The sequence below is a fragment of the Setaria viridis genome, chromosome 8 (assembly GCF_005286985.2).
Source record: "Setaria viridis chromosome 8, Setaria_viridis_v4.0, whole genome shotgun sequence".
Classification (NCBI taxonomy): Eukaryota; Viridiplantae; Streptophyta; class Magnoliopsida; order Poales; family Poaceae; genus Setaria; species Setaria viridis.
The window spans coordinates 921,808-1,056,789 of record NC_048270.2 but is presented as its reverse complement, the minus strand read 5'-3'; the positions used below and the strand labels follow the sequence as shown (position 1 = coordinate 1,056,789).

At 44.1% G+C, this 134,982-nt stretch overlaps 22 protein-coding genes and 1 non-coding gene across 34 annotated transcripts in view; 13 read left to right on the top strand and 10 right to left on the bottom strand.

The window, feature by feature from the left end:
- Positions 1 to 1,318: 1,318 nt before the first annotated feature.
- TRNAS-UGA (transfer RNA serine (anticodon UGA)) lies at positions 1,319 to 1,400 on the top strand. Its single transcript has one exon. It is a non-coding gene; the product is annotated as a tRNA-Ser (tRNA).
- A 31-nt stretch (positions 1,401 to 1,431) lies between these two features.
- On the top strand, positions 1,432 to 4,671 carry LOC117867064 (uncharacterized). 2 transcript variants are annotated; one of them, XM_034751392.2, is made up of 6 exons: positions 1,432 to 1,646; positions 1,807 to 1,909; positions 3,387 to 3,568; positions 3,784 to 3,981; positions 4,051 to 4,110; positions 4,348 to 4,671. In XM_034751392.2, exons 2-6 carry the CDS (start codon positions 1,828 to 1,830, stop codon positions 4,504 to 4,506), a joined length of 681 nt encoding a protein of 226 aa, XP_034607283.1. In that variant the 5' UTR covers positions 1,432 to 1,646; positions 1,807 to 1,827; the 3' UTR covers positions 4,507 to 4,671. The 2 variants fall into 2 exon arrangements, with proteins under 2 accessions (XP_034607283.1, XP_034607282.1); XM_034751391.2 differs by having other exon boundaries at positions 1,803 to 1,909.
- A 405-nt stretch (positions 4,672 to 5,076) lies between these two features.
- LOC117867062 (uncharacterized) lies at positions 5,077 to 11,405 on the top strand. Of its 2 annotated transcripts, XR_004643099.2 has the most exons (14): positions 5,077 to 5,263; positions 5,347 to 5,511; positions 5,995 to 6,093; positions 6,320 to 6,406; positions 6,492 to 6,560; positions 6,647 to 6,743; positions 6,835 to 6,937; positions 7,329 to 7,536; positions 7,615 to 7,728; positions 8,708 to 8,839; positions 9,502 to 9,582; positions 10,045 to 10,161; positions 10,229 to 10,337; positions 10,826 to 11,405. XR_004643099.2 is itself a non-coding variant. In XM_034751388.2 (13 exons), exons 1-13 carry the CDS (start codon positions 5,144 to 5,146, stop codon positions 10,913 to 10,915), a joined length of 1,482 nt encoding a protein of 493 aa, XP_034607279.1. In that variant the 5' UTR covers positions 5,086 to 5,143; the 3' UTR covers positions 10,916 to 11,405. The 2 variants fall into 2 exon arrangements, 1 of the variants encoding a protein (XP_034607279.1); XM_034751388.2 differs by lacking the exon at positions 10,229 to 10,337 and having other exon boundaries at positions 5,086 to 5,263.
- Positions 11,406 to 11,559: 154 nt separating this feature from the next.
- On the top strand, positions 11,560 to 13,400 carry LOC117867063 (uncharacterized). Its single transcript, XM_034751389.2, has 3 exons — positions 11,560 to 12,868; positions 12,974 to 13,036; positions 13,207 to 13,400. The coding sequence occupies exons 1-3, from the start codon at positions 12,148 to 12,150 to the stop codon at positions 13,218 to 13,220; spliced, it is 798 nt and encodes a 265-aa protein (XP_034607280.1). The 5' UTR covers positions 11,560 to 12,147; the 3' UTR covers positions 13,221 to 13,400.
- A 3,335-nt stretch (positions 13,401 to 16,735) lies between these two features.
- LOC117833190 (phosphoglucan phosphatase LSF2, chloroplastic) lies at positions 16,736 to 19,217 on the bottom strand. Its single transcript, XM_034712616.2, has 5 exons — positions 18,859 to 19,217; positions 17,801 to 18,006; positions 17,446 to 17,616; positions 17,123 to 17,368; positions 16,736 to 17,043 (listed from the first exon to the last, which is right to left on the bottom strand). The coding sequence occupies exons 1-4, from the start codon at positions 19,109 to 19,111 to the stop codon at positions 17,165 to 17,167; spliced, it is 834 nt and encodes a 277-aa protein (XP_034568507.2). The 5' UTR covers positions 19,112 to 19,217; the 3' UTR covers positions 16,736 to 17,043; positions 17,123 to 17,164.
- A 1,248-nt stretch (positions 19,218 to 20,465) lies between these two features.
- On the top strand, positions 20,466 to 26,870 carry LOC117833045 (uncharacterized). 2 transcript variants are annotated; one of them, XR_004635324.2, is made up of 4 exons: positions 20,466 to 22,163; positions 22,284 to 23,215; positions 24,921 to 24,988; positions 26,510 to 26,593. XR_004635324.2 is itself a non-coding variant. In XM_034712405.2 (3 exons), the coding sequence occupies exons 1-3, from the start codon at positions 20,835 to 20,837 to the stop codon at positions 26,652 to 26,654; spliced, it is 2,406 nt and encodes an 801-aa protein (XP_034568296.1). In that variant the 5' UTR covers positions 20,467 to 20,834; the 3' UTR covers positions 26,655 to 26,870. The 2 variants fall into 2 exon arrangements, 1 of the variants encoding a protein (XP_034568296.1); XM_034712405.2 differs by lacking the exon at positions 24,921 to 24,988 and having other exon boundaries at positions 20,467 to 22,163; positions 26,510 to 26,870.
- Positions 26,871 to 28,259: 1,389 nt separating this feature from the next.
- LOC117866205 (uncharacterized) lies at positions 28,260 to 30,199 on the top strand. Its single transcript, XM_034750361.2, has 2 exons — positions 28,260 to 28,941; positions 29,811 to 30,199. Exons 1-2 carry the CDS (start codon positions 28,783 to 28,785, stop codon positions 29,925 to 29,927), a joined length of 276 nt encoding a protein of 91 aa, XP_034606252.1. The 5' UTR covers positions 28,260 to 28,782; the 3' UTR covers positions 29,928 to 30,199.
- A 2,808-nt stretch (positions 30,200 to 33,007) lies between these two features.
- Positions 33,008 to 35,934, bottom strand: LOC117833407 (CBL-interacting protein kinase 15). The gene is made up of 2 exons (XM_034712878.2): positions 35,773 to 35,934; positions 33,008 to 34,825 (listed from the first exon to the last, which is right to left on the bottom strand). The coding sequence occupies exon 2, from the start codon at positions 34,535 to 34,537 to the stop codon at positions 33,200 to 33,202; it is 1,338 nt and encodes a 445-aa protein (XP_034568769.1). The 5' UTR covers positions 34,538 to 34,825; positions 35,773 to 35,934; the 3' UTR covers positions 33,008 to 33,199.
- A 10,297-nt stretch (positions 35,935 to 46,231) lies between these two features.
- LOC117866461 (very-long-chain aldehyde decarbonylase GL1-11) lies at positions 46,232 to 50,983 on the bottom strand. Of its 2 annotated transcripts, XM_034750665.2 has the most exons (7): positions 50,776 to 50,981; positions 50,524 to 50,661; positions 47,376 to 47,521; positions 47,154 to 47,273; positions 46,830 to 47,042; positions 46,632 to 46,712; positions 46,232 to 46,535 (listed from the first exon to the last, which is right to left on the bottom strand). In XM_034750665.2, exons 1-7 carry the CDS (start codon positions 50,812 to 50,814, stop codon positions 46,466 to 46,468), a joined length of 807 nt encoding a protein of 268 aa, XP_034606556.1. In that variant the 5' UTR covers positions 50,815 to 50,981; the 3' UTR covers positions 46,232 to 46,465. The 2 variants fall into 2 exon arrangements, with proteins under 2 accessions (XP_034606556.1, XP_034606557.1); XM_034750666.2 differs by lacking the exon at positions 50,524 to 50,661 and having other exon boundaries at positions 50,776 to 50,983.
- A 3,549-nt stretch (positions 50,984 to 54,532) lies between these two features.
- Positions 54,533 to 59,377, bottom strand: LOC117833128 (probable serine/threonine-protein kinase WNK7). 3 transcript variants are annotated; one of them, XM_034712524.2, is made up of 5 exons: positions 59,060 to 59,377; positions 58,376 to 58,983; positions 56,164 to 57,145; positions 55,754 to 56,092; positions 54,533 to 55,331 (listed from the first exon to the last, which is right to left on the bottom strand). In XM_034712524.2, the coding sequence occupies exons 2-5, from the start codon at positions 58,472 to 58,474 to the stop codon at positions 54,763 to 54,765; spliced, it is 1,989 nt and encodes a 662-aa protein (XP_034568415.1). In that variant the 5' UTR covers positions 58,475 to 58,983; positions 59,060 to 59,377; the 3' UTR covers positions 54,533 to 54,762. The 3 variants fall into 3 exon arrangements, with proteins under 3 accessions (XP_034568415.1, XP_034568416.1, XP_072151583.1); XM_034712525.2 differs by having other exon boundaries at positions 58,376 to 59,377; XM_072295482.1 differs by having other exon boundaries at positions 55,754 to 56,074; positions 58,376 to 59,374.
- A 3,899-nt stretch (positions 59,378 to 63,276) lies between these two features.
- On the top strand, positions 63,277 to 65,381 carry LOC117833129 (pentatricopeptide repeat-containing protein At1g74630). Its single transcript, XM_034712527.2, has 2 exons — positions 63,277 to 65,017; positions 65,107 to 65,381. Exon 1 carries the CDS (start codon positions 63,315 to 63,317, stop codon positions 64,905 to 64,907), a length of 1,593 nt encoding a protein of 530 aa, XP_034568418.1. The 5' UTR covers positions 63,277 to 63,314; the 3' UTR covers positions 64,908 to 65,017; positions 65,107 to 65,381.
- A 660-nt stretch (positions 65,382 to 66,041) lies between these two features.
- LOC140220049 (non-specific lipid-transfer protein 1-like) lies at positions 66,042 to 66,729 on the top strand. The gene is made up of 2 exons (XM_034712528.2): positions 66,042 to 66,397; positions 66,506 to 66,729. The coding sequence occupies exons 1-2, from the start codon at positions 66,042 to 66,044 to the stop codon at positions 66,513 to 66,515; spliced, it is 366 nt and encodes a 121-aa protein (XP_034568419.1). The 3' UTR covers positions 66,516 to 66,729.
- A 5,116-nt stretch (positions 66,730 to 71,845) lies between these two features.
- On the top strand, positions 71,846 to 72,659 carry LOC117833716 (non-specific lipid-transfer protein 3). Its single transcript, XM_034713310.2, has 2 exons — positions 71,846 to 72,304; positions 72,391 to 72,659. The coding sequence occupies exons 1-2, from the start codon at positions 71,952 to 71,954 to the stop codon at positions 72,398 to 72,400; spliced, it is 363 nt and encodes a 120-aa protein (XP_034569201.1). The 5' UTR covers positions 71,846 to 71,951; the 3' UTR covers positions 72,401 to 72,659.
- A 2,231-nt stretch (positions 72,660 to 74,890) lies between these two features.
- Positions 74,891 to 75,793, top strand: LOC117833717 (non-specific lipid-transfer protein). The gene is made up of 2 exons (XM_034713311.2): positions 74,891 to 75,350; positions 75,472 to 75,793. Exons 1-2 carry the CDS (start codon positions 75,007 to 75,009, stop codon positions 75,479 to 75,481), a joined length of 354 nt encoding a protein of 117 aa, XP_034569202.1. The 5' UTR covers positions 74,891 to 75,006; the 3' UTR covers positions 75,482 to 75,793.
- A 7,987-nt stretch (positions 75,794 to 83,780) lies between these two features.
- On the top strand, positions 83,781 to 84,615 carry LOC117866414 (non-specific lipid-transfer protein 1). The gene is made up of 2 exons (XM_034750616.2): positions 83,781 to 84,231; positions 84,334 to 84,615. Exons 1-2 carry the CDS (start codon positions 83,876 to 83,878, stop codon positions 84,341 to 84,343), a joined length of 366 nt encoding a protein of 121 aa, XP_034606507.1. The 5' UTR covers positions 83,781 to 83,875; the 3' UTR covers positions 84,344 to 84,615.
- A 2,007-nt stretch (positions 84,616 to 86,622) lies between these two features.
- Positions 86,623 to 89,955, top strand: LOC117866264 (uncharacterized). Of its 4 annotated transcripts, XM_072290176.1 has the most exons (4): positions 86,623 to 86,814; positions 88,530 to 88,611; positions 88,721 to 88,807; positions 88,960 to 89,955. In XM_072290176.1, the coding sequence occupies exons 1-4, from the start codon at positions 86,720 to 86,722 to the stop codon at positions 89,749 to 89,751; spliced, it is 1,056 nt and encodes a 351-aa protein (XP_072146277.1). In that variant the 5' UTR covers positions 86,623 to 86,719; the 3' UTR covers positions 89,752 to 89,955. The 4 variants fall into 4 exon arrangements, with proteins under 4 accessions (XP_072146277.1, XP_034606317.1, XP_072146276.1 ...); XM_072290175.1 differs by having other exon boundaries at positions 86,647 to 86,814; positions 88,530 to 88,807; XM_034750426.2 differs by having other exon boundaries at positions 86,627 to 86,814; positions 88,530 to 89,955.
- A 392-nt stretch (positions 89,956 to 90,347) lies between these two features.
- Positions 90,348 to 100,206, bottom strand: LOC117833189 (vacuolar-sorting receptor 1). The gene is made up of 16 exons (XM_034712614.2): positions 99,582 to 100,206; positions 98,293 to 98,982; positions 98,126 to 98,214; positions 97,977 to 98,046; positions 97,812 to 97,895; positions 97,612 to 97,688; positions 97,433 to 97,514; positions 97,207 to 97,289; positions 97,018 to 97,075; positions 95,739 to 95,867; positions 95,379 to 95,485; positions 95,180 to 95,274; positions 94,898 to 94,955; positions 91,435 to 91,501; positions 91,186 to 91,278; positions 90,348 to 91,037 (listed from the first exon to the last, which is right to left on the bottom strand). The coding sequence occupies exons 1-16, from the start codon at positions 99,886 to 99,888 to the stop codon at positions 90,481 to 90,483; spliced, it is 2,646 nt and encodes an 881-aa protein (XP_034568505.1). The 5' UTR covers positions 99,889 to 100,206; the 3' UTR covers positions 90,348 to 90,480.
- Positions 91,102 to 94,459, top strand: LOC117866265 (uncharacterized). 3 transcript variants are annotated; one of them, XR_011896275.1, is made up of 7 exons: positions 91,112 to 92,011; positions 92,145 to 92,222; positions 92,586 to 92,692; positions 92,970 to 93,047; positions 93,248 to 93,303; positions 93,413 to 93,532; positions 93,743 to 93,844. XR_011896275.1 is itself a non-coding variant. In XM_034750428.2 (7 exons), the coding sequence occupies exons 1-7, from the start codon at positions 91,894 to 91,896 to the stop codon at positions 94,385 to 94,387; spliced, it is 681 nt and encodes a 226-aa protein (XP_034606319.2). In that variant the 5' UTR covers positions 91,811 to 91,893; the 3' UTR covers positions 94,388 to 94,459. The 3 variants fall into 3 exon arrangements, 2 of the variants coding, with proteins under 2 accessions (XP_072146278.1, XP_034606319.2); XM_034750428.2 differs by lacking the exons at positions 93,248 to 93,303; positions 93,413 to 93,532 and adding exons at positions 94,003 to 94,081; positions 94,269 to 94,459 and having other exon boundaries at positions 91,811 to 92,011; XM_072290177.1 differs by lacking the exon at positions 93,743 to 93,844 and having other exon boundaries at positions 91,102 to 92,011; positions 93,248 to 93,532.
- A 5,394-nt stretch (positions 100,207 to 105,600) lies between the features above and the next one.
- LOC117833886 (uncharacterized) lies at positions 105,601 to 107,238 on the bottom strand. The gene is made up of 2 exons (XM_034713483.2): positions 106,485 to 107,238; positions 105,601 to 106,368 (listed from the first exon to the last, which is right to left on the bottom strand). The coding sequence occupies exons 1-2, from the start codon at positions 106,796 to 106,798 to the stop codon at positions 105,750 to 105,752; spliced, it is 933 nt and encodes a 310-aa protein (XP_034569374.1). The 5' UTR covers positions 106,799 to 107,238; the 3' UTR covers positions 105,601 to 105,749.
- Positions 107,239 to 110,249: 3,011 nt separating this feature from the next.
- LOC117833188 (uncharacterized) lies at positions 110,250 to 114,228 on the bottom strand. Its single transcript, XM_034712613.2, has one exon. It carries the CDS (start codon positions 113,987 to 113,989, stop codon positions 111,452 to 111,454), a length of 2,538 nt encoding a protein of 845 aa, XP_034568504.2. The 5' UTR covers positions 113,990 to 114,228; the 3' UTR covers positions 110,250 to 111,451.
- A 735-nt stretch (positions 114,229 to 114,963) lies between these two features.
- On the bottom strand, positions 114,964 to 117,991 carry LOC117866669 (uncharacterized). Its single transcript, XM_034750945.2, has 3 exons — positions 117,800 to 117,991; positions 117,587 to 117,691; positions 114,964 to 115,821 (listed from the first exon to the last, which is right to left on the bottom strand). The coding sequence occupies exons 1-3, from the start codon at positions 117,877 to 117,879 to the stop codon at positions 115,335 to 115,337; spliced, it is 672 nt and encodes a 223-aa protein (XP_034606836.1). The 5' UTR covers positions 117,880 to 117,991; the 3' UTR covers positions 114,964 to 115,334.
- An 8,516-nt stretch (positions 117,992 to 126,507) lies between these two features.
- Positions 126,508 to 128,921, bottom strand: LOC117833671 (probable WRKY transcription factor 46). The gene is made up of 5 exons (XM_034713259.2): positions 128,847 to 128,921; positions 128,674 to 128,733; positions 127,689 to 127,809; positions 127,494 to 127,601; positions 126,508 to 127,274 (listed from the first exon to the last, which is right to left on the bottom strand). The coding sequence occupies exons 3-5, from the start codon at positions 127,739 to 127,741 to the stop codon at positions 126,887 to 126,889; spliced, it is 549 nt and encodes a 182-aa protein (XP_034569150.1). The 5' UTR covers positions 127,742 to 127,809; positions 128,674 to 128,733; positions 128,847 to 128,921; the 3' UTR covers positions 126,508 to 126,886.
- Positions 128,922 to 134,979: 6,058 nt separating this feature from the next.
- Positions 134,980 to 134,982, bottom strand: part of LOC117833670 (probable WRKY transcription factor 70) — a 1,912-nt gene continuing 1,909 nt past the window's right edge. The window contains exon 3 of the mRNA XM_034713256.2: positions 134,980 to 134,982. This exon is cut by the window's right edge and continues 599 nt beyond it. The gene's annotated coding sequence lies outside the window, so the exon portion shown is untranslated.

Below are 134,982 nucleotides of genomic sequence, written 5' to 3'. Positions count from 1 at the left end.
GTCACATTGAATGTTTAGATACTAATTAGGTGTATTAAACATAGATTATTTATAAAACTCACTGCACAGATGGAGACTAAACTGCGAGACGAATCTATTAAGCCTAATTAGTCCATGATTTGACAGTGTGTTGCTACAATAACCATTTGCTAATGATGAATTAATTAGGCTTAATAGATTCGTCTCGCCATTTAGTCTCCATCTGTGTAATTAATTTTATAATTAACTCATATTTAGTCCTCCTAATTAGCCTCCGAATATTCAATACGACACGGACTAAATTTTAACTTCAAGATCTAACCATCCCCTGAATCATTGTCACGAGCTTTTCATCAGTGGATAGTGTGGAGGAGCGTAGAGAGTCTAGAGCACGCATTCTAGTTGACAGGGCTTGATTATTCTAAGGAGATTACTAGTGTAGTGGTCTGTATGAAGGACGGAGATGGGTAGGTTATACTGACGCTGATGCAGCAGCCAGCAGTGCGCCTGTACTGATTCAATGTTTATGTACAAGAATGATGTTCTTCCTTCCTTACGAAAAGGTAGGTAAAAAAGAGTCTCCTTGGGTTCTTCAACTATCTGCATCTCTGTAACCTAATTGGAAATGCCGAGCTTGATCTTGTAATTTACGTGGTTACGTAGTAACTGTATACAGTCACTTTTCTATAGTTGCTACAGCGGTACTCTCTCTGTTCCAAATTGCAGGTTATTTTAGTTTTTTTTTTTGCATAATTTTTTCTATGCACTTTATGTCTAGATGCATATCAAGAGCAATGAATTTAGAAAAGTTAAAACGATCTATAATTTGGGATGAAGGGAGTACTTTCTGGTAACCTAATTATGAGTGTTTTCCATGTATCTGTACGTGGTCATCTTTCTATAGTTGGAGAAAAAACACATGCGACAGGTGTTGTTTTGGTTAAGGATGACTCTACGAAATACTTACTGCCGAAGCCGGTAATGGTGTTGGGAGCTGGGGCACCTTACTAAACAGTAGATTACTAGGCCGGGTTACCATCCATGTTGGGCCTAACCAAACACGCAATCCTTCGTGGTTCAGTATTTTTTTTTCAGGAAAAAAAGTCTTACTTATCCCCTTGAATGAACTATATATGTGCTTAGCGTGAGTTTGTGTTAATTGATTCTTTATTAAAGTCCAAGATCGCCCGCTCTAAATAAATCCTCAAACTTGCAAAAGCGATCCTGGACGTGATTAGCCCACGTGTCATGGACGATAGCCCGATGGATGCGGCAGGCGGTGAGGTTGACATGATGTTAAGGCTAGTTATAGATTAACATGCTAATCATTTTCAAAAGCGTCGATATGTCCGAGTGGTTAAGGAGACAGACTTGAAATCTGTTGGGCTACGCCCGCGCAGGTTCGAACCCTGCTGTCGACGGTTTTTTTATTTTTTTTTGGGGGGGGGGGGGGGGGGGGGGGGGGGGATTGGATTCAGTTCCTAACCCTAGCACGGCAGGACTCGAAATCCGGCACGCTACGTCAACCCAAGCCGACAAGGATCCCCCTCCGCCCTCCGCCCCTATCAATTAAGTTCTATCGAGCTAGTCCGCGCGCGGCTCCGATTTGATTGCTTCCGTTCCTTGCTGCTCCTCGATTTGATTGATTGATTGATTGATTCCGTGAGGTGAGGTCTGCAATTTCGATTGCTTTCGTTCCCCTGCCCCTTTCTCGTCGATTTGTTGCTCAGACGATCCCCGCCCCCTTTTTTGGGTTGCTGGTTAACTGAAACTATCTCGCCAGTTACTGTATTAAAGCCGTGTAATCTTCCTTCCCGTGGCAGGCAGCTTGACAAGGAAATCGTCACCATGGGGTCGAAAGCACCTTTCTTTCTCTTACTCCTCTTGCTGCTCGTCGCCTGGGCACCATCTGCACAAGGCAGGGATGCTGGTAAGTACTAATTACTGCTCCATAGCCTTGCCTTCCTACCTTCTCAAGGATGTTTGTTCTGTTCAGTGTTCACCTTCACCATGCCATGTCACGATTGTTGCTTGTGTTAGCCTTGAAGAAGATGTAGATCTTCTTAGGTATATGTCTGTTGCACATCTTCTTAGGTATATGTCTGTTGTACATAAAGAAGGCTGTGTCAAATGTGTGGATGTTTAGGGTAAGGTTCCAGATGATGAGATTTAGCATGTTTTCATGGCCCTCTTATGCTCGTACCTTCAGTAGCATAGGCACATAACATAGCTTAATCAAGTTATCCATCCATTGCTGCTGCCGGCACCACTCTCTGCTTGATAACAAACCTGTTTCCTTGATACTCCCTCCGTCCCAAATTACTATTCGTTTTAGCTTTTCTAGATACATAGCAAGAGCTATGTATCTAGAAAAGCTAAAACGAATAGTAATTTGGGACGGAGGGAGTACTCTACAAATCCAAGCTTTGCCTTGGGCTCCAGTCCTCCAGATAGCCCTCCGCACAGCGTAATGCAAGGATGACGGCCACTCTGGTCACAATGGACCGTGTGGGAAACCCAAAATTTATGTATAGCTCACATATATTATTTCTCTCAAATGTTAGTGCTTGTTGTGGCCAAGTTTGCTATGCCTCTTTTTCAAGGCATAGCTGGGATATGTACTTCCTAATTACCGCTCAACAGCCTTCCATTCCTACATTATCTGGGATGTCTGTTCTGTTCACCGGATACTAGCACCACTGACTATATATGTTGCCAACTATACCATTGCCATGGCACTCTTGTTGCTTGTGTTCGCATTGAAAAAAAAAAACTATCATCTCTTGATGCAGATTTGCTTATGTAATCTCTTCATCTGTTGTCCATATACAAGGTTGTAACGTGTTTAGGGTGCTTTACTCAGTTCAAGATGAGATTTAACATGTCTTATTTTGTGGCCACCTTATGCCAGTACCTTTGGTAGCGTAGATACATAAGATATCTTATAATCATGCCATCCATCCATTGCAGCCAGCATCACTGTAGTAGTGTTAACAGACCAGTTTCCTTGCCAGTCTACTTTATTCAAGCTTTGGCTTGGGCTCCAAATAGTTTGGTGTTCCTCCGCACAGCGTAATGTGAAGACGATGGCCACTCTGGTCACTGTGTGGAAAACCCAAAATTTATAACTCACAGCCTCACATATCTTATTTCTCTCAAATGTTAATGCTTGTTGTGCCCAAGTTTGCTATGCCTCTTTTTCAAGGCATAACTGGGATATGAAAATTAACACCAAAACAAACACAACACGGCTCAATCTAGCCAGAACTAATTACTTTGGCTCCAAACGCATGAAATGCCCCCTCATTTATTACTTTATTAGCACTGGTTCTTCTGCCTGCAAAATTATCATACCCGATTTATTGCTTTTTCAATTTTTCTTGATCCTCACACAATGGAACTCCCAGATCACAGCCCAATCTACAAGGAACATATTCCTGTCCATCTCAGGAGTAGCAGCCCACTATGCTCAGCTTGTGAAAACTTCGCGAGTGAAGCTATCAGTTATCTCAGTGAGAAACAAACACAAGATAAGATCATGGAATTCCTTCATGATGCTTGTTCTCAGTCATTCTCCTTGGAGCAGAAGGTAATAACATTTTCTGGTTATTCTTACAATTAGGTGTGATAGTAAGTATGTATATCGTGGAAAAGAAAAATACCATCTATCAGTGAAAGATATTACTTGCATTAACATCTGATTGCCTTACCCCTCATTGCATGCCATGCTTGAATGATTCTCCTGAAAGAGCAATGGTAGATGAGTTCATTGTAGTTATCATTGACACTTTTCTATATCTGCAGTGTCTTGAATTGATGGACTCCTATGCAACTCTCCTGTTTGCCAAGATTACGGAGATCAAGCCAGAAGAGTTCTGCAAACAGTATGGCCTATGCAGGGACACCGCCCTTTTCTCTGGTGTGCGAAGTGACAGTACTTGTGTGTTTTGCCACCACCTGCTTGATGAAATTATGTCCAAACTGAAAGATCCAGATGCGGAGGTAATTGCTTCACGTCTTTTATAAATTTATCCTTTCTGCATCTAACAATTTTCTATTTGATGTCTGTAGTTTGAGATAATTCAAATTCTCATCAAGGAGTGCAATAAGATCGAAGGTCATGTTCAGCAGGTAAGGAATTTGGTACTTCTTTCCTATGACCCATTGATGTGTAAACTTTCCTTAAATTGCAGAAATGTCAGATTTAGTTCGGTGCAAGAACAAACACTTGCATAAATGCTTATCCTTAAAAATGTGTGTAGAAATCTAAAATTTAGTACTAGGAGTTGTTTTCTGCTTCTTCAGTTAATGTATGCCAGTGCAAGAGATTTATAATGTATGCGTTTAATCATATTATCTTGTTGCCAGTGCAAGAGATTGGTCCTGCAATACGTTCCTCTCATCCTGATCAATGGTGAGAAGTTCCTTGAGAAGAATGATGTGTGCGCACTCGTGCAAGCGTGTCCAGCCAGTCAAAAGACGTCAGCCAGCTCATTCTTGGACGAGGGATTGGTGAGTGATGCATGAAGATTGGAAGATTACACAAAGAGCAAGAGGATCGTGAAAATAGTACAGTATTTGTTTGTACATAAGGCGATAAACCATGGCTTCTGTATTCTTCTCCTCCTGCATTCTTGGAAATCCTTATATTGTGTATACAATTGTTTTTCATGCCAATCTGTCAATTTCGTATCCTGGTGCAACCTGTTGCTGCACACCATGCTAATGCATTCGGGGAGCTCATGTGCTAAGCTGCGGATGCAGTCCATAACTTGTCACGAGATATCATAACGCAGTGAAATGAAACAGCAAGATTGTGCGGCATTTCGCATCAAAGGTGTTGTGGCTTCAGAGAAGTATGCGTCCGGAGTCTAAACGTTTGATAAACAACAGCAAATTCATCACAACAAGACACATGCGCTTCAACTGTCCTGTTTGCTCCTAAGCTGGATAGCAATATTTACAGCAGCATTCTCCGACTTTTTTTTGGAGATGCCTAGGCAAAAGAGTACCTACGTCTATGTTCATGCACTTGGATGGGGGCATTTTAAATTGGATTTTTGAATTTAGCTCACAATTTGGCAGGAGAATCGGCAGGATTTGAACACCGACTCTTCCGAAGCTTTTTAGTCAACCCAAGCCGGGTGGTTACTGGCAGGTCGAAATGACGACGACGCCTCGCCGGCTCCTCCGCGCGCGCGCCGAGGCGGCGGTGGCGTCCGTGGTAACCGTCCTCCCCCACGAGATCCCTCCTTTGCTCAGCGCCGCCGCCACCTTCTTCTTCGTAAGCCTTTTGCCTTCGATCCATCCCGTGCTTTCTCCGATTCAGCAACCACTAACAATTTTTGTGTTGTGGTGGGTGCCCAGATCCTGAGCGCCTACTTCGTGGTGCTGCCGCTGCGTGACGAGGGCGCCATCTCCTTGGGCCTCGACACCCTCCCGGGCCTTTTCGCCGGCTCCCTACTCCTCACCGTCCTCGCCGCCCCAGTCGCCTCCCTCGCCTTCTCCCTCCCGTCCATCCCCAAGCCCAGGGTCCGTGCCACTTCCCTTTCCCCACCTTGGCGGTTTTATTTGCCTAGGGAGCACTAAATCATTTCAGTTGTGGACTTTTCCTTAATTTAGTTGTTGCCAGAAGCTGATCGCTTAGATTGTTCGGGAACAGAAAATTATAAGCTTTGCATTTGCACTTGTGGTAGTTGAATGTCTTGCATCCAAGTTCAATTGCAAGTGCATTACATGTCCAATTCAATACTTTTCACTCGTCGTATTGATTCTTGGTTTCTTGTCCTCTGAAGTCGGATTGTTAGAATTAGGGATATAAATTTTAAGAACCAGCAAAACATTCACACCACTAAACAAGACTTGGATAATTTTGTTAAGGCCAAAAGACAGTTTTCAAACCAAAGTTGCCGTGTTTGTTTTTTCTTCATCTTGATGAGATATCCATTTTAAGAATCCAGTCAAATTCTTTCGCGGAAACAAGTTAATTTTATCACGTTGTATCTGTGGTTTCAGGCTCTGATTTTGATACATAGGTTCTTCAGCATCTCTCTTCTTGCATTCTTTGGGCTTTGGTTTGCTTCTAGCCCCAGGCAATCTCAATCTGTCTCCCAGGTAATATGTGTCAACAACACCTTGGATTGTTTTGAGTCTACATGCATCAAACTTATTATGCTTCTTTGAAGTCTTGTGGAAATAAGGGATCCTCCAAGACCTCTTCTGTTTTGCTCTCCAGCCACTTTCTGTGTCTACCTAAATTTCCTAATCAACTAGCAACAGTTTTTTTCCCTTTTACACCAAAGAGCTTATTTTTCCTTGTACTTTTGATGTCATGATCAAGTCTAGTGAAGATGGTTCAAGTAAGTATTCCGGGTGGGAAAACCACAGCTGGTTCTACATAGTAGTGAGAATAAGCTTGTTTCTTTGGGTACGTTCTCTCATATTAATTAGATTTTTTTCCTTTTTATGTTTTGGATACTGAAGCTGATTTGAACAACTCTCTCCATCTGAAGGTTTCTTTACTTAATCTCATTACAATATCGTCAACTTGGGCAAGGGTAATTGATGTCATGGACAGTGAGGTATCATTAAAATGTACCAAGTATGTATAATCCTTAATACTTTCCTTTCTTTCTTTTCAACTCCTTTTTTTTTCCTTTCAATTCAGTCAGGCTCAAGATTGTTTGGTTTTATTGGGGCCGGTGCTACGCTAGGGCAACTTTTTGGTTCATTGTTTGCTGCAAGCATGGCATGGCTGGGACCCTGTACGCACGTTTCTCTATGAAGATTCTCTTAATAACATAATAAATTCATGTATAATATTTCATGAAATGCAATTTCGTATCTTCTGAACAGTTATGCTCCTTTTTTCGTCCCTCTTGATGGAACTCGCTGCTGTATCATCTAAAGGAATTTGCATTGATGATATTCAGGGTTCAACTGAACTGTCTCCAACAGGGTACGTGATTCTTCAGGACATTTCCATAGACATTCTTGATTTCTTCTTATTGCTTTGAGATGACCAATCTGCAACCATGCATCTTTTATAGACAAATTTTCATTTGTTAATCCAACTCTTCGCAATCAATTGTAAACTTTAATTTTTTGTTTTGCATAGATTCATGCTGAGAACACCTTGCAATTAGCTGCGCCCCCCCCCCCCCCCTCCCTCTTTTGTTTGTATCATCTTTTTTGCTTCTTATATAAGGGCAAGCAGCTCTCCTGCCGGTTAAGGGAAAATAAAAGGTTCCATTTACACTGAATTTGTAGGCAGTACTAGGATTTAATATGGCTTTTCAGTACTTTCTATGTTCCTTTTGTTAGAATTGAAGATATTTTGCTTCCTGTAGGGCAGAAAAAATTCAAAATACAGAGGCTGATGATGAAATGTCTTCACTGGTCACTTCACCAAGATCACCTTTGCAATCTCAAAAGACCAGTCCTGAGATTTTTGTAATGTTCGAAGGTTTCTGGCTAATCTTGCGCTCGCCCTACCTGATATACATATCTCTATTTCTATGGCTAAGTGCAGTTGTCTCATCCTTCTTTTACTTTCAGGTATAGTTATTCTAAATATGTATCTCTACATGCACCATAAAGTTGCTCTCCAAATCACCTTTTCTCCATGATTTTCAGAAAGTAACAATAATAGCTACTACAATATCAAGTCCAGCTGCCAGAAGGAGAACATTTGCACTGATAAACAGCTTTATAGCAGTTTTTATTCTTGTGGGACAGCTCACTTTGACGGTATTTTGTCCATCTCCAAACTATCCTCAGCCATCTATTTCTATGTACTCCCATATTTATTTACGACAACATAGATCTTGTATGCCAACCATCATAAGAAAGAAATTTATAGTGTTCGTAGTCTGTTTCCTTACTTCACATGGATTGCCATTCTTTCAGCCTTGGGTACACCATCCAAATTATCCTCAGTACATTGTTTGAGGAAAAAAAATATCCTCAGTAATCTATTACCAAGTACTCTCATTACATTGCGAATGAGTCTGCAACTCTGCATATCCCAAAGAACAAAATACCACCACGTAGGTCTATATGTTAACCACCATGACAAAGAAATTTAACTTTGTATGTTTCCTTGATTTCATTTATTGTCATGTTTACAACAGGACACCTCATCAGACTGCACACTACAAGATCAGTTTTTGTATTGAATGTTCAACATTGCAAAATTATCTAATTTACATTTGTCAATGTGTTTCATGTGCTTCCACTGTATTGGATGTGCTGGCTCATCTACTCTATGACAAAGTTCACCTGTATGGTTTTAGTAAACTATTTGATCATATTTGTTCCTTGTCTGGTATTTGTTTTATATAGAGTGTGATCTTGATTCTTTTGAATTGATTTATGCTATATGAAACCCTGTTTATTCTTTTGAACCGAGAAGATACTCCATAGAATGGATCTCAACAATTTTTCCCTTCCTGAGTAATTCCCATTTGAGCTTAAATATTTTCCGATCTATATTTATAATACAATGCAATAAAGTCCAAATGATTCTTGTTGTGTCTACGCTTGTCCAATTTTTTTTTAAAATGTTATTTGATCTTGAAGAAAATAATATAATAATAATATATTGGTCAAATAGTAAAATACCTGCAATGATTGATGAGGTCTGTTATTTTAAACTTTCCTCATGTTTATGATTACAAAATTCTTGGATTTTTAATTATTCCTTTTATGATGTAAACAACCATATCAGGGCCATATCCTTACTGTTGCTGGTGTAATCGTCGCTATCTGTGCATCTCCACTTGTTGCAGCCTCAAATATGGTTGCCCTTGCTGTATGGCCAACTTGGACTGCTGTGGCTATAACCGAAACAATTCGAAAGGTATCAAACATCAATGGACAACGGACCTCCAGTTGAAACTTTTAGTTTAATTACCATTGAATTTACTGTCCAAATGACACATCGATTATCATTTGTATATGCATATTTGAGACCCGTTAAATCTGAAGTGCAGTAATCAGTAGTCACAAAGATAGGTTTGTATAAAAGAGTTTGTGGATTTTAATATATCTACTTTGCACTAAGGTTCAAAAGCTTAGAAGTTATCATTTTACAAGATCAATTCTTTTTTATACATTTTGCTAATACTCTGTGCTGCTTCATTCTGTTTAATCTAAAGCAATGCAGCATACACAGGGTCTTCAGTTCTGCTATGTTCAAAAGTCAATGTATATTGCTACTTTGCCATAGATGCGGTACACATTACAACGTTAGGTTTAAAATTGTAGTAGGTAAAACACTCGAACCTGACTGAAAATAATGGAATAATTGCCCAGTCAAAGATTTGTTGGTGCAACAGAATTTTTTCTTCATTTACCAACACTGATTTAGGGCATAATAAATTGCAACTACATACCTGGTGGATCCTGTTAAGCACCTACTCAGTGTTGTATATACTTTATGTTATCATTTCTACATTCAGATAACCAGGAATCTAAAAAGTTGGTTTATTGTGCTCTTTTCTAATCTTTGATCATTTACAGGTAGTCATTTATGTTTTTACAAGGCCTGGAAGGGAGTTATTGTTTACAGTTGTCTCACTGGATGAAAAGTACAAAGCCAAGGTAAAAGATAAGTTCCTTACCTAATACGATCTTGGTGACCAAGACCAGATGGGAGCAGCATGGTTTGGTACGCCATAGGATCTGGCATAGAAAATGTTGCGTAACTCATGTTTATGTTATTTCGAATAAAATGGCAATGTGCCAAAAACATCCTCATGCTACTTTCTACCTTTCCAGCTGATTGTATTTGGATGGTGCTATAGGATGAAAACTTTTCAATTTTAGTTCATTGTGCACATAAGAGCCTTGTCTCTCAAAACATAAAGTTGCTACACAGCAGCGAATTTAAGGATCTAAGTTTGAAGAAAGTCACTTTTCAGCTGCCTACTTACTTTATTATGAGTATCGGATTCTTCGAAAGTATGTTTGCTATTATTACCGAATGATGTGAAATATTCTTAGGTTGCTTCCTGTTTGTTTTGCAAACTTTGTTACATTAAAAATAAATGTGTTTTCTTGTAGGTTTGTATAGATGTTATTGTCCAAAGGCTAGGTGATGCTACAGCTGCTGGAATTTATAGTTTGCTGTTCAGCAGACTTGAGAAGAAAGCAACCATGGTTACCCTGTATGCATTGCCGGTACGAATCATACATATTGTAGTGATTTGCTAACTCTTTCCAGCTGTTTGATATGTGGTTCTTTTAGTGGTATGTTGCCCATAGGAAGCTACAATGTCATTGCTGATATGCATCACTCCATCAACATGTTATACTCCATTAGTCTAATCTAGTTTAGTCAGATTCCACATGTGAAGGTATGGTTTCATTTTTTCTAAGAATAATAGAAATCTGCACATGGTGTCTTGGGGTCTTGGGTGCTCAAAATGTGAACAGTTTTTCCATTTCTATGAGGATTCCCCATTAGAGGGCATGAGTTTCAGGAGTTTCTAGGTGACCTTTTTGTTTGCAGAGCACAAAGTGTACTAGGGATCCAAACTCCATTTGGAAGACGTAAGGTCAAAAAAATTATTATACACATGCAGAAAATGTTTAACTCTTGCAACTAATGCAAATCCCTTGATTAGAAAAAAAAAACTTGTCCAACCTTACTAGTTGTAAATAAAGAAATAGACATCCAAGGAGGCATGAACCTGGGTGGTGGGGTGTACACCCAACAGCTTCCACCTAAACTAGTGTCACTTCCTTGAACTCTTGTAAGGATTGCTAGATAAATTTATTTTTCTTTCATTTACGAGGTCCTGGGATTGATCACTGGAGATTCACTGTTTTCTTTTTTCATCAGCTCTGCTTCCTGTGGCTTCTCATTGCATTTCATTTGGGGCGGCTCCAGACAAATCTTGCCAGACCTAAGGCGGCTCCTGTGGCATCCTAATTCCTGCAGGGTTAAAAATTGATACCCCTATATATTTCCGCATTATCACCTAAGGCGGCTCCTCCAGTTGCTCCTGCTGTTTTCTTCTCTAGGTTTTGAGTCTACAGATAGCTGCTGGAGGTACTGACACGAGATGGTCAGTGCTTTTAGCATGTAGAAACTAGAAAGTATGGTTGCCAAAGGACATGCCCCTGTGGATATTGAACTGCTCGTTTCAAAGAATGGCAGGTTCATGGAGGAGCTTGTGAGTCTGGAGTTTTCCTTTTGGGATGAATTGGACTATTACAGAGAATGTTTAACATATACAAGTGTGGAAGAGAAGTACAAGATACAGAAAGAGGAACGTTAGGAGTTAGGACTACACACAGTAGTAGAATAATTTGTGGTCTTTGTACCGTCTTATGTACCCACGTGGCAAGTGATGCAAACTGCAAGGTATGTACGCTAATGTTAATGAATGCAAAAAGAATAGTCTCGGTAAGACATGCAATTGACGATTCTGAACCTCCTTGCTTGTTTCAAAGGATGAAAACATGTAGTGTTTTTCTTCTAGAGAAGGATGAATTTGCCGTTAGCTAGAGAGAGAGTTCAATATGTAGTGTACAACACAAAGAAAATAGGGATGCTAATACTGCATGTAATGCAGATGCATTTTGATGCAAGGTATATATTACTCCGTGCTATTTATTATCTTGGCTCGACTCCAATATAATCAACAGCATACAGTAGCTGAAGACACTGAATCGGCTAACCAAACGTTCAACTGTCAATGCCCATAGAAATTAACATTCCTAGTAGCATAGGGTAAGTACGTATATCTACACGTAATTTTGAGACAATTTAACAAGCAAATCGTATAATGATTGTCTTATAAGTTGTTTGGCAGAGCTATATAATTACTTAATTTGTGCATATGAAAAAAATGATATCTCTCCTCGCTCTCTCTCCTCCAATCATAAAAAATCTGACATGGTGTTGCATGAGACAACTTATAAGACCACTAACGTGTAGCAATGTACTTGCTCTAAAAACGATACAAGAGGGACAGTTGGGTTGCAGGTATGACGCTGTTGGTAGGAACTGATGCACCTTTTTTTACAGGTGACTTGCATTTCTTTTGAAAAAGAGTCAGCTCAAGATGGAACGGAACCATAGAGTGTAACAATGCCACACCCACCGATCTTTGCACCAATCCTCCGAGTCGCCCAGTGGAGTTATAATTAAAGCGAGGCATGAGATCATCAAGCAGCTGTGAGCACGTCAGCTACCAGCGTAGTCGATCCATAAACTTGCAGCAACAGATCATGTCGAGCCACATTGCCGTGGTGCTTGCCGCCGTGATGGTGGCGGCGGCGGCGGCGGCGGCGCGACCATCTGAAGCAGCGAGGTACACGGCTGCGTCTGCCACATCGGACGCCGACACGCTCCGATATCCTGGCCGTCCGGGAGGAGCCAGGCCACGTAGCCCCATCTTCCCTGGCTTCCCCGGAGCCAGGCCGTCGCCACCAACGTCGTCCGGCTTCCCGGGCACCCCGAGCTCGAGGTCATCGCCGGCGCCAGTAGTGCCCGGCGTGCCGTCGGAGCCGCCTTGTCCCAGGGCAGCGCCGTCCTTGGTGCCGGGCTTCCCCGGTCTGCCTGGCGGTGGCTCCACGCCATCGTCGCCGACGGAGTGCGTGACTCCGTTGGCGGCGCTGATGACCTGCGGGTCGTTCCTGACGGGGAGCGAGCAGGACACGCCGACGCCGCAGAGCGAGTGTTGCAGCGGCCTCGGGGCCTTCTTGAACACCACCAGCGCGGCGGGGGACGGCGACCGGACCCTCCGGTGCCTGTGCCCGGTGATCCTGGGGGACGTGAACAAGATGCTCCCCAAGCCGGTTGATCCCGTGCGCATGATGTATCTGCCCATAGCGTGCGGCGTCGTGCTCCCACCGCAGGTCCTCTACATCTGCTTCAGTGAGTTCTCTTCCATCTCTTCCATGGCTCCCATTAATTAATTAATTAATTAATTCCATACATGATTCATTCTTCAACTGACCGGTGAACAATTTCATAATGCAGCTGGGCAGCAAACGCCGCCGCTCGTCGGCCGCATTCCTGACGTCTGGGAGAAGCCCTCCGCAGGCAATGCAATTTACTTTTACTTACTGTAGCAAGCATAAGCAAATGATAACAAGGCAACTTAGTTTAATTACTACTCTGCTTACTGTAGCAAGCAAATAACAAGGCAACTTGATCTTGTGGTAGCTACTACTAATTCCCTGCAACTTAATTAACATGTATATTCTCTGCAGCTCTATCACCGTGAATGGCCATCGGAGCGGAGTGGATGCCATCAGTGATTGATGATACAGTCATACATACATAGTATATAGTAACGAGTCAAGATTATACATACACTATATATCATCAGAAATTAACCACTACTACCATATGTACGTCATATCTCGCGTATTCTTATATAAATTTGAAGGCCCGAGTTCGAGCATACTGTACTCCTACTACGTATTACTTGATGAGATCTTTCTCCACAACTACGTATTACTCCCTCCATTCTTTTGGAAATATGCCTCATGACTATGAAAGATGGAGGGATAGTTGGACTATCAAAAGATAATTTTTCAGATTTGGAAATATGCCTATCAAAAGCGAACGGAGGGAAAAATGCCTATCAGGATTATGCCTATCAAAAATGCAAATACATATCAAAGTAAAAAAAAGGGAAGAGAAAAATGAACTGGACATAAATTTCATAAATTAAAGGTGTATGTATGCATGCATGTGTGTAAAATTGGTGATGATACTAATTAAACTGGAAAACGAAAAATAAATTAGTTGAGCATTTGTGTCAGTCAAATAATGATACACATATGCCTAATGATGCATTTTGAGCATCAGAGTAAATTCTATGGCAATCAAGTTTTGTTTCTGAACTTCTGAAACTTAACTGAACTGTAAATAAATTGGATGAGTGTTCAAGTAGAATTGTACGTAGAAACAACAAATGCACTCAAAAGAGAAGTAAATTTTAGAATTTTGAAGTAGCAAATTACCACTCCTTTTGTCCCATCGGCTGTGAAGTACTGGTGCCCAAAAGCTGATCAGAGGGAGGCACCTGCGATTGAAGGACATGCCGCCGGCGCCTTGCTCTGGAAAAGATCCGTCGGCTGGGGCTGGGCGCCTGGGCCTTCTTCTATGGGCTGAAAGTACCTACTACGGGGGTGTTTGGATACGAGGTGCTAAACTTTAACAATGTCACATCGGATGTTCGGATGCTGATTAAGAGAACTAAACATGAGCTAATTATAAAATTAATTGCAGAACCCTGTGCTAATTCGCGAGACGAATCTATTAAGCCTAATTAATCCACCATTAGCAAATGGTTACTGTAGCACCACATTGTCAAATCATGAACTAATTAGACTTAATAGATTCGTCTCGCGAATTACACTCCAACTGTACAATTAGTTTTGTAATTAGTCTATATTTAATACTTCTAATTAGCATCCAAACATTCGATGTGATGGGTGTTAAACTTTAACAGGTTGGAGCCAAACAGGCCCTACATAGGAGGAGGGCTATTTAATTTTCTCAGCATTACAATTTCCCTTTTACTGAATATTTCAAAACTGGTTGCAGTGCATCTTCAGTATCTTCATTTTCGTCAGTTAAGTCGAGTTGCAGAGAAGCAGAGCAAGTTGGCGCCTTGGGCTCAAGTGTGGTGAATTCAACCAACTCCCTTCATCGTTCATCAAACAACGGATCATAACAACAGTTGCCTGGAGCTAGCCAGTATTATTCTTCTGTTAAACTTTGCATTACTGTAATGACCAAGGTAGGTGGTCTGTAAGCATTATCGAAGAAGAGGTTCAGAACTAGAACCCTAGGTAGTTGAGTAGCTGTAGCTTGCCGTCGGCGTCAGTATCGGGATTTCCTCAATTTATCGTCCGATTCAGTTAGTGTAGTTGCTCATCTCTCGTCCCTCGTTCCAGTTGTTGCTCTTCGTTTTCGCCTTGAATTTCAGTTTCCAATTCGGTTCCTTTTGCAAGTTGCTCACATCGGTGCATGTGCCTCTGTAGCCGGCCAGGAACTTGACTAGCGGGTCTTGTGTTGTGATGTCCCCGCCGTTACCTACATTCTTTCGGACCATAGCACCCAAAGCGTCGCATCTCCTCAGAGTGCTCCCTCCGTCCCAAATTATAGGTTGTTTTGATTTTTCTACGCATATAATTTTTACTATGTACCTAATATAGTGTATGTTTAAATGTATACAAACATTGATAACCGTACAACTTCCTTTGGTGATGGTAAAGCCTTCGCTAGTGATGGATTTGGTGTTGTTTCTGTATAGCAGTGACTTGTGGGGGATTTTAGTTGTAGTAACTAATTCTGTGACATTTGCATGTTGCACCTGCAAGTATTGGCAACAAATTAAATGCTTGTTGCATGATTATTAGGAACAACATGTTCCTTCTATCCTCCCTCTCCATTCAACATATGTGAGAGCCTGCTATCTCTTCTTAAAAATGAAATGGCATGCTCTTCCTCCTCTTCACCATGAGATCTCTGTCTCATGCCAAAGGAAAAAAAAAAAGTAGCCGGTAGAGTGACAATGAGATCTTGGAGTGAACCAAGTGTTGGTGAAAGAGTTGCCTAACGCCTACCCGCCCTCGCACGCCGCCTGCTCTCCTGCTCCCCACTCCATGGCTCCATCTCGGTTACTGTGCAAATTTGCCGCCGGCGTTGGCCCAAGACTGCCTGGGTCGCCGATGGACTGCGCGTCACTAACAATGCTCCTTGCAGTGATCATCTTTATTGAGCCCTCTGCAATCATGTCTAGCATCCTCATCCTTGCGCTGATGATCATGGTGGCGTCGGCCCCTGATCCGGGACTCCTCGGCAAGGAACCCCCTTCTCCAGTTCAGAATTCAGAGGCCTAATTAATATACAGCTGCTTTAGCTCAAGCGCTTGGACTTGTAAAAGTGTGCTTCCATCAATATATATACTACATATATCTACAGAATATATACACTTCATATACACATGTGCTTTGCTTCAAGTTATCTGAAATATGCTGTGGTTGTGTGCAGCGCACTTTAGAAACCAACTAGCATATAGACATCGTGTCTGAATGTCTGATGTAATAGCATGCATGCCCTTAATCTTACAGAGGAAGAAATATGCAATACAATTATTTATGTGTATTGAAGGAGCATTTTCTTCTTCCTCCATAACCAAATAGTACATTCATTTTGGATCAAAGTAGACTGCCCAGCAAATAAAGGAGGATTTGGCCTAGGAAGAAGGGATTTACAAGTTCGAGATTTGGCCCGGAGCTAGGTTGGTTGTAACATAATTCAATTTGGGCATGTTTTTTTTTTAAAATTTAAGAAAAACAAAACTGTGATCATTTGCGATAGTTTAATCATGCAACAGGTATTTGCTGCCAAAGTTTGCAGGTGCAACATGCAAAAGCCTCAGGATCATGCAAAATGCGCCGTTATCCTCACTCTTGTCATGAAAGGGCAAATCTAGATCACTAGGTCTTGCCAACAAGAAGCGAAGAAATCATTTCGATTTGCACCAACTGCAACACCTATCACATAAATATGGATGTAAAATATAGCTAACCCTCAAAATACAGTTAGCTGGCTAACTGACATGATTAGATAGCCTATATATACAGTAGTGACTTGTGGAGATTTTAGTTGTAACTGCTGATTCTGTGACTTTTGCATGTTGCACCTGCAAGTATTGGCAACAAATATAATGCTTGGTGTATGATTAGGAACAAATTCCTCCATATCCTCACACACACTCCATTCAACATAGAGCCACCTTATATTTAGATGATCCATCGATGTGAGAGGCTAATATCTCTTCTTAATCTACGAACCCTCTCTTTATTTCCTTCTCATTACCTAACACCAAATAAGACCTGTATAAGCTATTAACCTTTACTGAGAGTATTTTGAGCAAACCTCTTCATTTCAACGTCTAATAATCTGGCAATGAAGATCAGCACTTGGGAAGGTAAGTTTAATGCATGAAAGGAAGTTGTTGCACTTGAAAAGCTATATATGCTGGTAAGAGTAATTGGCCCTATCATGAGCTTGCTCCATTTCCAGTCCTGTAAGAGGGGCATTATCAAAGGAATGCTACATATATTGTAATATCTAATATATAGTGTATCAGCAACAGACACTCACCCTGAAGGAGGCAAGGCTATTGTTAAGATTCTCTTCTTCTGCTCATGCTTCGCAAAGAGCACGCACCCGGTCACGAATTAACTTCCTCTCCCAGTCTGCAATACCCTCAAAAGCATGTTCTGGAAGAGTCTCAAAAGGCTCTTTCAATGGATCATTCTTAGCTAGATCGTAGGTTGCGGCACGGATCGCCCTCTTATTGGGTCCGCAGGGCCTTATGGAGGTTAGTTTCTTGTAAGCTGTGTTGAGCTGCATGTAATGGATACATAGTAAGAACACTTAATCTGGTAGCACTCTCTGTACATGATGAGATGGAACAGACTTACATCCACATTCTCGAACCAAAACATGTAGGCAATTGCAACAGCAGGTGCTCTCCCAAGTCCAGCAGTGCAATGGACATAAACCCGCCCTTTGCGTTGTGATATAGCCCATTCTAATGCAGAAACTGCCTTTGGCAATTGTGACCTCAAGGAATCTGGGTCAAAGTCAACTGCCTGCGCAACCAAGCAATTGTGAGCGTGAGCAAGAGGGCAAATGATACGAATGTATGTCACACTTGATATGTAGAAAGAGCAATAACATACACTGATTTAGTTTTTCTTTACAATATCAGGAATTCAAATGGCAATTATAAACAGATAAAATGATATAGGCTCAATGAGTAAATAAGAAGCTCACCGGTCTTCTGATGTGCTTAATGCCAAGTTCTTTGCACCTGCTGAGAATAGCTGGGAAATCAATGCCCCAGAACTCAATATCCTTGTCCTGCTGTAAGCAAAGAATGTAGGCAACATTCTCTTCATTTTTCAAATGATCGATATCTTCAGGAGTTTGAGGTTGTGAGCCAACAATCAGGCTATCACTGATGACAGCATAATTCATACCTAAGTTCCATGTGTAAGAATTAATTTTCCATGAAAAAGCACATTTCTTGTTCTTTTTTTAGATGGAATAGCACGTCTTTGGTTATACTCCCTCCGTTCCAAATTGTAGGTGCATAAAAACATCTATGCATCTAGAAAAGCCAAAACGACCTACAATTTGGTACGGAGGGAGTAGTAATTTATTATTGTGTCTAGAACAACAGCTTATTAAAAATAGACTAAATCTAGAGAAGGAAACTTATTGACTCAATGGCAAAAGAGGACGTATGATTACACAAAGTTGTCATCTTGGTACCATTTTCAGTAGTTTCAGAAGAACACACCTATGGCATGTCACGGAATCTAGAGAAAAGGTATTTATTTAATGTCCTGACACAGATCTGAGCTATTCTGAACTACCACAAAATAATGAATCAGCAGTTTTTAAGAAATCACCATAACCTGATATTTGAGGCTATAACATTTTTCCAAACAAAAAATACAACAATTCCCCATAACCTGATATTTGAGACTATAACATTTTTCCAAACAAAAAATACAACAATTCCCCATTAGAGGGTTACACTAACAGTAATGCACTGTTGCTCTGTTACTGCTTCAAGTCACATAGGCAATAATCAGCTTAAGATGCTTCTTAAATGTCATTGTCCTGGCTTCTTTATGCATCCTCTTGTCATGAAAGGGCAAATCCAGATCACACAGTCTTAACGTCAAAATACGAAGAAAATAATTCAATTTGCGAAGACTGGCATACTAACCACAGAAATATACTAACAACAACTCAGGAAGTCAGGATACCAAGCATCAATTGCAATTGGGGGCATCGCAACAGGAGTGATAATGGGCTCATACCGAGATCGTGGTGGTACTCGTAGGGATTGCGCATCATCCTCTTCATGGCGATGTTGTAATCCTCCATCTTCCTGCCCCCTTCAGCTCCGGCCGTGGAGGAGGAGCGGCACAGGGAAAGTCCAACACTCCTCCGGTGGGTCCTGCTGCCCCTGGGAGCGCATCCAATGGCGGTCATGGTTGCCCTCCTGCACCTGATGGTGATGCTGCCGGTCGCCAGACTGCAGGAGGTGGAGAGACGGGCGGTGCTCGCCATGGCCGCCGTGATTGCAGGATCTCGAAGCGTGGAGGCTGGAGCAGAAGGAATGAATAAGCAGGGAAGGAAGCGAAGAGCCGAAGAGGGGAATGAGTGGGCCTGATTGGTGATTACTAATTGCCTAGAAGCCCACCACCGCCACAGGACTCCAAAAAAAATATGTCGGAAAAATTAACCCAAAGTATTTTTAAGAGAAATTTGGGATAAGATAGTGATAAGTATAAAATTTTTGGCTAAAAGTTGTACCTAAATCTTGGAAGATATGTTTTTTAAAAAGAAATCTTTGGAATGGCTAAAACTAACCAAAAAGAATCCCACATTTATAAGATGGAATCAAGTGTATTTTTACAAAGGTTAAATTATGAATGTAGTTGCGTAGATAGTATATTTTTCACAACTTCTTACAACTCCAATTTTTTTGTTGCTTGGTGTGGTTTATGACTATAAAATATAAATTATGCATGTACACATTTCTATGATGTCATAACAAAAAATAGAACTAAAAAACACATTAAGCTTTAGTGTCCAAATTAACTTCAATATCATGTCATATATGCCTTTCTTTAGCTCCCTTGAAAGTTATAAACATAAGATGTGAAATACATGCCCTTATTTGACTACAAGTTAAAGTTTGCAATTAATCAAGAGATACTTTAATTTGTACATTTAATTGAACAATGTTTAAGTTGTCAATGCTATATTTGAATGGATAAATGGTGCACCCTTGGAAGCGAAAATACGTCACCATTCCTTCCAAAAGCTGATTTAGAAGAAGGATTCTCACATACATTTCTAAAAGCATTGCATGCCTTTTTCAAATTCTCACTCGTTAGCTCTTTTGGTGAACTTTTTCTCGGTTGTCACGACCATTTCCTTAGAAAACATGTTACGTTTTTTTTATGTTTTGATAACTGATTTCTCTTTCCATTTTTCAATATGTATGACCTTTTTGTTAGTATTATAGGATTTGAAGTTGATACATCCATTTTTACTTGAAAATCAATAACTTGTGTAAGTGAGACGGCGAAGTGTACCGGTAAAAAAAATAAATAGGTATCTTTTCATAAAGAAAATATTTTTCAAAATACACATTGCTCTTACGTGCACCAAACCTAGTAGATATCTACCTTTTTTTCACGATGGGTGTGCACAGCTTCTATGTGTGAACCCATATCAGTTTCGCTTTAAATCATGTCGTACGGAAAAAACCAATAATCAACTCAAAAGCATTGTAAACCGGTTTCTATGGCTACAAACGTACGAGTTGCCTTGATAACGAAGAAAAAAAAATTGGATAGAAATGGAGGAGAGGAGATGATGCTTTATCTGGTTTTTTGGCACCTCCACAATTCCTTCGTCTACCTTGCGTCACCTTCCCAAAGAGAGTGAGAAAAAAAAAATCAGCCAGACAACCCCGAAAGACCGAAAGGACGGGGAAGGGATTGGAAAGTTAGGGTTTTCGCCATGGCCATCCCCCCGCTCGAGCTCCCTTTCCTCAAATCCATTCTTCCCACTCTCTCTTCCTAGCTGCCGCATCTCGCATCCCCCACAAAAGGAGCCGCCCGCTTTGATTCCCCTCCCCCATTCGAGGGTTTCCCTCCCCTTCCCCCAAATCGAATCGCCGCATTGCCGGCCGAGCAAGCAATCCCCCCACCCACCCGGCTTCAAGACGGCGCTGGCGATCCAGCAGAGGGCGAGGGCGGCGGAGGCGGCCGGATAATCAATGTGTCCGCTGTGCTCCGTGCAGCGCTGGTCGCGGCGCGTCGCCACCATGCTCCCGTGGCTCGTCATCCCGCTCATCGCCATCTGGGCCACCACCCAGCTGCTCCTCCCGGCCGCCTACCGCTTCGAGGTCACCTCCCCGCGCCTCGCCTGCGTCTCCGTCCTCCTCCTCACCCTCTTCTGGTATGAGATCCTCCTCCCGCGCCTCTCCCTCTGGCGCGCCCGCCGCTCCGCGCGCCTCCGCGAGGAGCGCCGCGCCCACGCCCTCGAGCTCCACAAGCTCCGCAAGACCGCCACCCGCCGCTGCCGCAACTGCAGCAACCCCTACAGGGACCAGAACCCCGGCGGCGGCAAGTTCATGTGTTCCTACTGCGGCCATGTCTCCAAGCGCCCCGTGCTCGACCTTAATTCAGCTGGGAAGGCGCCCACCGGATGGCCATGCGCTCAGGATTGTGGATACTGGCTAGACATGCGCTGCTCCTCTGGCAATAACAACTCTTTCTTAGCATTCTCATGGCGCTTGCTGTCGTCCTTTTGCTCGACAGCAGCCAGCTGGTTCTTGAGGAAGATATTCAGATTTACATCATCAGGGGACGATGAGGGCTTGGGCCCAGATGGTAAAAGGTTGTCAAAGAGAGGGGAGAATGGAGGAAAAGCAGAGGAGAGCAGGGTCGAGAAGGCGAGGAGGAAGGCAGAGGAGAAGAGACTGGCAAGACTGGAGAGGGAAATGCTGGAGGAGGAGGAACGGAAGCAGCGTGAGGAGGTGGCGAAGCTAGTGGAGGAGCGCAGGAGGCTGAGGGATGAGAAGGCAGAGGCTGAGGAGCGGTCCAAAAGCGCTACCCCTGTTGGGGAGAAGGATGCTAGGAGGGAGGCAGAGAGACGGCGGCAGGAGAGGAGGAAGAGAGAGGACAAGGGTTCAAGCAAGAGCAATTCAGATTGTGAAGACATCGATAGAAGATTGGGCCGCGAAGGCGATAGGAAGCGAGACATTGACAGAAAGAGTGACTTGGACAAGCGTGAGGGTTATAAACCTCATTACTTTGAAGCTAACAACCATAGTAATAAGACAGTGGAGAGCAGAACCAAGTACTTTGGCCGTATGACGGGTGGTTTCTTATCATCTTCAAGAGGGTTTGGTGGAGGTTCCTTCTTTGGCAGAAGTGCTCAGGCCCCTGCCCCTCAAGTTAACAAGGTTAGTAGACCTGTAGTTCCTGCAACTGACCAGGGTAATGCACTCAAAAGAGAAACCCAGCATGCAGCCACTCAAGCTACAGCCAAATCCGCTACAGCTGGAGAAACCAGAAGTTCATGGACTAATTTTAATCGACCTGTGAGTAACAAGGGCATCACTATTTTAGTATAAAATCTTATTGTTAGAACCAAATGATGCTGCTTTTACCTGAATTTTCGTCTTAAATCTTCCAATTATTTTGTATTTTGCTATATGCAGGTTAGTCCAAATGTGCAGCCACACCCTACCGGCCTTAAAAAGTCATGGCATCAGCTGTTTAGCCGTTCAGCGTCTGTGTCCCCTTGTCCTGATGTTACAACTTCAGCTCGTGATATGAATTGGAAGCCAGAACCAAATGGAGCACAAATAAGCAATGCTCATTCATTTCTCTCTCATTATCCTCCTCTGGAAAGCAAGCCAAGTTCAAGCCAGTCCATGCATTTTCCAGGTTTTCCACCACTTAATGGACCACCTCCCATTAAGCCATTGCCTCATTTTCCTGCTGGACACACGACCTTCTATGATGATGCAGAATCCACAGTATTTGAAGAATCAGAACAATTTGAAGACCCATGCTATGATCCAGATGCAATCGCATTACTTGGGCCTGTTTCAGAGTCTCTAGATAACTTCCCTCTGGACTTGAATTGTGGGTTCAACTCGAGTAATGTCACCAAGGAATCACATGGGAGGCCTTCACCAATTGAGTCTCCTCTGTCACGATCTCGTATGGTTGATGAAAAGCCCATCAAGCAACCGCACTCATCAACCACAAAAGGGCCTGGTGGTTTCATTTCGCCTGAGGCTAGCAGTGAACAAGGCACATGGCAAATGTGGAGCACACCATTGGTTCAGGAAACTTTAGGTCTGCAAGGTCCTCAGAGTCAGTGGCTTCGACAAAGTACAAATCAATTTAACCATAGTGCAAATCTTTTCAATGGTGGAACAAATAGCTCCCTGAGTACTGGTTTGAATGACAGTGATCCATGGCTGCAGAAAGCACCCTTCCAGCAATTGCCACCTGATACACCAAGCCTGTTCCTTCCACATGAAGTACAAGAAAAAGCTATAAACAATGATTTTGTTTTTGGTTCTCCTAACAAATCAGCCCGTGAACACCCCTTTGGGCCGCCTGGTCATCCTTGGCCCAAGTACGTATTTTCTGATGCTCCTTTTCTTTTCAGAAATTTTGCCACATCAAAGGCTTTCATCACTGCTGATACTGTTAACTTGAACTAAAACTCGCTATAATAACTCATGAGAGAATAGCTGTTGTCCTTTCCCCAGATGTTGACAATGCTTGTTTCCTGTAATTGTGCGAGCATGTTTTTCCTGTTCACTAGTAGATCCATGTATCAACACATTGAGCACCAAATTATTGGCAAACTTATATGCTAATGCTCAAGGTTGCGCATTAATTTGTATGTACTCCCTCCGTTCCAAATTGTGGGTTGTTTTAGCTTTTTGAGGTGCATAGTTTTGGTATGCACCTAGATATAGTGTATGTCTAGATGCATAATAATATCTATGAATCTAGAAAAGTCAAAACGACCTACAATTTGGAACGGAGGGAGTAACTAGTTACAAACATGTGTGGAATCTCCATCTGTGATTGTGGATCACTACTTATTTCAACCAGGGAATTTATGTATAGAAACGAGAGGCTTTTGAAAAACAAAGTGCATTATCTTGTTATCTAGTAAACAGAGTTTTTAATTTATTCTAATATTATATTGTTAAATTGTGTGTATGAATGATCCATCTTGAAAAGATGAAAGGCTCTGGTGCGCTTTATTCTCCAATGATTAGCTGGAACTGGAAATTTCACATGGATCTTGTTTTTACAAGTCATACATGCAATTTGGGGTGGGGCAAGGAGCAGGGGCTCTTCTAGATTTTTTTTTGAAGAAATTGTTTCATGTATGACTCACGCCAATTTTGGCTTTTGAAGTCACTACTCTAGAAGGTGTCCGCCATGCTAGGCACCACCATCCTGTGTACCGCCTATTCGCCACCTAGTCTTCCAAGCTTCTGCCTAACCCTGATTAATCTCTAGGCACCTCCCAGCTGCCTGCCAACTGCCTAAAGCCTTTTAGAATACTTGATCACAGATATGTATTTCTTATCATTTTCATGGTTCATTGTTCCTTGATGATATGGTATTAACAGTTGGTGTTCTACTGTTGGTGGTTCCTCATGATGATCAATTGACAAACTACCATCATGAACAATTAGCTAGGATTGCACCCGAGCTAGTTGCATGGTGTGTTCCACTTGTTGCGATTGTTAAACGTTAAAAACTCAGCAAAGATTTTGTTTCAACAATTGCATGGTTGATGAATGAGTTGGCCATGGTTTTCTTTAAACCTGGCTAGAAATTCTGTTGAGCAAATTCTTTTTTGAAAGTAATCCAGATGGACATTCATTGCTAGGTCTAAATTGCTTAGAAAGAAGGCGCAGAAGCCAAGGACCGTGTAGTTTCCATCATGAACTATAGGATCATTAACTAATGTTTTGGTCCCTGGTCTTGATGATGTGTTCCTTTGATAATTAATGTAGCTGTCAAACCATGAAGTAAAATGCATTATTTGTATTTTAATGGTCTTGTCATGACCTTTTGTTCCCTAATATTGTTTTTCAATGACTCTGGGGGTACTGAAGTGTCTGACAACTATCAAGTCTTTGTGTTTACAATGGAAAGAAATTTTTGGAGTGGATAATCAGAGTGACACTTGATTTTATGATATGATGCTCCCTGCAATGTCTTGGTCCTCTACATTCATTATCTTCCACTGGTTGCATTGGTTTGCTGTATTTTTTAAATAGGGAAATAATATCGTGGGCTACTTCTTTTAGGATCTAGAGGCTAGAGTTAGATGGTGAAAAGCCAGAGCTCACTGCAGGCTAAGCTTATTCTCTTGCAGGTATTTTTTGAGTTACGTTTAGGTTGATAGCAAGTGTTTAAGTTTTAGTTTTATTTTTTATCTCTAGCAATATTGGGTGATATACATCGAAGAAAATGTGATAATATGAGATTGGTGGTAGAACAAACTCAGCTGACTCCAAAGCCCAAAGTGGACAGTTAAATATTTGCCTATAGTTTGTGCAATGCCACAACCCTTGAATGAATGAACGGATGGTTTTATGGGGTGCTAGTGTTGTTTACTTAGCCAAGATTTTTGTTCTTATAAAGATATGTAGTTTGATTGATAGACATCCCACTCTTGACACTGGATGGTTGGCATGATTCTTTTAGATGCTGTTCGCTAGTGGTGATTGGTGCCTGCATCCTTTTTTGACCTTCTTGTTAATGAAGAGTATTATTGGGTGTTACAGCGTTGTTTGATCTGTTGCTTTTCTGGACGTGTCATGTAGAATTTCTTGAGGTGCTAACTGGTAGCTCGGTTTCTGTTTGCATGGGTGGTGGGTAGGCCCCTTGATGCATAAAAGCAGTTTGTAAAGGTGCTGCGGTGCAAGAACAGGCAGTCCAGTCCATGTTATATATGGATGTTCAAGTCTACTACTAGTCACAAATAAGTGACATTTTGTGGCTGTCTTAAATCAACCAGTCCAAACTTTAGTTTGAAATTACTTTTTATGTGTTGAGTTTGGATATTTGAAAATGATATTACTAGATTTGTCTTGAAATATAGTTTCGTAAAAGTATATTTTGATGTATTTTATTAGATAATTGAAACTGTGTCAAAGTCCAAAATGTGACTTATTTGTGACTGGAAGGGGAGTTGTTAGGGCACAACTTTGAATGTGTAGGGAGGATCACGTCTGTCGGAGTGACGTGTTCTTCAGTCCTATCCCATGGTCACGGCTATAGGAGTGACATCCACACAATTTGTGCATGTTTGTTGCTGCCAACATCAAATTATGGCTCATGGGAACATGGAACAAAAGAATTAGGCATTCAGTTTTGTTAGCATGGCCAGTTCATTATAAGTCAGGTTGAAATGCTCAGATGCTATGACTGAGAGCACTTGGTTTCGACAGATCAGGCTGCATGCAAGACAGCAGGAATGAGGCACCTGACCTATTGACAGGCTCCAAGCGGATAGATACTCTGCATAACTAGATTAACACATGGGCATCCATGTATGAACTTTATTTTCATGTGTATGGTTTGCATGAAATGAGATAGCATAGCATACTCGTTTGTTTTCAGTTTAGACACAGCCTATTGGTGTTTGAATTTGCTTGTTCCAAGTTTACGGTTGGCACCTTGAAACCTTTTGCCCTGAACTTAAGTACACATGACCTGCATGCAACTGTGACTGGCTGAAATCTTTACCTTTTATTACCTTGGTTGTGCCCTTTGCCTTGGCTATTGGCTTCATTTAGTTTGTCCACTTTTATCTGTATATGTGGTGTTTTTTGGCTTGCAGTATTGTAAACTCTGGAGCTCACTACTTTGTTGGGGTCTATTATTTTTGCAGGGAGGAACTGGTGCTGAAAGGAGCTCAGGAAGCAAACCATATGTCGTTGGCGCCTTGTGCACATGTTGGTGCTGGAGGCTTATTTTCGTCAACAAGTCCTGATGTACAGTCAGTGTGGTCTTTCAATGAAAAAGAGACAGCATAGAATGAACTTTGATTATATAGAGGGAACGAAATGTGGAGCCAAGACTTCCTTGCCTCCTCCTCCTCCTTGCAGTGGTGTAGGGGTTACTGAGGAGATAAGATAAGCTGGACTGTGTTCCTTGATGCAAAAGTATGATGATTTTGTTAAGTAGCACTGACTGCCTCACCAGTTAACATGCGCCCATGCATTGCCTATATTGGCTCTTGGTTGTTTGAAGGAAGGTTTGGTTGTGCATGTCACGTTATTGTTTGTATATAGGTAAGTTGTTTTGTGGCGAGAAAGCTAAGGTTGGATACCGACACCATATATGGTAGGAAGGATAATGTAGAAGAAGTGGTGATCGCATTAACTCACACAGTTGGTGCTTGTTATCCAGAACTGCTAACCATCTTGTTTTAGCAGTAGTATAATATAATCCTGGGAAGGTGGCGTTTTGCGTTGCGGGCTTGTTTGTCAATCTGCACGCCTAACTTTTGCTTCATTCGCAAGTGGTTCACCAGTCACTGGCCTCTATTGGCTGGTTGTTGGAAACGAAAGAGACGTCCACGCCACACATGGCGGCTCATGTCTTGAACTGAAGCCAATTACTGTATTAAGCGACTCGATTGATTGATGCAGTGGTGGCTGGTAAGCAAGCATTGCATTTGGTCTAGCACCTCCATATCTGCCGCAGCGTCCTCTACCACTACGACTACGATATATGTTCATTATCACTACGTTGTGGTTGACAACCACTATATCTGAGATGCATATGCGCATTTGACTTCCCGAACGAACAATAGACTAGGATAACAACCCAGCTGTACATTGATCATTGCTGCATTTCTTTTTTTGGTTATGAAGGGTAAAAAGCATATAGAAAGTCCAGTGGTCAAAATGGGAAAAAGATTGGAAAGTACTGTGCAAATTTATGGAAAAAAAGGAACTTTGGAATTTTGAGAAAAAAAATCCTAAAAGTTGGCACTCCATACAGATATACTTTATTGCAAAAAGTTAGGATTCAAAAATTAATCTTCCTATATTAATTCATAATGAAAATAACAAATCTTGTCTGTAATAATCTAGAACTAGTATGAACCTCAACGATTTGTGAGAAAAGTATATCATCACATCAACTTTGAATGTCATTTCAAATTCCAATCTTTTTTGAACTTCAAAGTATGCTTATGGGTGTATATTGTTTCACTATTTTGGAACCCGTGCCCATTTTCACTAGAAATGCTCCCATCGCTGGTCAGTAATCAATCTTCTGGCAAAAAGACATGCAGCCTAGTGGTTAAAGCACCTAAGTAGCACCAGCAAACTTAAGTTCAACTATTCGTGGAAGCGAATTAAATGAGTTTGAAATAAAAAAAATTATATAAAAAAATCAATCTTCTAGAGCTGCATTGCCGCCGCTGCTCGACGACCACGACGCTTGCGAGTTGCGACAAAGACCAAAACAGGTGTTAGGAATGGTCATTTGGTCTTTAGTATTTGTGAAAGCGCATTGCTTGGTTGACACAGCTCGTCGCCTCAAACATGGAGGTTGGGCCCCACTAACAGCCGAAACAGTCTTTGGATGCAATGCATATGAGCCGGGTCACATTCTGACGGCCGTCGTCAGGTCACGGTACAGGGTGGGTGCAGAACAGATGGTGGGAGGCGCGTTTTGACGTGGCCGCCGTTGGTCTGCTGCTCCTCCTCCCTCATTTTGTTCGTCTCGTCTTCCACCGCGGATCCCTCCTTCTCCGGTCCTTCCACCTGCTCTTCTCTTCTCTGATTGCGTTGCCTCGCACAGTTTCTTCCATTTTTTCTGCTCACACCCTCCCTTTAATAATTCAAAGGGAAGTTGCGTTAGGTGGGCGCGTGCGTGCTCCAGCCTCGGGAGGAGGGACAAACACAAGAAAATTGCTGCAAGGGATCCTTGACATCCACCCACCCAGAACCGGGTCCCAATCCAACCTCCCCTAATCCGCCATTGCAGCACTCTCCCTCCCCAATCGCCAAACCCCCGCCGCCGACAAGGAGCAACCCACAGCCAAAAGGCGCCGCCTTTCTTGAATCCGTTTCCTGCCGGCCTTCCATCTGCTGCGCCGGATTGATTGCTTCGTTGGTCGGCAAGGAACCCAGCCCCAGGCGAGAGAAGATGTGCCCGCTGCGGGTCATCCTCATCTTCCTCTCCGCCACCATCGCCGGATTCTTCCTCATCCGCGGGCTCAACGCCGAGCCTGACCAATTCGACGCCGACGACGACAAGGCCTCCGACTCGGGATCCCCCAGGGCCCCTCTGCCCCTCCATTCCAAGGTAACGCCTCCCTCCCTCCCTCCCTGTTCCTATTCTTAGCTTCTTGCCTGCACTGAAAGGGAATTGGACTCCTAATTTCCTAGTACTAACTAGGATTGCAACATTAGCAAGGCCCTTCAATTTCGACGCACAATGAGCTTCCGGTTGATGTATCATCATTAAGGAGAAATCTAATTCTATTGCACTGTTTGCCAACCAACATGCCCTCGCTTCTGTTCTTCGTCATGTCAGCACATAGGGTTGCTCCTCGAGAGCTTATTTTCAGGCTCATTTGATCCATCCAGTTATCAGTACATACAGATATGCCATGGATAGATAATAAGCTACCCTTGCTCTTCTTCATGCATAAACTACCTTGTTAGCACGGTTACATTTCCTCAACCTTTCTTTTTAAAGAAAATCCTACTATAAGGCTTACACTGATTAAAGCAATTGCAAATTCAGGGAATAAATTGTACCACTTCACTGAGCAGCGTTTGGTTTGGTAGCCTTGAAACTCACTAGAACTTGAAACATTTGGAATCTTGCCCAGCACTGCCACTGTCCTCAGATCTGACAAAAATCATGTTATAAACTCTTCCGATCTACCATCAGAATTTGTTTACAAAGTAAATGCATGGAAACATGAGCTGAGTGGGGGCTTAGAAGTGTTTAAACAGTTGCATGGTGCACGTGAATTAGCAAAGATGGTTAAGCACCGCATAATTGTGCACGCTGCATAATCGATAGTCACTTGCTACTACTTCTGGTTTAAATACTAAATCCTCAGCTCATTGTTTCCCTTGTTTACAAATCTGAAAGATACAATATTGTTTCTTCAATAGCAATTGGTTCACAATCTGAAGGATTGTTTTTCTACACTAATCTAGGTTGGATCGGCTGTGAAAACCGGGTTCTGGACTATGGTGGACATGGCAAGCGGACGGTACCTCTGGCGCACACTTGTTGCACAACCGGCAAAATCTGAGTCAGAAAAGGCTCGGTGACGAATGTTCATAATTTATTTTGTATTTTGCTGATTGAGTGCCAAAAGGAGGTGAAGACTGGCACAATTCTGTTGTGCTTACATGTCGGTGTTGATGTGTAGTATGGTGGCAAATGTAACACGGGTGGGGATTATATGCTAAAGTAAATGTGCAGAATGGTTCATGTTTGAGCATTGTGTTGTACAATACTGTAAGTGGGTGCAATGCTGGGAGTATGGACTTTGGACATGGCATTTCGGCTGAAGTTTGCATGATTTTATCTTTACACTAAATCCATGCTTAAATGTGGGACCAGCATGTGCTAAATGTGATTTTATCTTTACACTTCTGGTATTTTATTTGTGGTGCTACTTGAAACGGAGCATGCTTGTCATGGTCAGTTCTGTTGGGTTTCTGGTATATGTGATGCTACTTGAATCGGAGCAGGCTTGCCATGGTCAGTTTTGTTGGTTACGAGAGAGTCGTTACTTGTTACTCTGATCTTGTAAAATGTTTTATTGCGATGATGTGCACAGGTTTTGGGTAAGTGTCTCCCCCAGTTAACACCACCAATTCCATTGCTTCAGTAGTGTGAGATGTTTTCTGGATGGATGGCATCATCTCAAATAAAAAAATGGAGGCATGAAACACCATCATCATCTCTTGGTAGCCTTGGCCTTCAGTTTTGAGTCTGCTGTTGCTGCTGTCATCCTCCAAGGTTGTAATGGTAGCAGATGGAGCCTGAAAACACATTACGTGCGCCTCTTTCCTGGTACAAAACCTGCCGAAACACTAGAAAATCCTTAAGCAATTTGCTCTTAGAGCTGACAGGTTGCGTTTTTGGTCAGAAACCTTGTCTTTAGACATGAAAAGCCGAAGAGCAGATTTCTCTCCTCGGTCTTTAGACTTGTGCTACATGTTTGAGAGAAAAACGTCGTTCGCAAAACCTTAAGGAAATTGCTCTTAGAACTGACAGTTTGCATTGTGGTCTTTAGACATGAAAAGCTGAACAACAGAATGCTCTCCCTTTGTCTTGTGTGCTACATGCTTGAGAGAAAAACGTCACTTGCAAACTGCAATTGCAAGAGGCCTAGAAACATTTTTGAGGTGGATCATGTCTTGATGGGCTTTGCTGGATCCTATACATAAACTCCACTGGTTGTCACTTGTTATCAAACATAATAGCCTGAGGAAAATGGAAAGGAATGGAATGAACCAGAAAATGATATTAAGCGTTCCGTAGCGTCTCCATTAGCTCTTGATAGAGGAAAGCTTTTCTCTGTTTACTGTACAGCAGATGATCTGGACATAAGCAAGAATCACAAACAAAAGGTACACACGTTGCAGAAATATCATGGTTTGAGTTAGCTTGTAGAATGAAACGAAGGAGTTTGTACTGCCATCTTGCCATTCAAAAGTCATGATCACCCAAAGTCTCATGTCTAAAGTATGTATAAAAAACGGAAGGGCATAATAATAACACAAGGAACAAAAGGATGAGTGCAGCAGAATCAATCGGCCCAGTTGGATCGAGTTGGGCCCAGTTGGATCGAGTTGGGCCCGGGTCTTTTTTTTTACAAAGTTCAATACACAAGGAAGCGATCGTGTGGAAGGCAAGCAATCAACTCCAATGTCTGGGTTGTATTTTTTATATTTATCTGCTTCTAGGATTTTTTTTTGAAACGAGCAGTAGGAGAGCTGTTGTTATATTAAAAGAGAGGAAAAGCCCGACAGGCCATATACAAACGTACTATACAAGCTATACACTCACATCCTCAAAACGGGGAGGCAGAACTCCGCTATGACAACTAGTACAAAACGGACGCCTAAGCTGAGAGAAAGTTCCCCAAGTGTTTAGCTCCTGCAGCGACCCACATCGCAGCTTGGTTCTTGATGCCATCGGTTATCTGGGTAACCGTCTTGTCTTTGCGCTGGTGCTTCTAGAATTTTAATTCCACCAGGTAGTACATATTCAACAGCTGTCACACCCTGTCGATCAACTTGGGTTCTATATAAGCATATACCCCCACAGATCCAAGCCAAGCCATATAGGGGGGGAAAAACTGAACAAGTAAATTTGCATGTTGAAACCATGACAGATTTTAATTTTGTCTCTTGTTTGTGGAGATACATCGCATCAGGCATCAATCATGGTACCTCATCAAGAACAAAAGCACATATGTTGAAAATCAGGAACCCACACAGTTTATCCCATAATTATGCACAACTTGGCATAGCGGCGATTGGTTTGCTAAAACTAATTGGATTGGATCGATGTTTGTCCTGTGGTTGGTAAGGCATGTGAAAAAACGAGCTGTCGGATCTATCCTTAATCCCAATTGATGGGGACAAATTCTTTTTTCAATGCAAGGGGAGTAGGGGACTAGTGGAGTTTAAATACGGTCTCAACTTATCAACATGTGTTGTACGTTTCATATTTTTTATATGCACTTTTTGTGTGGTGTACATTTTATTACCTTTCTTTCTTTGTAACTCCACTTTTTTAGTTTCCAATGAAGGTGCTACCTCTACATCACTCTGTCTATTAGTACCCAATTTCCCAAGTTAATTTTCCTATTCAAATACGCACACTGACCGAGTGATCAAGAGTTACTTTCTGATGCCCCTCATGAAAAGTTAATCTACTCATAAGGAAGTGGAGATTCAAAGCACAGCACCATCTTTTGATATGCAAAAAAAAAAAGAAATCTTGAAATTTTGGTTGATAAACTCAAGAGAAACAGTGAGCTCCTAGTAAGAACAAAGGCCAAAAGTTTTAGATTCAGTGAACACATATCGATTTGAATTTCAAGCATCAGAAAAAGAACATATAGATCATTCTTGATGCCATAGAGAATCACATTGGCATTCGGTTGCTGGAGTGGCTAAAAAAAATTAATTGATTCCATATGCAGGTGATGAGATGCATATTTTTTTGCAAATGTCATATGTGCGCAGAGAATTCATGCTCTAGGCACGATGTTTCACCAAAAGAAGCTATTATCTTAGTACTGGAAATCTTAGCCTTTTTTCAAGCACCAGAGGTGTTGTATATCATTATCGACGGGGACAGCAATTACAGAACAGAAAGAGTTTCAGAATAAAACTCAAGAACTCAGCCTCTCAACAATTATTATTCGACGAAATACAGCCTAATGGTTCACATCAACACAACTCAACAGGTGTTCTTCCAATACAAAAACGAATGTAGTTGCTAACAATGAACACATGAAAATAAAATCTGAGCTGAAAAATCAAACGGAATTTCAGACCACAAACTGAGGCATCCAAAGCTACTCCTGCTTTTGCTGCTGATCATCTCCATGCCAGGCCCAGACTATGTCCTTCAGCGCTGGCCGGATGTGCTCTTCGAATAGTTTCTGATACTCAAGTGAATCACCGCTTGTTTGTTTCATCTCAACAAGATGATGAAATGGTGTGATCTCAAAGATCTCTGTGTCAAACTGAAGGACACCATTCCTTCCCTCCTTCCTCCCTTGAATCTTGACAACACCATTATCCTTCTTCCTTACCCTGAGATTCAGCATCTTTGCGACGTCTTCAATCTTCGAGATGATGGCCGAGGCTGGCTTGTCTGAAGTAAATCTTGCCTCCTTTCTGCACTCCTTTTCAATAAATAGGCCAGATAGATCAAACCCCAAGGAGAAAGAGATAATTTCAAAGGCATTTAAGTTCATCACAGTCAGCGGCTTCGCATCTTCATGAGGATTCTTTTTGCGCCTCACAGAAAGTGTTGGAGCAGCATTTATTGTTGCATTCTCACAGGGAATTTTCTCCTTAACTGTGCGGGTCCCCTCGGGACCTTTTCGGAACCAGGTAGACTCTTTTATTTTCTGGATTGAAATTCTTGTGGCTGGGTTGGGGTCCAGGATCTTGTACAACAGCTTCTTGAGTTTGTGTGAAAACCAACTGGGGCACCTGAAATCACCATGCTGTACCTTTCGATACATCTCCATCAAGTTTGGGCCTTGGAAAGGGAGATAACCAGCAACAAGAACAAATAGAACAACACCGCAAGACCAGATGTCTGATTTTGCACCATCATAGCCTATCTTGCTGATCACCTCTGGAGCTACATATGCTGGTGTTCCACAGGTGGTATGGAGCAATCCATCTTGCCTTTTCGACTCCGAAAGTGCGCTCAGTCCAAAATCAGAGACCTTCAGGTTCTCATCCTCATCCAACAGCAGGTTCTCAGGCTTCAGGTCCCGGTGGTACACGCCTCGGCTGTGGCAGTAATCCACTGCACTAATAAGCTGCTGGAAGTACTTGTGTGCAGCAGTCTCTGTGAGCTTGCCACTCTTCTCAATCTTGTCAAAGAGCTCGCCACCTTTCACATACTCCATGACAAAGTAGATCTTGTTCCGTGTTGCCATGACCTCATGAAGCTCAACAATGTTCTTATGTGCCACCAACCTCATTGTTGTGATCTCACGCCTTATCTGCTCTGAAAGCCCAATCTTGAGCACTTTGTCCTTGTCCATCATCTTGATAGCAACGCTCTGATTTGAGTCAAGGTTCCTTGCATAGTGCACCTTGCCAAATGTGCCTTTCCCCAACAATCTCCCCAGCTCATACCGCTCCATTAAAATCTTCCCTCTAGTTTCCATATCTCCAAAAGTGTGGACACAGGGCTATCTTCAGGCCACCAATTAGTTTGACTGCAAAGATTCAGCCCTCTTCCCCCATGTCATGATCCATGGCGGTGAACAGTATTCTTATGGCTTGGTCGTGTCGCAATCTGAACAGTGTGGAATTGTCGCTCACATCAAGAGTTGAGCAGCTCAGCAGCCCTTGTGGAGCAGCGAGCTCCTTGGTGATGCAGCAGAAATCTCTTCTATGAAAGCACATCTTTCAGCATTCCCTGAAGTTTTGCTTCTTGTCGTGGATTTTGTTATCTGCACAGAAGTAAAAAAGAATCATTAAATTCCGCGATTAAGGACTCCAGTATTTGGACAATTTATATATATATATATATATATATATATATATATATATATATATAGATATACTGAATTAACAACCACATAGTAAAGGTTTCCAACAGAATATAAAAAGTTTACTGTATTAACCTAGCAGGTACTATTAACTCAATGTAAGATGTCGTCTCTCTAATGGAATAAGTTAGAATGCGACAATTGCATTGCTGGACCTTTGGCATATCAAAAAAGCTATCGAATTTCTAAGAAGCAAGGCCACCGTATTATTTGGGCAAATGATTGACAGGCAAATTAGGATTTTTCAAATCCTAATCGACAGGCACATGTCAGAGCGGTGACATTCATGGCAACCATCAGAAGATGCCAACTTTGCGCGTTTGTTGATTCCACATCTGACAAGAAGTTTGTTCAGAGGAAACGCGCGTTTGTTGATTCCACATCTGACAAGAAGTTTGTTCAGAGGAAACTGAAGCAACCGACGATGGAAAAAAAAAACCAACATAATCGCAAGGCTGTGTGGCCAGGAAAAAAGTGTGGCGATAACGCAAGAAAGACGAGGCCTTTTCCAAACCTAAACGCCTGGGCGTGGCAAACACTGAGAAGACCAAACGACCTGATACCTACTGGGGTCGGAATCGGACAGAGAGCACAAGAAGAAATTGAAGGCACGGTGAGGCAAGGAACGCCGCCTAATTTTTTTTTCTGAATCTAGACAAACTAACAGGGGAGCGCCAGGTTCCTTGTGCAATGGATGGGATGCGCCCTTACAGCTGAGCAAAATCGACGAATCGAAGCAGATAAACAAGACGAGAACCCGTAAACACGATGGGCACTCGCATGAACTAGCATTGAATATGCAGAGTTGCGGGGAGAGAGAGAGAGAGAGAGAGAGACGGATTGTATACCTTGCGATGCCACGAAGGATGAGGAAGAGGGGGTCGAGGAGGCGACAAAACCAAAACTTTCGCGGGGCTACGCGTTCTGGTTTGGGTATCTAGTTGTTGCCTGAAGTTGAGCTCCGCTGGGCAGGGAGAGGGGATGGGATGCGGCGACAATGAGGCGGAGGGGAAGCTGCTCTTATACAGGGGGGCAGGGGGGAAGCAAAGCAGAGGGGGAATCGGCAATGGCAAGCGAGGAGGGTTTCAGAAGAGCTCTTTTACGGTATACAATACTAATATACAGTATATAAGATCTAGCTGTTCATTATTATAGGTAACTTAGTAATTATTATATTATAAAAAGTGATATTTCAAATATAACGACCTTTTAAACCTGATGTAAAAAATAAAATTATAGTGATATCATTTGTATTTTTTTACCATAATACTTTTATACTACCTATACTATTTATGTATACTATCCATATATAGATGAAGGTTTCAGTAGTATACAATTAATCTTAACCGTTATGTATTTTTATACTCGTTCTTGAAACGTTAGTATAGTTTAAGATTATGTACCGTAAAATATCTCTCCAGTATCTCTCCAGTAAAGGGAAGGAAGGAAGGAAGGTAGGGCTGAGATTATTAGTCGGCCTGCCTAATCATACGCTGCTTGACGATAATGACCCTAACTGATGCCGCCTCCGCTGCGTTTCCTGCGCACCGCATCACACATCCAGGCTCCAGGTCCGGATGGATATTCGCCGTGTTTCGTGTAGTAGACACATGCGGCGACAGCTAAGCCCGTAATGTCGCCGTCCGACTACAGCTCAGGTCTACTAGTAGCTAGCCATCCCCAATCTCCAATTTCATTTTTTCTCATCCACCATCAAGAAGGCTGCTGTTAAAAAAGGCTGCTTTTTTTTTCTTCCTTCCTGAAGAAAGTTGTGATTTTTGTTATTAGGATTAGTAACAACACAGCAACAGTGGTTGATCCGATCTCATCCTTTGGTGGCTGTTCCATGTGCCTTGGACCACTCAACATCACATATCACTACTAATCCTTCCTACCTTGAGAATGTTCATTATTCCTTCAAGGAAATGACAAGTAAAACGATACAAATACCTCTCCATTATATTTGACACTGCTGGTTGCTTGCCGTGCTTGGATTCCGACCAATCAATGCAACCTGATTCAGCTTCACTGCACCTGCTGCAACAGCTAGGCACGCCAGGTCGCCCTCAGGATACAGGTAACACACCATTAAGGCTGATGTGATTTTGCAGTCGGTTCGCTTCAGCTTATCAGTCATCGAACAGTATTTTTCTCTCACAACAAATCAACCATTTTAGCTTTTCAGCCGAGTTACAAGTCCAGCCGAACAGGCTCTTGGTTTCGGTGAGCAGGTAACACACCATGCCAATCTAATCTCATCCTGTGCTGAGTCAGCCAGGCATGCTGCTCCATAGACCCTGGCTTGGACCACTACCGTATGATTCATGCATACGTGTGCTGCTGGATCTTGCGTGATCACGATTCAGTAGCCATGCTTGTTTCTAATTAAGCATAATATACAGAAACTACTTTCTCTGTTGCGCTGTATTTCAAGCTGTGTCTGGTTCCCATAATTCCATGACGTTATGTAACTCAGGGTCCGTCTAGTACAGCTCTGGCTCGTGAAAAAATAGTTTTGGCTTTAACTTTTCCGATGAAATAGTTTTTTTTCTTTGACATGCCTTGTTGGGAAACGTTTGGCAAAACGTTTTCTCCTGTTATTTTTAAATGTATAAAAGATGTAAAATGTCCACACTACCCTTATAGTTTTTTCTTCTTTTTTTTCTCTCTTTCCTTTCTATTTTTTTTCCTTTCTCTTCATTTCTTATCTCCTTTTCTTCTCACCCCTTATCGTCTTCCTGCTCCTCCTCCTACCCGGCTGCCCCTCACCCGCGCCCCCGCCTCCGGTCCTCTGCCCTCACCCACGTGCCTCCACCTCCAGCCCTACACCCCACATCCCGCTAGCAGACACCGCCGATGCTGCACCCCGCCTGCCGCCGCGGTCTCCGACGGCGCATCAGGCGCATCACGTTGCCGCTGGTGCTCCACCCGCCGTCGATCCGCCCCAAGTCGGCACTCGTGCATGCAGGCTCGGTCTCGCCGCCGGTTAGCATCGCGCCCCGCCGATGGTTAGGTGCTCCACGTTGCCGCCAGGTTAGCCCCGCATCCGTGCCGCTCGGTCCAGAGGACAGCGATGGAATTGGACACGTTCGGATGGGGATGAGCCGTGATAAGCCACTATTTTTGGCTTCTCACGCGGGGAGGAACACACTCAGCGTGTTTTGCGGGGCTTCTGCCTGGCTTCTGGTCGCGAGCCATTCTGAGGAAGTGAGGAGCCCTGTTTGGCACGGCTTCATCAAAAACCGCTCAAGAAGCCGCCTGATGAGCCGTGCCAAAGGGAGCTCAATATAATAATAGAGACAGGAGATAAGATGTCATGCATGTGCACCATACTCGTGTCGCCACATTCAGCAGCAATTATCACCGCTACTCCACTCAATCAGAACCACCAAATGATAAGAAAACACTATTTTGTTACCAACTTATTTACGAATATATATATGAAAGTGATATATGGCGCCAGAGAGCGAAACATGTTGTTCCTTAGTTACAACAACATGACCTTTCCTGTCAACCATTCATTTATACAAGTATCTAGACTATAGGGAAACAAAAGAGGAGAACTGGAAAAAAATCATCAAAATGTTCAGTATTGCTCAAAATTTGGAAATCTAATAATTTACAACACAAACAACAAGTTTTACTATAGAAAAGAAACTATTGGTGTTGAATTGAAGATAGTTACAACTAATACTACATACTTCCCATCCAACACTAGGGTGTATTGTGAAACAAAAAAAGGACTTCTTCGAAGTATATTTTTATATTCAATCAGAATATATATTGTCAATGTATATGAAACAAACACCATGCCAAAGTAGTTTATGTTACTGCCCTATTTTGAAATTTAATTTTATACACTAAACAAACAAATAGTTTTACTAATTATTGATCAAATATCCTGAGTTTTCTTTTTTTAAAAAAAATCAAAATATAATGCACCTTTAAAATGCATGCAGTAGGAGGAGAATACAGCTTTGTTCTTGAACTGAATGGACTTTTATTTCCTTAAATGAGCAGGCAACCTGTATTAACATCCAAAGAGTGTTACATCATCTACTAGACTAGTACAATGGCTACAATGAAATCGTTACAGCTTTTCTGTCACATTATGATTCAGTTCTGATTCCTTAACTCAACTTTAGAAGCACAACGAATCTATTGTAGAAAGGTGGCTAAATTCATTTGCAGGATGCATGTGCTATATTTCCTGCACACATGAGACCTGATCTGGCCCAAAGTTATGTAAACACCAACATGAAGCAATATGTGGCCCAACTTATTGCCGACAACATTTTATCGCTTATGATTCAATTTAGATTCCTCAGCTTGATTTAAGAAGCACAACGAACCTTGCCTAGAAATATGGCTAAATTCATTTGCAGGATGCATGTGGTATATTCCCGTCACACAAAAAAACTGATCTAGCCCAAGTTTATGGCATCATTCATCTCTATTTGTTATGTTCAACTTATGTAAACACCAACCATGAAGCAAATCTGTGGTCCTCAAAGGACCATCCAATTGATTCATCCAAAACATGGCAGCTAGTGGTGCAACATTTCAGTTTTAGGAGAACAAGCTACCATACCTAGTAAACCGAGGCCCCTTTTCACAATATAACCACCGTTAATTAAGAAAAAGAATCTACCTACCTAGTTAAACTAGAATTTATTCGGAATAACCAGGGAAATTTTATTTCCAGTAGGCAGGCAGGCAGAGGCAACAGGCAAGAGCCATTTTGGTTTACGATGAATCTGGATTGATTCCAACGACCTTGCTCCCAATAATGCCACCTGCAGGACCAGATCGCTATCTGGCCGGCAAGCAGCTGCCTACCACTCTCGATCCAAACAAGCCCTACATATTTGTTTAATTCTGTGAAGGTTCGTCGTTTAAGAAAAAACAAATGTGGAGGTCCTGGTCGATCGGTCACCGCCACGTCTGCAGGGCCACCACCCACATATCCCGTTGCAATGATGATTCCGTTTCTTTTGGAGGATGCCGTCGTGGTTGATCACTGATGACTCGGATGCTCATCGATTGCCGTAGAAGCGGCAACCAATGCAATCGGAGATATTTCTTGTTGCAAGCTCTAGCTCTGTTGTCTGCGTCTGAAAAAGCGAGGGATGAGAGAAACATAAAGCAGAGAGACAGTCATGACGTTCTAGACAAAGAAAAGCAAAATTCATGGCCGTGGACGCAGGAGGTAGTAGTACGAGTACTTATCACATGCACGGCCAAACCAACAAAGGACATGTCACCGTATTATTTACATGAAATATATGTAGTCCAGTGACTGATGATGATCCGACGGACAAACTTGGTGATGATGATTAATGGAATAAATGTCGATATCTAGCGCCTAAATGATCGAGGGTGATTTGTCGGCAAATATAATCATCGTTAAGACGTTAAGACGTGTGCTAGCTTAGTACTTTGGAAAATCTTATTGCATGCGCATAGGCTGATGATCGATGAAGCTTCGTGATGGACATGCACATGGCATCTTGTTGTTAATTACGAGAGAGGTCTCAAGAACAAGCCAGATTGTCGTCGTCCTGGACTCCTGGTGGTGGTGTCGTCATTGTTAGTGTAGGTTACCGGCGGCGACCTGAAGCATGGCGATGGGATCGATTAATAGGACCTGACAAGCACATTATTGGATAATTACACACGTTCAGACTGCAGAGTCGTATGTGCCAAACTGCTACTAGTACCATACTAGTATAATCTAATCATTTAATCACATCATCCAATTTGTTTATTGGTGTCTCTAGGACAAACAAGGCTTCGAACAATATGTATAGTTACTCTGTCAATACTTCATTTACGCGATACAACAACTACTACATGATGGCCCAATAAGTACACAGAATAGGCCCAATCCGGCCTGCAGCGACGTACTGCTTTCCCAATTTCGCACCCATGTTAACCGTTTCGTGCAATTGGCATCTTATTTCTGAAGGATTCCCAATCATTTAGGAATCGGGCATAGTAGTAGTGACTTGGTTCCCTACTCGAAAGAGGAAACACATATTCAATCGGATTATACCTGCCTTCCTGAGATTCAAATAGCAATTGGGTACGATGATAATCATATGTAATCTGCTATGGACGACGAAGGGGAGTGGTTGATAATGGCCTTGTGGTATTTCACCCTCGCGCTCATCTACGGCTCCCTGATCTTGATGGCCATCTCCGAGATTCTGGCCTGCTACCAACGGTGGCGCAGCCGTCGCGACGCCGAGCTCGCCGCCGACCGCCTGCTGGAGAGCGTAGCGGACGTCTCGTACCACCAGCTGCCTGATGCCGCCGCCGCAGAAGATGAAAGCGCCGCCGCGCCGTCGTCGTGCGTGATATGCATGGAGGATTACCGGGAGAGCGAGAGGTGCTTCGTCCTGCCGGGGTGCGCTCACACGTTCCACAGAGGATGCATAGCCCCGTGGCTGCGCCAACCCAACACCACTTGCCCTATCTGTCGTCGTAGACCAACCGTAGTCATTCCGCCGGCACAACAGCGTTTTATTAGTACGGCAGAGGACATGGTGTAGCTTTATTCTCCTTTTCTTTTCCTTCCAAATTGTTAAATTCTTTTTCATCCCCAACAAAGGTCTGCCAGGAGAGCGTGTGTTTGTTCCATATAATGATAGAAGGATGGCTATTTCTTCCACTTTAAGAGTTGATCTATGATAAAAAATTTTATGATACATTTGTTCTCGTCATAGATCTATGATGTTTCTGGCTGAAAATATCATAAAGTTTCACATCCAAACAAATTTAGTAACAAAGTTACGAAACGTCATAAAAGTTGCCACTGTAGCAAAAAAAAATCGTCACTCCCTGTTACATGGTGGTTTTGTGATGATATAAGCTCCGCGAAAATATCATAAATCAACCAGCATCCCATATGTAAGTTTAAGCTGATAAATAGGGTGGTAAAATAAAATGGAAAACATACTCCTCCTGTGGTCGAACCTGCTGCCGATCGATTGGGAGGTCTTTACTGCGACCAGGTCCCACATGGAAGGTAAGTTTCAGGTGAGTGTGGTATTTGACGGCAGAAAAGTCCACGCTGCAGCCAAAAAATAGTTTACCCGCTGTCGCGCCCCCGCGATAGGGAAAAAAGAAGAATAGAGAGAAGGCGGCCGGGACGGAGCACTCCGGCGGAGATCTACACCTTCCCACGGCAGCTCAGTCCTACGGCAGCACAAATCTGGTGTTTTCTGCTGCAGCGTGTCAATCTGGTCACAAATCTAGTGTTTTCTGCTACAGCGTGTCAATCTGGTCAGTAAGTTTGACTTGAATTCGCCAAAATTTCATTTCACATTAAGGTTTTTCAATCTGGTCATTAATTTTGAGTTGAATCCGCCAAAATTTCCCAGATGTCATTCAGCCACCCTCGAAGAAAAAGGACTAAGGTTGATACTGTACTGCAGGTAGAAGAAATACAAGCTGATCTTGAGAGTGAGAAACATGGGGTGGCACAACTTCAGCAAAAGATTGCTAAACAGGAGTCTGAGATGGGTGCACTGAGATTGAGGGCTGAAACACAGAAAACAACATTAAAGGTTCAGGCAGAAGAGTTCCAAGCTTTGAAGAACGCCACAAAAGAGTTGCATTCTCTGATTTCTAGCCTGATAAACTTCATCACCAGTCAGAGCTAGATGAATCCTCCCCTCAACTGAAGTGTGTTGCTGGTGAAGCTGTTATTTGTTGCTGATGAACTTTTGTTGAATGTTGCATTGTTGATGCTTAACTTGTTGTATGTTGCATTATTGTTGCTGGTGAACTATTCATTGATTGTGATGTGAACAATATGGAAGTTGGAAATGAGCTGTTTTTATGTTTATGATTGTGATGGTGATGAGCATCCAAAATTGAATATATTATTGTGAAACGCAATAATGGGATAGGGTCTAGAAAAAAGGGTCCAATATGGTACTACGAAATGCAATAATAGCTCTTCATTGGATGGGCTAGGGATAAAAAAAAGGGCCCAATATAGCGTTCAACAAACATTTTTTGGCTCATAAAGTGGCACGGAAACCTAAAATGGGCTAAAAATAGTCCAACAAAATTGGGCTCGTAAAGGCTCTTACATAGACCGGGTTTTAATTTGTGACGAAACGAAATCGTCATAACACCACTACCACATCGGAGTCACGTTGGATTCTTGTCCAACATGGCGCAACCTCCGAAACAGTTTTATGACGACATGTGGGATGGATTTTCTTGTTATTTTAGTGATGTACTGAATTAAGGAACGTCACTGGTCGCGGTATATGATGCTCGACTAATGACGAAGGTTTTTTATCACTCCCGCGTCATAAATCACGGTTTATGATGCAAAAAATGCGTTTGTGACACTTTTCTAGTCGGGAGATTTCTGGGAGATTTCTGGTAGTATTCTTTGCATCTTTTGAGCCCGTATTATTGTAGCTATACTATTTTTCTTCTGATTTAGATCAAGAAATTAATCATAGTTAAATATATGCAGATAGGTGATGTAGTTGGAGTATTTGTTTGAAAAATCATCTGATAGATAGGATACAGTTTTGATCATCGATCATAACACACGCAGGCACAACATGAGTGGACCTGAAGTCTGTCAGTTACTGAGCTTTCCTAATGCATTTCCTAAGAGAGTGAAATCAAAGAAGAAATCAATATGCATGTCCCTAATTTTCGACAACTTCATCGCCTGCAGGATGCAGATATGGATAGAATCTCATATTCTCATGAGCCCAATTCTCCAATACGTGTTCCAATATTGTATGCTGTCTCGATCGGTTGGATACGGAATAGGACGGCTAGGATGGATGTACATGGATCCGAACCCCCGTCCACGAGGTTCGATCGGTGGTAGTCATGGCGGCGGCAGCGCTCCTTGGATCTGTGGTGCGCATGATGGCGACGCATCATCGTCCTCTTCTCGCCCGTGGACTCCATGGCAGCGCCCGCTCAGGGCCTGGTGCTTCCTTGCCGCCGCACCACCGTCTTCTTCACGAGCGTGCGTGGACTTCATAGCCGCACCTCCCCTAATTCCGGTGCTTCTGGTTCCACGCCGCCGCCAACCAGCAGCAAGGTTTCGGTTCGATTTTTTTTTCTTTTTTGCTTCCATCTCTAGCTAATTTGTTTCCTCTCTGCAAACAACTTTTGAAAACTAATATGACTATTGTTAACTTTTTATGTACTTTTCGTTTTGGAAAATTGAAAACATATGCTGGGTATACGTATTTTTTGGGGGGAAAATACAAATGTTTTGGTTTCTGATAAATATATATTCTAATAAAGAACAAGGATTTTAAACGCCATGTCACTGTCCCAATCACCACATTTTTGTGACTCAAGTTTATTCCGTTCCTGTATTTGATTTCTTTCATTAAGTTGTTTGATATTTAATTTTTCTTGAGATTTCTCAGGACCTTCACACCCATTGATCTCTAAAAAAAGAACATGTGACTCATTACTCCACAATTTTTAGAGAGATGATATAAAGCTTTACATGATAGCTGATAATAAGAAATTGTCACTCACATTTGTGATTTTCAGCGGAACGATTACGCTCACAGTTAGAACTGGCGTGGCTTTGCATTATTATGTTATTCGGTAATACTGTGATATACATGCATGCATGGTCGGGTGCTGCCGGGCGTTGGAAAAGATGGGAGACAAAGTGATTGTTCTTTCTAGAGAAAATTCGATCCTTAAGGCAACTTAACCCAAGCCCTTGAGGTCGTTGAGCATCTTGTAGCTGAAGATGTGTCCACCGATGTTTGTGAAGCTCAAAGCATGCAAAGCTCAGGTATCAGATTTCTATATTCTCTCTATTTCTCTTTGTAAGCAATGCGCGCATTCAAGATTCAAGTTTCATGATCTTTGGCAAACAACGTTAACCCAACTACACGTTGCTCTTGTTGATAGGAAAAAACCCCACTGAATTCTTATTTGAAAATTGAAACTATCTCTTATGACCATGATTATTATAATATGCTACAAAATAATTTAGCGGTTAGAGTGCAGTTTTGGAGAACACACCGAGTACGTACATGGGGTTCAATTTTAGGTATTCATTTTTCAGGTGTTTCAGTGGTTGGTTTTTAGTTGCTTAATTATATATATAAGCTCTCGTTAAAAATGGATATGGTTCGGTTTAGCAGCACAATTGCTAATATTTTTTTTAATGTGCAACATGCAGGATATATAGCTAGTAAGCAGCCTGTCGGTGAGACTGGGAAGGGAACAATAAGGGTCGTTCCAAACGACGCCAAGGAGCTAGAAATCCCCCGAACCAGGCAACCAAATGCATCCGATCGGCGTTGATCGTCAAACCATGTGGGCGAAATGTGTTATTCAGAAGAGCTCTCACAGGAAATAAATTAAATGAATGGCTGTGATAGTAGTTCATGGCTTGGATGATCAGGAAGATAAATTTTATTGGAACTTAAACAAAAGCAAGGACTTCACAGTAAAGTCTATGTACAGAGAGCTAATGCAAGCTTAAGAAACTCCTTCCTTGTGTGTAGCATGAAAACTAAGATCAAAGTCTTCTTATGGTATTTGAAAAAGGACTGATCCTAACAAAGGACAATCTTGTGAAAAGAAGATGGCAGGGTAGTACCAAGTGTTGTTTTTGCAATGCTGAAGAGACGATGCGACACCTATTTTTGATTGCCACTTAGCAAGATTTATTTGGAGTACAATTTTCTTTTCATTTGGAATTCAACTGCCTGTTAGCGTTTCTAATATGCTGGGATCTTGGACTAGAGGTTATCCCTGGAAATATAGAAACCAGATGATTGTAGGAGCTTCTGCACTGTGTTGGGCTATTTGGTTGTTGTTCAAAGGAACTATCACTAATTTTTTTTAGGTAATTTTCAGAAGGACTTACTTGGGCGGTGCTCTCTAAGGAGGAAGAGAAAATTGCTTTGAAGACAAGGGCATGGGCGGTGCTCTCTAAGAAGGAAGAGAAAATTGCTTGAAGAAGAACCGCAACAGACTTGAAACTACTGCTTTGAAATTCTTCAATAAATATGGATGGAAGTTTAGTAGAAGATTGATGCCATACGCTGTCTGGCCCCAGGACAGGTCTCGGAAGGGTGATACGCTGGTGGCGAGTTCTTCTTCCAGTGTATCTGGGAGTTGGGTCTATTCTAGATTGATCCTAGGGAGTTCCAGGAACCTTGTTTAGCTTTGTCTGAACTTAGGCTTCAGGAGCAGCCTGAGAGTGCATACGTTGTCGAGGTTGTAAGTTTGGGGGCTGTAGACATCCGTTTGAGGATGATCGAAGCCGGACAATGTTCCTTAATCTAAAAAATTATCCCTTGGATTAATTAATTATGGGAATAATCGGCAAACAAACAATTCAATTAAGCAGTATATAATTGATTTATACGAGTCTATTTATCTTATTTAATCATCATTGCGACGTGGCCACGAGTGGGATACTGCTAGTACCAATAGTCAGGCAATGAACCCAATGCTATCACCAGTGTTGCTCATGCCTTGGCTACCACAACACGTACCAGCTCTCGCGATTTACAGGTTCTTCCCTTCCTTCTCCTCGATAGCCTTTGCCTTGCGGTAATCCTTGTCCGTCCCAAACAACCTGAAACACAACGTTAAAAGGGCTCCGTACGTATGAAAGATACTTACACACGACTAGACACCAGCAATGCCAGCAATGGGAGAAACAGATTCGCACCAGTCCATGTAAACAAAAGTCGAGGCGTAGTTCCCTGACTTGGTGTAGAGCACACGGTGATGGTAGTCATGGAAGTCCGAGCTGTGTTCATGATGAAGATTTTCAGTAGTGTTAGACGTTGAAAACTTGAAACAATCCCTGTACATCCAATACGTACAGCTACTTTCATGGGAGACAATGCTCTACTAGCTTACTTACCCGCCATACAGTGGCAGGAAATTTGATGGGCTCCATGGGAAGTGGTAGCCACTATGTGCTTCAACCGTCTCCAATACCCTCAACACCACCCAAATCCATAGGGTGAACAAATGAGGGCCAGTAAGAGCAGGGCCAACAACCGTGGCGAATCCCAGGAACAAAATTTCAGCAGGGTGGGCATATTCAGAAGTTAACCCAAAGGGCGTAGCATATCTGCTCAGAAAAATTTTTCTGTGTCATACACTAAACTGATATAAAAAAAAAGAGAGAATGATGTGTTGTGTAAAGTAAGATCTAGTGAAGTGAGAAGCAAAATTTGCTTACTCGTGGTGGACGCTGTGGACATGCTTGTATAGCCATTTGGTGTGCAGTGCCCGGTGCCCCCAATAGAACATGAAATCCTCGAGTACAAAGTAGAAAAGAACTTGAGATACAACAACCGTCCTGCAGAAAATATAGGTAGGGTGTCAAACATTTTTTTTTCCTTCCAGCTGAAGCTCTTGCATAATAATGTGGGCTGAGTAGGAGGAGGAAGTGAATCGCTACCAGTGTGGCAGAGGAAGAGAGCTCCTAAGACCCATGAATTTGAAGGCAGGGTAGGAGAAAATAATGACAGGCAAGTTCACACAGACATGGTAGAGAATGAGACGCAGGACACATCTGTTTTGATAAGCAGAGGTGTTGCTCTTCTTCTGCAAAGACGCACACAATTTTTTGTTGAGGAAACCAGATGCAGTAGTGGCTAGATAATAAGTATAGGTGCTCAATGAATTACTTAGCTCCAACAGATGAAACATTATATCACCAAAAATAGAGGAGAGGAAAAAAGGACCATTTAGTCTTTAGCGCTATAAACTGGGAACGCCCGGAAAGCCGGTCAACCTCGAGCGATTTTCCACGGTAAGAGCTGGCTAGCCTCGTAAGATTAAGATCACTGTACAAATTCAATTTACCTCGCTGGTTCTAAGCAGGCGTGAAAACTACATTAACCTTGCATCTTCTCTGTCATTTTGATCTCAAAGCTAAAGTTCATTTGCTGATGGCTAAGATATGAACCGATTTACCCTCGAGCGCTCGAAGTTAATCTCGAGCACCAAGTCCTTCGCTATGTTTTCTACTCGGGATCATTGCTGAGCTGTACGCGTCGAGGCTGAAGGCGCGAGGCTAAGGAGTTTCCCAGCTCGAGGCTAAGAAGTTTCTTAGCTCAAGGCTAAGGAGTTTTCCAGCACAAGGCTAAAGACATGAAGGTGTGAGAAGCGTGACTACCAGGAGGCGTGAGAAGCGTGATTACTATGAGGCGTGAGATGCGTGACTCTATAGGAGAGTTCAATTTGTACACGTTACCCCAAAGACCTTTATGTACGGCATATTCTAGGAATGCAGTAGGTAAGAAAGGGTATTCATTGTATGTAAAATGACATCCGGATCACTATAAAAGGGAAGCTCTACCCCGTTGTAAAGGGACGGATGATTTGAAAGAGATCGCAAGTGTTTTTCCCATTTCATTCGTTGTGTTCAAGTCTCTTTAAGATTTGCTTCCCAACATTGGCACCCACCGTGTTCTTAGTCATAAAACAACCCACGATGCAACCTCAAAAGAAGAAGAAGACTACTGACGACAAGAGAGAGCAGGAAAGGCAGCTCGTCCCAGTTGAGCAAGACAACACGGACAAGATATAAAAACTAAAAAGAATAGAGGCCAACCTAAGAACAAGAAGTGAGAAAAGAGAATTGAGGTAGAAACCTCGAGCCAAGCACAACCACAAGCAAATGCACAAAATGATCCACTTGGAGAAACAGAGAAGGAATTAGCCTCGGTGCTAAAACAACTTGAAACGTTGAAAAAAGAAAAAGAAAAATTCGCTCAAGAGCTGCAGATGCAAAGACTAGCAGCCAGCAAGTTAGCAAAGTTAAACGAAGTAAAAAGACAGCTAGCAGAATTACAAGAAGAGCTGGACGAGCTGCAATACCTGCACACCATACCACCACAACCGCCACTTCCAGGGCTTGCCACCAATGACACACCCATCATACACCCAAATCCCAGCTTCGTTGGACACAACACCCCAACGATAATAAACACCTACACAACAGTTGACAAGAGCTCTCCACTATCCCTGGGCTTACAAACAGCTCCGTGACCCGCAGCCTACAAGACGGTCGCATTGCCAAAATCTAACGGACAAACAGACCCTTGCCAATTTTTTATGAGCTACGAAGCAGCTATAGCTTTGGCAGAATGAGATGATGTGGTGTTAGCAAAATCACTCATAATAGCAACTCTCTCTTCCCACCATAATCCGTATACATATCTCAAAATGAAACTAATCCAAAACTTTCAAGGAAACTTCTCTTTGACAGTGTGATCCAGGCATCGCCTTCGAGTGCAAATTTTAAGCAGAGCGAGATTATCTAGAAGGAAGTAGGCATTAATCTATCATGAAGAAAATAAGCACAGAAATTCTTGGCAAATAGGAGTTAAACAGGCCAATGCCAATTGTTAGGGAAAGCAAAAATTAAATTCATGAACAGCTAGCTGAAACAATACTATTGCAAGGTGAGCGACTGAGCATTTGTAAAGATGATATGTTCTGAAACTGCAAGTTGCACGTGGTGGCGACTTGATTTGGACAGGAGGCTTGTGTACTGTAGCCCCACAATGCAATTAGGTCCCGTTAGGTTCACAGGAAAGTCGTTGTTATATCGAATGTTTAGATACTAATTAGAAGTATTAAATATAGACTAATTATAAAACCAATTGCACATATGGAGGCTAATTCGCGAGATGAATCTATTAAACCTAATTAGTTCATGATTTGACAATATGATCCTACAGTAAACATGTGCTAATCATAAATTAATTAGGCTTAATAGATTCGTCTCGCAAATTAGCCTCCATCTGCGTAATTAGTTTTATAATTAACTCATGTTTACTCCTCCTAATTAGCCTCCAAAGATTCGATGTGATATGGACTAAACTTTACCTTAAAAATACAAACAACCCCTAATAAAGCAGTTGAGCTGCTTTTATAGCCAAGGTGGTGGCCTAACTAAAATTGTGACGTGTGAAAACCCAGTACACATTTTAAAGTTGCACGTGGTGGCTCGTGTACTGTAGCTCCATAATGGGTTGCGTGCAAGAAGGAAGAAGGAAGAAAATGCAAGGGAAAAGGATAGGCTGCCTAGCTACTCTTGCTATCGCTGTCAGATCCATGGCAGCTGAAAGGAAGATGAGAGGGAAACTGGTTGCAGCTTCCAGTCTTAAGGGGTGTTTGGATACTGAAGCTAAAGTTTAGTCCGTGTCACATCGGATATTCGGATGCTAATTAGGAGTATTAAACATAGGCTAATTAAAAAACCAATTGCAGAACTCTAAGCTAAATCGCGAGACGAATCTATTAAGCCTAATTAATCCATCATTAGCGAATGTTTATTGTAGCACCATATTGTCAAATTATGGATTAATTAAGCTTAATAGATTCGTCTCGTGATTTAGTCTAGGGGTTATGAAATTGGTTTTTTAATTAGCCTATGTTTAATACTCTTAATTAGTATCCAAACATTTGATGTTGCTACTACTTACCCACGAATGTATTTGGTGGCACAGAAAAGGAATCACAGGTGATTGGAAGTTGATGAATGAATCAGATCATCAGGCAACATTGGGAAACGGAGAAAAAAGAGGATACCGTACCTGGATCTTGTACTTGGCCAAGAGGCCGAATCGCTCGAAGAGGAGGGATGGGAGGCCGGAGAGGAAGAAGACGGTCTCGTGGAGCAGGAAGGTGATGAGGGTGGCGAGCTGGAACTCGGTGAAGTTGGCGATCACCAACTGCGTGCATTATTCATCGATCGTATCGTTTCCCAAACAGAGAGGTCATGGAGAGTGAGCAGACGGAGTGACGCAGGGAGAGGAGAGGAGAGGAGAAGGCGAACGGGGGGATACCTGCCAAGCGGACTCCAGGGCGGACACGGGCGCCGCCATCGTAGGATGGATTGACGGATGGACCGACCTTGCCTGCCAAGGAAGAAGACGAGGAGAAGGCAAGGCGGTTTGGATTCTTGTCTGGCTCTCAACTCTGCTGTTCTGTGGTGGTGCGGCGGCTGCGGCGTCCCTGGGTTTCTCCTCTTCTGGGCTTCTGGCCTTTCTCTCCTCCTTTTTAAAATGTTGTACGTGTGACGCCCCCACACGGCCCGCTTGTCTTGTTCCTCACTCCAGTCCGGACCAACTGCAACTGCAAGGAGGGTTCAACTTAACTAACTCCCACAGCTACTATGGACTGGTTTGTCTTAGGTGGCAGCACCATTAACAGGCAACACACACTTGTAGTGTCTAGTGGATCACGAAAATACTTGCACCCACGTTACATGTCCGCTCACCATTGTTACATTCACTCGTTACACTACACCAAGGTCAGACCAGATCTCATCGGCACCAGACCATCCACGACAAAAATCTCATTCAGTCGAGCGCCAAATCAAACCCAATGCCCAAAGGTGGCACTAGAGCACCCGCAAAGGGACCGATAGCCTCTCTACAAGCCTTCCACGTAGGGGAGAGAGAGACGAGCAAAGAGAATGAGTTGCAGCTACGGCTGGCGAGAGCCGCCAGAACTCAAGGATCCCGAAGCAGATGGTGTTGCTCGGGGCGGCCCCGGCGCCGGCGCTAAGACTGAAGGAGGCTATCGGAAGCTAGCGAGGAATGCGCAACTCCCGCGTGCCAACTGTTGGTGTTTCGGACCGCCGACTAGTGATTGTACACCGTACTCTCCTCACTTCCGATGGCTAGCACACAGAAGATAAGAAGTTATATTGATTCGGAAAAATCCCTACGTCCAGTTTCAGCCAGAGTCGTGTTCCTTGGATCAAGTGCACTGGACTTACAACGGGGTGCTTGCAAACAAGCATTTGTACGATGTATGGGAGTATGCGTTAAATGTGTGATTGAGAGAAAGGAGGCCCGGTTCCCCTTATATAGGCCACGGACTTGGCAACAACGTTGAGAAATGGAAGGGGTCCTCGACCTCGAAGGTCGGGGGTCATGGCGTGGTCGAAGTAGCCTTGCACCAAGGGGCCTCCTTGTCCAATCCTCTTGGTCGGTCGTGGGATTCGCACGCTCTATACGGCGACTCCTGTGTAGCGTGGTCTGCTTACGCACGGCCTGACCCGCTTCCGCGGCATGCCCCGTCCTGTCCGCCAACCCCGTGGCAATGAAAGGGACGGAAGCGGCCGCTAACGTCCGCACCGGAGATGAGTGGGTGAGCCCCGATCAGCGGGTTGAGCGGGGCGTGCCTCTTCCCTCGGCTTTCCCCGACCTGCCCACGGCCAATCCATGCTGTTACGACCGATGCTGGGTCTTGCCTCGTTTGTGAGCCCGTACCGGGTCTGGCGTAGTGGTATGACCTTGAGCCTAATGGGTCATCATGGCGGTGAGGATAATGATGATATCTCTTTCATAATCCAACATGATTCTAATTAATTTTAGTTTAAAAATATATATTATTTTGGTCAGGTTCGTTTCATCACTTTTGGCATCCGCCCACATACAGGTCAACTGGTGGCTTGGTACCTTGGTGGCCACATGCACAGGGTGCGACATTACATCCACGAGCTTCACCGCGCAGTTGGGCTTGATGCAAGGGAGTAGGAAGAAGAAGCAGGAGTGGCGGTAATCCATGATGGCGCGCCCGCTGCTCCTCCAACCGACGCCTCTCTCTATCTTCTTATGGTGTTTGGAGGTTGTTTTTTCAGAGGATACGTACATAGAACACACACAACCACGCACATCACACTCACCCCACAAGCGCGCACATGCAAGCGCGCGCACGCGGGAAAATGCACAATATTCATAGCAATCCAAGAATAAATTCTAGAAAATTCATCAGAATTCATCCCCACCGAGGATCGAACCTGCAGTCCCTTTTGGGCAGGTGCTGCTGAGGTCCCGGTGACCAATCGGTCACAGCCTTGTTGGCGTGGTTGGAGCTTGTTGAATACGAAGAGAGGGTGGCCCAACGTCCATCCTGGACTGGGATAAGCCCATTCCAAAGAGGCCCACACGCAAACGCGTTACACGCGTCGTCTTTTTTTTTCTTCCATCAATAGCGTGGTCGGTTTTGATCTGTTTATTCTTGTGATGGTTTGTTGTGGACGTTTCCTTGTGATGAAAGACACACGACGCAGACCTCTGACTACTTGCATTGCATATACCTAGTGCGAGATTAAAGTTGGCTGATGGAATATGCGGGTTAGTTGTTGAACTGGGCGCTGGTTCAGCTTGGCTGTGCAGAGGTAGCAGTAGCAGGCCAAAACGCGTACCACAGAGTCTTCCAGCTTGCATTCCTTCACACGTCTGTCTCTGTCCTTTGCCTGCCCTAAAGTCCTTGACTACCAGCTTGGCTTCCAAGTTTCCTTGCTCCCACCGCCAGCTCCAGCTATATATCGGAGCATCTCCTTGCGGGAATGTCCTGCTGCACCATCAGCTCAGGTCCATCGCCGCGCGCTAGCTCTATCTGTGTGTCAATGGCCTGCAGCCGCCGTCGTGTGTTGCAGCTGGTTGGCCTCCTCCTCCTCCTCACCGCCTTGGCGCCGCGGCCTTCCACCTGCGCTAGGCCTCTCACCACCAACAACATCCTACTGCTGCCTGCACTTCCGGCGGCGGCTGCATCATCATCAGGTGCAGGCGCCACGGCAGCGCCGTCGTCCATGGCGCCCGGAGATCATGATCAGCACCGGCTGCCCGCTGGCAGCTACCAGTGGGTGCTCGACAGGAAGCCCCGAGGGAAGCCACCGCCCTCCGCCCCCAGCAAACGCACCAACTAACTCATCCATCAACAACGTGTGAGCCTGCAGAGACAACCAAATACCTAGTCTTTTCTTTCTTTCTCTATTTCTTTTCTTTTTTTAGCAGCATAATATGCAGTAGTATTGTTTTGTTCTTTCATTGTATCTGATGTTTTGCCTGATCGATATATAGAATGTAAATATGCAGCTACATATATTGGTTTTCCTAATTTAACAGGAATCAACGCGTAAATCACTATATATTGGTTTGTGAGTTGTGACAATGTTTTTTTCCCTTTATATTTTTATATTTACAAAGGAACAAGGATTCCAGCATTGAAAAGCAGATCCTCGAACTCCTCTGTATGTGACTAGTCTGAATGTATATACACAGAACAATTAATGATATCGATTATTGATTAATTACTAGGCAGCAGGTCAGGGCTAGCTAGCTGCTGCCTGCTGAAGATCTCAAGAAGCATGCATGCATGTTCTTGCTAGCTAGCTACCCATTTTGACCGCTGACTTGATCCGGGGATCGCGGAAAGGGGTCCACACGGAGCAAGTTTTACGCGCTTTGCATGCATCCCCAAGGTGACACGGATCCAGGGCAAGAGTCGCGTGCGCGCCATGAGTATCGACAGCTCAATCTCCCACCTGTCTTCATGCTGCCAGCCATGCACCTCCCGAAACTGAAGCTCATCCAGTTGTGACTTACTACGATGTTCATAGCAAAAATTTATGAACCAAATACTAAAACGGCCTACAATTTAGTAAGTACAATACATTGTAAAAATAAATGATTCAAATAATCAAAGTCGTGTCGAGAATGCAAAACATCTCTTATTTATGACTGGAGGGAGACTTATTTCTGAAATCATATCAATGCCCTTAACGACATTTCCAAACACAAAGTGGTGTAGCGAAATGCGATCGGCCAGCATAGCTACTGTTTTTGCCGTTACTTTATTGCAGCAATAATGTACAGAGTGTCATAGCTTATATGTCGCGAGCTTGTCACAAAACCATACCACTACTTTTCTGCTCGAAAAATACACACTATATACACATTTTTGCGGCCATGCATGCCATGGTGACACATGTACTTCCTCTGTACAGTAGTAACGGTTGTGCTTTCCAAGTACAAAAATTAAAGCATGACGTACTGATGGTGATGCTTGTCGTCCTTGCTTCTCCTGCCACGCGTGGACGACGACGAGGAGGTGGTGGTGGCCGCCGGCGCCCGGAAGCCGATGTCCTCGACGGCGCCGACGGTGTTGAAGAAGAGGCGGCGGTTGAGCTCCTCCACCAGCGTCCGGTGAAGCAGCTGGCTCCGCATGTCCACCATCGAACGGTTTCGCGTCATCCTATTATTCCTTCCATGGTGGCGGTGGTCGTCGTCACGCCGCCGCGGCCGCCCGGCGTGCGGCGACAGGCTGCACTGACGCTGCAGCTGCCGCGCGAGGGACTGCTGCTGGGCCGTATCTGCTCTCCCTGGGCTTCTGCTGCTGCTGCTCTCTCCTGGGCCGAATCTTGTGTTCTTGACCTGCTGGCCTGATGCTTTTGAGCAGGAGCTGGGCCCTACTACATGCCCGTCTTGAGGTGGTAATTGGGCCTCTTCTTCTTCATGGCCTGAGGCGTCGTAATGCAGAGCAGAGTACTTGCCGGAATGCATGGAGCTCGTGTCATCGTCGTCGCTTAAACAAGTGTACCAGTGATCTGCACCAACATTTGCCCAAAAATGCACACGTGTCAAGCCACAATAATTCATGTATTATTGTTGTGGTGTCTGGTGTAGCCAAAACAGAAGCACCAGTGCACTAGAAACAAAACACACAGATGCCATATCTGTAGATGGTGACGCGCCTAGATGATGGCTACGGAGAACAACCACCATGGACAACGAACCAGAACAGCCATAGTATAGTAGTCAACAATTTCCAGTCCAAAATTTCGGTGCTTTGTGTCATATCCGGTACACGTATGCAGGTACGTACAAAATCAGTTGGACCAAGATATATGCATGACATGCGCATTTTCATGTGTATGTTTGAACGAACTTTGGTTCGAAATCATTCAAAAAAAAATTTAATGCTGAGAAGAGAAATGCTGAAGCAGTTAAAAGAAAATTTTCTTGATACCTTTGGACCAGCCACCGGCATGCGGCCCCACCCCGCAGTGAGAACCCTGGGAGGAGGTGGGGGAAGAGGAGAGGTAGTAGAAGGGAGGAGGGCGCTCCTCGTTTTCGTCATCGTCGTCGTCACCATTTGCCGTGCACACACTGTACTCGTGCTGCTGCTCTCGCCCAGGCAGCAGCCTGTTGATCTCCTGCTCGATCATGGCCGCGATCTCCGATGGGTCGCGGTCCGTGATCTCCAGCTCCTTCACCATCTCCTCTGCCACCTCCGCCGCCGTGTCACCAGCCATGTCGAACGGAAAGTAGATATTGCGCACATTATTCCCTGCATCAACATTAGTTTCTGCATCAACATTAATTTCTGAAAAAAAAAAGAGAAGCAACAATAACGCTGGCGCGATGAATGTAGTGTACCTGTCTGGTCGGCGATCTGTACTTTGAGGAAGATGGTGTCCTCCTCGGCATTCAGCTTGCCGGTGATGGTCATGTCCGTCCTGATGGGGCCAGGAGGTTCTGCATCCTCGTCAACATTGGAGGTGCTGCATGTCGAAGAATGAGGAGCAGCGGGCAATGACGACGATGGCGGCATCACGGCACAAGGCGTGGAATGATGATGACCGTCGAGCAGGAAAGGGTCCATCAAGAGCTCCGCGGCGGACGGCCGCTTGGACGCTGCCACAAGGCACCTGCCGATGAACCTGCGCGCGTCGTCATCTTGGACACGGTAGAAGGCGTCGGGCAGCTTGCCGGCGGTGACCTTCTTGTAGATCTGGGCGGGGTTGGAGCATTCGCTGTACGGGTACTCCACGGTGAGCATCTCCAGCATGCACATGCCGAAGGAGTACACATCCACCCGCTCGTCGTACTCCTCGTCGTACATCTCAGGTGCCATGAATTCCGGCGTGCCGATGACGCTGTGCGCCGTCGACTGGTGGCGGAGCACGGCAGCGAGACCCAGGTCAGCGATCTTCACCAGGCCCTGGTGCCCGTTCACCAGTAGGTTGTCACACTTGAGGTCGCGGTGGATCACCGGCGGGTCGTGGGCGTGGAGGTAGGCGAGCCCGCGCAGGATCTGGCGCGCCCAGGAGCGGACGGCTCGGAGGCTCACGCGAGGGTAGCGGAGGCGGTAGGAGCGGAGCGTCCCCGAGGAGAAGAGCTCGGTGATGAAGTTGAAGGTGCGGCGGGGGACGTCGACCCAGGAGGCGTGGAAGCCGATGATGGCGTCGTGCCGGAGCGCGCTCAGCAGCTGCACCTCCGAGTACATGCGCTCCACCGCGTCCGGGGTCCGGAGAACATCTGCCAAGTAGGCCTGGTTCCACGCCACCTCCACGCCGCGCTCCTCGTCGAAACCACGGTACACCGACTTCATCGCCCCCTTGCCAAGGAGCTCATCCAACTGCACACAATCAAATTAGCAAGCAATTAGTTTTTATATATGCATGATTTTAATTAAGTTCATAATTGTCACATTAATTATAGTATTTATTATGCGCATCCTGAAGGGGAAAAAACAAAAGATTATCGTAGTTAAATCCCTGTAAAAATCTACTGACAGGATGTAGAAAAGTGACTAGCAGAAAAGAGCAACCACTACCATGCACATCTATTGGATATGACTTGGCAACGTACAGCATATCCTTTTGAAGCTTTCAAAGCATCTTATTATTGGCATATTGACTATTGGGAAAGTTCAAATACCAATCAAACACCAACTCTCTGACTATTTTGGATAAAAGCTTGCGACCTTTTCTGATTGGACAAGAAATCACAATCAGACTCTCTCATCACCTCACATTAATCATCCACTAGTTGACCATGTATAGAATATTGGTATTATCATTGTGTACAGCAACTGTTCAGTATTGGTCACTTGATGATGCCATCTGTGAATCCACCTGAGCAACTGACTAGTTAAGTTGATATAATATTGGACATCAATGTCTTGATGATTCCAACCTTTCATGTGGCTAATTAAACCTATCAGACACATGTCGCAGAACCATTTGATGTTATGTCAATTTTGTGACTAACCAACTCAACTCATATAACAGGATGCTACTGCAAATTGATCCACCTATAATTTACAGAAAATTTTACGTGGCCAAGAGAAGAAAAGTACTTATTTATTTTTCAGTAAAGAAAAAAAAAGTTGATCTAACTGTTGTGTGTTATCAACAAACTGTATGGAAAGATGAAAGAAACAAGATGTGCAGCGCCTCTCCTACACATATATATAAGGAGCAAAAGCCAAATGGGCATGGAAAGAAAAGAGAAAAGGCACAATAATTGTGTCCTATTTTAGAGGTAGCTCCGATGTGCACATCACAACGGAATCCATAACCTTTAAAATGATTAAGAAGAACCCTATAAGCTTAATGAACTAAGGTTTGCTGTCAGCATGTGATGCAAGTAGTCCTAAGCATCAATTTGTAGTACTCCTAGTTGCCTTGCTAAAAAATAATGTCAGGTTGTTCATTCTGAATCAAAGCATATACGGTAGTTCATATGCGATGCTCCGAATTTGAAGAGCAAGAAATTTAAAACGAACATTTTTTGTTTGTCATGAGCAATTAAACGAGGTGGAGGAAAGTAAGGAGGATGAGATGTGTGCAGTACTAGTACATACCCGGCCATAGCGTCCGGTGGGATCGGTCTCGACGTATCCATTGCTGTTGTCCCCCACCACCGCCAGCCGCCGGCTTCCACACCGCCGGGGACCGGACATGCTCGACCGGGCTTGCTACTACTTGTGGTTGCACCACTGATGAAGAGAAGAGAATTGCTAGCGGAAGAAAATGGAGCGGAGAAGAGGCGTGTGCTAGAGGCCGGGCTTGGCGAAGTTGTGGGTGTCGTAGTAGGTGAAGAAGACGCGGAAGAGGAGCCAGCTGAGGTTGGAGCAGTCGACGACGATACACGGCGCCATGGACGCCCAGCAGGACCCGGCAGAAGAGGAGGAAGAAGAAGAGGCCAGCCCCGCGTGTGCGTGCGCGGCGCCGAGGCAGCAGGGCCGTGCACTCATCTGATGCTGACAAGGAGATCGAGAGCGAATTTTATGTGGCAGCGACACGAGCGCGCGCTCCACAATAAGGGTCGTGGCAGACGATAACTGATGGAGAGAGATGGATTGAGTGATGGAACAGGATGCTTCCCTCCAACCAAAGTGCTTTCTGAATTTAGTGCAGCCAACTCTTATTCTGTCTTTCGCTCCATCACCTCAGTTTTTTGCGCATGCACCTACAGCACCAATTGCACTTGAAGAATGGAGGAATAAACGATGGATGGGAAATTACTGCCCTTGTTGTCACCTCACCTGGAAGAAGGCAAGCTACCAGATTGATGCGAGAGAAGACTATGTGTGGAAAGAAACCAGACTTGCTATCTGGAAGCAGATGGTTGGATTGCTCATTCATTTGCAGTTACAAGGGGAAAGCATCTCCGTCTGTGGAGGATTCTTCTGCGCTCCGCAGGAATTTGGGTGGAAAATAGCACAGGATGGACACGGAGCAGAGTGGCGAGAGCTGCAGCGATTTGGATCTTCTTGTGTGCAGACCGTCTGCTTTGCTTTGTTTTTGCTTTCAGAGGGGATGATATGCAGGTGCTTCAGAATTGAAATATGTAGGGGAAGGTAGGGGCTCCCAATTGGGATTTAGGAAGACCAACAAACCAATCCAACTAACAAACCGCGATTGTCGCATTCTCAAAATATTAAAATGCAAATGCCTTTTTTCAATAATATGCGCACATGATCCTTATTAGTTGACTTTGCTTGTTTCTGTAGGAAGCTCTGGCATATTCTTTCTGCATTTTTATTTCTTCTTTCAACGAAAAATTGGCAAAGCTTTCTTAAAGAGAACAAAATAAATTAGCAAAACTTTTACACCATTGTGACACCATTTCTTTCAACTCCATGCGTCATGTCAGGATGCAAAGACTGGGACAATGAATGCTATTCCAATGATGGATAAAGTTTATGATCCTGATTCACTCAAATCTACAAGCTAACTTTTTTTTTCATTTTGTTCATGTAACATTTAGCCGTAACGTAGCTATAATTTATTGTGGTACTGTTCATGCTAGGCTGAAAATAGCGGAATGTATTCTCCTTCATTCAGGGTTCAAGATTCCCCATGGATCGTTCTCAATTTCTCACGCCCAATATCCTTGTGGCGTAGTACCACCACCACCGGTTCAGACCTGAAGACGGCTCTCCTATGATCGGGACCCAAGTACAATCAGTTTGCTAAATTATGTGCGCTATGATCGTTATGTGCTTATGTGGCAGACACGAGTGACAAAACTCTTTGACAAAAGTTCAATTGGTTGGCTGCAAACCACACCTTTAAGATTTTCCTAGTACCCAGGCAACATGAATTTGGGCCCCAGTATATATGAGTATGACTAATAGCTGCTGCCACTAGCTGCGCCAACAAAAAACATGTCCCTCAATAATTCACAAAGATCCAATCTGAAGATCAAAAGTATTATCCACTAGAGGAGGATGCTTTAGTATGTGATACTCGTGCAATAGAGATGATTTAGTATGTGATATTCGTGCAATGGGCAGAAGAAAAAATAACCCCTGAAGAAAGATGCACCACAAATTTGCCTAGATTCTTCGCAAAAAAATTTTACCTAGACAACAAAGATGGGGGCCCATTGTTCATTTGGACTTGGGAGCCAAACACTCATTTAAATCCATAACTTTCAAGAAATTGAAGAGGCAAAACTAGGCATTTGACCCTTTTCCCTTAATGGAACAGGGATTTGACTATTCGTACTGTCGAAAAGGTAATATAGGACGACAGAACTTGAGCAAATGTACATGCCTTGGTTGTGTTTCTTTCTTTTTATAATTGGGAATGTAAAACCAAATGAGCAACCGTGTCCACATCTTCTTATTCTGCCCCTACAGCTCCTGAGGGACCCACCTAGGAGCAAGTTAACCTAATCTTAAGTTTTCTAAACATTGACTGCAATAATTGAGGTACAGAATCTATTGTAGACGTAACATCTGTATGTCCCATCCACCAAAAGAAGAGCATATAAGTGGGCATAATTGAAGTATATTACAGAGGGTTAGTGTGACCTCAATCTGTAGGTACAATATTTTGTAGAAATAATTGCTACTTGTGTGCTATAATGTAACATCTCATATGGAAATGAACAAGCAGAACTATAGACCGTCAGTAGGGGTGACATAGGGGAAGAAAAATTGCATAGATATGTGCCTTATGATCTAACCCACACTAGATATATTCTTTTCTTTTAATTTCTCGAGAAAAGGATATATTATCCTCCTTGTATTGCAAAAATCATATAAGATATGGTCAGTAGGATACATGATAAGAAATATCTGCCCCATAGTCGTATCCAACAGCATGCCTGAAAATATTCCAATAAATTAGCTAATTGAGTAATGCCTTGTTGTTTTTACAAAACTGCTATGGTCACTAGCCACATTTTTTTATTCACAAAACTACGAAATATTTAATATGCAACATGATTTTTCAGTCACTCACCCTTGCGTGCCAATTGTAATCTGTCCGTGATCTGAAATGAAGCCCTCGCCTTCCAAAAAAACAAAAGACTCACTATGATGCTAATTTATTAGTATGATACATGTAATTCTTTTATTTACCGTCAGTAAGGATCTGGCACATAATGTACCTTGACATTTTCATAGGTTAAATTACATGTTTTCAGATCAAGATAGGATTCAGATTCATCAATTTGAACTTTTACATGCGTGTTTAGCTAGTCGAGTAGCCCATCCTGAAAGCGGCACAAAATGAAAATATTTGCATTCCTATTTTTCTATATATGATCTGAAGTTGAAACAATTCAGAATAATTCATCAGCCAGTTTATATCGGTTCAAACTGAACATGTACCAAAATTTCTGCAATGGATAATCGCAAACCAATCGCTATCGCAGATGAAGCTTGTACAAAGCAAAGCCGCAATCAAGAGCACCTTATCAACTTTGCCTTCTTCTCAGCAACATTTTGTATATTCACATTTCAGAAGCCAATCTGGTATGTGGAGGAGTCGTTTTCCTAGTTGGGAAATGAAGACAAGCCCATATTATCCTATCTGCATATGCATATACTCACATACTAGACTATTTTTACTATGCTCGAATAACAACTTTTTTCTGTGACTAAACATTACGCAGTTTTCTTTCATCTCAAAGGCTGAGACGTGGAGTTTCAAAATCTCCCTCGAGGAAAAACTGTCACAAATTCCGAAGCACCGCCAGAGAGCGTGGCGCTCTCGAAGCACCGCCAGGTGTCCGGGGAGATCGAGGAGGGGTCCGGGTTCGCCGGCGCGGGCTCGGGCACCGGCGAGCACTCGTCGAAGTCCACCATGGGCGCCGGAGCCCGAAGCCCCGCACGAGAACCTATTCCCCGGCGGCGTCGAGCAACCAACCCGCTGAAGGAGGCGACTTGAGGCGATGCCGGAATCGGCGACAACCCAGTCCAAGGAACGTGCGCTGGGGGATGGAACAGGGAGGTGCAGGATTGGGGACAACTCAGTCCAAACCTTGGTTGCCTTTGGGCATGGACAGTTGGGCATGTCGCTTCTGTTCCTCGGAGGAAGGCGTCAGAGAAATTTGCTCTAGATTTGGACACACGTGAACGATGGATGATGATAGAAATTGAAATGGTACTTCCCTTCCCTTGATGATACCGTGAACGCACCAGCACATTAATAATGGTTTTGTTGGATGTTTGGATTTGGTAAAACTAATTTTGTATACACCGGTTTGAAAACAAATGTAGTGGCAGATAATTTTGTTACAATCATCATTATTCTACAAACCATGCAATGTGCCTCGAACAAATTCCCTTCAAAACTAGCTTAGTTCAACATTCGATTTGTTGTCAGAACTAAGTAGTGCGTGGTGGTTTTTCTTTTAGCTCCGAACAGTGGTGGTGGTTTTTCTTTTAGCTCCGTGGTATGTGGTATACATGGAACTATTAGATAGGATTTATCTTGCTTGAAAAAAAGTGAGTGGTAAAAGCTTCGATTGTGGCAAAAAAAGGAAGATTTAATTTCTTAGTAGCTGCTGACAATTCAAACTCTAATTACTTCTTTATAAAAAAAAAGTCTAATTAGTAATGGTGTGTATCTAGCTGTTGCGACCCCTTTGGCTAGTGTCAAACCAGCCAAGAGGCCAGCAATGGTCATAGTGCCAGCGGCCAGCTAGAAGGCAAGATTCAATATGAAAACGTTGCAAAGTATATAAATTTTCTTTTGTTTGTTCTATGTAAACTGTCTTATCGTCAGAGAGCGATTACTAATCTTACAATAGAGAGGCACTTGTCAAAGATTTGCATCATGTTCCAAGGTATTTATCATAATGAGATATAGTAATATAGGTCAATCAACGTATTTATACACGCCTTCGCAAAAAAAAATGTATTTATACATGAAAAACTGTTCTAATTAACCTCTGCATCATGCTCAAGTGGAGGTGGGAACGGCAAGCCCAGTCGCTCACTACATTACAGCAGTAGTGGACCTACGGCCCATCAGCCCACCAGCAGTGGAAACGGCAAGCCCATGCAATCGTCGGCGCCAGCCAACTCGTACACCCCGGCCGCCGTCCTCCGCCTCCTTCGCCGCCTCCCCCGCCGGAGGGCAACCGCCGCCGCTCACCAACTTCACGCGCTCCTCGCCAAGCTCGGCCTCCTCCTCCACCCCACCTTCCTTCCCGCTCTCCTCTCTCACCTTCCGGCCACCTCCAGTTCCTCCCTGCCCCTCCTCCTCGCCGCCCCTCCCAACGTCCTCACCCCGTCCCTCTTCTGCCCTGTCATCGCCGCGTTCTCCACCTCTCCCGTGCCGTCCTGCTCGCTCGTCCTCTTCAACCACGTCTCCTCCCTATCCCTCCCCACCCCGCTCCCCGCCTTCCCCGCTCTCCTGAAGTCCTGCGCGCGCGCTTTCAAGCTCAGCTCCGGCGCCAGAGCTGCTGCGGTGTTTGCCGCCAAGGGGGCCGAGCTGCATTGCCGTGTACTCAAGTTGGGATGCAGTGAGGATCGGTACGTCCAAAACGCGCTCGTGTCCATGTACGGCAAGCTCTGTCTCCTCGGGGACGCAAGGAAGGTGTTTGCTGAAATGCCTGTGAAGAATGCCGTCTCTTGGAATGCACTTGCCGGGGCTCATGGCGTTGCTGGGGACTTGGAGGGTGCGGAGGGTGTCTCTCAGGCGACTCCAGCAAGGAACGTATCGTGGTGGAACACGGAGATAATGAGAAATGTGAGGCTCGGGGATATGGCTGAGGCAACAAGGATTTTCGTGGAGATGCCTGAGAGGGATGCTGTGTCCTGGAACTCCATTATTGGTGGCTATGCAAAACTTGGGATGTATGACCGAGCATTAGATGTTTTTCTAGAGATGCAGGAGAGTGGTATGGAACCAACAGAGCTGACGGTTGTGTCAGCACTTTGGGCTTGTGCAGGGACAGGAGAGCTAGAGCTGGGGAGGAGAATCCACAGTTACCTTGCAAGCAAGGGCATTGCAGCTGATGGGTATGTTGGCAATGCTCTGGTCAATATGTATGCAAAATGTGGCAGCTTGAAGCTCGCCAGACAAGTCTTCTACGGCATGTCAATCAGGGATGTTACATGCTGGAATGCAATGATTATTGGGTTGTCGGTCCATGGCCACTCGTGTGATGCCCTGAAGCTGTTTGATTCTATGAAGATTGAGCCTGATCATGTCACGTTTTTGGGTGTCTTGACTGCTTGCAGCCATGGTGGCCTAGTGAATGAGGGAAGAGCATATTTTAATAGCATGATTGGAGACTACAAAATTGTGCCTACTATGAAGCACTATGGTTGTATGATAGATATGCTCTGCCGCTATGGTGAAGTTCATGAGGCTTATCGAATGATCAAGGATATGCCTATCAAGGCTAATTCCGTGCTGTGGAAGATGGTTATGGCTGCATGCAGAGTGCACGGTCACTTTGACCTTGCTAACAAAGCTTTCCATGAACTGCATCAGTTGATGCCAATGGATGATGGGGATGTTATCACAATATCAAATGCTTATGCACAGGCAGAATGGTGGGATTATTTTGAACATCTGAGAACGAAGGTGATAGGATGCAGTGCTTCAAAGCATGCTGCACACAGTCAGGTTCATGTAAGATAGCCAACCAATATAGCTGCCACAAACAACATGGAGCAATGATAAGATTGAACTGCAGGAGATCTCTTGGCTTATATAACTGAAGTATCGTAGCTCCATTGGCTGCGTTGGTGGTAATTTTCCGTTCCTTACTCAACTTCGTTGCACATACAAATATTACTCTGGAGTATGTTCTAAGGCAAAACTTGCTTTTATGTTTTAGGCCATTACTGCTTGCAGTCCTCTAGACTGCATACTTAATTGTGATTAAAGAAAAGGTGATTGGTGAGGGATGTTTCTATCTCCAAAATATTGTCTGAAGTCCAAGAACTCTCTTGATCTGACACTGACCGCAACTGGTTTACAAGACATGTGGTAAGTATTTTTTTTAATTCCAACAAGTTCAGCTGCAGCAGATTGTCCAAATACTACCTACTTTAGCTCTAGTGCTGCAATACCCACATGTTGTGCATTTAAGAGGAAGTGGTATTTTCGCTAGTGCCTGCAGCTCTACTGGCTACTACTGCACGTCTGCACCTGAGAGTCACAGTTCGTCCTTGCAAAAGTGTGGTCAGTTTGATCAGTGAAATGGATTGCATTATATTTACTCCTAATTAAGAGAAAACTTAGATATGTGCAGTAGGGAGCGTACGCAAGAGATCGTAAATAATCGAGCGAAAGTAACATGGATCTTGGAACCATGTATAGAACGGTATGTTTTGGAAACAAACACCGAAAGCTATGATGATACGGACTATGCGTGCATATTTTCTCGTGGTTGGCAGAATCGAGTTGATGCATATACATGCTTGTGTGTTTTGGTACCATGAACTTAAGCCAGGTTTGTCGTCATGTATAGGTTATAGTCACAGGTGTGGTGTGGTGTGGACTGTGGAGGTATGAAATGCAATGTTTGTCACCAAATAAACAAGCATTCAGCGGCTGGCTATTGCTACACATATAGCAAGGTTGCCATCGGCACCAACTCATTGCAACATCGCAATGTTACTTGTTTCTTTCCATCCAAATTTAGGGAAAAGCAAGCAAATGAGAAAATGCCTTTTATTTCCCGGCCCTCCCCTCTATATAAACCCTGCTGCTACTAGATAGCCGTCGTCAATTCACACTCGCAGCATCTCACACCAATCGAGGCCGGCCATGGCTCGCCCTGCATGCCAGCAGCAGCTCGCCGTCGTGCTCCTGATGCTGGCGCTGTTCCTGGCGGCGCCGTCTGTGATCAGCGCGGTGACGTGCGGGCAGGTGGCGGGTTACCTGACCCCGTGCATCAGCTACGCCATGGGCCATGGCAGCGCCCCGCCGGAGGCCTGCTGCTCCGGCGTGAGGAACCTGAACGCGGCGGCCCGCAGCACCGCCGACCGGCAGGCCGCCTGCAAGTGCCTGAAGCAGATCACCGGCAGCATGCCGGCGCTGAAGCCGGACATCGTGGCCGGCATCCCCAGCAAGTGCGGCGTCGACATCCCATACCCCATCAGGCCCTCCACCGACTGCGCCAAGTAAGTTTACTTCTTCTTTTTTGAATTTTATTCCGGCCTCTGCAGCGCTCAATATAATCATCCTTCGATTGATTCGTCTTCTTGGACATTTTTTTTTTGTGCGTGCAGGGTGCAGTGAGAGAGCAAGAAGCATGCATGCATGGTGAATACTAATAAAGATCGATCCATCGAGCTGCATGTGATTACTTGTACAAGCACTTTATTAATTATCTACTCATCAACGCTCTAGGGGTCGATAAGTGAGAGAATGAAATTAAGAGCCTCGATCGATGTATAGCATCCAAGGACCATGTACTTTCTTAAACCAAATCAATCAACTACAGGTCTCCTAAGCTGCTACTACATGTAGAGGTGGAACTTGGGCCGTGCCGTGCCAGCCCGGTTCGGCCCTCTCGTGCCTCGTGCTGCGTTGTGTTTAGACTACTAGGCATGCTAGGCGCGTCGTGCCGTGCCGGCATGGCACACTAAGTCTTTTACTAGGTTCAAACTAATATTAGGATGATATAACATGTGCTAATGGATTATTTTCGTACCGTGCCGGCCCAAGTACGATCCAAGATATATGCCATGCCGTGCCACCTGTCGTGCCGAGATCCTAAGTACGTATCGTGCTGGTACGGTCCTAAATTTATAGTGCCGCGACGTACTTTGAGCCGTGCCTAAATGTCGTACTTCGTGCGGCCCACAAATAGCACGGCCTAAGTCAGCTCTAGCTACGTGCATGCATGATTCACATGAACGTAATATCCTCGATTTATATACACAAAGCTATGTCAAAATACACCGTGCTCGGCGAAGCTATCTCGGCCCAATAACTTTATATTTTCCTTCAAGTACGGCCCAATACAATAGTATAAGAAAGTGGCAACCAATTAGAAGCCCACAACTCATAGGACCAGCCCACTACCATCCATGGGCAACCGGCATCTTCACGAAGGTCTAAACTCTGACTCTCTACCCTCCTAGTTTTATATATTCATTCATTCATCTAGATCTTCCCCAATTCTATACAAGGAAATTGAATCGAAAATTTTCAGTGATGGGAAATGGATGCGTCTCCTTTTCTGCTGCTTATATAGTTGCATACTTGCATTATTGTGCCACTAAACTTACTTATGTATAGGGAATCACGTCGATCTAGATGAAAGCACCCTGCCTGCCTGTGCGTAAATAAGGGTGGGCATCCCATCAGGATTTAAATCGTAGAGTCATGTGCATTTGTTTGATTGCAGTTGGTACTACATGTCTGCTGGCAGCTACCTCACCAAATTTTGATGGCTAAACATGTTACGCATTCAATACAAAAGCTAGCTAGTAATATAAAGGTAAACTTAGCCCGTGTTTGTTTTTTTTCAATGGACTAAACTTTAGTCCGTATCCTGTTTGATTTCATGGACTAAAGTTCATTAATGCAGTTGAACAAAGATGTTTTTACCCCCTATCAAGACCATATGTTCTGCCTTGTCAAACACTCCTGTGTTGTACTGTCGTGCCCCTATTTTGCTACTGGCCGCGCTGCTAGCCGATTTTGTGCGCATGACACATCATCAAAATTGGTCATACATTCGCAAAAATGCTCATACATTCAAAAAATTATCCATACATTTGAAACCATGACAGGTATGACCTACTAAACAAACCATCGGCTATTCAATCACGGAACTGATACATGGTTTGATCTTCGTCCCTGTGACGTGTATTAGCTACATTTCCTTGAGAAGACGATGCTTCAGAGAATGGAACAAAGTTTTCATCATGATCAACCAAATCAAAGTCCGCATCCGCCAAAAAAACTCTCTCGGAATTATGAAGTGCCATGCATGCAATAATTATTTAACTTTGCTTTGGCATCGGATAACTTGGTAGATCTATCAAAATCCTCCACTTCATCTTCAAAACTCCAAAAGACCGCTCGATGACATTACAAAGTGAAGAATGTGCATAATTAAATTGCTCTTTTTTACCTCTTGGCATTGGACCTTGTCGATACTCCGGGAGATGATACTTTGTACCCTTGTACGGTGTAAGATAACCCGGTCGGTTTGGATACCTCGAGTCGACAAGATAGAACTTGCCTACATATTCAATTTTTTTTATGTAAGTCACAAGGCAAGTATTACAATAATGAGACAAAGAAGAGTATAGAACACGTCAATACCTGTACTTTGATTTGTTCATGTATGTGTCAAAGTGGTACATACCGATAATGGCACTAGCCATAATAGCAAGTCTTCTCCTCTTCTTCTGACACTTCAAGACATATTCTGCTATTTCCTAATCATCATCAGACCCCTGCAATCAATAGTAGCAAGTAATTAGTAACAGCAATTAATCAGTAGCAGTAACCAGTAGCAAATAATCAGTAGCAGCAACATGAAAAGTTCAACACACAGCATCAAGTAGCAGTAACCAGCAGCATCAACTAACCAGCAACAAACAAGCAAGAAAATGTAATGTAATCCCAGTAGCAGCATCTAAATTCAAAAAATATTCAAAAGGTTCATAACACATGAAAAGTTCAGCACACAGATGTTCCACACACAAATTATGTTCCATATAAATTAAGTTACAACATCAAATCAATTGTAGTCCTGGTAGCATCTCTTCAACTACTTCAACATGTTTTCATTCTTTTTGAACTGGTAAAAGACTTGTTGATTATATTGAAAACTAAACATTTCAATAGCCATGTAGTATTCCTTTGAGTCATAATCTGCTCCACACTCCACAGCCAATTCCAGACATCTTGCTATATCTTGTTTGATCTCCTTCTTCTGCCGGCTCTTCTTGTTTGTAAGTTGAGCTAGTGTTTCTTCTTCCTTATTTTTTGCAATTTGTAACTCTATAATCAGCCCTTGAAACATCTTCAATATTGGACTTTTGCTTTTCTTGGGTGGACTTGTAGTTGTATCTGTAGTGTTGCTTGCCCTCTTGCGGCTGTTACTACTCATTGGACTGCTCAAAAGCCTTCTCCATCTGCATCTTCACCTTCCTCATCATCATATGCTCCTTTAGAGTCATAAGGTGCTTGACTAGGGATGCAAGAGATTGATCCATCTACTGTCACCCCATGAAATATTTCAGCTAGTTGGTCAACATAAGTAGGTACTCCATACTGAAACTTCTTACATTCAGATTTTTTTTGAAACACACAAACAAACAGACAAACAAAGATGAATTATATCACAAACATGAAGACATAACCGCAGCATTGAAGATGTGATAACAAGGTTCAAAGATATTTTACCTCTGTCTCTTTTTTCAAAAGGATGTTGATGCTATGATTATTCCATCAGCTCTCCGGTTTAAAGCAGTATGGTTATTAAGCATAACCCAGAATGTGTATAGAGTTTTGCATTGTGTCCATCTATTCCTCATTTGTTTGGTAGAATGTTTGAGGCCAGTTCTTGTGTAAAAACCTTATCGCCACATTATAACCTCTACCTGACATTGTACCATTCAAGCAATTCCTTGCCCTTATTTGTTCAATTGCTAGATCACAGAAAATATGTGTGTTTTCCTAGGACCAATTGGCCTTGTCAAATTGATTCTATTACATAAAATATTATCAGCTATAAATAAGGGCATCACAGAAAATCAGCTACAAATTGACATCACAGGAAATGAGCTACAAATTAACATCACAGGAAACCAGAGGAGCTTATCATAATCATAATCAACTCATGACAAATAAGGGCATCATAGGAAATTAGTTACAAATTGACATTACAGGAAATCAGTTACAAATTCACATCACAGGAAAGTAGAGGAGCTTATCATAATCATAATCAACTCATGACAAGTAACCAGCAGCACAGGAGATCAGCTACAAATTGACATCACAGAAAATCAGCTACAAATTCACATCATAGGAAAGCAGAGGAGCTTGGATCTTACCGAGTGGGAATGAGCTTTAGAGCCATCGTCTTCTTCATCCTCGATTGCGCCTAGTTGCTCTGGAGGAACATAGCTGTGGCCGGCAACCGAGGATCCACGGCCTCCACGGTGTACCATCGATCCCACACGGCTTTCCCCTCTGCCTTCGCAGGTAGACACGGATCCCCCACGGCCTCCCCCTTGGCCTCCACCGGATCTCGCTCTAGTGGTCATGGACCTCAAGCGGCAACCTCCACAGCCTCCTCCGCGGCAGATCTGCCACCAGGGGCAAGGAGAGGTAGCCCTTGGTTGCCGGCAGCATCATCGCCTGGAGATATTCCTGGTAGGAGCCAAGGTGGGGGAAGCCGTCGGCTTGAGAGTTGAGGTCGAGGCTCCATGCGCATCAGGGGATCGGAGAGGCTGTGGACCGCCGGCGAGGAGAAGGGGCCGAAGTTGTCTTCGTCGCCGGCGTCCAGGGAAGCAGGGAAGTTGCGGGTAGCCGCCAATGAAGAACTCGCCTGAGAGAAGAAGTCCCGGTACTGTTTCTCGTGGCCATCCATGATGGATGCGGTGGTGGGGAGGACCAGGTGCTATGGCGTGGGGAGGAGCGGGGGTGGTGGCTCCAGCGTGGGTACGAGAGGAGGCGGTGGCGGTGGCGTGGAGAGCGAGCGACGGGAGTAGGGAGGGGAGCGAGCGGCGGTAGCGGGGATGTGAGCAAGCGGCGAGGCTTCTGGAGGAAGAGAGCGCTGGCAGCAGGGAGAGGTAGGGTTCGGACGGGTGGGATGGGGAGTAATGAGGGGTAGGGGTGTCTCCGAGGCCTTTTAGTCCATTTTAGTCCACCCCTCTTGGACTAGAGGATTAAAGGGTTTAGTCCACATTTTAGTCCAGCTGTTTGGCACTTTAGGGACTAAAAGGGGCTAAAATAGGTAGACTAAATTTTAGTTCATGGTAACCAAACAGGCCCTTAATTAGATGCTTATTTGGGCCTTGTTTAGTTGCCAAAATTGGGAGTGCCAAAATTACTGTGCCGGCACTGTAGCACACTGTAGTGTTTCGTTTGTATTTGTGAATTATTGTCCAAACATTGACTAATTAGGTTCAAAAGATTCGTCTCGCAAAGTACAACAAAACTGTGCAATTAGTTTTTAATTTCATCTACATTTAGTACTCCATGCATGTACCGCAAGTTTGATGTGATGGGGAATCTTCTTTTTGCATAGTGGCAAAGTTGGGAGTTGGGGGTGGAGTAAACAAGGGCTTGCTCTACTTTATTACGAACGAATTGAAACGATTGAAGTTGTGGCTAGTAGTACGTATGTATAATGAGTGGACACTATATCTAGATGCATAATAATATATATGAATCTAGAAAAGTTAAAACAACCTGTAATTTGGAACGAGGCACGATCACGTGCATGCATTCATCTCGTCCTACTACGTACGGTCAACTGCAGGTTTGGTGCTCTCAACCACCGGTGCACTGCACTCATGCACATGTACGCAGCAGTACTACGAGGCCAGATCACCACCCTCCAAAATTCACCTCACTCCCTACTTATACCCTGCCTCCCCGTCACAAGCTCAACAATCCAAGCTAATACTACCAAACAATCAGCTAGCTTACACTTCACTGATCAGATCAGTAGTCACACAGTATACACTTGTCGTTGCGTGTGCAATGGCTCCTCGCGTTGCCGTTGTGGCGGTGGTGGCCGTGCTGGCTGCGCTGGTGGCGGCGGAGACGGCGTCGGCGGCCGTGAGCTGCAGCGAGGTGACGTCGGCGGTGGTGCCGTGCCTGGGGTACGCGATGGGCAGCGCGGCGTCCCCGTCGACGGCGTGCTGCAACGGGGTCAGGTCCCTCAGCACCAGGGCCTCCTCCACCGCCGACCGCCAGGCGGCCTGCACCTGCCTCAAGAGCATGACCGGCAGGCTCGGCGGAGGCGGCGCCAGCATGGGCAACGCCGCCAACATCCCAAGCAAGTGCGGCGTCAGCGTCGGCGTACCCATCAGCCCCAACGTCGACTGCTCCAAGTAACTACTACTGCTTAATTACCACTCACATCATCATCTCTTCAGATTCTTCCTTCTTGTTGACCATTATTACCTGTTTTATGCAGGATTAACTGATCAGAAGGTGGCAGGGCATCATATGGATGGATGTCGGTCATCAGATTCGGAGCAGTGATCACTCGTGTTTACTACCTTACCTTTACACCATATATGCATCTATATATCTCTGTCGTCGTCGTACCAGCTGCTAGGCCAGCAATACAATCCTTGCCTTGCTCATGACCGGGTTTGCTGGGCCTCTGTTTTTCCTGTTGCTGCATATGCTTCGTTATAGGCAGGCAGCTCTCTGAATGAATAAACTCTTTGTATCGGATCATATGTGCCATCCTTTTCGATACACGCATTTTTTTTTTAGTAGTGCGCGCGAGTCTATCGGATATGCAAGTGGTGACCTCGCTCTTCATGAGTTGTGACAATGCCTGGCCCTGCCTCCTGCCAGTTGCCTTGCCCCTGCTTCTGCATGCATCCTGGTTCAGAGAGAGAATAAAACCACTCTGTTTGGACTGCATTGAATGCACAGCAACAGTCTTCTGTTGGGCCGTACGGCTATGGCCTGAAATCCGGATGTGGGCTTTTCAAAGCCTTTCTAGTTTTATGGGCTTTGTTTTCGGTCTCGGCCCAAGCAAGGGAGGTGAGAGACCTAGCGCCACACTTTGGAGGAGCAAATTCTATCTCACACGATAGTTGAAGGGTGTTAGATAGACTTTTCCTTTTTGTATAAAATTGCTTGTTCCTGTTTTGTATATGGGCTGATCTGTTTTGTTTGCTGGCTTTTCTTTCACCTTTTTCTGGGATGAGCCCAAAAACACGATAGCATGCCATAATTTTTATTTGTTAAAAAAATTGAGCAAGAATAAAACAAAAGTCACCCCATTATTAGCTAAGCAATTGGTGCAGCTCGTTTCAGAGCACCACTAGTGTATATATTTGTGTGAGTATCCGCATGAGGGAGAAGAAGACTAGTGTTTCAAAAGAGTTTATTTCATTAAATGATGTGACACGTACAACTTTAATGGCACAACAAGATGGTTACGAAGAGAGAGGGGTGGAGTTTCATTAAGAATGGCTTTATGTACAACACAGTGATAATGGTCTCATAAACACATGATCATACGGGTGAAACGACGACAAAATTAGTAAATCTGTGGAATGATCTTATGCACAACAACAGTAACATGACCTTAATCCAATAATAGTGCCATCTTTATGTTTGTTCTAGAAGAGGGCCAAGAGGTTGGTGGCACAGGGGAATGCATGTGCCAAGCAGCTATGACTCTCCACGGTGGGACGCCGACCCACTTGCAAAGTTGCAAGCCTTGCGTGCCCGCTCTAGCAAGTGTCCGCGAATAAAAGTTAAGTAGGCCATGAATACATAGTACTCCTACGGTGTATAGGAGACCGCTATTTGATGCACTCGTAGGTACACGTGTCGCGATTAGCACTTGGCAGGACATTGATGCAGGACACGTGTCACCTATATGCGAAGGTGTCCTGGACCTTCACGACTTTTTCCTTGATCCCACGAAGCGAAACCGGACCTCCTCTGCTCTGTCCAAACATCATTTCCTACCATCACACTTAAGTAAACATCGCGGACCTCCTTTGCTCTGTCCAAACATTATTTCCTACAATCACGCTTAAGTAAACGTTGCTTACCTTTGGTGACGGTTCAGCGAGGGTGGCATTTAGTATCCCGATTCAGATCCCCGACGCAGTCCGAGACCGTTCTTCTTTTTTTTTCTTATGGAGCATGCAGATACATGCATGTAGATGCATGGACTTGGACAGATGTCAAGTGTGTACGAGTTGCACCGCTTCCCTCACTCGTACTCAGCGGCTTGTACAAGCATGTAGCGGTGTGTCGATCCACACCACAGTCGCGACGTCCGGCCCATGCAGTTGTCCATCGCTAGCAGCTCGATGGCTGCAGCTGGAGGGTCTGGGTGCACAAACGAGTTTCGGCAACGAACCGTCGGTGCTCCGTGCTTGTGCATCTGTCTGTCACTCTGGAGCACAACAAGCACCGACGTCGTCGTCTACAATTTTCTGGACAATTCATCACTTAATGAATTTACCAACGGCTAACCTCCTGCAAAGTACGTGTCTTTAATTTGTTTCTGGTTGCAGCCATGCATTAACTATTGTGGGAAGATTACAGCTGGAAGGATCGATCCGTGTAAACGAATGGACGGATGGATTGGTATGATGTTTAAACGTACAATTATCATCGATAAGCACTCGCATCCACCCCCCAAACCCTCGATCACTGACACTGAATGAATTGAATGCGTGCTGCCTCAACTGCACACCGACCATCATCTGCTGGCCCAACTCCCAACCACCTCCTGCCGGTCCCTTAACTCCCATCCGGTCGATCGAGACCGACACCAACGACAGGGATCCACCGACGACCGGAACACACCATGGGCATGGGCATGGCCATGCATGCACCCATCAGCTAGCAGCTCCCCGTCTCCGTCCTCGTCAGTCATCGCTCACAAACCACACAGAGAGCTAGGTCGATCGAGACCCTATTTAAAGACCAACATTCCCTCCTCACCAGCAAAGCAAAGCACATTCTTCCCAAGCAGCTTGTAGAGCACATCGTCCGATCCATCGACCACAGCGCAGCTAGCAGCTAGCACAGGAACACGCACATCAGCATGGCTCGCGCTCAGGTGGTGGTGCTCGCCGTCGTGGCCGTGGTGCTGCTCGCCGCGGCGGCCTCCGAGGCCGCCATCAGCTGCGGCCAGGTCAACTCCGCCATCGGCCAGTGCCTCCCTTACGCCCGCGGCCAGGGCTCCGCCCCCTCCGCCGGCTGCTGCAGCGGCGTCAGGAGGCTCAACTCCGCCGCCACAACCACCGCCGACAGGCGCGCCGCCTGCAACTGCCTCAAGAACGCCGCCAGGGGGATCAGCGGACTCAACGCCGGCAACGCCGCCAGCATCCCATCCAAGTGCGGCGTCAGCATCCCATACTCCATCAGCACCTCCACCGACTGCTCCAGGTAATTAACACCTCGATCAATCATCCATATCTTCGACTTTAATTTTGCTTCAACCAGCAAGTAATCAAATTAATCACTGCATGCATGAAATGCATATACTGATTCTTGCTTCATGCTGCAGGGTGAGCTAAACGACCGCCGGATCTATGATCCATTCCACCGCTCCGAAGCCTGCCTGCCTCCACCGTCGCTACATACCTATACATGTATGAGTTGACTGATGAATAAGATCTCTCTCCGCCGTCGTGTACGCTATTATACGCTTGCATGGTAGTGTGTGTCGTCGTTCATGTGAGAGAGCGGAGTCCTCCGATCCTTCTGTCGTCGTCGTCGTCGTCCTTGCTACGTTTTGCGTGCTCCTCCGTTTCCGTTTATGGAGGAGACCGAGTCTGTACCTTGTCCAGTACCTTATTATAATACATACTACACCTCTGTTTTTGGTATGCTCCATGAGTTTCGATGCTTTCTGCTTCGTCTCTCTGCACTTTTATTCTTTTACAGTTTTACTATTCGTCCTAAGTGCGTAAAATCAACATATTGCTCTACCTCCATCCTAGATAGTTGGATCAAAAACACAATATTTAGTGTTAGCTAGGATGGGGATTGGATCACTTGAAAATTACTCATACATTTCTATCGGCACACAATGCTCGCAACCAATACAAGTCATTTCTTCAAAGGAAAGGTGATTATATTAAAGATAAATAGACAGTACATCCCACACAATACATGAATCAGTTAACCTGAAAAATAAAGAAAAAAATCGTTGGATCAAATAGAAAATAAACTAGAAAACGTAACTAGGTGTGCCGTAAGGATGAGATAATTCGAAAGCCGGATTAATTGGTATTTTGGTGCATAAACTAACAAATTACAAGTATTTACCATGTCTATCAAAAGCCACACTAACACAGAGAACGTTGTTCATATCGGATCATACGTGCCGGTCGAAAGTGCATCAAGTCCTTTCGCATCGATGCGTAAAACGACTGACACTAATAGCACTACAAAGTACGCATTATAAAAACACTCATATACATTCGTTTATCCGCATCAGTGCAGTTGGAGTTGGAACGAATAAGTCATCCGTGCCAGCTTAATATAGGAGCCGCAAGCCCGCAACATGGATATATCCCCCAAGTGTTATCCATTAGCATAACAAACCTTGGGTTCGTGTTGGTTCTTGTTATGAGCCGGAATGGATACTCCTAATAACAAGATCCAACATGGATAGTCTTCGAGGTATCCAGCTCTCGTTAAGAAGAAACTCTGATACGAATCTTGTTACGAGTCGACGTTGATATTTGTTTTGAATTTGTGATTTGAGTTCAGTTTGTTTTGAAAATTTATAAAAGTTTTATATGGAAACAAAATAAACCAAATCAAAGTAGTTTAGTTTATTATTCTCCGTTGGTTATTCTGTCATCTAGTTTTTAAGTCTAATCTTAGAACCAACTAAATTCCGTGAATCACATTACCAAATTTTGTAGCTCTAGTGTCTTCTGAGTTACATAATAATAATACTGTTCTTTTTTATGTATATATATGTGCATGTGAAAGATGATAATTCAAAAAATTAGACAAAGATATGAAAGCAAACAAAAATTAAATGTGGCGAAAAATAAATGGAAGAAAATAAGATAAATAAGAAAAGAGGGAAGAAAATTCCATGCATCCGGTATGCAAACCATATCGTGTGCATACCTGCTCCCGCAAAGCGACGCGTGGACGGCGCGACCATCCGACGGATCCTGACGAGGGCGTGTGCCCACAAGCTAAAGTTGCAGCAGCTCGACTCCCAGCGCTATTTCGCCCGCCGCCCGCTCTCGGCAGTCGGCTCGGCTCCCGTTCAACGTGCGCCGCTGCTGTCAATGCAGTCCCGTATCCCGTGTACTGCCGCCTCCCTCTACACGCTGCTGCGTCTTGCCGTCGCCGTCGCCTCCTCCCTCTCCACGAAGTCGCGTCCTTCTGTCGCTGCCGCTCCCTCTCGGAATGCAGTTGCTAGAGCAGGCCTGCTTCACATGATGAGCATCTGAATTTCCGAATCATCTTTGTTCTTCTTGGGTTGGCAAGATTCAAATATGGGTGACGTGTGACGAGTATTCTGATATTTAATTGTTCCTCCTTATGCTTTCATTTTCGAAATTAGAGGCCTGTGGGAGTTCAGGGAACTGATTTCATCACGCGGGTGACGCTCCAGGTTTTCAAGGACATCGATGTTGTTCAGCTCAAGAGTGGCCAGAAATCTGGATTGTGATTCTTTGAAAATATGATTGTTTCTCTGATCTAAAATGTTCATACTCTGAAATGCTTAGAATGTGAAATCTGGTGGCATCAGTTAAAATCCATATGTATTTTCAGATAAAAAGATACATTATACATTGACACTTGATCCTATCAATACAAAGTCTCTCTACATGTACAATTCGATCACTACACAAAATCTCTCTGCAATACTTAATCACTACAATACACCAAAGCGACAACACCTATCGTTCTGGTAGGTGAAGTTGCAACCAATTGTTAGGTGAAGATAGAATAATTAGCTGCACAAAAAAAAATCAGTTTTACAACAGGCATCAAAGGGGAAGAGCAATATCATTTCAGTCAATAGTATATACAATGTGCTTTACAGTAGTAGCTAGGTACAATGTGCTTTACAACAGGCATCAAAGGGGAAGAGCAATATCATTTCCTCAGCAGAGCAGAGCACCTGAGCTACACTGCTGTCGAGCTGTTGCTTCAACTGCTGAACTCAAGAACCAAGGAAACTAGCGCACAAAGAAAAATACAGAGGTCCGAGAGATGCTAAAAATGCTTGCTGCTGCACCTTTAGATCTCGAACTGCAGGGAACAAAAGAAGCAAAACAACTGCACCACTTGAACAAGTAATGATTCCTTCTACTGTATCTGAACAAAAGAGGACATGGTCCTATAGACATCAAGCGAGCATACGAGGTTGGAGGATGACGAGCTCCTCCAATATGAGCACTGCCGGAGGAAGAAGGCAGCACCAGTGGCGGTGGCGGCGGCGGCGACGTGGAGCAGGCAAGCGACCGTGATGCGATGGGATAAGTTGCCGAGCCGAGAACGGGCATGCCTGGAGACGAGCCGCCAGCACCTAGATACACCGTTCGTCTGGGAATTGAGCCGCTGCGCGCGATTCGTCAGATCCCGAGTCCATCCACGCGGCATGCATCGGCATCGGGGTTGCAAAGTCATGGGTTTGCACACCGGATGTATGGAATTTTCTTCAAGAGAGATAAATAAAGTGGGCCTAGGGCCAATTTATCTAGTCATCCACATGCTCGCTTGGGCTACTCCACTGAGTCCACACAAGGAGGCCGAAGAAAAGTTCTCCTATCCAAGTGGGCCTTTTTTTTTTCCAATAAGTAATTCCAGAACATCTATCTTACTTTAAAGTATGTTGGGCCTATATTCTCATATGTACTTTCCACTTCCGTTACCATAGCCTAGATAACGATAAGCAAAGAGGATTTTGTTTCTTCATCATATCTCCATGTCTTAAAAAGTATGTTGGCTCATGATTTTTTTTTCTTCGTACCGGCCTAGCTACGAGCTAATTTACACTACTAGAAAAATAACCTCTCGTCCCGAAGCTTAGTACCAGTCACTTTCTGACCCGATACTAATATTAACATTAGTACCGGATCTGATGGATAGCCCCCGAGGAGTCCCCGTGACCCCCTTTAGTACCAGGTGGGGGTCCCACCCGGTACTAAAGGCCCTAAGGCACATTAGTACTGGGTGGGGGGCTGCTCATCCCTCTCTCTCTCTCCGCGTACTGGCCGGCTCTTATATGATCCCTTCCTCCTCCTCCTCACTCTCTCACAAAGTCTCCTCCTCCTCTCTCTCTCTCACACAAAGTCTCCTCCTTCTCCTCCTCCTCTACTGCCTCCCTTCCCCCCCCCCCCCCCCCGCCGCTCTCCCCTCATTGGCGGTGAGAAGCAGCGGCGGGGCGAGGTGAGGTGGTGGCGGCGTCGACGGCGGGGCGAGGCGGGGCGGCAGGCGGAGGTGGATGTGGGGCGGGGGGGGGGGGGGGGGGGGGGAGGGGCTGGCGGTGGTGGTCGGCAGCGGTTGCGGATGCGGGGGCGGAGGGGCTGGCGGCGGTGGCCATTGGTGGGGGTGGGGTGGGGCCGGGGGGTTGCAGGCGGGGATTTGTTTTTTAAATTTTTTTAATATCCTTTAGTACCGAATTACTAGTACCGGTTGCGAAACCAGTACTAGAGGGGGTTCCCAACCGGCACTAGAGCCATTTTCTCTAGTAGTGTCAGTAAAAGGCCTTAAGAGCAGTGTTTCCTTTCCAAATGAGATATTACTGTGAAGGGAGATTTAATTTGCACCAAACTACTAGCAGTATGGAGCTATGAGTTTGAGTAGTGTAGAAAGCATAAGGTCCTAGAGCAAGATTTTCAACATATAGAAACTGTGAAGTAGCACTACCGAAGAAATTGTCATCACTGCAAGTTTAATTTACTGTTGGTTCACCAGGTTTTGGACTAGTGGTCCTGGCTGGAGCACTTAAAAAAATTTAAACCGTTCCCTTGGCAGTTCAAGGGTAGGAAAATATGACAACCGCCTATACACAAGATCAGTCTTTGTTAATAGAGACGAATAAGAGTGATCATGATCAATCAGTTAGAGAGTGAGAGCGTCAACGTATGTAGAACCCGTGAACCTGCTAGTAGCTATAATATATAGTAGGAAAAAGACAGCCTATACACATGATCAATCCTTGTCGTTGTGGTGATCACACAATATTTCTCTCTCTCTCTCTCTCTCTCTCTCTCTCTTTACTAGCTAATAATATGGTAATTTTCTTACCCACAAAAAGAAACGATATGGTAATTCTATAGGTTCTACGAGACAAACTTAGTTGCTTCATTTACTTATTATTAAGACAATAAATATTGTAGATGATCAGCTCTTTATTATTAAGGAGCCAACAAATAATACGGCGCTAGACACAATAACATGCATGATGTGAAGTTGGAATTGAAGTTAGTTGGTTGCATGCGAACACAAGGTCGTGGCTGAGAAGCGTCCACGTGCGTATGGAAGAGAGAGAGAGAGCAATGCCAGTTAGCTATAGCAATGGAATGTTTGCTGGTGATGGATAGAAGCTTGCATTGTTGGCTGGCTAGTCTTTGCATCCATGTACAGAGACGTGGCAACAAACATTTTGAGGCCGCCACTACTGTCAAATACAAATGATGAATCGATTGATGGAAGCTGGGCTTGCTACTTGACCTGATAACTAGGTTAACTACACTGCAACACCCTGAACATGAGATTACTAAACGACGGCGACCGGAAACTACTTTTTGGAATGCTAGTTAATTTCTTTACAATGCGATCGACGCATGGTGACAACTGGTTTCTTGGAATGTATGTATGCATCATCGCATCGGCAGGGTATCCTTATTGGATCTTATTACTGTTGAGATGCCGCTTCCTCAGGGAATCGCAGAAAATGCCACACGTAACATTATTGTAGTAGTTAGGTTGATCAATGCAAGTTGGCAGCAAGCAGAGAGCTCAGTTGCCGTTGCGAAAATTCTAATTGTGCTATAATACATTTGGGTACCTGTACATAGAATGCACCTAGATCAACGGGCGCACCAGGTTGGAGCAACCAGCGCACCCAACCAAACATGTGGTGCATACTTCCTAAGTTAATTTATATCTTTCACCTACCACGTAAAGCCATCTAGCATACAAATCCCATCAGACAGCATGCATGTAATCTTTTGTTGGTTCGAATCTTTGAAACAAAATTTTCTTTTAAACTATAACCCCGATTGACAAACCGTTTGTTGCATCTGACTCAAAAAAAACTATGCTTAACAAAACTAGATCCAATATGAATATTTTTTTTATCATTTAAGCGAGTTGCATATCAATGTGCTACCGATTACAACTCTGTCTACCACCGAGTTGCGACTAGTTATAACTCTGTGTATTATATGCATCTAGTCACTATAATCACATCAAGTTACAATTTTGAATTGCAACCATACCTTGTTGCAACTAGAGTACCAACCATGTTGCAACTGAGTAGTAACTAGTTACAATCAGTAGTAACTAGTTGCAATTGGCTAGTAACTGGTTGCAATTCTATTCAATAGGAAGCATATCTGGGTGCAATTAGAGTAGCAACTGGGTTGCAACTGAGTATTAAATAATTACAACAATAAATGTTGGTGCTAAAAATCGGCCGATGACCCTCATCGTCGGACACACGACCCGGGAGAATCTGATTAGCTCCTGTTTGGGTTATTGCCCTGGTGCGGTTCGCGCAACGTGCCAGTCAATCTGACCTGTTGATTGACAAGGAAAGAATAATATTAAATTCCGGGGGTTTCGATCGGCTAGGTTTCCGATCTGCCTTGAAAAGTGTATCAACGAATCGGCCGATTTACGGTAGAGACGACCGGCTATAAAATAGCCGATAATCACGTAGCAATTGTAAGGAAAACTACTAGAGCAACCTAAACAACACTACAGAAGAAACACTTGGGATAGATCTAATCGGCTATGTGATGATAAAGGATAAAAGTAATAAAAGCCGACAGTTCGCTAATCGGCTATGTGATGATAAAGGGTAAAGGTAATAAAAGCCAACAGTTCGTACCTCAAGCTGGATAACTGGTGATAAAAACTAAAATAACAGGTAAAACATATGATTCTAGTTGATATCGATAACTGGTGAATAAATCTAAACGAAACAACAGCGTTGCACCTGAAGTTAAGGCTCAGATATTACTCGATAAGCGGAACTTACAGAATCGGCCGGAGATCGTGTCGATGCAGTCCTGCCAACCTGTACGAACTCGTGAAAGAAAAAGGTTTTTGGCGAAGTCGCCGACTTGAAAGTAAAGTACAAGGAAAAAGTAGAGTTGTTGTATTGATTGATGTTGTTTTACAAGCCTCTCGAGGCAGCTATTTATACCCTACCACAACTAATTTCCTAACCGACTAGTATGTATTTCTAATTTAAAACGATAATAAATATTTACAAACACAACTCGTACCCAAGTTGGTTATTATTTTCCCACGGGCCAATCTCTATCTTCAGCTAATCTTCATCTTGGCCCACCTTAGGCCCATACCGGCCAAACCATCCCGACTCCCAATCGGCCAGCCTTTATCAACTCCCTCTGCCAGTCGGCCGAAACACTGTAGCTTAATCGGCCGATTCCCAACTGTAGCTTCTAGCTGCCGTACTGGTCGCCTTTCTCCTTCTCTGACGCTGATTTCATACACGTGTCAAAATCCAGCGTCAACAATAAGTAACAAGTGACAGGCTACAATCAAGTTGCAATTGGGTTGCAGACGTTCTTGCAACTCAAAGTACAACTTCGTTGTAATTACGTACTTAAAAAAACTTCATCAAATATAGCTTTCATGGATCTCGTTGTGTTAAGCACATTTTTACAACAACCTGTTTCAAACGGATCTAAAATCGGATCTGCGGTTTAGGAGATATTGCATTTTTTTCGTTTCGAATCAAGAAAAAAATTCCCTGCATGTGTGCTTCCTGGTGGGTGGGTTGAGTTGTGAGGTGGAGTCATGTGGTTGGTTGTCTAAGTTGCAATTGGGTTGCAGACGTTCTTCGACTCAAAGTATAACTTAGTTACAATTATATACTTAAAAAAACTTCATCAAATATAGCCTTTATGGATCTCGTTGTGTTAGGTACACAACCTGCTTCAAATTGATCTAAAATCGGACTTGCGGTTTTAGGAGATATCATGTTTTTTATTTCAAATCAAGAAAAGATTTAGTAGTTGTCTCCATTTAGTTTAGTTTTGCGGGGACGTAGGATGGGAGTCTGTGCATTTGTTGTACAGAATGTAACACAGTAACTGGATGTGTGTACATAGTGAAGAGGTAAAATTTCGGAATTTATAACAAGCGAGAAACATCCACATATGTGATGCATCATTCTTCGTACATTTGGCTCTTGTTTACTTCCCTCCAAACTCCCAACTTTGACACTATGCAAAAAGAAGATTCCCCATCACATCAAACTTGCGGTACATGCATGGAGTACTAAATGTAGACGAAATCAAAAACTAATTGCACAGTTTTGTTGTACTTTGCGAGACGAATCTTTTGAGCCTAATTAGTCAATATTTGGACAATAATTCACAAATACAAACGAAACGCTACAGTATCGCATTTATGGTAAAATGCCAATTTGGCACCTCCGGAAGTAAACAAGGGCTTGGATCGCGACCGATAAATTAAATGAGCTGATAAATTAAATGGATGGAAAATTGCAGCACTACTTCCAGTACTCTAGTCCAACGGCCAACGACCTGGCAGCGATGGCCATTAATCCACCACCATTATTCAATCATGCTACCTATAGCTCCTCCCTGATCTATTTAAACCCTCATGATCCTGCTCATTCCATCCCCCACAGCCATCCACACTCATCGATCGAGCTAGCAGTTGGTTAGCAGCTTATTAGCACACGCGACCGATTGTATAACACAATGGCTCCGATGAGGAAGATGCAGGCGGTGTTCGCCCTGGCCATGGTGTTCGCGGCGGCGGCGCTGGTGGCGTCGTCGTCGGCGGCGATCACCTGCGGTCAGGTGGCGTCGTCGCTGGCGCCGTGCATCCCGTACGCGACGGGGAACGCCAACGCGATGCCCTCGGGTTGCTGCGGCGGCGTGCGCAGCCTCAACAGCGCGGCGCGCACCAGCGCGGACCGGCAGGCGGCGTGCCGGTGCCTCAAGAGCCTCGCCGGCAGCATCAAGAAGCTCAACATGGGCACCGTCGCCGGCATCCCCGGCAAGTGCGGCGTCTCCGTGCCATTCCCCATCAGCATGTCCACCGACTGCAACAAGTACGTACTCGCTCCATTCACCATCCACCTATTTGCAGTATTTTAACCCTACATGTCTCACTTATACACATGCGTGTCTCTATCATCGATTCTTTGGCGCAGGGTCAGCTAAATTGCACATCAATCCTACCTGATGATGAAGCTCCATCAGAAACTAGCGAGCTAGCAAAATAAAATAAAGTTGTGGCAGCAGCAGCAGCATCATCGATCATCTTATACATAGTAACTGTCATACTCTGTATGCGTATGTGCACATATATGTGTGTATGTGTCGCAAAGTTCTGGAAGCTAGCTTCTCGGACGATGTGCGCTCCATCATATGACATATATGCACCTTTGTGTTGTTTGAAGAAGGAATAGTGCTACTATTAATCGTTTTGCTCAGTTGCTGTCGGTGGTGCGTGCTCTGATTTAACATCCATATATCCTGGTGCATCATTCATTATAAATATTTTCATAACATACCTATTCATACATACCTATTTAGTGTTATAAATATTGATACTTTTGTAAACTTGATCAAAATAAACATAAAGAGATACTTTTTGCGGGACGGAACCTGTATTGTTGGAAGGAAATGCATGGAAGTATGAGCATACACGGAGGAACGGTATGAATAATAGGAAAAGGTGGCCCCAGGTTCGACGCTGTCGCTAAGCCAAATTCTGCACCTAATCAACAAATTCTAACAAACACTTGCAGCTCCATGGGCAAGTACAGCTACTGATCATACTATTAGCCAGTGCCCAGCAGAGCTTAACATTAATTGCTTACACGGAACGGAAGGCACAAATTAAATTAAGCTGATAAAATTAAACGTAATCCACAGCTGCATGCGATGCACGGAACTGGCAGAAGTGACGTGGACCCAAGCGGCTACGACGAGTCTCCTGCCTACTACACGTACGTCTCAATCGACTCTCGTGGCAAACAAACAAAAAAGAAACATCCTCTTGCTCTGTTCTTGCGATCCAGTCATCCATGCATTATATTGCGACATCAGGTGCAGGGAGCGACTACTCTTAGCGACAACCACGACATTGACACGTGCGGCACCAAATATTTTAGCACACAGGCCATAACGCTCACTGAAGCAAAAGCGCGCCATCACCACGCGCATGCTCGGCGATAGCCCCGCCGACGCCGTCGATGCATCCTCGGCGCCACTGCTCATCACCCCGGCGATGGTCGGCGGATCCCTGCAGCCGCCCGCTGGCGGAGGGAGCTACGCTAGCTTCGACGCTGACATGGTCGTCATCCTCAGCGCGATGCTGTGTGTCCTCGCACTACTAGAAATATAATCTCTTATCCTGAGACTTTGTACCGGTTAGATTTGGACCCGATACGACCTCTTTAGTACCGGTTGGGGCCAACAACCGGTACACCCACCCTCTGGTACCGGTTGGTGGCCACAACCGGTATTAAAGAGGGTGAGGCAACAATCGGTACTAAAGGGTGCACATTAGTATCGGTTGATGCCCTCAACCGGTACTAATGCGCTACCCACCCTCTAGTACCGGTTGTTGCCCCAATCCAATACTAGTGTACCCCAACCTGATGCTGTGTGTCCTCGATCGTCTGCACTATCAACCTCAACTTCCTCATCCCCTACCTCCGGCTCCACTACTGCGGCCGCCGCCGTCGCACCAACGATGTGCACCAAAGGAATCGTGGAGTAGGAAAGTGGCCCAACTGCTTCCATGTTTTCTTGGATGGTTTGGGGAAGAAGGCGACCTCTCTTTCAGTACGTAGCACGAGTAGTGATGGTTTGATCGAATAGCATTGTTAGTTACTTATTGCATGCAGCTCCACGTATAAGTACAGCTAACGACATGCACACTAGCTAGCCAGTAACAAAAATGTGGTAGCTAACGGCTCCCTCCATCCCAAATTACTATTCATTTTAATTTTTCAGATACATTACTTTTTCTACGTATCTAAACATACCATATATCTGGATGCATAGCAAAAGGTATGGATTTAGAAAAATCAAAACGAATAGTAATTTTAAACATACCATATATCTGGATGCATAGCAAAAGGTATGGATCTAGAAAAATCAAAACGAATAGTAATTTTAAAGGGCATGTTACTCAAAGGCGACGCCTGCCCTGCCACACCCTCGTCGCAATCCATCGATTCTCATGATGAATGCGCGGCCGCGTGAAGGTGTTCAAGTAATTTCATGCCTGCATATGCTAAGGTGTTCAAGTATAAAATTGTACTACAAGGTTTATTTAGTTCATAATGTGAACAATAACAAATTCAGTTCCATTTGTTGATGTGACCGACCGTGTGGGACACAATATTTTACGAGGATAAACATTCGAATTATCCCTTGTTGTAAGAAATGGGCCGCACTCGATAACGGGCCGCCGGGCACACTTACGGGCTGAAGCAGCAGCAGCAGCAGCAGCTCAACGAGCTTTCGGCATCCACGCACAAGTCCACGGGACGACGCGGAGCGACTGCTAGTGGTGCGCCCCCCATGGCCAGAATTCGCCGCCGCCGTGGCGGAAGGGAGCCGTCGCCGCAGCAGGGCGCCCAGTTCTCGCCGCTGGCAGATGCCACTCACAGCACCAGGTCGGCACCCTGACTCCAACCCTAACCTTGCTCCTTTCCCCCCACTTCTTCATTAGGGCTTACTATTTATTTATGAGCGGATGGGGTAGATCCAACCTAGAATCAGGAGAGAATCGACGCGCTCCTCCCATGCGCCAGTTAATCACTAGTGTTGCTTTAGTTTATTAGTACTACTGAAATGCCAAGTATTTTGGCTACTAGTAGGGATGATGTTTAGTGTATTTTCAATTGAATTAGTGGTGATATTTTGACATTTCGACGGACTGGCAGTGATATTAGGGTATTTGGTTCCATCACTTGTCGTACAGTTAGTGCACTTTTTTTTTCGAAAAACATCGGGGGAAAGTTCCCCACCTATTTATATTTTCATTGATCGAAAACCGGGGCATATTACATGAGGTGACCTGGCATTCCAGGCAGAATTTACAAGGTGAGATACAGGAAGAACAGAAGAGATTACATGGTGAGAGCCTACAAACGAGAACAGAGGAAATCACGCCAGCAGTTCCATTGCGGCCTTGTTTTCTTGTATCGGCAGCTCCAGGAGTCCATGTCGTTGATGACACGCCGGATCACATCGCCGGCCGAGGATGTTTTGTGGTCAAAGATCAAAGCGTTGCGCGCTTTCCAGATTTGCCAGAGCATAAGCAGAATGACGTCTATGTGTACATCCTCAGGGAGGTGTAGCTCCTTGCACAGGATCCATGGTCGTCTGAATTCTTTGGACTGGGTGGAGATGCCCAGTGGGACATTGAGAAAAGATGTGGCTATCGGTTTCGAGGGTCCCCGAGCATTGTTCACAGTATGACTCTTCCAGTTTCCTTATATGGTGATGGTAGAGTGAGGCTCTGCTATTCAGCCTGCCGTGGTGAAGGAGCCAGCCAGAAAAAATTATTTTGGTCGGTAGCTTGGTTTGCCAAAGTCGGTGCGCGTCTGGATCTTGGTTTGCCAAAACATATAGTTAGTTCACTGGCCTCCTTTAATCTTGGGTCTCCACCCATCTATGATGTGTGTCTGTTGCTTGAGAATATTCTGATTTGGCTACCTTAAACTTTTCCCGCTTGGTTTGGTGATGAAGTGAAACGTAATGTAAAATTTGATCTTGATGTATACCTTTGTGGTGAGTGGTGACCCTGAGGAATAAGCTATAAAAAAAAGTTGTCCACAAAAACCAGGAAGGGATTATCGTCCTGGTAATGTGTGATTCAGTTTATTGAACGGATGTATTGGATCCGCAGTACAATAAGAAAAGAGCGCCTCTCATTTCATCACCACGTAGTCTTGTATTCATTTGGCCTTCCTCATTGTCACGGGGCTGCCGGGAGCAATGCTCGCTTCTGTTTAGCGACCAAGTGAATTATAGAAAAAGCTAATGGTCACGTGAAACTTGTCTAGATAAGAATGGGAGCATATCATTGTGCTTTTGTGTTAATTGATATTTATTTTGATGATACTCTACAATAAAGCAACCCTGTTTCCATGATTTCATACAATTTTACATATTGTTGGCACACCAGAAATATTCTAGTTATGCTGTTGTGGAAAAGATCAAGCTGTAGCTTGTTCTGATTGAAGTTTAGTATGTCCAAATAGACTACCTTATTGCTCAGTTACAGCCTACCACGTTTTCTACAGTGTATTAACTCGTACATTATAACTCTGTTATGTTTCAGTTCTTTATCCTGATCAGTTCTTCTTGATTCTCTACGTGGCAGAGAAGTTACCATTGTCGAGAGGCCTTCTAAGAACGCCTGCCACGCCTCTGGCTCTACCTCATCGACTTCATCTGGACCTCATGTTTGTGCAGATCTCCTGGACAGCCTGCTTCATGAAATCATTATTCTCATTAACTCATTCCATGACTTCCTTGCTTTTATTGGCACCTGCCGTTCTTGGCGCGCTTCAGTCTCTTCCTTCCCATCTGTGTGTACCTTCAGCTTCCCGCCTCTCCACTTCGAACCTGATGGTCCTTATTTTCGTCCACATAGCAGAGGTATCAAGCCCCTCCTTTTATCCAATTGCAAATGGCAGCTCAGTGATCCTAGCAAGAAAAACTTATCCCTTCGATGTTCAGTGCCTCAAAATACTCCAAATAAAATGTACTATTTAGGCTGCTCATACGGTTATCTTATCTTCACCTGTAAGGAGCACTGCCTCCTTGTTGATGCCTACACTGGTGCCAAGCTGAAGGCCCCCAAACTCCCATGCAACAACAAACTTGGCTTAAGTTCTGGCATAGGCGTCCTTACGGCTCCGTTCAGCTCACCCAACTCGCGCCTCCTCCTTTTCTCGAAGGCTTTCATGTTTGCGTGGCAGGTTGGAACAAACTCCTGGTCAGTGCTTCCTCTTGCTCTTGGTCATGAACGCATCCATCAGATTGTGTTCTTCAAAGGTCATATCCTTGTCATAGATACTCTTCTGAGACTTCACACTGTGCAATTAACACCTAATTTTAGCATTAAAAGAGTAAAAATTATGTGGGAGTTGCTGTGGAACCTGCCTGTTAACCCATGGTTGGTGGCATGTGGTGACATGCTTCTCATGGTTGACCTCTCATTTCGCTCGCTTTGCTCTGATGAGAAGGATGATTTTTCTAGAATCTTTGAGGTCTTTCACCTTGACTTTTCAGTCAAGCCAGCTAAGTGGGTGAAGATGGAGAAGTTGGAAAATCAAGCTCTGTTTGTTAGCCTTGATAAGAGGAATCCTGCATTTTGTTGCATGAACCCAGAAAGATGGGGAGGAAGGAGTAACTGCATTTATGTTGCCAGGCTATTTGATGATCCTGATGAAACTTGGACTGCAGTGGAGCTTGGTCAGTCAGTGCCTTGCCACAGCACAATTCACAGCATGGTGTATGGTTTGTCATTCCCGCCGGACTACAGTCAAATAGGTAGCCTTTGGCTGTTTCCCAGTTTAGTTTACGGTGCTAGACAGTGATCCTGTTGCAGCCTAGCCTTGCAGGGTTCTGGTGCTAGTCCTGCACAGGCCCTGGCAATTGCTGTTATCTTAATTTTAATTCGTAAGGTCAGAACTGTTTCCTGAGTTGCCACCAGTTTTATGTGTTAAAGTACATTTGGTATGCATTGGCATGCCTGGTAATTTGGTGAAGAATTGACATCAGAGTTGCACTTCCATTTGTCATTTGACGCTTGTCACTAGTACTGTGCTGCTAAATCTAGTCGATTGTTTTGATACCATTTGCAGTTGATAATCTGCATGCTAGTTGGGACATTATACTGTGGTTGGTTTTTATACCATTTGCAGTTGGTAATCTGCGTGCTGGTTGGACCATTATACTATGATTGGTTATCGTAGAAATCAGCTAAATTTTCGTCTACAGCATGGAGGCTGTAAAAATGACAGCTATATCTCTTTCTTTTTCTTGAAATAAAGTTTGCAAGATAGTGCAACTGTGTTTTGATATGTAGATATTCAAGATGCTTAATCGACGACACATGTTTTTTAACAAAGCTTTGCCATCAGAATAGCAACCATGCCATCACCAGAACAGAACACCCATGCCTTCCAGATCGTTCGAAAACCAGTCTTTGTTATTCGCAATTCAATTTTGCCGTAACACACGGGACGATCGATAGGACAGAATTTTAACGAGTTCAAATTCCGCTGGATTGAAATTATAATTAGCAGTCGCAGTAACATATATAATCACGCGGCCGAGAGCAGCGCCGCGAAACGATCGGCGAGGCTTCGGACGGTGGTCGGAGACGCCGCGGAGTCGCCGCCGAGGTACCACTTCTGGATCATCGCCGCCACGTTGTCGTTGTCCACCCTCATCTTGGCCTCGTCCTTGCCCTCCGTCGCAAACGATATCTCTGCGGCTCCAGGTGTGGCCGGGAAGTGGAACGTGATGACGGAGCCGGGCTTGAAATACTTGGACTGGAAGAACTCGGCGACCTTCTCGAGGACCTCCTCCTCGTCGTCGTCGTACTTGTCGGCGGCGACGAGGCGGTCGCGGACGGAGCTCTCGAGCTGCACGCCGTACTGCGAGCCCTTGATCTCCTTGATCACCACCACCCGGAAGAGCTTCTCCACTGGAGCCGAGACCAGGGCCTGGAAGAAGGCGTCGTCTCCGAGCAGCTCGTCGGCCGTCGTCTTGCCCTTCCAGCTCTGCAGGTGGTGGAGCAGCGCGTCGTTGCTGTGGAGGTAGATGCCGATGGCGTTGTACTTGATCTGCAGGAAGTGGATCTCGATGTCCGTGATGCCTGCAATGCATGCGCCGCCATCGTGTCAGTCATTGATTATTGTTTTATTCAGAGAGACGACTCAAGAGTGTGATGATTGATGATACACCAATACATGCAGAGCAGCGAGTAGGTAATAACGGCTGCCTGAAGGAACTGATGAGCATACCGTTAGCTAGGAGGGAGAGAGGGTTGCCGACGGTGATCTCCGCCGGGAATGGGATGCCTTCCACGGTGACCGTCTCCGTCGTCTCAGAGCCCACTGCACATGTAACAACAGATTGTTACCATCAGGCAACAGATTGTTTTTCTTAAAAAGAAAAATGTTGCACTTGGGCTGCGGTAAATTGGAGAATGATATGCATGTAACATGATTATGATGGGAGAATGATGAAAGAAGGAAAGATGATCAACTTACTTTTGCCTTGGGAACGTAGTGGTGACGACAAGGGGATCGTGCAGGGAGAGAGGATGATCGATCGGAGCTAGGCAGCTAGGAAATTAAAAAGAGTGTGAGCATGCCTGCAGTTGCAAGTTGCAGGCTCTGATGGATATGGAGTTAGGTGGGAGGAGAGGCAGGGAAGCAAGGCAGGTGGCTGCGACCTAATTCATTCGATGGACGAGCGGGCGGCAGTGCAGTGTGGTAGGTGTGTGCTGTGGTTAACAACAACTGTTCAACATCCACTTTTTCCACTTTGGGCCCTAAGATACGACGGTGGGCTACAAGTCTAACGGGCTGGTTCATGCATGAGTCATGACAGGTTGGCCCAATCCTCCCTCCCGGCTCCAGCTTGCCAGCGGCAGCACAGGCACAGCACCCCCTTCCTTATCGCAACATCCACCCACCTGCGTGGCCTGCGCAGGAAGCAGCAAAGGAATGGCCTCTCTCCGCCACCTCGCCGCCGGCCCCGCCTGCCACCATCACCACGCCGCCTCCCTCCAGCTCCGTCGCCTGCCCTCCTGCCCCCGCCCGCTCCGCTCCCGCCTCTTCACCCGTAAGTAACTGCTCTGCCCCTCCCTCCTCTCAAGTCTCGACCCACACCATTTCTTCCGCTACTGTTTCCGAATTCAGAGAACCCAATGTTTTGCTTCCATTCCTTGCTGGCAGCTCAACTGCTTTCCTTCCAGGGATTTATGCTCTCTCCAGCAATGACATCAGGGTTGGCACCAACGTAGAGGTCGACGGCGCGCCATGGAAGGTTCTAGGTGACAAACATTTCTCACCTGCCTGTAGCGCATTTCTTTCTTTGATTGCCGGGCGGCTAGACCAGAGAGTGTGGTACATTATCTCTTGTTATTCTTCCTCAACTGCTCTTTGAAGGATCTGCAACAATCAACATACTTATGCTAGCATAATTTGTGCAAACTTATCGAGTCAATGTACCTCGTTTCTTGACGATTGATGATTTGTTTGCTTAGCACTCGAATTCGTTGAGAGGGAAAAGGTGCTTCCTTTGTAAACACAAATCTGTGTAGAGTATCTAAGCTGTAGCCTTAGTCACTGCACGCAATGCCTATCATTGTTATCAGAAATATGAATCCTATTTCCTCCTCTCCATTCTACAACAGAGTTTCTCCACGTCAAGCCTGGAAAAGGTGCTGCTTTTGTCAGGACAAAAATGCGCAATTATGTCACTGGCAACACAGTTGAGAAAACCTTTCGGGCTGGAAGTACGGTAATCTCACCTCAAACTCATATCTTCTGAATCTGACAAGAATTTTAGCAGTTCTTCCTTTTCCACCCCTCTGTGTCTGTGTCGGTACTCGGTAGTACATCTTTTTTTTCCTTGGTAAAAACTGCTGGTACATGATTTAGTAGTTAACAAAAAATCTTGCTTTTATTATTTTCTGTATTTTCTGGAATTACATAATTTTATGTTTTATGCTAATTGTCTCTTAATGTTTTTTCAACTGTGCAACAACTAATTGTGGATTCTTCGTTTAAACTTTCAGCTGCAGGAACCATCCCTTTCAAAGGAAACCAAACAATTTACATACAAGGATGGTTCACAGTTCGTGTTCATGGATCTGGTATGCACTTCACTTTTCACCCAAATAATTTGTGAAAATGCTTGTCATTGTAAGCTTTCTTGCTTTATGTTTTCTGAGTTTTTCTCATTGTATTGGTTGTTAGAGGTGAGCTTTATGTGTAGATAATTTTCTAGGGAATTCTGGTGTTTTACCTTAAGTTTCTATTAACTCAATTTATTCTCAATGAAAAATATGCACAGCTCTCATGCGTGGTTGAGAACACAAAACAAGCTAAAGTATTTCTTCTTACTGAATGGTACTGCGGTGACAACCACTTACCACCCCCTTTCAGTTTCCTCCAGATTTTGTCCTGCTTCAACACCCCAAGGCACCCTTTTCTTAGATCATCTTTTCTACCATTATAGTTGCTTGAAGACCCACTGTGAATTGGCTCCTATAGGACTTGTTGAAGTAATTCACTAATTCAGCATCATTTGTTTTATCAAATGCAACTCCAAAATGTGATGTAAGAAGTTCGAATAAAGGTAAAAGAACCAGAGTGGTTGGCACAATGGTCGATCTCAATTTCCTTTTCAGAAAAAAAATGGTTTTGTTTTTGTCTTCCCGGAAAGCTTGATGTCTGAATGTAAACTAGCAACTTTCTGATTCCCCTTGATAAATTCAGACTTAAGATCCTGGTATATGTAAAAATTCCGTTAATATCTTGCAATGCTCTTGTTAATTTCCCTTTCCAGACAACATTTGAAGAAAGTCGGTTAAACGAAGCAGATGTTGGTGACAAGCAAAAATGGCTGAAAGAGGGAATGGACTGCAATTTGTTGTACTGGAATGGGAAGGTATTTCCAATCTTGTTATTCAGATTAATTGTCATTCAATTGATAATGTACATTCTCATAATTTTCTATAGAATGAAGGGGGAAAATATGGTAGATGATAGTACTATATGTTCTTACGCAGCAAAATATGCTGACCATTAACTGTGATAATTCTGTAGATCATTGATTTCGAGTTGCCCATCACCGTGAGGCTGACCGTGACCGATACTGACCCCGGGGCAAGCGATAGTGCACAAGGTACAGAATTCTCTAATATCTAGTATGCTTCTGCAAGAAGTACCTGCAATTGTTAACCACGCATGTTGCTAACCAAAGTGACCACACAATCTAGTTGTGAAGGGCACAACATTATGTCGGTCATTTCTTTTTCGATGGAAGTTGACATCACTGTAACCGGAATCATATTGTTACTGTATTTTTGTAGGAGGAACAAAGCCTGCTACCCTGGAAACTGGAGCTGTTGTCACGGTTCCCTCTTTTGTGAACGTAGGCGATGATATACTAGTTGATTCAAGAACCGGACAGTACATGAACAGAGCATAGAGGGTTGAAGAGGATTTTGGATTTGAAGATAGCACTATTTTTTTGTTCGGCCATTTTAGTCCCATTCACATATACGAATGCTCTGCACATTTCCCCTCCCCTTAACCCCAACCCCCCCCCCCCCCCCCCCCCCCCCCACACACACACACACACACGAGACAAACGGAAAATTATGTTCAAAACTTTCAGCTCATAATCGCATATCTCACTTATGCCTACCAATGATTTTGTTTTCTTTTCGAATTGCATTCCGAACACATAATAAAGATAAATCCTGACCAAATGCATGACAAGTCAAAAAAAACTCCCCCTTCCTCAAACATATGTTTTACAGGGAGCAACACGTCTTTCCCTTAGACAATAACCCCAAGTACGCACACAAGGGTCGAGCCCCCCCTGCTCTTACATCACACAATTCTCATTCAGTGGATAGCCATCACGAATCAAACAATGCACGCCAGGCAGAGTTTTCTGTTTGTTGCCACTCGTATCCCTCTACTACTGACTGACCAGTGACCACAAACATGACTGAACACCAGTCATGCCCTCTGCCATCTCGTTTATTGTACTTAAAGGAAGAGATGGCAATTATTACTAAACAACACCATGTCATGGTACAGCCTACGCCTAACCCAGGAATCACGTGGATACAGAACGGTCAAGAAATTTACAGGAGGATCTCTCTATGCATGCTAGACATAAGATCGTTACGGTTATGCACACACATCTAACTCCAAGTTTCTATAAGTTGGATCACAGCTTTGCTTCCTCTCGGAAAGTCCGCATCCTCACATCTCAATATGATGAGAATGACTCTGAACATCTCCTTGGTTGTCCAGGGGCATGTACTGAGCCATGATGGCCCGGATCTCTGAGTCCATATACCTCTGTAGGCACAGGCAATGCAAAAACAGAATTAGATGCCACCCTGGAGTTAACAAGAGATAATGAACCTAGAAATATCAACAGATGAAATCTGCTCATGTCTTACCCGGATCCTGTACTTGTATACTGCATATCCCGCAATTCCTGCTGCCACAAGGCCAAGGAAGATGACCCACAAGAAGCCCCAGCCTGTTTCTGTTGCTCCATTTTTGCCTGAGCACAGCAAAAGCAGAATCAGTATCACTTGAGTGCAAAGTTCAGGTCTAGATCCAGCGTATGTTGCTACTTTGAGCTTTCAACTGTCAGTAATCAGAGCAAAAAGCTAAAATGATTCATGTGCCTCAAATAGGTGGGCTAGCCAGCAACTTCTGCTAACTTATGACCTCAAGTCTCACTGGTAAACTATTTCAACATAAAATGTGAGTAAGTAATAAGCTAAAAGTGTACATGTATGAGGGCTACATACTTATGCATGTATCATGCTCCTTCATGTAAAGCAATCCTCCACTGCAGCCGCACTCGTAGCTTCCCCATGTGTTCTTGCATTTGCATTCTTTGCATTGACATGCAGTCCTTTCCTTGCATTCATCAATATCTGTTACAAATATTTCACATCAGCATCAAAAGAAAAGCGGGAACAGTTCAACAGCAAAAATCAATTCTTAAGCGCATATTCACATATGTCCATTATAGCAGAAGCTGTGAAGGGCAGGCAAGCACTCCTAAAAGGACATGAGGAAATGGCCCTTTTTTTTTACGTAAATACAGCGAGGGAGGCCCCTGCTGTGTAGGATTTTATTGAAACCAAAAGAACTAAAAAGGAAACTGTACAAACTGCCAAAGCAGTGAGAGAGCGGATAGAGGGAGAGGGCTATACACAACTAAAAACCAAAAGATCAAAACCAGAGGATACAGCTGATAATCTACAGAAGGTCTATCCAACTAAGGAAAGCCGCTCTTCTATCTTCACTGAGTCTATGAGCTTGTAGTAGACTTTCATCAATGAAATGCTGTTTCCAATCTTGCAAGCTAGGCTGATTTCTTTCAAAGATGAGATTGTTCCTTTGCTTCCAAATTTGCCATGCCCCAATTATGAACGTTTCCATATAAAAGGAGTTTGGGAAGTTCATTTTGGTTGAAATCAATATGTCAAAGAAATTCAGGTGCGTGTTCCAGTGAATGCCAAAAAGTTGCCAGCAGTGTTTATTAAAGGTGCAACCAAAGAACAGGTGGAAGGCAGTTTCTTCTGTATTTGCCTGACATAGAACACAATTGTAGTTATTTCCTTCAATCCTATGATTCTTCCTTTTCAAGATGTTTCTTGTGTTCAATCTGTCCATGAAAAGAAGCCAGCAGAAAACCCTTAACTTGTTGGAACACCTTGAAAGGTTCAGGGGGGTGGATGTTTTGAAAAGGGAATTTGTAAAACTGGGCTGAAGAATATTTATCTGTTCCCCAGATGTATGACCATTTGTCTCTTGTTCCTTCCTGAATTTGCAGTTCTTGAGTCATGCCTTGGAGCTCTGTGTATTCCTGATATGCTTCCATAGAAAGGGGTAGGAAAAATTGTTGTTCGATTTCATTATTAAGGAGGAATTGGGCCACAGAGATGTTTTTGTTTCTGGCAAAAGAATAAAGCCTTGGAAATTTCTCTTGCAGAAGATTGCCATTCCAGAGGTCAGACCAGAAAAGGACAGTTGAACCATCACCCACTGTGCAAGTAGCTATGAGGAAATGGCCCTTACCTTCACATTTGTGCTTACCATCACCCTTGAAACCATCCGGGCATTTACAGCCATCATCCTGCAGATTACAGGCACCACAAGTCCACAACTTAAATTTCAGATTTTATAAGCATTTTTATCAAAAACACGACAGGATCCTACTGATAATATGGAAGTTGTAAGGACAGCAAAAAAGCTCAAGACACTTACAGTACAGGCAGAGTATGTCCGGCCATTTCTGGTCTCTTTCCAACACCCTCCATTGTTAATTTCACAACGCCCAGATCCCGAAGCTACAATTTCAAAAGCACATGTTATAATTCAGAAAGCTCTATGACAACTATTGATATTCAGCAATCTTACTATGTTATCCAATAATGTTAACATATAAGAAAAGAAAATGCCGAAAGATGAATCCTACTGCCTTATAGCATACCTTCACAATGAGTATAGCCATCACCAACGAATTTTACTCCTTTCACAACTGGACACTCACAAACTCTTCCACGGAAAGTATCCTGCATATTCACCAAACAATTGTTATATGCCTAAGCTAAACAGAACAAATGTCTAATAAACCAAATTTCCAAGAAAAACCTAACACCACAGAAGTACCTTGCATGCAGTGATGTTAGCAGCCTTATCTTGCCAACAGCCACCATTGTTCTCTAGGCACTCATTTGTTTGTATATCTACGGTTATAAAAAACATTAGATTTAAATAAGAGCATGCTACATGCAAGTTACACTTAGTGAGGTACACACTAGATCATATGCAGTAAAAATTGGAAAAACTAGGGAAATCAATGCACCAACCTTCACTCAAGCAAACAGCTGGCTCAGTAGTTTCCCGAAAACCAGCACAAAGTGCTTTAAGAACTGCTCCTTTGTCAAGCTTCCCTGAGAAAAATAGACTCAGATAAGTGCATCTGGTAATCTCAACACACCTTTTGTCATAGTTTACAGGATAGAAGAGCATACCTCTGTATTGTCTATTGTTAATTACCAGAGTTGGTAAGATGGTAACATCGCCACGAGAGCCCTTGCCAATCTATACAAGGTGGTGGATGATGATGTATTCAGGTTAACAATAGGATGAACAGAAAAGATCATGCATTCACATTACTAACCTGTGCATCTTGTTCAGCTTTCAGAACAGGGTTTTCTTCATCAGCATCTGGATCACCAATACATTTATCTATTGCTTTATGATCAAGGCCTGTAAATTATAAACAAGTTCAGTACAAATGCTGCACCTTGACACAGAACATAGCGAAACAGATTCAAAACAACATACCAAGTGATTTGATAACTCCATCAGCACACTCCTTCGTGTATTTCTTTTCCTTCATTGGGCACCGGATTGCAAAATCAGTAACATAGTCCCACCATAACCAAGGCTTCTTGTGCTCCTTAGCAACCTTAAACACACAAACTTGGCGCAAATTTTGGACCACCACATCTTTCCCATCATATCCTTTGCTAAAATCCTGTTCCGGGTCAGGTGCACAGTATCTACCGTGATTAATGCACTGGGACTTGCACTGCTTGCTCAGAATGAAGGCCTCTGGGCAATACCAGGTTATGTAATGAGGAGTGAACTCTGTGTAGCCTTTCTTCTCAAGTACCTGTGCAGCCCCTTTGAAGCTCTTGACAAAATCAATCTGGCTATCGCATTTTGGGCCACATTCATCATTGCTGTTGGTCCAAAATTCATACTCAACACGTTCATCAGGATGGGGCAGAGCCTCCCTCCAATCCAAATTCACATTAACCATGTCACCGTTATCAATTGCCTTCTTGAGCCTATCCCCAAAGCTCTTGGTTATTAGCGCTGAAGGAATAGTGATGTTCTCTAAGTAATCTGCCCTCCCACTCTCCTCAGGGGTGTCCATTGTAATTAGAGGTTCATCCTTGTCATCAGCAACAAGGATTGCTGCTGCTCCTGCATTCTGTGCATTCCATGCCTTCTTTGTGAAGTAGCAATCTGAGCACAACAAAACCCATATTAGGCAATCAATTATGCATTTAAGTAAGCAGGTATGCAACATCTTAGAACAGACAAAAAAGGGTGTTAAATAAACAGCAAATTGGTTGGGAAAAAAAATCAATGTAACATCACAGGAAGGTGAAAAAGACAAAGATAGCGACATAACTACTGAAAAATGCAGGAGTAAATGACTGCAAACTCTGAGATTTAAGTTCTCTTGCTAAGCACATCAAGTCACAGATTTAGTCGTACTATTGAACTGGGTCAACGAACAACAAACTCAATCAAGTCATCACATGACAAGATCTAATCTTCTACTCATAACAAAACTAAAGACCACATGACTAAAAAAGAATTGCCCACTAGTAGTCAACCTTTCAACTTCAGTCTAGGCCCCAGTCTTGTAAAGCGTACCAGGTAACAATCTAAAAAAGTCACGCATGGACGACCTAACAGAGACCAACTACACTATCCAATCCAACGGACGGGGGCAGAAAAAGACCTTGCTCAGTAGAATCGCAACAGGGATGACCTAACAGACCAAGTGCTAGTACCACAGTCGCAAGGAGAAGATGCAATTTTGTAATTTTGCTCACCTCCCCTGTCGACGAGCAGGAAAGTGGGGAACGCCCCTGGCTTGGCCTTGTAGGAGATGTCGAAATCGTCGAAGCTCTTGCAGGCCTTCTTGTTGGCCTTGGGGTAGGCGACGAATCCGACCATGGTGCCGCCGTACTGAGGCACGCCGAAGTTGCCAATGGCGCACTCGTAGGTGCCCTTGAGGTCATCCGGCGCCGTCACCTTGAGGCTGTTCTTCTCCACCACGAACCTCCCGTGGCAGCAGCCCAGCAGGAGCGCTGCCCACACCAGCAACCGCAGCATCGCGCCGGCGGATCGGAACCCCATGCTTCCGATCCACTGCCGGACTTTGCAATTGGCGAAAACCTGCTGGGGATTGGACTGATGTCTGAGGTCCGATTGAATCAAGGTAAGATCAATCTTGCGGCTGTGCGGGCGCAAAAAGCCCCGAAAACGGTGGCGGACAGGAAAGATTGGATTTTGACGGCTGCAGGAGAGGGCGTTGGAGCGAATTCTACACTACTCGGATGGAAGAGTTGGAGTGGGAGAGATTTTTCGTTTCCGGGGGTTTGGTTAGAGAGAGAGAGAGAGAGAGAGGTGGGGAGAAGGACACGGTGTAGAAGCCTCGTGGTGAACCAAAACCAGAAGAACACGTGATCAAACCCAAACCAGCAAGTTAACATGTGGTTATTTCACATTGCATCTTCAAAGAGAGAAAAAATCATTATCAAAAGAGAGGGAGAAAACGTAAACACTAAGCTTCAAAATATAAATTTGCAGCTTTGTTAAAAAACTCTAATCCTTATCTCGGTACCTTTTAATTGCGGTATACTTATCCTCATGTCAAAGAGAAAGGTACCAAGAAATATTAATATACTTAATTTAGTTTGATTTTTTAGTCACTTTTCTCAGATCAGTATTTAGTAAAAAAATGAAGAAAAAAGTAAATGAAAATACGCACCGATACCTTATAATCATTATAAGAATGCTCAGTTTTTATTATTACTATCTTTTTTAGCGTGCATACAACAGGTAATTAATGTGCAGAAGGTATTTCTACAATAATTTTTTTTACTGAGTAAGTATACTTACGTTTTATGTCAATGTTTCTCAAATTGGGCATCAAACTTCTTGAGGATAAATCAACTAAATACATGTGAAGAAATCTCGCGGAAGATGGATAGAAATGCCGAATGACGCGTGTTCTATTTGGGCCGTAGTAGATCCAACGAGGCCTGACAGACATAATTTTGGGCCTTTTTCTTCAACTGAAATGGGCCAATCGACCTGTTCAATCCCACGTTCTTCAGGCCCAAATTTATTTATTGATAAGAAACATGTTGTTCCATCCCAAAGTTCCATCTGTCCAGGTATAAACAGAAGCACACCATCGATGGACAGTTTGATACTTTCACTATTTCTTTGTCCTGATTTAATTTCATGCCAAATTTCCTTTTTCTTGTTTCGTCAAGGGGAAAAAACTGTTCTTTTCATGCTTCCATTACTTATTTTTTATGCTATTTTTTCTTTATTTTTCGGAAGAAGAGTGACAGTGGAAACAAACATAAAACCGATCATCTGGGCACTTGAAATGGAAAAATTGTCAATTAAAAGTTGCAGATATCACCTAGTGCAAGAATATTCATAGTAACTTTTTTTTTGTCTCGATTTGGTTCATGCAAAAGTTATGAAAACCTTAAGTGCCATGGCTTTGGAAATATCCATTTCACAATACTGGTCCATATGATGATTAATATCTATAATATGTTACTTGGAAGTATAAGATTCTAAATGCAAAATGAAGGGTGAGCGTTGGAGAGGAAAGGACAATTCATCATGTAGAGTATTTAAGGAAGATTTGAGTGTTTGAAGTGCTGAATTGAACACCTAATTTTAGGTTGATTTGAGTGATGATTGATTTTGACATCAGATGGTGTTTGTCATGCTTATTACGCGCGCGGTCAAAGTTCAGAGGCGACGCGGATCCTTCGCTAGATTTCCTCACTTGGCCCTATCCGTACGTCTTTCTTATTACATTAATTATACTAGTAGGATCATCAGTCATAAGCACTTGTTTCCCACACGCGATGCACACATACGAGTACTTCATTTTTCTGCGTCAGCCAATTCCTTTACCTAGGAGCTAGCACTCCATGTACGGTCTCCATTTTTTTTAAAAAAAGAAAAGAAAAGAAAAGGAAACTACATCCTGTCTAGCTTGGAGATGAGCTAGTAGATCTTGGAGCTGTCGTCGCCCAGGAGGAAACGCTCCAGATCGTAGAGAAAGTCATCTCCAGCTGATGCTAATTCGGCTGCCGCCATGTCTCTGCTGCAGAAGCAGAATATTCATGGCAGAATAAGCCTGGACAAGAGTTGGAGGCAGCACTGCAACTGCTGGTGGTTCTTGCTTGATATTCATGGCAGCTACCTTGCTGCTGCTGCAAGTATGGTTGCTATTGTAGGTGACTTGGAGGGTCGCTGCTATCCTTCTGCTGGACGTGCTTCGTGGCCAGGCAACCTGTGTCGTCCTTGTAGGTGCACCTGAAGTAGCTCCTTGTGTAGCTGGTGCCGTTGATCTTCTTCTCTCCGTACTTTCTCCATTCGTAGCCGTCGTCCTCGTAAGGCACGTTGGTGAAGTCGACCCATGATGACTTTTGCCCTTCCATCGCTGATGATCTGCAGAATCGCATGCAAGTATTGGATCGAGAGACTCACCTTCGTTTCTTGGCTCTTCTCGCCGTGATGGTCGTCGCTGTTGCTTGCGAGTCGGCAAATGCCGGGCTGGGCGGCGAGAGTTGAGGCTCAGCTTTGACGATCATCCGCCTTACAGCAATAATCCATTGCTGTTTCGGTACGGGTGAATTAGGGGTTGTTTGGATATCGGACGTTCGAATCCTAATTAGGAGGACTAAACATGAGCTAATTATAAAACTAATTGCAGAACCCTATACTAATTCACGATATGAATCTTTTAAGCCTAATTAATCCATCATTAGCAAATGGTTACTGTAGCACCACATTGTCAAATCATGAACTAATTAGGCTTAATAGATTCGTCTCGCGAATTAGACTCCATCTGTGCAATTAGTTTTGTAATTAGCCTATATTTAATACTCCTAATTAGCATCCAAACATCCGATGTGACAGGTGCTAAACTTTAGCGGAGCTAATCCAAACACCCCCTTAATTTGTTGCTGGACGATCCAAGAAGAAGGTGCTTGGAATGAAGCTCGGAGCCTTGTTGATTTCTTTCTTTCCTGAGTTTAATTGCCGCACGCACACACACTGACGCAAGTTCAGTCCTAAACTAGGCTTTCCGATCCATTCCCTCGACAGAGTTGACGACGCGTACGTATACGCAGTCAAGGCGAGCACAACCCCCTGCGCATGCATACAGACAAGCTGCTGCTGCTGCTCCTGAGTCCTGACATCATCTCGGGAATATAGATAGCAACTAAAATTAGCTAAGGTTCAGTGTACATATGGCCTGGTCAGGTACTCTCAGGTCAGGTGAGTTAGCTCCGGTTAGTACAACTTGCCATTAACAAACCTGCATTCGCAGCACTTCAGGTGTTGGACGTTGTACAACCTTAATTATGAATACATGGTGTCTGACCAGACCAGGTTGCAGGAATGTACGTAGCAATCAAGTAGCGACCATATCGATGATAGGTATCAAAATAATAATACAAACTTGCTCATACTTTCTTTAATCTACTGCACCACCAGGCACCATCTACATACCAGATTGTTACAAGCAGCTAATTCTGTCACGTGCGTGTCAATATTGTTCCTTTAGGGCGTGTGATTGGCCTGGCTCGCATAACTGATACAGGCCCCTGCTGCCCTGGCTCACCAATGCAAGGACAGACTGCCGAGCCCAACAGGAGTTGGTTGCATCCAGGCTCGTCGGATGAAATTGGAGCTCTAGAGTCCTTGGTGAGTGTAGTTTTACGCACCAACAACTCTGTCACTACGTCATCATATGCTCTTTTTTTTCTTTTTGCACACAAAGGCTAATCATCTATTGTTTTTGCTCATGCTCGATCGTCCCTATGCTTGGCTCTCTTTCGAGGGCTCTCAAGATTTTGCGCCAACAAAGAATTATTGGATCGTAATGCCAACGTTAGAGTAAGCACGTCATCCATGCCAACGTAATGTTGTCGATGGTGCAAGCTAGTCCAATGCAACGACGACTGATGAAAGGACCAGACGACGCGACGCCCCCCACACACAGAGGATCCTCGCTAGATTTGCACCCCACCCGGCCTTTTCACCAATTCTTTCATCATGCATGTTGCCGTTACTTTGTCTGTCGGTTTATACACAATTTCCACACGCAGAGCATATAAAATCCGTATGCAGCGCGTAATTAACTTTGCTGCTGCTTTAATTTCCAAAAAGAGGCTGAGTAGTACAGCACTGGTACGCCTTCCGTGCAGATCTAATTCCACTCTCATGATTATCTAGCTTGCTTTTGATCAATTTCCCTCCCGGAAATGGGTATGTTTTAGGATTTGGCACCCCTGTGTTTGCCACTTCATCTTGGCCAACTATCATTAGCATGCGCAATCCCGCAAGCTAGGTGCGGCAAATTTTCGGTTTCACCTCTTCGTTCCAAATTGCACCAGTTTCAGTTTGCTTTTTATTTATCATGCCAAGCTTCACCTCACGATTATTCAAGCATCAAGCAAGTAATTAAATTACTTAAGTTTCATATTGTGCGAAGAATTGACCATATGGGACTCTCAATTCAACGCCAAAGTTCATGTGCGCACATGGTACAAATAAAAGGCTTTCTTCATTCCTTTGATGAAAGGAAAACTTTCAGGTGGCGAGAAGAACCAACCTAGACATATATTGTCGGGGATAGATCCTAAAAAATTAATTAGGGTTGCTTGATTTCTGCAGCCACTAGCGTATGTTCTCTGATCCTGGAGCAGCGTGCGTTCACATGAGAAAGTGAGACTGGCCTATCGGCGTCCTGCATGAGCGAAATTGGCACACAAGACCTCAAGGACATAGACTGACTAGGGTTCATGCATGCATCTGCACTCAAGGATAGACCACAAGAAAGCCTGGTCTTCTGAAACCTGCGATGTATAGCTAGCTAAAGCGACGTGAAAATGGCAGCTAGCACAAACAACTTGCAAGTTGCACCGGACACTACATTTAAGAAAACCTCTGCAGGCCCCAACAATCTATCATTATCGGACATGATGTATATCTTAACCTATATATACTCAAGTGTACAAGATTGTAGTATATTTAATGTACATTCCTGAAAGCAGTATTGATTAGAAACGTACGTGGACACGTATATGTACTCTACTCTAGCTATCATATAGCATACATTCCATATGCATATGCAATTGATGAGCTAGAAACTATACGGTCGTTGGCAGAGATTAAAATGAAGGTCAAGGTCCCATCTCATTTGCCATTTAATTATCTGCCCCACAGGCGTGAGTTTTTGAGAGGCCGAAAGATCGATCGACCAATTCATGTAGAGTATTTAAGATTTTTGAAGTGCTGAAATCAAACACACCTAATTTTATGTTGATTTATAATTTTATCATACCTTTCGTGCATTGGAATTAAGTTTTTTTGTTCGTTAGTTAGTGCACAATAGTGGTCGTGGAATATGTGTTGTGAAATATGGAGAGGGAGTGTTTGCCAATGAAGAGGAGCCTGCCGTAGTCGATCCAGTCCTGATTCTTGGCCTAAAAATCCATGGGAACTCAGGAGTGATACTCTATTTTGACCATTTTTTTGAAAGAAATTGGCAGGAGCTCGATTTTGACGTCAGATGGTGTTTGTCATGCTTACGTGCGGTCAAAGTTGAAACTCCAATAATCAAAGGCAACGCGGATCCCTCACTAGATTTCCTTTACCTCTTCCTTTTAGTACTAGCTAGCTACTTTAATTTGTGTGTATGTATCGTTTCTTTTGTCATCCCTTTATAATTTGTTACACTACATACATGCTATAGATAGGATCAGCAGCCAGCACTTGTTTTCCACACGCGATGCACACATGTATGATGACTACCTCACTTTTCTTCGTAGCAGCAATATAATTAATCCTTTACACAATCACGTAATCCTATATTCTCGTAGTTTCTCGTTATCTTGAAACAAATATAAACTAGCTTTCATAAAAAAACCCTAAGTTTTGTTAAATTTAAGCTAGTAGACCTTGAAGCTGGTGCACAGGACAAAAAGCTCCGGATCATAGAGAAGAAGGTCATCTCCAGCTGATGCTTCCGCTATCTGCGCCATGTCCCCTGCAGAATATTCATCCCAGGAGTCGCCGGAGATGCATGAACTTGTCATCGACGGCGGTTTTCCATCGAAAGGGAGAGCAGAAATCTCGAGAAGAGGCGGCAGCAGCACTGGCGGTTGTTCTTGCTTGATATTATTCATGGCGGCACCGGCATGGCCATTATTTCGAGAACTGATTTTTGTTACTCCCTCGCTGCTGTTGCAGCAACCTATTAGTGCAAGATTGTTACTACTGCCGCTGTTGTTGTTGGCAGCTGTGGTGGTAGTGAAGTTCTTGCAAGTGTGGCCGTTGTTGTAGGTGACTTGGAACATGGGAGGGTCACTGTTACAGTCCTTCTGCTGGACGTGCTTTGTTGCCAGGCAACCTGTGTCGTCCTTGTAGGTGCACCTGAAGTAGCTCCTCGTGTAGCTGGTGCCGTTGATCTTCTTCTCGCCGTATTTCCTCCACTCGTAGCCGTCCTCGTAAGGCACGGTGGTAAAGTCGACCCATGATGATTTTTGGCCTTCCAACATCACCGATGATCTGGCAAATATATACTGTAGTAGTCAGTAAAGAGGCCAGTTACACATGAAAATCGAACAATGTTAAGATAGGAAGAATTATAAACATGGCTAGTCGATCGATCGGGCGGCACACACCTTCTTCTCTTGCCGCTTCTTGCCGTGCTGGTCACTATTGCTTGGGAGTCGGCAGATGCTGGGCTGGGCGGTGAGATTTGAGGCTCTGCAGCTTTGACGATCCTTGGTGTCACTGAACCAGCAGCAGCAGCAGGATGTTGCTTCATGACGGAGAGCGCGAGGTTGAGGGCTCGCAGCGCGTCGCTGAGGAGGTTGTGCGCCAGCTGGGTGGTCGGTTGATGATGATGCGAGGAGGAGTAGTGGAGGAGGAGAGGGTGCTGGATCTTGATGCGCTCGTACACCTGCGCCACCTCCCTCACCGCGCCCTCGCCCATCTTCACCTCGATCAGCTGGCTATGGAGTTGGAGTGGCGAGTATTAAGCTCATGGTCTCGTGCTTATATACACGTGAGCTTCCAATATCTGGGTAGACCACCAAGACGCTTGAGCGCGTGGAATTCGGAGCAGGGCGATCGAGTTCAGTATAGTATAGTTAAAGTTAATAACGGATACATGGTGTGTGGGACAGAGACAGGCACTAATCCTTGAAGATGCCCGGAACCTCTCTGAACCTGCTTTAGTTTTCTTCTGAAGCTGCGCTACTGCTACGCACACACAAAAGGCCGGCTCAGTCATAACCAAAGGTTTCCCGGCGCCCCTAGCTTGGTTCCTTCTTCTCAGAGTACGTTGACGACGCGTACGCAGTCAAGTGGATCGACCCACCCAAAATTTGAGCAGAAGAAAACTAATTAATGATCGTTCCAACAAATACTTCCAAGCTCCAACCCCTGCGCACGCGTGCTGACAACTGACAAGCCGAGAGCAGTCGGAGCCGGAGTCAGAACTGCAGGCTGCAGCTGATGATGGTCCTGCTCCCCGTTCACAGGAGCCAACTCTATGTTAGGTATGGTTCAGTACTAATGATATGATCGATCAGGTTAATTACAGATCCAACACAGACATTGCAGTTAGCTCGATCAGGACCTGTGCAACTCGATTGCCATCAATAAACCTCTGCATTGATTATATATATTGCAACAATTTACGAACCCTAAGATTAGATTAATATCGTTAATTTTCAGATCATAAAGATTACAATCAACAACGTGTTGCACGTATGTAGCAGGTTGGAATATAATGCATATATATTAACAATAAATCAAGCAACGAGTGATGATCGATACGTCCGTGCGACCAACTGGCTCCGTACTTATTCTATTTTACCTTTTTTCCCTCCTTTTGATGAAAGCAAAACTTCATCAATGCTTTCAGGTGGAGTGGCGAGCACACTATCTGATTCAGAGATAAACAAATTAGGGCTCCACTAGTGCGTGTGTGTGCTTCGATCGTGGCGCACCGTGCTTTCGCACGTCTAAGTGAAACTCGTGAAAGGAATCGGTGCTCGTAGCCTAGCAGGAGGAGGAGGTGAATTAGGCAACTTAAAAGCTAAATCTATGACTTTCACTAGTTGCATCAAATATAAACTAGATCATGCTATCTAGATGTGCAATCTACGGTTGATCTAGCGCGGAACTCTCATCCCAAAATAAAGACACACAAGTTACAAGTATTAAATGTAGAACGTAAGGAGCGGATGGGAGGAAGCAAACTCTTGACACAAGAATTTATCCCGTGGTATCGGTGTACTAAACCACCATTAGTCCATGTTGTTGAAGCACACACACAAGAGTATTGCTTCCCGGTCACCAAGTCTCTCCCAAGGTGCGTGCCCCTTGACTTGCCACAAAGACTTGGCCACTAAGGCTCACACCAAGTCCCTCGGTCACCTTGATGCCGTCTCTACTAAGGAGCTTCTCCACGAAGGAAGGGGGTCTCCACATCCCCCGCACAAGGTCGTCGACGTTGCTCCACACCAAGCCGGAGGGTCGAAGACTTGCTGGCGAGCCACCAAAGTTCCAAGGCGCCGGCACACCCCTTGTATAGTGGTGATTCACTCTAGAACCTGATCACAAGGTCGGCACACCTTGCACTCACTCCTCTATAGGTCTATTTTAGAACTAATCACTCTTCTAAGCTTATGCTAAACCTTTGATGGACCACTTAAGCACTTTTGGTGGCATGGATGTGTTATTGATGAGTCTTGGTTTTCAATGCATCCCTGGACCCTCCAGCAACTCCAAATGGGTGAGTGGTGGGGTACAAATAGCCCCAAGGGGTCAAAGAGCCGTTGCTCCAATGGCCAGTAAAAAAGATACCATCGGATGTTCCGATAATCTATTTTTTGCCTGCATTGGAACATCCAGTGCAACTAGCCGTTGGCTCCCCACGCACAAGTTCCTCAGGAATTCATCCGACGCTTTATCTGATGCCCCCATCGGATCATCCGGTGTCACTGTTCACGTCACATAGCCGTTGGATCCCCTGACGTCATTGCTCCGACGCTTTCTCCAATGGTACCGTCGGATCATCCGGTGCTGAAGGATTTTTGCCTAAAACCTCTCTGGAACTTCTCAAAGAAAATATGCTTCGTCCGACGGTCAACTCCATAGGGTATCGGAACATCCGGTGCTATAGGGTTTCCTCTGCCTCCTCAACAAATTGCTCCGACGCTTATAAAATTACCCCCATCATATCATCCGGTGCATTTGAGATTTTCCCTATTTTTCCCGTTGTACCAATTGCTCTGATGATTGCTCCGACGCTTCTTAGGTGGGGCATCGGAATATCCAATGGTGCATTTTTCATTCCAATTCGTCCAATGCAAGCACCAAGGATACCGTCACTTGGATTTTCTCTATCATTTGGATGCTTCAATACCATATAATAATCCCAGATATCATGGCTTGGTCACTTAACTACCATAGCTTGATACTCGAATACCATGACTTGGATGTCAAGAATACCATCATTTGGACCTTTGCCGTGATTTGGTTTGCATTTTTAGGACTAAAAAACCTAGAAGGTACATGCTAGACAAAACATTAGTCCCAATAACTATGTTGTCACTCAATTACAAAATTACAAACTATGGCTTAATTACAAACTATGGCTTAATGAGGTCAATGTTCGCTACGATGACCGACCTCTAGGCATTCTATGTCCCAAGCATCAATGTTCGCTACGATGACCGACCTCTAGGCATTCTATGTCCCAAGCATCAACTCATAAGCATGCGATCTGCAAGCAAGTTAATGGATGGGAAGTTCCTTGTCCTCCTTTTGCCAGGAAAAGGGCACACTTCGAGTTTCAGTTTCCTGAGCTACTCATCTACATGGTGGGCACTTCAGAAGCCATGCCAGGTGCCAGCCAATCAATGACACCGCCCCAACATGCTCTGCCGCTCCAAGCTGCATGTATCAAGCATGAAAATTCAGTACGTAATAGTACGATAGATGTCGAAATGTAAACAAACTGAAGAAAACAAATCCTAATGCAAGTTCCCCAAGCACTTATTGGAACATTTGCACAGACAGGGGGCAATTAAGTTTCTTCACAAGAATGTTTTACAGGTAATCAACTAAACATAAATCTGAGAAGAACTAGTATGACATGCTGATCAACCAGCAGTTTATTCAAGCAAAAAAAAAAAAAGGCTATGCTAAAGGACCAAGTATTGTATTATCAAAAGCTGTCAAGCAAAGACATCTGTTTCAAAAAGGCATAAACAAGAATCAGCAGTAATATCATGCATGAAATGCAGTAGCAAGCATTGGTGGATGCACAAAATAGAACTACACTTTCAGGTCACAAATGTTATGCTTGTCTGAAAGTGAAGCCATCATATAAATATTCAGAGATGACTGAAATATTGCAAAAGATTCAGAGATGACTGAAATATTGCAAAAGATTCAGAGACGAAACTGACACAGCATTTCCTGCTACAAGCTGCAACTTTGTCTAGATATTGGCCAAACTGAAACACCATTATTACTGTATTTACAAGTATCTACAAAGATATGAACATAAAAGAAAAGACTGTCAGTTATAGGCCTAGCCTAGCTTTACAGGGGTCCTATAACTGTTGGTACTGCTGTTACTGTTGGTAGACAGGATCACATTGATGTCAAACAAGGGTTCAGATGATACACGGCTTGCAAGCTTGGAAAGTTCCCACCTCTCCTGCTCCATTCCTCTGGTCCATGAGCTCAAAAGCACCAACTTCTTCAAAATATGCCTTCTCTTTCCTCGAGTCAGGAGAGCCACCTGGGGTTTTCTTCTATAAAAGTGTTTGCAAGCTTAACAAGCAAACTACTACATCAGTAAATATGCCTGTACCAATATTAGATTCATCACTTTGTTGCATGGTTTGGGTGGTCGTTTTGGTGCTCTGCAGGGTTTTGGTTGGGGCTGAAGATTTGCACCAGGAGCAACAAAGATACTCTCGTCCTTTGTCAAGTTTCACCAAAACATTATTAGGAGCTAAAAATCTATGAGAGTCATATAATGCCACTACAACATGGCAAACTTCATAATCAATGGGTCAAAAATCTCCATACGCTATGGGAAATTTCCCAAATAATTTTAAGAGCTGAAGTCAGTAACGGAAAGGAGCTGACAGAGTGAGGTTGGCATCAGATATCCTGCCACATGTGAATAACTAATCCAAACGTCAGCACAAATCCATGTGCAAGAGAACAGGTAGCTCATGCCCTGGCTCTACATTTCTTTACATTGCAATTTTGGGTGGGGGTTGTTCCTGTCCGTTCTGGTTCGAGGTGGTATATAGCAGTGGCTGGGATGAGGTGGGCAGAAGACTGCAAATTGTCACTGCCTATGCGACCATCAATCACCACCCAAAATTCATAGCAAGGAAATGCTGGAACAGCAGATCAGAGATTTGACAGTTCCCAAATCCCCATTGCAAATGGCTTCATAATCTTTCATGCCCAATTTCACCTCAAACAGTCAAAAGTGATTGATAGCAGATATTGAACAGCAATGGGTATTGGGTAGTGATATGGTAGCCTTCCAGAGGCACCACTACTATCAAAAAGATTCTTCCAATAATGTGGTTATAAAATTCATTAATCAACCAGCATCCAAAATTTTGATCATGTTGGTGCCAGCAGGATCAGAACCTTTATCTGTAGGCACATGCCTAGCCTTTGAGAATCTGCTGTTGTGCATAGTCTCATATGTCATGAACATTAAGAACTCGAGAAACAGGCACCTATCTATGTCCTCGTTGTTAGCCTGGGGATCATTCTCCATTTCCCTTTGTGCCCAATCAATTATATTTCTAGTAGCATCATCAAAAACAAAAGAATCTTCTCTGAGCTTCTCAGCCCACATAAGGGCTCTCTTCCCAAACCCTTGCTTGCAGAAATGAGAAAGGAAAACATTAAGTGTGATAGTGTTTGGTTGAAAAGCCATCTTAATCAGCCTGCCAGTCAGTATCATAGCTCGATCAAGAACACCACTGCAAATGCCATCCATCAATGTATTGTATGTAACTGAATTAGGATGACAACCCATAGCAACAAGCTCATCTAACACCTTCCCTGCTTGGTTCAAATTATGGTTGCTGCAGAGGCTATGCATCCAAATATTATATGTGAAAATATCTGGTTCACAACCAGCTGCAAACATCTTATTCATGAAATTCATAGCGCCGTTCATATCCTGAGCCCTGCAATAAGCATTGATTATCGTATTGTATGTCACTGTGTCCGGGATTAGACCATTACTGCACATGTCCAATAAATGGTTGTCCACCATCTTCAAGTTTCCTTCTCTGCACAAACCGTCGATTAGAATGTTGCTTGTGTAAACATCAGGAACAAGGCCACTCTGCCTCATCTTCTGCTGTAACTTCAAAGCTTCAGACATATTGCCTGCCCGACAAAATGCAGATATGATGGAGTTGTAAGTAATATTGTTTGGTACAAGTCCTCTTGTTGTCATCTCAGCAAATGCCTGATAAGCCTCATTCACATAATCTAATCGGCATAGGCCATTGACATATGCTGAGAAGGCAATAAAATCAGGCTGCAGACCTATTTTTTCCATATCATCCCAACATTTCAAAGCACGGACTGCATCACCCTCTCTGAAGGATGCATCCAAGTAGATAGTAAATGATGTGCTTAGACAATATCCCTTACTGACCATGTGTTCTAGAACAAGCTGCGCCTCATGAAGCCTTCCTTGATTGCACAGCCCCATTACCAAGTAACAAAAAGTATGTGTTGAAGGTGCCAGTCCCAACTTGTTCATAATTCTATATACTTGAAAAGCTGCGTCATGGAGTCCCTCCTTGCTATAAGCAGCAATCAACGCATTAAATCCAGCAACACTAACAGGAACACCCTGCTCAATAGCACCGCGCAGAAGCTCCCAGGCACCATCCAATCGGCCATCCCAACAAAGCCTACAGACCAACACATCCAAGTCATCAGCCGTATCTGAACAAAACATTTCACGGTCATGGACTAAATGGGCAGCATGCCCAAACTTGTAGGATCCAGCAGCAAGAATGTTGAAGGTGCAGGAATCCGGCACTAATCCCCTCACTTTCATCTGCTTATAGGCCGCACTGGCCTCATCCATCTGTCCGGTCTTTGCATACCCATCAATCAAGACATTGAAGGTGATTGTATTTGCTTTGATCCCCACCTGTGCCATCTCATCGAACAGGCTCCTCGCTTCCACCATCCTCCCCTCATGGCACAGAACATCCACCAGTATGTTATAGGTCACAACCGTTGGCTCACATCCTACCCTGCGCATTTCCTCAAACAGTTTGAAGGCGTCCCCCGACCACCCAAACAAACAATGCCCCTTGATGAGGATGTTATAGCTGCACGCATCCGGGACGATGCTGAACTTCTTTTCCATGACCCCAAGCAGCCCGGAGGCGACGCGCAGCATCCCCCTGTGGCAGAACCCGAGGATCATGGCGCTGAAGATGGCAAGGCTCGGGCGCGGCCCCCTCGTGGCCATTTCCTCGAACACGTTCCAGGCAGCGCGAACCTCCCCGCTGCGGAAGAGAAGGCGCAGCAATGCCGCCAGCGCGGAGAGGCTGGGCGTATTCCCGGAGCGACGGACGCGCGCGAGCACCTGGAGCGCCTCGGCCGCCATGCCCGCGGCGAGGAACGCGTGGAGCGCGAGCCGGAGCGCGGCGTACTGCACGCGAGCGCTTCCGCCGGTGCTTCCGTAGGAGGATGACCAGGAAAGGAGGTCCGGGGAGGCGGCCGGGAGGAGCGCCGCGAGGAGGACCGCGGCGAAGGGGCGGAGCGCTGACGCCGATGCCGCGAGGCGGGATGCGGCGGCGAAGCGGGCAGCGAGTGGGGTGGAGGAAGGGGAGCCAGAGGAGCGTGGGGGGCTGACGGCGTGAAGGGCGAGGTGGCATAACGGGGCGGTCTTGAGGAGGCGCGCGAGTGCGAGGAGGGCGTCGTGGCGGAGCGACGCCGGCAGCGAGAGGACGCGGCGGTGGTCGGGATGGAGGAACTGCGCGGTTGGATCGTAGGAGGAGGTGGTGGTAGCCGTTGAGAGGAGGCGGTGGAGGGCGACGAGAAGAGGGTGCGGTGTTTTGGGTTGCCTCGCCGCCGCGGCGAGGAGGCGCATCTGGCGCGGCGGCGGCGGGAGGAGGAGGTGGGAGAGGGAAACGGAAACAAGTGGACGAGGGTGCTGGACGAGGCGGTCAATGGCCGACGCTGGGGTGCTGTGGCCACTCGGGCCAAGGAGCTCCCGGCGGCGGCGCGCCAGTCGGCTCGCCACAGCGGCGGCTCATGGGCCTGCAAAGGGACCTCCTTTCCTGGTCATCAGTATCACAGAACCTGAAGCACAATGGCTTCCTCTATTCAGTTTCGTCAGAGAAGGAGTAGCAGTAAAGTGCTGCTGCTGTTGCTCTTGAATTCGCTTTTCCCTTTGGTTATTCTCTGAATTCCCTAGTTTACTTGTTCCGAAACACATAACAGTTGCTGAGGGAACAATGTAGAGAAAGGAACGCTTTTCCTGAATTTCTATCTCAACAGATGCCCCAGTAGTACAATCACAGTTTCTTCAAGGCACAATTAGGGGGTGTTTGGCTCAAGGGGGCAAAAATTTAGCCCTATCACATCAGATGTTTAGATACTAATTAGAAGTATTAAATATAGTCTAACTACAAAACTAATTACACAGATGGAGTCTAATTCGTGAGACGAATCTATTAAGCCTAATTAGTCCATGATTTGACAATATGGTGCTATAGTGACCATTTGCTAATGATGGATTAATTAGGCTTAATAGATTCGTCTTGCGAATTAGCCTAGGGGTTCTGCAATTAGTTTTATAATTACCTCATGTTTAGTCCTCCTAATTAGCATCCGAACATCCGATGTGACAGGGCTAAACTTTAGCCCCTGGTATCCAAACACCCCCTTAATCATTGACTGCATCCGTTTGTGCAAAAGTTCACTTAAGCCACCCTAGTCTCAAATCTCCAACTCAACTTTGAGCAAATTCGGACGATATTTAAGAGATAAGTATTATGTTAAAATTTGAACTTAACAATATCTTGATAGAGAAACCAACTTGCTTCTAAAACTGAACACATCTTAATAAAACTATTACTGTATAAATCTGTAACCTTCAGTATTTCAGTAGTAGCAGAGAATGACCAAGGGACCCTGCTGTCAGGATTCAGGAATTCGAGACATACCAGTCTCATCTCTAAACAAACAAATGTAGCTAATAAAACAAACTCCAATACCATTCTCCACATCATTCAAGCACAAAAATGTAGCTTGAATATGAATGTAAGTAAGCAACAAGGCAGTAATATCTGTATGGGTATCTGTAGGTTGGGTCCCTGTGCTTCAGGTCCAGGACAACAATGTTGCCTCCCAGCACTTGACGCTCCAAACTGGCACCAAGCGGCCTCCTAGGCTCCCAGCATCTATATAACCTTCTTCTTCCATGTACAGCATCACAAGAAATGGAAGTACTCGATGCATCTGGACTGACCGATCGGCAGCAACGTCCTCGGCAGAGCACCAGAGCTGCTGGACGAAGCGCTTGCTCCTGAAACATTGTCAATCTCCATCATAAACGGACCGCTACTTGTAGGTGACGATGTGTCTGTCCACTGAAACTGGCTTGCATAGGGGTTCCTCTCTGGTTGTTGGTTGGCTCTGTAAGAATGTATGCTCGGGGATTGCGGCAGAGCAGAGGAAGTCAAGAATGTGTGTTGCTCGCTGGCGGTCTGCGGGCTGAAGCAGATTGATACTGCCTTTCTTGAAGATGACTGCGCTGTGGTATCTCTAGTGCCTCCAATGGGAGCTGAACTGGTGCTGCAGGTGTGATGGTTGAAATAAGTGACGGAGAACAATGGTGGATCGCTGGTGTCCTTCTGCTGGACTTGCTTTGTGGCAGGGCACTTCATGTCGTTCTTGTAGGTGCATCTGTAATAGAACCTGAAAATAGAATGCCATGAACACAAAATTTCACTTCAAAGGGAAAGAGATGAATTGTTTGCCAAAATGTGGAGTGCAATCTAAATACCTTTTCTAACAAGCTTACAATAGTTGCATTTAAGAGGATACACATTAGTTTCCATTTTTACGATAATCTTAGTGCTAAGGGCATGTCCTCCACTAATAAAATTAGCAAGATGACACCAGAATCTGACAGCAGGGGACTTCATGCCATTCTGCCCACTTACAGTATTCATAAGAAGATTCACAGAATTTCATTATTTTGAAATACAATTTTCACAACTTAACATACCTGCAGTAAGTGTTAAATCTGGCACAGTTCTGTTAAAGTTTCCTTTGAACGGTTGAAAATCTTTTAAAGACTTGCAATTTAGTGTACCCAGTACCCACTGGTCTTGTCCTTTTCTTTTTCTTGTAAGTTCTTAAGAATTCTGGAACTGAACTTTGCATTAAGATGCATATGTCAAAGGTCTGCTTCCCTTTAGCTCAGTAAGTGGGTAAGTGAAAAAAGTGAAAGATTAGCCATGTCCTTTCCCCCTCCGTCAACATTCAGTCTACCTAAATTAGGTGGAACAGCATCAATAAACATACTCGCAAGATCTTTTCTTCTACTGCATCCAATGCCTTTTAGAAAAAGAAATAATAGCTCCCATCTATTAACGTGCTCTTAATGGGCTAACAAGATATATGGGGTCTGCACCACCGGCATGCATACTAATAGCTGAAAACTTGATTTGAAAACAAGTGTGCTAAACAAATGAGGGAACATTTAGCCTGCTAGTGAAGTATTAGATTTCAAATGAGTCGCCAATGACAGGTAATAAAGGTGGCCAACTTGTGAATTGTATATTCATACAGGAAGTTACACTTTGCAAGTTTCGTTTGTCTAGTTGAGTTGTCAATTAAGAAAGAGATTGCCACTGCAAGGGCTATTTTCCTAGTCTAGGAGTCATTACATAAAACAATTTTTATTTGGCAAACATTTCTTTTCTTTCAATCAATCAAGGGGTATGGCGACACCTGTCCACCGACAATTCTACCGAGTGACTAGTAGACAACTGCACAGTTTGATATGTCCTCCATCCCCTGGTATACAAACGCTAGGCGCACTAAGAAGCAATGTGATTTGAGGCAGAAAAAGTAGCTGGCCCACAAACTGAACATACAAAGACTATATATTGACCAAAAGCAAGAGATTTTTCTCTATTTGTGGGCAACTTTATTATATTTTAGGTAATGTAAAAATTGGAGTTAATTACATGAAGTGGTCTGCTACCGGATTTGTTCTCCACGTTGACACGTGAACCTATGGTATTCCAAATTCCATACAAAGTTAGCAGGCCCTTCGTGAATTGCAAATTTATCAAGTTAGCACTAGACAAAATGAACCGGAAATGAAGAAAGATTCTTCAGTAAACGGCCGAAACTGGACTGGTCAAGATTTATGCCCATGGAACTACCGGAACACGCTACATTTAAGAAGTAAACCACAACAGTAGATAAACAAGGCAAAGCTTGTTCCTAAATTCCAAATATCTGTGGTAAACACTCTCAGTCACCAAGCAACAGGTCCCATAAGTTCACTCCAGATCCAATAATAACCAAATTAACCATTATTTGCGACACTGGAATCATGGCAACAGTAAGAGAAGTTCTTGCACACAAAGGGGATGCATGCATGACCTGAACGAAAGAAACCCGCTTATTTGGGGAACAAACTGCATGGCAAAGAGGGACTATGAACCTTGGGAAGTTGGAGTTGGAGAGCTTCTTCTCGCCGTACTTCCTCCACTGGTGCCCGTCGTCATAAGGTGCGTAAGTATCCGAGGTCCAGGTGCGCTCATCTTTCCTGGTTATTTTTTTTACAGAACAGAAATTGAAGAAAAGGCACGATGTAACTGAAATCCGCGCAAATTTCAAAGCAGGGGCAAATTGAGGAAGCTAAACTTCCAAGTACCTGATCCTTTGGTGCTGGGTTCTGGCAGCCCTGTTGGATCCCAACTCGCAGGGATAAGGAGGAACAGAGTCCAGAGCCATGGCGAGGATGATGGAGCAGAGAAGCGGAGGGAGGCTGCTGGACTGATGAAGAGGGAGGGAGGAGACGTTTCTTGGGGGACTTCGGCAGCCTGCGCTTGGAGACTCTGACCTCCTTTATTTATAGCATTATAAACAACGACGGTGCAGGAGCATTCTTCAACGTTAACACGCGTCGCAGCCTCTGGAGCTCCCCTTAACGGCGCTGCACTTCCTCTTCATGCGTTTTTGTTTTTTCGTTCTCCATGGTAGAACAGAAAACTTCTTTATACCTTGTTCCTTCTCTCTAGATGTCAAATGATTTTAGAAATAATAGAAGTAAATTTTAAAAATTTAATGGTACGCGGCTCCCCTGCCTGTTGGAGAAAAAATTAAAAAGATTAGCAATGTTGGCCCCTAACAAAGGGAAAAAAAATCGACCTTCTGTCTCTACCCCTCTCTAATCAGTGACGGAACGGAGATGAACTGACGGAGTGAGGCTGCCATCAGATAGCCCGCCACATCTGAATAACTAATGCAAGCATCAATACAAATCCATGTGCAAGAGAACAGCTAGCAAGCTGATGCACTGGCTCTGCATTTCTTTACATTTCTGAAGACTCTCATCTTGGTCTTATATTACTTGTTAAATAAAAAGGAAGCGCAACTTTATTACAAAATCTTGGGTTTGGTGGATCAATCTCCACCGCCACAGGCTAGCATAGGGACCAATAAAGAGCATATTATACTACATCCCTTGGAACAACTTTCACCAAGTAGTCTTTTTCAAAGCAGTACCAAGAGAGAAGCATAAATAGAAAGAAAATAATCCTGTGAATGACTCCTGATTAAGTAGTATTAGTTACATTGCTAATGACCTTATAGAAAGAAAACATTGCTCTATAGGAACTGTTGAAAATGAGATGATTTAAGTATTTCTTTCCAATATTAATATTAACCACACTTGGCAAGTTGCAAGGTGTTTCTACACTCTTCTCTAAAAACTTAAATACACAAAACCTTAAAGCAACACCGCTAATAGTGGACCAGCGAGTGTTTTTCACTTTTAAGTAGGGCAGCAATCCAACATTTTTTTTTGCGAAAGACACCAAAAGGTGTCTCATATCTGATTTATATCAAGGAAAACAATAGGAGGTACACTCGACACAAAACGACATCTAAAAAATAAAAATACACTGAAGAACTTTCTGGTCGTCTTCTTCTTTCGATTGTTCGTTGTCCACCAGAGCTTGAAAAGTGTACTGGTAAGGCAGCAAGGGAAAGGGGCACCTGCCAACACCCTCACCATACAAGGCTTTGAAGACCGCAAAAACCATTCACCGCTAACAACGATATCTTGAAACCATTGAAAAAACATCAGCCAGGGAAACACCCCAAGCAACACAAGCTTACAATCCATCACCACCAAAACAGAGGGTTGAAGAAACTGGATCTTGTCGTAAACCAAACTGAAAGAAGAGGTCGAAGTCGCCACTACAAACAACCAAAGTCGCCACTACAAATAGCCAACTGCATCTCCTGATTGACACACCAACTGCAAAGATCTGGAGAGAACCTACAGATCTGGCAATACCAACTCTCACTGGCCCTTCGTCGACGTCGGACAGATCTGGCAATACCAACTCTCACTGGCCCTTCGTCGACGTCGGATTGGACGTCGTCGAGGTAGGGAGAGGCCGGAGAGACCTTATTCCGAAACGTCATTGTCGCCACCACCTCGTCGATGTCGCTGAAGAAACAACCCTAGAAGAAAAAAAAACTAAAAGACTATATGTGAAAAGAATGGGTCCCGCTCCTCCACCCACCAGTGAGGCCACCGGAGGGACAGAGGAGGGGGACTAAGGCGGTGGCTTTTAGTGGCGGCACCAAAAACCTATTGTTGCTACTGGTTACTATAATCTAGCAATCCAACATTTTCATTTTATTGTAACTTGTAATTAGTTTATTATTGTCACTAGTTCATAGGTTTTCTTTTTATTGCAACTTGTAATTAGTTTATTATTGTCACTTGCTCATGGGCGAATAAAATAAACTCCATTTTAACATGACACGGGGGACAAAATTAGTTGTACACTGATCTAAGAAAGAGTCCTACTTAGTTGCTATGGTTTTTATGTAATTTATAAAGTTAATATCTTTCTTCTGAAACACGGATAATTTCTCTGTATATAGTAGTATTTTGTTTTTATTGCATCATCTAGCAGGCTAACTTTTGTGCGCTAAATATACTAAATATTACGCAGTCAATGAGCACAGATGATCAATAGAAACAATTTGTACTTTTAATAACATTATGATACTAATATTTTACACATTGAGATTGTGGCTATAGAAGTAGCCGCATCATCTCACACATTATTTTGTTGAAGAATTAGGGGACCTAGTGGACATGCTGGTGAGCGGTGGCCAGATTCAAACAGTCAAGCTTAGTTTATTTGCTTCGGACACATCCACATACAAACAAACAGCTCACCTTATAACTATTTTTTTCTTTATTTTTTAAGGAATGAAGAATACGGCTATGTTATTCTGTTACCGAATCGTTGCAAAAAAATATATTTGTAATGCAGTAGTACCTAGCTTCAATCAAGATACTCCATTCTACTTCAAAAATCACAAATTACTGCCAATTCCAAAAAGGAAAAACTGATCTCCCCCAGCATATATGCCTGGTTCCACCAAAAAGTTCAAATATTTGGAACCAGTGAGAGCAGATAATAGGAATATAATTATTTACTCCACACTAGCCTTCAAAGTTGCTGGCACCAGATATGTAAAAAGACCATTTACATAAGTAATATTGAAGCCATTTATCAGGAATGGGTACTCCATGACGGGCAAACCTTACTTTTAACACTGGCTGCTAATTTTGTTCTTTCTTGAGCACACCCAGGGGATGAGTAAAAAACAATGGGGTGCAGATACCAACTGATGAGCAACCTTTAATCGAACAATTAGAGCCTAATGGACGAAAACAAAGACGACCTAGTTGATCTCCTATCTAAAAAGTAGCGTTGATACAATGTGCTTACATGTGCTGTTGCGCTGTTTGCGTGCAAATTGCCCAATCTTAATCGATCACTGATTATCTAAAAAATTTTCTGTAATACTCCTATGATGGGGGCGGTGGGATGGTTCCTGGAAGCTAAGATCTCTTCAGGGGGACCTAAGATAGAAATTAGGCGGTGCTATCTTATGACAGCTGATCTTTGGTGCCATACTTTCTTTGATGATGTAAAAGTTAGAATAATAAAAATAAAGTCGAGGAAGATATTATTCCACTTGGACTCAACTAAATTAGTTCCTCCCCCCTAGCACCAACGTGTCGGAAACATCAACTTGGGCACACGTCATCGATTTTAACCCCTCCTTTTCTCGCAGATGGTCTCTTGAATCTAACTCAGCTTAAGAAAAGAATTGTTCTCAAAGAAAATAAATGTGGCACTCAAATAATACTGCTTTAATAATACTCCATGTGTAGGAATCAAGTTGTTGCCCAGAAAAAAAAATCCCAATGAGATGTTGAATTGGTTTAGGATTCCTAGTTAATTAATTAGTTCATGCGACCAGCTTTGTTATATAGAAATCAAGAGGAAGCAGCTTAGGGACACGGCAATCTTGACACAGTTTGCTGCTACTGGGTATTCTAATGTATCCTGCAGGCTGCTGCAGTCCAACAATAGTATATCCGCAGGCTTGTGGCTGCAATGAGATATACATATATATAGTACTGAAAATAGCATATATACCTATTGACTTAGGTGTCATCGGCGAGAGAGAGATCGATGGGGATGGACTATTAGCACCAAATAAAACGAGGTAAAGTTTAAGCAATGAGAGGCGTGCTATGAGTAGATACAGAGGGAGTAACGCCGTGATGGAAGCCTCGGTAGGTTATACATGTCATGGCATATCTAGTAGGACTCTGAACAAGAACAAATACAACTATAGGTGATTGGCGAATTAATTAAGCAGAAGCACTAGTAGTGCTGAAATTACCGGGTGCCGGCTTCAGGCATCGAAAGCCAGCCATCTGATGGAGTCAGTCAGTCGCAGGGCTGGTCCTGAGATTTGGGAGGTCCGGGGTGAAAGTAAAACTCAGGAAGCTTTAATATAAATATTATAACAAATATATATGAAATATTACCAATAAATATTTAAATGTATCTAAAAGCAATATTCATATCAAATTATTTATACATATTATCTTAAAAGTTTCTTCTAACATTCCTCGATGCAAAGTCATTTATGATAGGGTTGATGTCAATCTCATCCAACAATTTTTTCTCAATGCATAATGTTGCCAAACCATTTAAACTCTCCCGAGTCATTGTTGACCTTAAATAGTTCTTCAATAACTTTAACTTTGAAAAGCTTCTTTTAGCCGATGCGACAGGCACAATAAATAAGAGTCGGTAGGCAATGGAGATATTAGGATAACAATCTACATCTCTGACATGCTCAAAAATCTCCATAGCAGACATTACGCCATCTGGCAAAGTGAATTTCGTAATTTTTAATTTAGAAATAAGATCATATACCTCAACATCAAATAAACCATCAAAAGAAAAAGTTTCTGCAAATTTAGTGCAATATTCTTCAAGTTCATTATTATTTAATGACTTCAAAGTGTTTGAGCTCAATAAAAATCCGAACTAGGACTGTTGCTAGTGCTAGACTTGAAGATCTTACAGCAGAAAAAAAACTTTGTCAACATGCTTCGAATAAACTAACTATTTTCTATCATGTACATCTCCATTACTTAATTTTCTTGAATAATGAGCATATGAAAAATGTCTTGAGGCAGCATCTAGAGGAAAATCGATATTTTCTTCTCTTATAGGCCCTTTCTCGACTAATATATCTCTTGCTTTATTATCAAGATCATCCCAATTTCTTGGATCATAAATATCTGAGGTGTAAAGTAGTTGCTCATCAACACTAGCAGACTGTGCATATGCACCTGTTGGCGCTAAAAACCAGCCGATGATCTTCAGCGTCGAACACACGACCCGGGAGAATCTGCTTAGCTCCTATTCGGGTTATTGCCCTGGTGCGGTTAGCGCGGCGTGCCAGTCAATCTGACCTGTTGATTGATAAGGAAATAAAACAATTAAATTCCGGGGGACTACGATCGGCTAGAATTCCGATCTGCTTTTAAAGCGAGTCGGCGAATCGGCCGATTCACCGTAGAGATAATCGGCTTAGTAGAACAGCCGATACCACGTAGCGATTGCGAGGTAAAACTACTAGAGCAGACTAAACAATGCTACAGATGCAACACTTGAAATAGATCTAATTGGCTATACGGCGATAAATAAGAATAACAATCATGAAGCCGACAGTTCGAATCTCAGGCTAGATAACTGGTGATAAAAACTAGAGCAATAGATAGAACCTATAATTCTAGTTAATATCGATAACTGGTGAATAAATCTAAACGAAACGACAGCGATGCGCCCGAAGTTAAAGCTTAGATATTACTCGATAAACGAAACTTACAAATCAGCCGGAGGTCGAGTCGATGCAGCCCTACCAATCCGTACGAACTTGTGAAAGGAAAAGGTATTGGCGAAGTCGCCGACTTGAAAGTAAAGTACGATGAAAAAAGTAGATTGCTTTGTATTGATTAATTGATTTCCTATAAATCTCTAGAGATGGCTATTTATAGCCTGTTACAACTGATTTCCTAACCGACTAGGATCTATCTTTAATTTCAAACGATAACGAATATTTACAAACACAACTCGTATCGGAGTTGGTTACCATACTCTCATAGGCCAATCTCTCTCTATCTTCTTCTCTGGCCCTTCTTAAACCCATACTGGCCCAACTGCTTCAACTTCCAATCGGCCGACCAATTCCGCCTGCCAATCGCTCGAAACACTGTAGCGTCAATCGATCGATTCCCAACTGTAGCACCAATCGGCCGATTCCCAACCATAACCTTTTCATCTGCCACATCGGCCAATCCTTTCCTTTCTTGACGCCGATCCAAAACGTGTCAAAATCTGGCGTCAACAGCACCTGATGCATTTACTGTGTTCTCAGAGTCACTTACATTGTTATCATCGACGTTGATGTTAACATTTTCTTCCTGATTCGTATTAGTTGGTTCATCCACAATAACTATTGCTAACTTATCTGAGTTCGTTGAAGCGCCCACATTACTCTCAAGGTCATGATTACTCTTGCAAAATTTCTCCATAGCTCCTCTTTGTGATTCTATCAACCCATCCACACGTCCTTTCCTTTTCCTTTTCTCGTTACCTGATTCATATTTTACAGACGACATGATATCCCACAGTGATGAAATTATTATAAATACACAATAGTTATAAATCAATTGAGATTAAATAACTTGTGATAGTGAATTAATAATTAATGGTATGGAGAATTGGGGAATTGGCAATCGAATCACCTGATCACAGAAGCGAATTGACGATCTCCTATCTAATCTCCACCCGTCCGCTATTCCGCCGAGGGGCGGCGAGCGCGCGATGCGAGCAAGAGAGATGACCAGCGGCAGGATGAGGCTATAGGGATGAGGGGGTGTGGTAGATGAATTGGGCCTTTTTTTTAACCACGAAGTAGGCCCACCTTAATGTCATCTTTTACTGTGAACCATTATGGGCGGGGTAGTAACAAAGGCTACCTTTTTCTAGGCCTCCACCTTAATGCTATTTGGAACATAAGCATTGCCCTTGCCCTAAGAATTATGTTACTGTTGCTATGCCCCTAGGATTTGGGGGCTCGGGGCGGCCGCACACCCTGCCCCCCCCCCCCCCCCCCGGGCCGCCCCTAGTCAGTCGGACCAGGGAACGAAGCAAGAAGACGCACGCACACCAAATCCGCTATGGGTTCCCAATTCCCATTGGCACCGGCAATCAGAGTTGGTCATTCACTCATTCCATCTAGAGAGATGGCTCGAGCCGGGGAAGGAGGCGCGACAAGAGGAGATGAGATGAAGGCCTACACCTAAAGCAAGATTGACAAGTCCTCTTTGCAACTCAAACGATTCGGCCCCACGTCTGCCACCGTCGTCGTGGTGGTGTCGTTGGCTGCGATCGTGCGAAGGCTCATCAGTAGCACCATGGTGGTGGGGCTGGTGGCACTGGTCGTCTCTTTACACTGTGGTGACGATGCGGGTGAAAACCCATCCCTCCTTGGGATGGCGTCGATGGTGCCATTGGCGTCAGTCCTTCCTGAAGGCGACGTCGGACATCTCTTGCGCAGGCCTTGGCTTCTGTTTGGGGCCAACAGCTTGATGCCGGTCTTCCCTGTCGGATGAGGTGGGTGAAACCCAATCCAGTTTGGGCTGGCATCGACGACGTCTTCGACGCCATGACCTTCTTGAAGGCGATGTCGGGCATTTCCGGTAAGGTGGCTTGTTTCGGCGATGGTTGCTTCCGAGAGGGTGTCTTCTTTCTTTTCCTTTCTTTCTCTTTCCTTTAAAAAAAATAATAAAAAAAGATCCAGTATGTGGTGTTGGTTGTGTGCTGGCTCATGTCGACATCCCAATCCGACCGGACAGAGTTCATGGAGGCTCGGGTCGATGTCCCAATCCGATCGGGCGGAGTCTTCGTTGAGGCTCGTGTCGATGTCCCAATCCGACCGGACAGAGTTGAGAGAGACCCGGTTGATGTCCCAATCCAACCGGCCGATGTTGTGTGGTTGAGTTGAGTTTGAGTTGTGTATTGGCATGTTACGACACGGGTTGATGTTCCAATCTAACTGCCCGTTGTTGTTTTTTTTTTTTGACTTGTCTGAGTTTTTTTTTTCAAATATAATCGGCAGCTCCGTTTCAAAAAAGAGGAGGAGATGAATAGCCTTCGGTTAGGGCTGGCTCCGGGCTGGACACGCGCCTTGCCTGTCTGGGCCGTCTCGATCTGACGAGCGAGGCTGGGATTGGGCCTCACCTGGGCTGGACGATTTGTAGTCTTAGCGGCGGCGGGCCTGGACTGCTTAATTTTTCAGCCCACCATTTCTCTGTGTCTGCCCCACGGCCAACCCCATCCCCCGGCGGCGGGCCTGGACTGCTTTTTGGCTCCGCGGCGACGGCGGCGGGCGGCCGTGGCTCTCTCTCTCTCTCTCTCTCTCTCTCTCTCTCTCTCTCTCTCTCTCTCTCTCTCTCTCTCTCTCTCTCTCTCTCTCTCTCTCTCTAAAATTCCAATAGATTTGGGTGGATTTCCCTTTCGTTTTCCTGTGACACCGTGGGCGCTGAGCCGTCTTCGAAAATCGAATTGACAGGTCATCGTTTTGTTCATTCACACCTAGTAGAGGCGAGCAAAAACGCCGCTTTCCACCGGCATATAGTGTGTGAATCTTTCATCATCTTTCAGTTAGATGAGTGGCCAACGTAGGGCCTCTAGCTCATATAGTACTCCCTACTCCGTTACCACATATTTTGATATGAGTTTGATATCGTTGAAATCGGTCAAAAATCATATAGTGCTTCCTTGGTCGACCAATTGAAACAGACATTCTATTTATTTCTGTGGTTGCAACTTGCGAAGTTCAGTTCAATTCAATCCAGCAACACACAAACTGGGTCAAGTCAAGGAGTCATGCGAAGAGAATATACATATGGCCATATATATAGGCTGCAATTCGTCTGGATCACCATATATCTATGTGAAAATATGAGCATTTCTATTCTGGGTCAAAGAGAAGCCCAGACAGTACAAATATCAGGAGGACTTCAATTACCATCTGGGAAGACTTTGCAGGTAGCTTTACAGACTTACAAGGAAAAGTATTCATGGTTTACTATTCTGTGTCAAAGGAGGGCCTAGATAGTACATCAACATTCTAGAATGCTGGACACCGTGCACCAGTTTTATAAGGTATCATTTCTTTCCACTGATTACTTTCTGCATATGCTGTTTTGGCTTATCACACTTAATTTACACTACTGGTAAAATACATGCCCTTTCCTTGTCAGAACTCATTGGGCCACACTAGCCGATTTACATATCTGTGAAATCAGAGGAGCTCGTTTCTCATTTCATTATGCCCATATATCCTCAGAGATCAGTGGCAAGTTCATACAGGTAAGCTCCAGTGCCCTTTCCATTTCAGTATCTGTCAAATCTTTCAAACATTCTGGCATGTCTGGCACCATGAATAAGTTTTCATAGTTTTCGTCCTGAATTCCATGGACATCATTATTGACAAACGTTGAGATACTGCTTTGGTTATGATTGACAATTGGGACACTATGGCACGTTGTCTCAACAACATATGGATGAATTATGCCATCCTTCTTGCAAATGTGCTGGCCATAATAGTCAACATCGAACAACCTCACCGTTCCACTTCCATCGGTTTCCTTCTGTTGCACAGTCTTGGTTGCAAGACACCCTTGCCCTTTACTATTGGCACATCTATAATAGCTCCTGCTCGAGCATAACCTCATTAGAATATGTGTTTGTTATATACAAAATATTAATTTTAATCATATACAACTCTGCTATTAGAAATGTATGGATGCAATTTGAGTTTTGCTATGGAAAAAGCTAATCATCAAAATAGATGAGAAACTCAATACCCAATTTTAGCATAGAAAATAACATATGAAGTACATCAATGCATATGTTTTGTTAGTTGTTACATACCTAGAATGCTTTGCTTTGGAGATCCACTTCTGCCCATACTTCCTCCATTGATATCCATCAAAGTATGGTGCTTGTGTCACAACTGAACCTATGTGTTCCGCATTCTTCCTACCATCATCAAGAGAAGCGAAGCAATATTTATTTTAAGCCCAGTGAATGACAAATAAGTAAGCATATGTTCCTTCTACTACATACCTTCTCTTGTTTCCAATTTCCTTGGTTTCCTCCTCCAATATGTGACTCTCCATGTTGTTCTTACCATGTTTTCTTTTATATCTGATAAGATTGGCCTGCTTCTCACTGTTGTCACCAAGTTCTAGAAAAGAGATAACCTTACTTGAGGAATTGAATATATCTTGAAAGAGTTGCTGAACAAGCTTCGCCTGCCCACTATGGGTATCAAGTATTGGTAGGATAAGGTCATGTAGGTCCATCATGAGAGCCCTTTGGTGCTCAATCTCATTGATCGCCACTTGGCAGCTACTATGAGTGGAAGATTCAAGGATGTTCATTTGATGGTTTTTCAATATATCTGGCTATAATACTTGGGCAGTCGGAGTTGAAGGTGCTGGTAACTTCAGCTTTAGGCATCTATTTATACAAGCAAGTAGCAGCACTTAGAGTCTGAGCATGGTGGAGGGAACCGTCATTATTCAAATTTTCTCACTAGAGAAGACTAGGGATAGTACTGTCCCTATCCAACAGTACGTCAGAACTCACAACCACAATTGTGCTATTCAAGATCTTGTTTTACTTAGACTGATGCATAAATGGGTAAGAGGTTATGATGAGTCATGTATCATGACTTGTGAGTGTTATGTATTTGCCATTAGATGCACATGTTTAATAATTACGTTATGTGATGGTGCTTAGGAGGCACATTTGACATATAGGCCCTGTTTGGCATGGCTCCAGCTCCGGGTGGAGCTGCTCCACTTCAAAACTCTAGGTGGAGCCAGCTCCACTCCAGAACTTCAGAACTAAAATAAGGTGTTTGGCTAGATTGATGCTCTCAGCTTCCAAAAAGATCGATTTCAGTGTGGATTACCATTGTTGCCCCCAACTCAGGCTCCACTTGTCATCCTAAACCCCAGGGAAGCACACATCAAATATAACAGATGAACTGCTATAAACATGAAATTTTAAGCAGCAGCATGAGGATGGAATCAGTCGAGCATACCAGATCGACCACCTTGAAGACGGCCCTGCCGTACCTCACCTTGGCCTCCTCCGCAAGCGCCTGCAAATCCACGCCGAAAGGGGCATCAATTTCAACCCAATCAGCAGTGGGAAACAAGAGCACAGCACCAAGCTCTACTTGTGCAAAGAAAAACAACACGAATCAGTAGTAACCTTGGCGAAGCTCTCGGCGGTGCTGGTCTGCGTCTCGAAGAAGACGGTGACCCTCTGCCTGCCGTCGTCGGGGTCTGGCTCGTCCTTGGGCTTCACGGCGAAGGGCCGCGTCTGCGCCTGGGCAGTGGCGGCCAAGGCGGCGCGGGGCACGGCGGCGGAGCGGCGACGAGCAGGGTGACGCAGCAGCCGACGAGCACGGCGAGGGAGGTGGCGAGCAGGACGAGCAGGTGGCAGTCCTCGGTGAGTGAGGACGCCCAGTGCGGCCCCCGCCCCGTCAGCAGAGCCACCAGCAGGTCCAGCGCCGAGGGCTTCAGCCCCGCCGACGCCGCGTCCATCACGCCGAGGCGGGGGTGCAGAGGGAGCGAGCGAGTCGCGAGACGGGGGGCGGCTGTCCGCTTCGATGGGATCGAGGCGGTGGAGATGCGCACACGCGAGGGCCAGGCGATAACCGGCGGCGGCGGGGAGAGATGTGGCGTGAGGGGGCCTCGGAGGGGCTACGCGGCCGGCGAGGATTGATGCTCAGGTGGGGAACGGCCGGCGGCGGCGGGTTCACGGGAGCATAGATGAGCGCGTGGAGTCGAAGGAAAAAAAAAAGAACAACGGTTTTTTCTATTACAGTGGTATTGGTGGGTAATTACCTACTAACTCCACAAGAAGGTCTAGAAGAAGGAGTTTTGGAGCAGCAAAAGAGGTGCTCCAAAATTCCACCCCCATTTGCACTACAGCTTCATGAAGTTAGCTGCTCCATGGAGTTTTGGAGCTGGGGTGTTTGGCTAGATTTTTTGGTGGAGTTGCTGAAGCTGTGGAGTGGAGCTATGCCAAACACGCCCATAGTAAGTAGTAGTGCTATTCATTATATGGTCAGATGATGATTAGAATCCATGTTAGTAGTACTAGTATGGAGTTAAATGTAGTTGATCAGATGATGAGGATTGACATATCTACATTAACATTAAGATGGATTCGTGCATAAAAGGAAGCAATGCTGTCTTTTATGTACCCATGCATGAAAATACATTTGTATGAAAATTGCTGCCTCCGTAAGTTATTCGATGTGTGAATAAACATTGTTAGGTCACTTGGGCTAGGTTTTATTTCTGTGGTCCAGAGTTGTGACAAGCAAAGACTTGACAGATTATGTAGGATGGCATGTGCCCCGACATGACAAGCATTCATGGAAAGACATGTGTATGGCCAATAATTCTAGTGGTTGTTATACAGAGCAATGTCGTTGTTAATCTGCCGGTCTCAAGATAGTGACATTCATGATTTGGCTCTAATAGCATGTCTAAAAAATTATATCTAATAATATCTAGTAATGTGCTGATGATGTGCTAAAAATACACATAGTTTGGTGGCTGTTGATATTTAAACAGGTCTTCATGCAAAGAAAAAAAAAGAAGAGATTAGCCATTTCAAATTACATGGCAGATATTGTTGATGTCTGTGTGTTATGATGAATTATAATACTAAGTAGGTTATAGAGACATTTATCATCAGTTTGAGATTTTTTGCAGATCAATTATTATCACATGAAATTTAATTTTTATTAATCCTCATACATGCATGAGCAAAGTATTAACCAGGTTGATATGCATGACCTCAATTGAACATTAAACATTAAGTAATTGTCTAAATGTGCTGACAACCATGGAAATTGAATATCATGTAGTTGCAAATCTGAGGTGCCGGTGGGCTAGCACCTTGGTGATGAGCGATTGACAACACGGTGTGCGTGTGACGTGTCTCTTGGTAGGTTGTGGTTGCAGGTGACAGGTGGAGACAAGGTACATGCGGCGACGAGTGAAGAACGAAGATAGGATGCCGCGTTGAAAAACCGCGGGGGCGGAGAAGGGCGGATCGAGGCTTGCGTTCGAGGGACAGGCGATCGTGCGGTGTACGTCTACTGTACCTGGCTACACGGCGGGAGGACATCGAGGGAGGTTTTCGGATTATGCCACAAAATCCGGGGTTCGCTGGTTGAGCCACAAAGCCATGCATCGTACCGGGACGCCCGTGTGGCAGGCGTTGGCCGAAGATGGAAATTCCAACGATCGCGATACGATTTCGGATGGTCGTGCGGCGACATCGTGAAGATCACGTCGTAGAGATGGAGGGATTGCGGACATCGCGGAATTTACCATGGAGGACGTAATTGGAATTTACGCCCCTACGTTAGATTTATTTAATGTAGGGGGTTATGTGTAAATAGGTCGTGCCACCCTAAGGATATAAATATGTGGCACCTAGGGTTGAGAGGGCGCTCTTGCTTTCTCGCTTTTTGGTCTAGCCTAGGGTTTCAATCCTAGCGAGGGATTTTTGTTGATCTCTCCAATTAAGAGAGGGAGGATGATCGGGCGGAGGCTAGATGCACTTTTGTAGAATAATTACACTTTAATTATTCGTCCTTGTGATTTGTTCTTTGTTCGTGCGAGATCCGATTTTCCTCCGTTCCCTTTGTTTTCGTTGTTTGCACCGCCGGTTTGGTTGTTTCCTTTTTGCTGTTCAGGGACGCATCGTTGCGGGAGGACAAGGTGTGCGCCTGGCGGTCAGCCATGGCTCGCAGCGTCGCACCAGGGCCGGCCGCCGATGAGCTCGTACGATTAGTCCGTACGCTGCCTGCTCTACTGAAGCGCACGTCTCTGGATTTTGCTGTGTGTGCCCCGTCCAAGGGAGGTGACCGGCCAGGAACAGCCGTTCTGCTTCCGAACAGCGCACGCATGTGCATGCAGGTGACTTGCAGGTCGTGTCTCTGCTTTGCAAATTTCCTTCTCATTAGCACTTTCAATATTACACATTAATATTGCTTCTAGAAACATCACTCACGCATGCACCAGGGAAGGTGAGGTCACTTTCTAGGAACAGTAAACAACCTTTTTGCAACCGTGTGCTCTTTTGTTTAATATTTTGTTTAGTGGGTCTTTATCACGTGATTTAGCTTTTTGCTTACCCCTGTCTTTTTATCTGTGTTGGAAATTGCAAACAGATTTTATTCTGATTTTACTCAAATTGCTTCCGCGAATTTTTGTGAGGCTCCCATTCACCCCCCTCTGGTCGCCAGTTTCGGTCCTTCAAAATCCTTGATATTTCGTAATATGAATATGTACGCTACAGATAGCTCCACTTAGACTAACCATAGCCTTGAACTGGTTTTGCTGACTACCATCATTTTCAACAAAGTAGAGAAGAAAACAAGTGGTATGTGGACCTTTAGGATTCCTGAGCACCACATGAATGTAATATGTGTGAGCCACACATATATAAGGAACAAACTAGATTGTGACAAAAGATAATGATATCTCTATGTACATCCCTTACATGTGAAATAGCATCCCATGGCTCCCCCTTCTCGTTTTTCATGTGGCATTTTGTGGGCACAAAAATATACCTTCATGTTACTAAACAACCTGGCCATTGAGGCTTCCAACTTTGAATTTTTGAATTTCAAATCTTCAAACATAGAAATAAATTTAACTTTTGACTCTGTATATTAAACCTTCTGATAGTACCAAATTAATAATTATTTGTGATGGTCTAGCACCATGACATCCCCACCTAAGATATCTATTCAATCATGTAAACAAGGGCTTATGGCCTAGGGTTTCTGATACAACAAGGGAGTAGAGGAGGTTGACTGCATAGATGCAGTTGGCACCAAGAATCTATGACCACACTGTCTGCCAATGGCAGCCTACAGTGAGCACGCCGCGCATATTGTTTTACAGTAGCAGGTGGCCCAAAAGGTCCACATCTTTGTGGCTCAAGGACAGTAGACGTGGGGGTGACAGAGATAACAAGTGGAAGAAAAATTCATCGATGTATTTTCTAAGACATCAACAGCACAATAGGAACGCTGTCAGAGCCTCAGAGGCCATACCTGCTTGCTGGCCCAATATTGTGCAACGGGCGGTACAAACAAGCTACCTACAGAGGAGAGCGAGAGATATGTGCCCTCTCTCTATCATATCAAGAAGAGTAGAAGACTAGTAGTAATCGTTTGTGGGATTGTGGCCCAACTCGGGGATAGCCCAAATACGTGGTCTTTACTTTTAATTAGCTTTGTTTGCCTACCGGGTAGCCAGGCACTTGTAAACTTTGCACAACTTATATATAACTTGTAATATTGCTACTGATCATGCCTAAAGAAAAAACATTGTAATCTATGGATCACTGTATGTATTTTTTATCATTACATCTCGTATGTGTGTTGCGGTGTGAGACAGTGACACAATGCATTCATGGTTCATTTTATTTGCAGTTAGCCTAATCGTATTATGGACAAGGTTGATGCCTATACCGTCCCTCTCTTCAATGGTCACGCCAATGGGGCGTCCTTAGCCTAGCATTGGTGTGCCATTACAAAATGAATTAGTCCCTACTCTCAGCAACATGTTAGAGCTTAACTAAAACACAAGAAGCATATATATCTTGGTTTACTACCGCCCGTTTTCTGGATAACATTTTTTTCTCAGCTGCCTGTCACTATTTAAGGAGGAGAAAAACAATTACGAAACAAAACACACGCTCACACAAACACAAGAAGCAACACTTGCACAGGCACCAAACTCAGAAAGAGATAGATGTGTATATAGACAGGTTATTGGTGTAGTTTACGAAGTCACTGTCTTCCATGGATTCCGTCAGGTGTTTGGTGAAGTGATGCAGACATATTCTACTCCCTAGAGATAGGCCAGCTTGTGCACTAAACTATACTACCACTTCATTTTTTAGACAAAGGATACTACCACTATGCCTTTTGCTAGTTCCTGGTTGCAACATCAATTCTATCTACAACTGATATGGTACGCACGTGCATTGGGAGCATACAGCATATACGACAAACTTGTGGCGGCTGGGGGTCAACAGATCCTGTTAATAATTACTCAATGATCAGCAGCTACTTGTCATTACATAATAACTAATTACATGTAGTTGCTTGCTAATGCAACACACGACTCTGAACATATGAGTTCCATATTAAGGTTGTACTAGTATTCCAATTTTAGAATGCAGAAAATACAGGGTTTTATTGCATTAGTATGAGAATCCAATGGCTTCAGAGTTCAGACTGTTATTAGATCCCAACAGATGAGATAAATTGTGTCTGTTCAATCTACTCCCTCTACTCACAAATACTTGTCAGCCTGGCTTTCTCAGCATGATTTCTTATTTTCTTCACCTTATTATCTCTGTGCTATGCCACACAGTTCCTAAGATTTGTTTCATATCATGCAGACTGATCACTATCTCACTCATTAATATATGAATTACCAGGCTACAAATCTTAATAGTGCACCCACAAGTTGATGTAAATAAGGGCCATAACAAAAGTTGTTGTAATTAAAACAATAGTCATCATCTTGCTTGGATCCTGTAAAGTGTTTGCATGGTGAATTGGAACCTACTCAACCAATGGTAAGCACACTGTCTCTCACATCTATATTCATTATTAGTACTGCATTCAGGTTCTTTTCACATTTACAGGTTTGATGCAGGTTTATAGCAGAGATATGCTCAATGCTCTCCTAGATACATATAATACCACTATATACCAACTTGTATGATCAACTATATTTATCTGCACCATATATATGGTAGTGGTTCCCAGGTCGATATATAAATGGGTGGGGTACGTCCTCTGTTTTGCTACTAATAGCTGGTTTCAACATCATCTATCTTAATACATTAATTACCCAGTGGCTACTGCAAATTGAAAAATTAAGAGCACATACGACAATCTTGTGGCGGCTGCAGGTCAGACCCCCTTCAGTTCTTTTGAAATCATCCGTATGTATATATCCGTATATTTGCTTGCCAGCTAGCTGTTGCATATGCTTAACAATTCCCAGTTTCCCACATGCTTTCCAGAATTAAGTAGCACTGATATGTGTAGTCCAGAAAACACAGATGGATACGAAGTAAGGTGAGGATAGATAGATCCCATGAACTCCGAAAGACAGCTGATTCCTAGCTAGGGGTGAAAAAAAAGTTTTTTTAATCTTTTATGAGGATTCACATGGAGCCATGTCATACACGTGCTGGAATGGATCGAGGGTGCCATGAAACTTGAGACCTGCTTTTTTTTCTGGAGGAACATCAGGCCTGATTTTGTTAGTTATAAGGACTATGTTGCTTT

Bases quoted from the DNA above. Each gene is read 5' to 3' on its own strand.
- LOC117867064 (XM_034751392.2), top strand. From the start codon at position 1,828: ATGGGGTCGAAAGCACCTTTCTTTCTCTTACTCCTCTTGCTGCTCGTC. The intron at 3,982-4,050 runs GTAATTGCTTCA...TGATGTCTGTAG, and splicing joins TGAAAGATCCAGATGCGGAG to TTTGAGATAATTCAAATTCT. The intron at 4,111-4,347 runs GTAAGGAATTTG...TCTTGTTGCCAG, and splicing joins TCGAAGGTCATGTTCAGCAG to TGCAAGAGATTGGTCCTGCA.
- LOC117867062 (XM_034751388.2), top strand. From the start codon at position 5,144: ATGACGACGACGCCTCGCCGGCTCCTCCGCGCGCGCGCCGAGGCGGCG. The intron at 6,561-6,646 runs GTATCATTAAAA...CTTTCAATTCAG, and splicing joins TTGATGTCATGGACAGTGAG to TCAGGCTCAAGATTGTTTGG. The intron at 6,744-6,834 runs GTACGCACGTTT...TCTTCTGAACAG, and splicing joins CATGGCATGGCTGGGACCCT to TTATGCTCCTTTTTTCGTCC.
- LOC117867063 (XM_034751389.2), top strand. From the start codon at position 12,148: ATGAGATCATCAAGCAGCTGTGAGCACGTCAGCTACCAGCGTAGTCGA. The intron at 12,869-12,973 runs GTGAGTTCTCTT...TTCATAATGCAG, and splicing joins GGTCCTCTACATCTGCTTCA to CTGGGCAGCAAACGCCGCCG.
- LOC117833190 (XM_034712616.2), bottom strand. From the start codon at position 19,111: ATGGCGAGCACCGCCCGTCTCTCCACCTCCTGCAGTCTGGCGACCGGC. The intron at 18,007-18,858 runs GTATGAGCCCAT...CATGGAACTTAG, and splicing joins CGAGTACCACCACGATCTCG to GTATGAATTATGCTGTCATC. The intron at 17,617-17,800 runs GTGAGCTTCTTA...TTGGTTGCGCAG, and splicing joins TTAAGCACATCAGAAGACCG to GCAGTTGACTTTGACCCAGA.
- LOC117833045 (XM_034712405.2), top strand. From the start codon at position 20,835: ATGTGTCCGCTGTGCTCCGTGCAGCGCTGGTCGCGGCGCGTCGCCACC. The intron at 22,164-22,283 runs GTGAGTAACAAG...TGCTATATGCAG, and splicing joins GGACTAATTTTAATCGACCT to GTTAGTCCAAATGTGCAGCC. The intron at 23,216-26,509 runs GTACGTATTTTC...TTATTTTTGCAG, and splicing joins CCTGGTCATCCTTGGCCCAA to GGAGGAACTGGTGCTGAAAG.
- LOC117866205 (XM_034750361.2), top strand. From the start codon at position 28,783: ATGTGCCCGCTGCGGGTCATCCTCATCTTCCTCTCCGCCACCATCGCC. The intron at 28,942-29,810 runs GTAACGCCTCCC...ACACTAATCTAG, and splicing joins CTCTGCCCCTCCATTCCAAG to GTTGGATCGGCTGTGAAAAC.
- LOC117833407 (XM_034712878.2), bottom strand. From the start codon at position 34,537: ATGGAAACTAGAGGGAAGATTTTAATGGAGCGGTATGAGCTGGGGAGA.
- LOC117866461 (XM_034750665.2), bottom strand. From the start codon at position 50,814: ATGGCGGCGCCCGTGTCCGCCCTGGAGTCCGCTTGGCAG. The intron at 50,662-50,775 runs GTATCCCCCCGT...TAATGCACGCAG, and splicing joins CCCTGGAGTCCGCTTGGCAG to TTGGTGATCGCCAACTTCAC. The intron at 46,536-46,631 runs GTGCGAATCTGT...GTTGTGTTTCAG, and splicing joins ACTTTTGTTTACATGGACTG to GTTGTTTGGGACGGACAAGG.
- LOC117833128 (XM_034712525.2), bottom strand. From the start codon at position 58,474: ATGTCCGGTCCCCGGCGGTGTGGAAGCCGGCGGCTGGCGGTGGTGGGG. The intron at 56,093-56,163 runs GTACACTACATT...ATGTTGATGCAG, and splicing joins ACAGATCGCCGACCAGACAG to AAACTAATGTTGATGCAGGG. The intron at 55,332-55,753 runs GTATCAAGAAAA...ATGTTGGTGCAG, and splicing joins TGCCGGTGGCTGGTCCAAAG to ATCACTGGTACACTTGTTTA.
- LOC117833129 (XM_034712527.2), top strand. From the start codon at position 63,315: ATGCAATCGTCGGCGCCAGCCAACTCGTACACCCCGGCCGCCGTCCTC.
- LOC140220049 (XM_034712528.2), top strand. From the start codon at position 66,042: ATGGCTCGCCCTGCATGCCAGCAGCAGCTCGCCGTCGTGCTCCTGATG.
- LOC117833716 (XM_034713310.2), top strand. From the start codon at position 71,952: ATGGCTCCTCGCGTTGCCGTTGTGGCGGTGGTGGCCGTGCTGGCTGCG.
- LOC117833717 (XM_034713311.2), top strand. From the start codon at position 75,007: ATGGCTCGCGCTCAGGTGGTGGTGCTCGCCGTCGTGGCCGTGGTGCTG.
- LOC117866414 (XM_034750616.2), top strand. From the start codon at position 83,876: ATGGCTCCGATGAGGAAGATGCAGGCGGTGTTCGCCCTGGCCATGGTG.
- LOC117866264 (XM_034750426.2), top strand. From the start codon at position 86,720: ATGGCCAGAATTCGCCGCCGCCGTGGCGGAAGGGAGCCGTCGCCGCAG. The intron at 86,815-88,529 runs GTCGGCACCCTG...TCTACGTGGCAG, and splicing joins GATGCCACTCACAGCACCAG to AGAAGTTACCATTGTCGAGA.
- LOC117866265 (XM_034750428.2), top strand. From the start codon at position 91,894: ATGGCCTCTCTCCGCCACCTCGCCGCCGGCCCCGCCTGCCACCATCAC. The intron at 92,693-92,969 runs GTAATCTCACCT...TTAAACTTTCAG, and splicing joins CCTTTCGGGCTGGAAGTACG to CTGCAGGAACCATCCCTTTC. The intron at 93,048-93,742 runs GTATGCACTTCA...TTCCCTTTCCAG, and splicing joins AGTTCGTGTTCATGGATCTG to ACAACATTTGAAGAAAGTCG.
- LOC117833189 (XM_034712614.2), bottom strand. From the start codon at position 99,888: ATGGGGTTCCGATCCGCCGGCGCGATGCTGCGGTTGCTGGTGTGGGCA. The intron at 97,076-97,206 runs GTAAGTGTCTTG...TGTAATCTGCAG, and splicing joins GGACATACTCTGCCTGTACT to GATGATGGCTGTAAATGCCC. The intron at 91,279-91,434 runs GTAAGTTGATCA...TTACATGTGCAG, and splicing joins ACTACGTTCCCAAGGCAAAA to TGGGCTCTGAGACGACGGAG.
- LOC117833886 (XM_034713483.2), bottom strand. From the start codon at position 106,798: ATGGGCGAGGGCGCGGTGAGGGAGGTGGCGCAGGTGTACGAGCGCATC. The intron at 106,369-106,484 runs GTGTGTGCCGCC...TATATTTGCCAG, and splicing joins AGAAGCGGCAAGAGAAGAAG to ATCATCGGTGATGTTGGAAG.
- LOC117833188 (XM_034712613.2), bottom strand. From the start codon at position 113,989: ATGCGCCTCCTCGCCGCGGCGGCGAGGCAACCCAAAACACCGCACCCT.
- LOC117866669 (XM_034750945.2), bottom strand. From the start codon at position 117,879: ATGGCTCTGGACTCTGTTCCTCCTTATCCCTGCGAGTTGGGATCCAAC. The intron at 117,692-117,799 runs GTACTTGGAAGT...AAAAATAACCAG, and splicing joins ACCCAGCACCAAAGGATCAG to GAAAGATGAGCGCACCTGGA. The intron at 115,822-117,586 runs GTTCATAGTCCC...TTCTATTTTCAG, and splicing joins TCCAACTCCAACTTCCCAAG to GTTCTATTACAGATGCACCT.
- LOC117833671 (XM_034713259.2), bottom strand. From the start codon at position 127,741: ATGGAGAGTCACATATTGGAGGAGGAAACCAAGGAAATTGGAAACAAG. The intron at 127,602-127,688 runs GTATGTAGTAGA...TGATGATGGTAG, and splicing joins GAAATTGGAAACAAGAGAAG to GAAGAATGCGGAACACATAG. The intron at 127,275-127,493 runs GTATGTAACAAC...ATGCTCGAGCAG, and splicing joins TCCAAAGCAAAGCATTCTAG to GAGCTATTATAGATGTGCCA.